This window comes from Ochlerotatus camptorhynchus, unplaced genomic scaffold (assembly GCF_037179485.1).
Source record: "Ochlerotatus camptorhynchus isolate MF236.1 unplaced genomic scaffold, CSIRO-AGI_Acam_v1.1 ptg000569l, whole genome shotgun sequence".
NCBI classification, from domain to species: domain Eukaryota; kingdom Metazoa; phylum Arthropoda; class Insecta; order Diptera; family Culicidae; genus Ochlerotatus; species Ochlerotatus camptorhynchus.
In genome coordinates, this window is record NW_027041050.1 from 668,308 (window position 1) to 790,203 (window position 121,896).

The 121,896-nt window shown below is 40.6% G+C and overlaps 2 protein-coding genes across 3 annotated transcripts; both read right to left on the bottom strand.

The window, feature by feature from the left end:
* Positions 1-6,509: 6,509 nt before the first annotated feature.
* On the bottom strand, positions 6,510-26,204 carry LOC135713570 (uncharacterized). The gene is made up of 3 exons (XM_065236697.1): positions 25,967-26,204; positions 7,603-7,709; positions 6,510-7,534 (listed from the first exon to the last, which is right to left on the bottom strand). Exons 1-3 carry the CDS (start codon positions 26,052-26,054, stop codon positions 6,518-6,520), a joined length of 1,212 nt encoding a protein of 403 aa, XP_065092769.1. The 5' UTR covers positions 26,055-26,204; the 3' UTR covers positions 6,510-6,517.
* Positions 26,205-59,393: 33,189 nt separating this feature from the next.
* On the bottom strand, positions 59,394-119,042 carry Trc8 (TRC8 ring finger protein). Of its 2 annotated transcripts, none has more exons than XM_065236690.1 (8): positions 118,259-119,042; positions 76,277-76,553; positions 75,515-76,204; positions 75,306-75,447; positions 72,970-73,144; positions 72,448-72,629; positions 61,209-61,382; positions 59,394-61,155 (listed from the first exon to the last, which is right to left on the bottom strand). In XM_065236690.1, the coding sequence occupies exons 1-8, from the start codon at positions 118,614-118,616 to the stop codon at positions 60,697-60,699; spliced, it is 2,457 nt and encodes an 818-aa protein (XP_065092762.1). In that variant the 5' UTR covers positions 118,617-119,042; the 3' UTR covers positions 59,394-60,696. The 2 variants fall into 2 exon arrangements, with proteins under 2 accessions (XP_065092762.1, XP_065092761.1); XM_065236689.1 differs by having other exon boundaries at positions 72,448-72,644.
* Positions 119,043-121,896: the final 2,854 nt, after the last annotated feature.

Here is a 121,896-nt window from a genome sequence, read left to right on the forward strand (position 1 = left end):
CCGAATAGAGCAATCTATCGAGAATATTTCTGGCTTCCTCAAATCGAGGAGATGAAAGTTAAACTACATGCATCAAAGTATTTATCAAAACTGTACCTAAGTAACGCGTTCTACCACCTTGAGCTGTCAAAGGAGTCAAGAGATTTGACCACCTTCTTGACTGAAGATGGCATGTACAGGTTCACTCGACTTATGTTCGGGTGGTGTGCCCCTGAAGTTTTCCAACGGGAAATGACGCGTATATTGAAGAACGTTGGATGCATCATCGTATACATAGACGACATACTAATATTCGCGCAAACACTATAAGAACTTCGACGAACTGTTTCAAAGGTCTTGCGTATTCTGAGAGAGAATAACTTAACTCTCAACACGGAAAAATACGAATTCGACAGAACTCGAATTAAGTTCCTAGGGAACGAACAAGATGCTGATGGCTTCCACATAAATAGATAAAGAGAAGATAAACAGCGTACGAAACTTTCGGGAGCCGACAACGTTTTCGGAGCTTAGAAGCTTCTTAGGGCTGGCCTCGTTTATCAGCCCATACTTGGAAAACTTTGCAGACATTTCAGCCCCTTTATGGGCAGCCACAACCACGAAAGCATGGGTATGGGAACATGAACAAAAGGAAGCGTTCGACTTGATCAAGCAGCGAATCATGGAATGTACGATAGCGATATTTTTCAGAGAACGACAAAACAGTTCTATACACCGATGCGTCTCCGGTGACCTTGGGTGCCGTGCTGGTGCAAGAGAGTAGTAAGCACACACCAAGAATTATCAGCTTCGCCTCCAAGGCCCTAACTAGAGTCGGTGTATAATGAGTCACGCCAAGAGTGAAGCCAAGTCTACCTATTGAACTGTCAAACCGGCTACCTATCGTGCAAAGTAAATAAACATTACGATGCTATGAAAGGTTCACGAAAGGTATTGCAATAAAATATAAAATATAATCGAAGAAATGAGCATAAACACGCAGTGATCGTTAAATTGTCATGAGATACGCTCGGTAATAATTAGTAATGAGAATTTCTACTAATTTTTGTTAAGATAATTTGACAAAATCACTGATATAATGATTTACTACAGCCGCAATATTTTTTCTCTCGCTAGAAGTCATTTGAAGTTGTTGTAGAAGTCCTCTGTTGCCAAGTGAAAAGAATGGGAATCTTCCGAAAACCGTGATGCGAGTTCAACTGTTTTTCTCTTGGCGTGACTCATTATACACCGACTCTAGCCCTAACCACCACCGAAAGGAAATATGTTCAAAACCAGCATGAAGCATTTGGCGCGGTGTGGGCAGTAGAACACTTTTCCTTTTTCCTCCTCGGGAGGTATTTTACACTGCGCACGGATGCACAAGGTGTGGCGTTTATCCTTAACCGATCCCGAGAAGAATCGAAGCGAGCCCTAACTCGAGCCGATGGTTGGCGCTTTGATTAAGCCCGTACAGTTACGACGTGGAATACGTCCGTGGACGGAACAACATTGCCGACTCCCCATCAAGGTGGTACTGCGGTGAAGACGAGCCTTTTGACGAAGACGCAACTCCTTGGGAGATCACTTACCTAGAAGCAAACGCCGTAGAATTTTTGACCGAGCAAGATATTAAGGCCACTAAACATGACGTGATGAGTGCCTTGGATACAGGTACGTGGAACAAAGATATGTGATTGTACCAGGCTACAGAAAGCGACTTGACCGTGCACGACAGTATCCTTTGATTCCTGGGAGTTAATAATAGAGTTTCACACATATCCACAAGAAAGGCTGCAAAAGGACTGTTTCAAAGTACCGTGGAATAGTTTCGTTAAGTGGTACCTCCAACCTTTTTGAATTGATTATACTCCAAAAATAGGTTCAAAGCTTTACACACTGTATCTCGACGGATCAGCATGGCTTTATGCCTAAGCGTTACACGACGACCAATTTAGTTACGTTGACTTCGTTCATCATTCGTGCAGTAGAACGTGGCCATCAAGTAGATGCCATCTACGCAGACCTCTCCGAGGCGATGAACTAGCCATATGGATAAAAATCTCTATACTAAAGACAAAAAGAAGCAGACCTCTCCGCAGCATTTGACCAAATGAAACATGACATTGCGTTGGCTAAATACGACAGGATAAATGCTGAAAGAGTCAAATCTCACTCCGGCCAAGTCACGAATTACCTAAAATGTGTTAAACAAAATAAATAGACAATACTTATTAGTTCAACAACAGATGAACTTAAATTAAATTTGAAACAAGACTTGCTCGGGTAGGTATTCACGATGGCCTGCTTACTTGGCTCTACTCCTACCTGACTGGTCGAAAGATGTCTGTCAAAATTGGAGACTATGTTTCTTCATCCTTCCCCGTGACATCCGGCGTACCCAAGCCATCTTGGGCCATTTCTGTTTCTGCTGTACATGAATGACATCAATAGCATCCAGAAATGCCTTAAACTATCATTTGCGGACGACCTGAAAATCTACTTCGTGATAAAAGAACCTAGTGATACCATTTTATTGCAGCAACAATTGGAAGTCTTCGCTGAGTTGTTTCGTATTAATCACATGTCCCTGAATGTCTCGAAATGCTCTGTAATTTCCTTTGGCCGCAAGCGTTCGCTTCTTCACCATGACTAGTCTCTGACGGGCATAACTTTGAAACGTGAACCGACTATCAAGGATCTGGGAAAACTGATCGACTCCAAGCTCAGCTGCAAGGATCATGTTTGGATACGTAGTATCCAAAGTTTCCTCACAACTCGGGTTCATATTCTGCTTCGCAAAAAAAAAAAATCAAAGATGTACTGCCTAAAATTATTATACTGTTCGTTGGTGCGACCTATTTTGGTCTATTCGGCGGTCGTGTGGTCTCCATACTACCAAAATGAAACCATGCGTATTAAAGCTATTCAACGGAAGTTCGTCCGATATGCTTTAAGGCATTTTCGCTGGAATGACCCTAAAAATCTGCCTAGCTACGAAAACCGTTGTATGCTTATCAACTTGGAGCTTTTGGATGCGAAACGTAACGTAGCAATGGCGAGCATCGTCGGTGATCTTCTTCAGGGAAACATTGACTGTTCTACACTGCTGAGGACTGAGTAGTGTCGACATCAATACCCATCATGAAGCCTTCGAGAGTCACTATGAAATTCGTTATTAATACCAAAACCAGCGGACGCCTCTATTAGTGATCTATCTGTGAAGAACGATCTTGCGGAATCAACTTGGCCAATCTTTGCAGCGAAAATGGATAAATCAAAATTAACTGAATTGCCGAAGTCGGAGAAGCATACACGATGAGGATTATGCTGCGAAGGACTGTCATCCTGTGTTATGTACATCTCGGGTAGTACAATGATATGAACCGAGCTTGAGGGTTTAACTCAAGAAGCTTCTCAAAGTTTACGATCCCCATTTATGAATCCACAATTTCACACCGGGTGAGTAGCCTGAGGGACAATTCCGAGAACCGTTTAGAGAGTGGCAACATGCCTACCAACACTTCGAAACTCATCGTATGATTCGAGTGCATGCATCCTAACGCAATACGAAGACAGCGATACAGTTTGATGATGTGAGTTTTTGCCGCCGACTGGAAACAAAATCCACCGTACTCTAAAACCGATAAAATCGTTGTCCGGTTAGGAGATCTTGTGGATGGGCTCCCCACCACGTTCCGGTAATTGTACGCAGAAAATTGATCCTTAGTTGGCATTTCCGTCTCAGATACTCAATGTGGGATCTCCAGGTGCATTTAGAATCGAACCAGACCCCGAGATATTTGAAAGACATGGAATGAGTGATCGGTTGTTCTGTGCTATACTTCCTAGAAAAAACGATAAACTCAGTTTTGGAGTGGAGAATTCAATACCTAAGTGATTAGCCCAAGTAGGCAAATTGTCTTAGGTATCCTTAGGTAATGGTCCTTGCAGGTCGACCCCTTTGGGCCCTGTCATAGACACTACGCCGTCATCTGCAAGTTGTCTCAACGTGCAGTTGTCACTTAGACAATTGTCAATTTTTCTGACGTAGAAATTATACAAAAGGGGGCCTCAACATGCCCTGGGGGAGACCCATGTAGCTGTAGAGTTTCCACGAAAAAAAAGCTCATGTGTTTCTCTGACAGCAAATTGTACAAAATGTTAATAATTAATGGAAAAATAATTTTCTCCAACAAATTTTGGAAGGAAGGCCAACATCGCGATGGGTCGGTACGAGTTGCAATCTGACGCGAGTTTGCCAGGCTTTTTAATGGCTATAACTCTCACCCCTCCAATCATCTGGAACAATATTTAGCTTCAGGAACTGACAAACTAGTTCAACATGCGCCTCTTAGTGACGTCTGGGAGGTTCTTCAACAAGTTGAACTTTGTCCTATCAGCCCCCGAAACCTAATTGCCCCACGAAAGGAGCGCGATTGAGAGCTCCAGCATTGAAAAGGCTGGCTGATCTCGTCTACCGAATTCGTCGTTTCTCGAGGAACCAGGAGATACTTTTCGCGCGAACTTGAGAATCCAACGATCCGAGTACTCCTCACTCTCGTTGTTTGAAGACCGGTTACGCATCCTTCGCGCCGCGTTTCAAGGTGTATTCATCGACGTTTCGCGCGATAATCCGTCCACGAATTGCCACCAGTATCCGCGTTTCTTGACTTTGATGAGGCTGAGTTCGCGTTCAAGAGCCGAGTACGCTTCGAAATGTTTGGGTGTTCCACGTTTCTGGAAAAGCTCAAACGGGTCGGACTTTTTACGATAAACCTCAGTGCATTGCAGGCCCACCAAGGGGAAGGAGGTGTCCTACGGAAAGTCGTTCTTGGAACCGGTCGAGTTTGAGCTTGAAGCGCGCTGTCCTAGATCAGATTGGAGAGGAAGTTATATTCTTCCAACGGTGGAAGCCCTTCTACCGACGTTAGTGCTCCAGTATTGAACTTTGCCCAATCGATATTACGGGTTAGGTCGTACGCGACGTTAACGGGTTCCGACGCATTGAATCCACTGGTAACTGAAACTTTTATCGGCAAGTTATCACTACCTTTGGGATCCTGGATTACATTCCACGTGCAATCCAACGATAATTAATTAGAGCAAAGGGTGAGGTCTAATATACTTTTATTCGATGATGGACCACCCAAACGTGTTACTTCTCCATTGTTAAGAATTGTCATATTGAAGTTATCACAGAGGTCATATCTAAAAGAAGAGCGGTTGTCATCATACAGTTCCCCCCAGCCTGTACCATGGGAATTAAAATCTCCCATAATCAAGTAGGAAGAACTGAACAGATATCTGTATTTTTTTTTCGATTAATCGAAACTCGGAGAGGAATATACACAGAAGCAATACAAAGGCTCTTGCCTTTAATAATAGTCTGACATGAGACAACATCTGGAAATTGTGGAAGATTCACTCTATAGAAGGAATGGCACTCGAATAACGTTAAAATAATAATAAGGAAGATCGAAATATGAGGAGGGCCAAGTTTCACAAATAGCAAACGCATCAAACTCATTGTTGTAAACTAACAACTTAAAAGATTCTAATTTAGGAATCAGATCTCGACAATTCCACTGTAGAACAGTGGTCAGATCCCCGACCTCGTTTGGAAAATTATCCATCGAAGGAAATGATTGCTGCAAGGAGGGGCCACTTCACTGCCAATTGCTTCAAAATGATCTTCACAGTAGGAAACATTGCCAGAGCAATGCTTTTCAGAGGATCAGAAATATCGAGGTACTTAAGGATACCTTCCACAATGCTATCAAATGAGAACAAGCCAGCTGAAGAAGGGGCTTCTGTTCTTAAAATTTGGGCATCGGGGGTTTTGGATGTGCCCGGGAGAGGTGCACACTTAGATTTTTTGCCGAGATTGGCACCATCGAGCAGCTCGGCATTTATGTTTACTGAGATTTCAGCAAAATTTATATTTGTTAGCTGAGATCTCGGAAAAAAAATCCCATTTGTTAACTGTATCTCGGCAGGTTTTTCACTGAGATCCAGCAAAATAAAATGCCGAGCTGCTCGGTGGTGCTAATCTCGGCAAACAAATCTAAGTTTATGGAAAATCCTGAATATAGTCAAATCTGCGGAAACCAGATATTTATTATGTTGGAAACCCAACACACATTGGAAGCTGAATAAGAGCTTATTCAGGCAATAATATGCTTGATCAACTTAAAAATAGTTTATTACTAGTTAACACTGGTACTGCAGATATTTTCCTAGAAATTTGACCTAAATCGATGATATTCGAATTCATAAAATACATTACACGGCTTGTGCAGTAACTTACTATGTAGTTATGCATAATATAACTATAGCTGTATAATTCGTAAGCCACTGAGATTATAAAACACATATCATAAACTACCTTATAGCAAATTTTGAAGAGTGGATAAATGTCCATAGTCCCTCTTTCCTAAAGATTCATATTTTTAAATTTTACTCATAACATGGACATGTCATCTTAGATTATATCGATTCGTTAATTTTGTTTATCATTTTTATTCTCTTCAATTACTTACCCGTAAGATAGCGTGTATCCCATACTTTCCATCAAAGTTTCTTTGATCGCAGGTTGCAAAGCCTTCTGCATGTAGGTCGTCAGCAGTCCACGTACTCCCTTTGAAAAAAGATTGTCGATTTCATTGGAGTACGCCTCATCAAGAGCGTCGTTTGATTCGACCGTTTGCCAACCAGCGCCATTGCCAGCATAGGCGTTATAAGCAAACGGATTCCGGTCGGAGAATATGGTTCTACTGTCAGCACTGAACGTTGATGGGTCATCACCATCTTCATCTAGGAACGCTGAAGGGGACAAGAACAGTGAATCTCCGTCTGTCAATTTGAATATATCCTTTTCTGTAAGACCATCGTCCTCCTCGAGATTTAATGATCTTTTGTGTTCCATATTTCGCTGAAATTCATTACCATAATCCTTGCTGTAAAAAGCATCGTAATTTGAAGGGTGTTTGGCGAGGAAATGTCTTCGTTTCGAGTTGATGCGATACTTGATCCCGGTAGGACCCTCACAACTGTGAGCAAAAACCGAAATAAATCCAGGTTCCGAGAAATGTGAATCGGTTCGAACGTTTGCTTGTCTACTCCTTTCGCCCAACCCACTAGGAACCAATGGGATAGTCTTAAACTCAATTCCAGCCCGTCTCAACCTCAAAATCATTTCACACCGACCTCCGGAAGGATGCATAATGACTCTACCGCTGATTTGCAAATCTGGAAACTCAAGCTTGGTATCCAACGTTCGGTTTTGCTCAATGAAATGGCAACGATCAACGACGACCCACTGAAGATTTTGAGGAATTCTAACCTTAAGATTTGCAACTTCAACTTGCGAGGTTGGAGATACTCCAGATGGTGGGAAGAAAGGATTTCCATTATTTGGGTGCTTTTGCTGGTTGTTGTACTTGTGTTTGTACTCTGAAACGATTTGTTCGACGTCTTCTTCGTAATTGTTATACGGTGATCGATTGAATAGCGACTGCTTCTGAGCACCAGTTTCGGAAAAGTCAATCAAAGACTGAAAAGGTTGACGAAATTATTGATTGATCAAATTATTTCTGATGTTATATGTTAGTTTGACCTTACCGTGGATCCTGATCGCTGCTGACTTCTCCGTAAAGTTGTGTCTAAGGCGGATTCTAGTCGGGCTGCACATTTATGGTTATAGAGGTTGCGTATCGACCTAGTTCTTCCTATAAATGAATAAAGATAAATTTAACACTAAATATTAAACTATGATCATCCAAAACTTCATTACTTTAAAATAAACATGTGACATAAACAATTTAAAATAAATAAACTGAGAAATGATGAAGTATTCGATTTTGACGTAGGACTAAGTCTTTAATTTCTATACTGGGGTCACATTAAAAAAAAAAATCAAAATTCAGCCATGTAACGAAAAATTGCGCATGCTCACATGCCATTTCACCAATGAAAGGAAGAGAGGAGAAAAGCAACGATAGTCCTCGAGCTCACGATGAATCTTTTCGTGCACCTTCGTGCCTGTCGCTCTAAAGAAAACCAGACCCGTGCCGAAGCTGCGGTGGTGACCAACTTCCTCAGCAAATAGAGGCCCTGAAGTCAGTAACCTTAACTTCCTAAATTGGAATGTTTGTTCCCTCAAGAGCAAAAGCTACGAGCTTGGTGAGTTCTTCCGGGTTCACGACATCGATGTATGTTTTCTAACGGAAACGCACCTGAAACCGGAGGTATTGGTCTGTTTCCTAAACCACCGATTGCTTCGTCTGGACCGTACAAGCGCCATCAAGCATGCAATTAATTTCAAGCTTCTACCACAAACGAAGTGACAGACGGAGCGGCCGAAAACTTTGGTGACTAACCTGCTATCGCAATTTTTCAGTGTACCACATGGCAACACCACTACTACTGGATTGAACCACATGGCAACACTACTACTGGATTGAACTAGCATTTTCACCAAATGTACTAGAATGTTTTGGTTCTATCTCTTTCACTCTACTCAAAACTGAAATGCATAAAAAAATGACTAAATGATACGCACTCTTTGCACACTGTCAAAGAATCATTGTACACAAAATCAACTTTGTGCAAAACCAAAACAAAAATACTATCCCATCTGGTGGATGATGGCACAAGCTTCTAAGAAAATTCTATTACAGCGAACCACATTATTTTAATTGATTTCTTCGCCAGTTAGTTGTCTGTCACTTCGTTTGTGCTTCTACCATGCTTCCAACTCAACCTCATCGAAGCCATCGGCAACGAGATCACCACAACCAGCGGACCTCTCACTTGTATCGCGGCTTATAGCCCGATGCAAGCTCGTGTTTGAGATGGTACTGACGTAAACTGAAGAACGATATCATCAAGCTGACACGGAGGCATGGCAGATTCATCATCGCTGGCGACTTCAACGCTAGGCACGAAGTGTGGGGAAATACCCGCAGAAACAGGAACGGAACTATCCTCAACGAAGATTTTCAACATGGCTGCTACAACATCTTGGCTCCCGACAGCCCCACATTCCACAGTAGATTAGGTTGCTTTTGAGTGCTCGACATTTTCATCATCAACATCACCTCTAACATCAGCCAACCAATCGTCCAAGAGGATTTATGCTCCGATCACTATCCGGTTCTGTTCAGTGTTGGCGCTGGTGTGCATGTTCAGCAACAAACCCGGCGAGATTTTCATCATGTAGACTGGTTGGCATTTGAGCGGAGTGTTGACCAACACATCAGCTTCGATCGGCGTATGGAGACCACTGACGACATTGATGCTGCCGTTGAAGCGTCTGAGGCGGAGAACATCAGGGAAGTTCCAGTTAACCGTAAATCCTTCGAGTTTGAACCAATTACTAACCAACTAATCAGACTACGAAATATCTATCGGAGGCAGTATCAGAGGACTGGCCTCCGTGACAAGAAAACAACCTAACCAAAACAATCAAGACCCGGGTTGAAGACTTACGGAACAAGCATGTCAGCAGCCTTGGAGAGTTTTCAAAACCTTTTTGGAAACTTTCCTAGCTGCTAAAAAATAAACCTAAACCCATCTGTAACGTGCCAGTGCGGTGTTACTCCCAGCACTGATGAGACCCCCCGTCTCCAAGCCTCAGGGTCGGCACACGCTCGTGATAATTCCGCGAACCAAGAAAACACTCAAAGTTCACTCAAGACAAACTCCCACACTCACTTCACGGACGGTCTCCCACTTCCTTAGATGTCTACTCCTACCTTGTGCTAGCACTACTCTTCTTTTGTCTTCGGGGCCCCTTCACCTGCCACTGCCGTCGTCGTCGTTCCTCTCCTACCTCTTGTACCGCATCACCTTCTTGGGCCATGGGTGGACGCCTCTGTCCCGTGCGCCCCTCGAGTATGGTGACGGACTCGAGGTTTCAACGATCCACACGGGTAAGTTGGCTTGCCTGGATTGGTGGCGCACACTGTAGCTGAGGGATCAGGTTATCGAACTGCGATTCGGACACACTACCGGCGATTGGCGTGGTCGACTCCGGAAAAATACGTTGAGTACGCAAATGTTACGGTAAAACCGCGAGGTCCTGTGGGCGCGAAGGAGAATTCGAAATGGCGGTTATCGATCTGATCTCACTAGACAACGGTTGGATCTGGTTCGGGGTTTTCTTGGTGATGGTAATTACCTGGTAATTACGTTGCAACTTCCTCTACAACTTCTTCAAACTTCCAACTTAGCTCACTTTAGCACTTTAGCTTTAGTTTTCACCTTCAAACTATTAATTTTTAGCTTTGACTTTCGCTATGTGACCGTAGTCTATAATGATCACCAGGCTTATGACTGTGCCTCTTGGTGGACGATGACCCCGAACCGTCGTACGTGCCACGAATTCTCCACGCAATGGCCCCCATTACGCCACCCCTATGGCCGTCCATTCATGACTTCACACAGCGTGCTCTGGCGGTGGCTAGTGGCATTGTCCTACAATTTATATGGAAATGTCTCCTACTGGCTGCGTTCGTGGGGATTCCGGGACGTTTTACCTTTTACAAAAATTTAAACCTTTTCTTGGATTAAAAAAAAAAAACAAAACATACGAAAACTACACGCGATTAATCTCACCAATCTTGGACGCAACACTTACACTTGTTACTCATCCCTCCTTTCAACGCTGATGGTAGACACCTACTAACACCGGCTGAAAAGTCAAACGCCCTTGGTAATCATTTCCTCACTCCACATCAGTTAGGTAACAGGGTTGTAAGTCCACTTGAAAATGTTCAAATGCTTGAAGAATCTGCCAATACCTTTGAGAGGGAGCAGAGGGTGATGGTGGATGAGGTGATAGTAGCCATTAAAACATCAAACAAACATGAAGGCTCCTGGCTTCGACAACATCTTTAACATCGAGTTGAAACATCTGAGTGAAAACTCATACCTTCATCTCACCACCACCTTAAACAGGTGCTTCGAACTTGGCTACTTTCCACATTGTTGGAAACTAGCTAAAGTCACTCCCATCCTGAAGCCAGGGAAAGATCCCACTTCACCTAGAAGCTATCGCCCCATCAGTCTCCTCTCTGCTCTCTCGAAGATGTTTGAGAAGATTATTTTTATCTCGACTGTTTGACTTCGCAGACTCCAACAATATTTTCCTTGAGGAACAGTTCGGTTTCCGCAAAGGTCACTCCACTGTCCACCAGCTGTTTCGTGTTACGGACATCATCAGGCGGAATAGAGGCATTGTTGGACGTCGAGAAGGCGTTCGACAATGTCTGACATGATGGCCTGGTGTGCAAGCTGTAACGGTACAATTTTCCGATGTTCTTGGTGAAAATCATTAAAAATTATTTATCGGCCAGATCATTTCAGGTCTCGCTGTACAACACCACCTATGCAACATTCAATGTTAATTTTGGTGTGCCCCAAGGCAGCATCCTTGGCCCTATTATTTTTAATATCTTTATATCCATCATGCCCACCCTTCCTGGTGGTGGAAAGCTGTTCTGGTCGCGTGATCAGAGCTCTCACCAATCAACTTCAGCGAGGCCTGGATGTTCTGGCTGACTATTTTTACATCTGGAAAATTTGTATCAATGCGGCGAAGACCCAGGCCATAATATTTCCTCATTCTAAATCCCCTAGACTAGTTCCGCCTGATGATGTGAAGGTTCGCTTAGGAGGCTTTACTACTGAATGGCTCAAGGAGGTAAAGTATCTTGGTCTCACCTTAGACAGCAAGCTTATCTTCAGGCCTGATCAGGCAATTGTATCTACTTATCAACAGAAAATCCAAGCCTGAGAAACAAGCTTGCTGTCTTCAAGCAAATTATCCGCCCAGTAATTGAGTATGAGCTCCCTCCTTGGGAATCTTGCACTCGATCACACAAGCTAAGACTTCAGAGAATCCAAAACAAGATTCTGAAAATGATTTTGAACCTATCTCACTGGACTAGAACTACTGATGTGCATGATATTGCTGATATGGAATTCCTCGAAACTAGACTTCAGAATGTCATCCAGTCCTTCCGTTCGAAAGTCTCCCAATCTGAGCATGCAAGCATCAGAAACCTAATGTAATTTTCAAAATATTCCTTATCCTATTTTATTTTTATTTTTCATTGTACTCATACTAACCTCAAACCACCACGAGTAAATGGTAAAATCCTATACTAACACAACACTAAATTATGTAAATAAAATTGGGTAAATAGTAATTTTAAGTTATTATAAAGTTAGTTTAAAGAAAACCTACAGAAACAGGTGACAGAACTCACAAATTACACGTTAACACAAAAGTTAAAATGTAAGAATAATTAATTATATATAAGAAAAAAAAACAAAGATGAACAGCAATTAGGCTAAACCACTTGAACTGTATGACTATTGTAAACATCAAAAATCAAAAGAAATAAACAATATTTAAGATAAAAAAAACAGCGATAGCAAAAACGCTTGCCAAATAGTTTTCTTTGTAATTTGCTTTCAAGGAACGGACGGATAAGCGTCGGACACGACGTATGAGTGGAACAGCACGCATCGTACCAATACAAAGACGACGGACGACGACAAAAGCACCCACATCGACCGGAATAGGCAGCATGACTAAGCCGCCGTTGTTTTCAGGGCCATCAATTCAAAAATGGAAATAGTTAAGAACTAAATGATCAACATATTTGTTCCGTCTACTAGCGGTCCTACGTCAAGCTTCCGTTCGTGCCTCTAGTACACAGACCCTTCTACTTTTTTTTACAGTTGTCATTCTTGCATTTATCGCAAGAATCCGACTCTAATTGAAAGGTCCCGCTATTTATACCCTTCGGAGTGTTCAAACACCCTCCAAAAGGCACGCCCCTTTGTGTGTGTGTGTGTGTGTGTGTGTGTGTATTCCCTCTAACCCCCACTGGCCGGCAGTGTTATTATGGAAGAACTCTCTCTACAATGTCGCATTTATGGTCATTGTAGACAGCTTTAGACTGGGAGTTAGAAAGTGATAACTATATTGCAGATCCAGCAACCCATTTCAGAATGTCTGGAGAGTCACGCCCATTCCGAGGTTACTTTCACTTACAATAAGCCCCGCATGTATGCATCACCGTTATCAAATGGTATTACATACACGCTTCCAGGTTCGAAAATATTCTTTTCAATCCTGGCACGTAGTATTTAGTTTTTGTTTTTTAAATTTTAAAATGTATTTGGACTGGTCTCACCACGTTAATTTGATCCTCCAATCAATGGGTTCCATAATTTTGATTTTCTCTAAGTTTTGCATCTCATTTCGTGATACTTCCTTTAACGAACACAAATTGTCTTGCATTGTCATGGTCATCTGGGAGAAGGTTCACGTGTAGTGCTTTCCCCAGGAACAGTTCGTGGCCACCAACTGCCACCCGTCCAGTCATGGGCGTATCCAGCGAGGCATCTTTCATATTGCTCGCAATCTCCGACAACGGCAAGAGACCAGCAGCCGAGCACTTTTGCAAGCGGAAAACTTGCTGATTCACGGCCACGTCGGCCACCGAATCACCTCCAAAACTCGAGACGGACAAATTATCAACACGTTCTCGGGCTAATTCACCAACCGGACCGATCTCTCAATAGAACTACACGCCGAAAGTGTAGCATCCGAACTCGGCGAACCGGGCTTCCGGGAGGCAATGAAAATCCACACCGAACAAAGGAACTGAATCTGCGTTGTGTATTTTGAAGGTTAGATTCAAGTTCAACCGAGCCACTCAAGGCAAACACAGGCAAAACACGATATATCACTAAATGATAACCTTATGAACACTTGCAACTAACTTTCAGCACACAAATTAACAAATTTAAAGCCAAAATGTGTTTAATTCGCTTACGAAAAATACGCAGCAAAAGAAAAACACGCCAGCTTTCAAGTGCGGCCTACTGCGATTCCAAAAGGCGCGCCCCTTTGTCAGTCAAAATTGGATTCCTTAGCAACAAAATTAAGGAATGACACCGATAATGACCATGCATCAGAACCCTAGTCTTAATCACTTCAAACTAGGGAACAACGAATATAAGTTAGGAATCACATACATGAAGACTAACTATTTGTTTTCCTTGTTTCAAGATTATCCTCGGTCCAAGCAACCCTTATCACTATTAACAATGTATGAAAAGTAACTAGGATGTAAAACAGCAAAAAAGGTTATCTTCCATTTAATTCCACTTAATTAATTTTGGTATCCATGACAGATACGTATTTCGACTACAATGTGCAGTCTTCATCAGTGTCATTCCCACTAAAGAACTTATCAAAATCTTACCCCCTTATTAGTTAGGTAGGTTCCGATTCAACACATTGTAGTTTCATTTTTATACCTATGATCTTGACTTTTTTTTACCTAGGGGATGAGTACTTAAGGGGGTTAGATTTTGATAAGTTCTTTAGTGGGAATGACACTGATGAAGACTGCACATTGTAGTCGAAATACGTATCTGTCATGGATACCAAAATTAATTAAGTGGAATTAAATGGAAGATAACCTTTTTTGCTGTTTTATTTAGCATTCCGCTAACAACCCTATTTCATTACTTCATAACTAGGATGTGTTCCTTTGATTACTGAAGAAATCCAGGACTAGGAATCGGTGGTAGATCTTACATCCCGTAACGTACCACGAAAAAGTGATCTACCCTCGTTACGGGGCAATTTACACAAATACATTGTTATGTTATGAATTGATTTTATTTCCTTTCCTACATAGTTTCTAATCGTCCTGGAACATGGATTAGATAATTGATGCATGCAATTTATGCGACTGGGCTTAACGTTTGAGTACTCCCGCCGATGTACAAAGTACAACACGAAAAAAAAATCTACTGTACTTGGAAACTTGCTCAACGTAAAACTAAATATGTTGCATAACATTTAATACCCATGTCCAATAGACCAATACTTGAAGAATATTTTGGAGAATATCACGTTGCATAAAGTGACCTCATGGTGAAAATAACATACTTTTGTATTTTGTACAACGCGCGAGTACTGAAAGCACTGAAAGTTTAAATAAAATTCACACGGAATTGTGACGATAAAACGCACGCAACATACTCGCTTTTCCGGAACCGGAAATCTTTATAGTGTCTGCGGGTTTCAATGTCTACACTGGTGGAAATTAATGTATCGACACTTTTATATGCATGGTTCCTCTAAATTTTATGAATCAGAGGAATTCTAAATCGTGTGTGTTTAGAAACCAAAATGGCGTACTAAAATATGTATGGAAAAGAAACATATGGAAATGCGATTTTCTCTTTCAAAAATAAAGCTAAAGGACGCCATAAAGTGTAAGGATAATTTTGAAGCATGATTTAGCGTGTCAAAAATTATTGAAGCACCAAAATAATCAGAGTTAGTTCAAATAAACACTAAAAATGATTTTTGTAAAGTTTTACGGAGATCCAATCGGTAGAAGGTTTTTAAAATTCTCAAAAATCATTGGTTGATCACCGATGATCACTATACATTTACTTTTATGTTACTCTATCCATCATTGGGGTTACGTTGAGTCTGTTTATGTTTGTTTTTCTTTTAATTTGTTTATTTTAAAGGCTCAAATGTCATAAAAAACAACTCAAGGGAGTCGAGTACCAATACATCTTAAAATACTCAAAAATACAAACTATTATGAGTTCTTCTTCCTGGGCGGTGACTTGACTGCGATTTTCACCCTTGGTCGAAATTTCCTCCTTTCCTACATCTTGTGTTTCTCCTCCTCTCTACTTTGTTTTATTTTGCACGATTTTAGAGCTTTCTGATAGACCTCATTGTTCCCGTACTTGAACCCGGGTTTTGGCTTCTGGACTTCAATTTCAATCATTTGCGCTCCGGTACTCTCCTCGACCATCGGGGCCGTCGCGAACATTTCAACTACATTTTCCTCCACCCCCACAGCTTAAAGCTGGGTTTAGACTAGGCAAGTCAAATGATCAACTCAGTTGAATTCAATTGGCTTGAAAAGTTGAGCCTGGTTCAACTTTTTTCAATTCAAGTGAGTTGATCAAGTCAGTTGAATGGCATGGTTTACACATTCAATTCGCGTTCAAGTCAGTTGAATTCAACTTACTTGATCAATTGACTTGCCCTGTCTAAACCCAGCTTAAGAGTTTGAAAAGTCATATCGGCCAGAGTCTAGCGAATTGTGAAGAGGAAATTATTTTTTTAAACGAAATAGAGTTTGGTTAAGATGTGATTAACTGCAGTTTTTTTTCCAAATCTGAGTAAATTTCGTATGGAAAGAAAATTCTCTGAGTTAATTAATCTCAGTCACTGAGTTGGTATGATTGGCCGTGCAGTTGTCGTCATCATCGGTACGAAGTCAATCGCTAGTGAGATAGAACTCGGTCGAAAAAGTTCGAAAAACAAATGGATTTCTCGGTAAAATGGCTAATTAAACAAAGAAGTTGAATTGAAGAGTGCGTTTATAGTAACGAAAGTAGTAATGATAATATTTTATATCAAGAGCAAATTTTCATTACGTCGAATGTAACAAAGTCGAGCTATCAGTGTCAATCGATTCTCCTGCTATTACACTATATACTGTCCGAATATAGGATCAAATCCCATTTTTAAATTTATTTGCCAGCCAAATTGCTTTTTGACGTAATCACCTTCCGATCAAAATAGTTTTCGATGTTACTTAAGTCACCCAATTTCTATGGAGATGCCGTTTGACTTAAGTAACAGCGCTGAGAAATCCTTGAAAAGTGTACGTTCGTCGTTTCGCTTTCTCATTATTAAAGTGAATAAATCGAACTGTTTGTTGCTAAGATGATTTCGGTGGTCCTAAAATGATGAATGGGCTGCACGTAAGGAGACGTAATTGATAATTCTCCCGAATATCCTGGTAAATACACTTTGACTTAAGTAACAATAGGGGCCACCAAACGACGTATAATAACTTTTGACTCAAAAACCAGTATTTTTTAGCATGAAAGCTAGCGATTTGCATTTGTATGATTAAAACCCTGCTAAATATGTTAAACATTGCTATCACTATGAAATTATATGTGTTTACTTGGAAATAGGAATAACTTTTCGGTCATCAAAACAAAACTTTATTTTTCTCGGATTGGTGCGAATGTTACTTACGACATAATGAAAATTTGCTCTTGATATCATTGTTCAGCTGGCTGCGTTGTATTGAAAAGTTTGTGCGTGCCCCTCGGGCCCGTCGTAGTGATAAGCATCCATATCTCTCACGTTAAAGGTCACGCGTTTAAATCTTATCCACGGACAAGTCAAAAATGAAATGGTAAAAATAAAAATAATCTCTTCGATAGAGAACTTTTTGAGCATTTGAGAAATTATTCTAAAATATTTTCAAATAAATACATTGATTTTTATGCACGAAGATTGTATGCCAAAGCGAAACCATAATATGGTGGCTGCTGGAATAACCGGCCATGGACTTACATTTTCGCTGTCGATAAGAAAAAGGCCTCCAGTATTTCAAGCCATCTATGTCAATCTTAGATTGTGCAGTGATTTACATAAAAAGGAGTTATAAAAATACAAACATGCATTTCGACAGTGAGCATGCACGCGATGATCAATTCTCTTCGTAGATTTTCTCTTTTATTAATAACTCGCTAGATTTAACGTTTCGGGGTGCGTTTGCTGTTGCTTTTGATAGCCAATACAACCTGTTACAACTCTGCATTGAATAAAGTCTAGAAAATTGTTTCGCTTAGCTGTAGCAAAGAGACAATGGATGAAGAGAATCGATCATCACGTATACGCCCTTATGCATGCGCACTGTCGATTTGTTCAGATAGTCAAGCAACGTTGAATGCTTGAAAATCAAAAACTGGTGTGAGAATGTACATACTAAGTTGTTGTGGCAACTGTCCTGTCCAAGCGGTAGGTCACTCAGCACAGTGTGCCAAAAACACAGTAGGGCACACCATGGCTCCCTAATTTGGCACCTATGGTACATATTTGTTGTGATCTCTAAAGTAACTGGCATCACTGCATTATTTCAGCGCATTCGCAGTGAGGATGTGTCAAAATTTGATTGCTGACTCAAACAATTTTCGGTATCCGCAACAAATAATTTCGCCGGAGCCTTCAACTCACCCTTACTGCTATGATCCGCAACCGGAGCAACGGAAGATGCCGACATCACGACGACGACCGGGAGGATTTAATATGAATCTTTGAAAGCCAACACAGGAGTACAGGAACTGCCATGGAATTGGGAAGTTTATGTACTTCTGTATTGACTTCCAGATGTTTTACGGATTTTGAAGCAAAACATTCACTAACATTGCCTGTTGTAGAGCTCCGGACTAACATTGCCTGTTGTACGCTATCCGGCACACCAACAGAACCACCAACCGGCGGAAGCATTTAACGCTCAACTTGGACTAGTTCAGGATTGATTGAAATAGAATCACTGCTACTCCACCACTAAACATTTTAACCTTAGTCCCCAAATAAAAATCATTAAAAATGAATCCAAAAACATATCAATTAAATAGCAGTAAATCATTTTTTTAAAAATAAATTTTCTGTTTTATTCGAAATTGGACATGCTCATCCTCATCTTCACCATCGACATCATCCAATATTGAAAGGCTGTGCGGCACCGTGGACAGTCCCGCCTGGCTGGAGCAGATATTTGCAACTACGCAGCACTTCTACGGATTGGTTTCGTACGATTCGCAGGGGACAATTTTGGGAAAATTGAACTTTTTCGAATTGATTTACTGCGTCATTCATTCCACCTCCAGTAGCTCCCGCTCACATTTCCAGTTCAGGGCAGGAGTAGCGGTTGCCTACCAACACTTCCAGACTGCAGTACTTGTTCGTGCCGTAGAAGGTAGAAAAAAGTTGCCCTTCCTGTACGAACGTCACCGATCCGAAGTCAATCAGCTTGATATGCAAATGGTGATCGATGATAACGTCCTCATCTTTGATGTCCCGAAGCAGAATGTTCAATGAGTCCCAAGCAACACACTTCGATCATAATAAGTTGCTGCAACGTAATTGTGACTGAAATAAGTTACATACAAGTAACCACAACTGCTCAGTGACAAGTGTGCTGCTAGGGGTGCATTCCCAATATTCCTCACCAGCGTGTAATGTTTGCTGTACTCTCCGTGGATCAAATCTTCATCGCACTGCGACATACGGGAGACGGAACTGGGCCGGTCAGAGTGCTGCGCAGCAGCAGTATTCTTGATTGGCTGCCCATTCTGTTGATATAGCGTTGACGTGACCATTGTCTTCGACTGCTTGTACGGTTTGATATACAACAAAAAAAAATGAATTGTCAAAATACCGGGTTGGCAAACATACAATTATTCACACACAAAAATCAGTCGGATGACATGGCACTCTTGATACAGCGCGGCACACTTGAGGCACACTGAGAAAAATGTTGACGCAAAATAAGTGTGTAGAGTGACCACCCCTTGGTCCTGTCATACTTAATATGGTTAACCTATATTGGGTTCCTGATCATTGCGTTGAAGGAAATGTAAAAGCTGATCAGCTGTCAAAAATAGGGTCAATCATGCAATTCATTGGACCCGAATTAGGTTTTGACTATCCTGTTGTACTCTCAACATGAAAAAAAGATACAGAAAACTGTAACAATACCGTAAATGCCAGGCAATCAAATCGTTTTATTAAGCTAAACGCTTATGTAACAATAAGTAACGCAAGTTCGATCCCCTTCCCGCACCCCTCCACGCGTCACGTAATTTGTACACGAAGCCTAATATATCTTATTAACCTTTTTTCTGTACTTTGGGGTAAATTTGACATTCTAGAACTTTTTTATTTGACAATGAATTTGTCCTCTTGGAATCTGTAATACTAGATGAAATCTGTTCCAAGGGGGAAATGTGTGGTTATTGTATCGATAGGTACTTCTTCATTCCTTTATTTAACGTCGGTCTCTGTTCCGCAATCTAGTGTCATTCACCGACGGACATCGATTGGCATTCATTGATGGCAATCGAATGTGCAGGAAGGCAGCGTCCACACCTACGTAGAATACCGCACCCATTCAATCACAACACATGGGCCGGGACCAACGGCTTTACTTCCCTTCGATGGATTGAAAGAGTTTTAATAGGCTACAGCAAGAAAATTTTCAATAAATGATATACGAATAAAAGAGATTTCAATCTTCCGGGAGGTGCATGGCGCCCGTTCCCTGCAATTTCCGGAAAGCTGATCAATAGTATAGCACCGACATGGAAATTGGCACACGGACTTTTGTTAATGTTCTGTCATAAGGCCTGTACTCGAAAAAAATGCACCAGACAAAAGTGTTCGCCAAAAATTTATTTTAAGTCTGATTTTCTTGAAACTTTCAGGGAATGAACAAATACATAAGGATTATGTTTCGGCATAATTACTTTATTCAATTTCCTTTCCGTCGCTGAAAGCCCGCACCTTTCCCTTAAGACCGCTCATTACATTTTGTGCAATGGTGGAGCCGACCTTTTTAGTCACTTTCATCCATTATTTCTTCAACTCCACGATTTTCGAACTTTGGCCTTCATTATGGCCCAAAATCTTTCCACCGGACGAATATCTGGTGAATTTGGGGGGTTGGCGGTTTTTGGTTCAAAAACAACGTTATTGTCTCTGTACCAATCCAACGTCGATCGCGCGTAATGCCATGATGCCAGGTCCGGCCAAAATAATGTCTCGCCTCCGTGTGACCGCAGAAAGGGCAACAGACGCTTCTGGAGGCACTCGGTGCGGTAAATTTCGCTGTTGATGGTACCCATTGTGATGTACGGTTTACTCAGTTTACCGCATTGGCATATGGCCTGTCAGAGCAAGTATTTTTTGGCGAATTTGTCCACTTTCTTCTTCCTTATGTCTACCGGAACATCAAACCGTGATTTGGCAACGTAGAACTCCAGCCCCGGTATCTGCTTTGCGTCTGCCTTGATGTAGGTTTCGTCATCCATAACCACACACATCGGTTTCGTTAACCACTCTCGATACAGCTTCCTTGCGCGGGATTTGGCCGCCGTGTTTTGTTAATCACGCCGGTTCGGTGCCTTCCGGACCTTGAATACACGAAGCCCAGCTCGTTTTATGGTTTGCTGAACGAACCAGGCAGAACACTTTGTCTTCAGAGCCACGTCGCGAATCGAAAGGTTCGGATTACGCTTGAAATAATCCAACACCTTCCGGCCCTTCACAGGGTCAGCTGTCTTCGATTTTCTTCCACTTCCAGCGCGCCGCTCGGTCATCTGGAACTCCTTAAACGATTTTATCACCCGAGACACAGTGGTATGGGTAATTTCCAGTTGTCTTCCGATCCATCTCATGGTCGCAGTCGGATTTTCCATGACGGCGCGCGAAATTCTCCGGCGATTTTCTTCTTGTTTCGATGACATCTCATTAACCACTGAACCGATAGTTATGAAATATTGCACATGTAAACAATTCACTCCAAACTAGTTATACCCAGATTTTCATCAATTTTTACCCATGGATAAAAAAAGTTACACACGGATAAAAATTGTGCAATTTTTTCGAGTAGAAGCCTTATGTTATCGATAGGCATATGCCAAACACGGTGCATCGAGATCTAGATCGTCATCCGTGGCAAACGAAGAGTCTGAGTAAGATGAAATCCATCAAGGGAACTGCGTTAAGACGGTTTACGAGATAACGCATGATATCACTTCGAGACTATTACGTGAGGCTAAACTTGGCGTACAAAAAGGCATCACTGGAAAGTTTTTCCCACTACCACCAGAACATGCAGCGCGAATTCAAGTCCAATCCACGGAGTTTTTGGAAGTACGTGAATGAACAGCACAAAGAATCCGGTCTCCCTTCTACCATGAAGTTAGGAGTTAACGATGCATCTAGCCTTGAAGAAATTAACGAGATAATATCGTCCCAACAAGTTGCTCTAGCTGCTTCCAATGTACCCGTGTACAATCACGTGCTGAACGAAATCCCGGTCGATGAAGCTCTGATCTCATCGGTGGCACCCAGGCTGAAATCGTCTCACAATTCCGGACCAGACGGAATACCGTCCGTTTTCCTGAAGAAACAATTGACGTGTAAACTGAAGCCTCTACACGAAACGAAAATCAATTATTTTATTTATGTGTTTCACTTATACATTTTTGCCAAAACATCAGCCTTATACATTCCTAAGACAAACCGCATAGGTCCTATAAGAATTCATAAAAGGTATGTGTGACCGTTTATAAATTTCATTTGACACATGATTTTCATTAAATTTTTGCAAGGCGTGTGCTTATTAGTTGACTTATACATTTTATGAATAATCCAAATTTGCCAAAAGATATAAGGAGATTTCTATCCGTGTATGTTATCTCTTCGGATTATCTTTGAGCACTGGAATTCGATCTGCTGGAAGAACGCACAAATTTTATCCAGTTCATACAAAACCCAACTAACAATTTTCGCAATGTAAACGCTTTACTCATTTCATTCATACAGTCTCAAGCTGCATTTAAATGTTATACGATATGAAGAAACCTTTACTCAACCTCTTTGCAAGCAAATCTGCTGAACTTAGTCAGGTACTTATGGCTGTTGGGACAGGTTGGGACAAGCTCTTATTGCATATCCATTTACGCTTCTATACAGCTGTTATCCTGCTGTTTAGTTGTGTGTGAACTTGAAAGGCGCTTATTCAACCTTTTCCCGGTAATCCAATAATCACTACACAGCTTTCTCTGGTAGCCAGGTTAAATATTGTTTAACCCGTTTTTTTGTTGGAGGATTTTATTAAGTTTATTTTACTGCGAATCAAATTAATCGAAATTAGTTATAAGAACACTACCAAATTTATTTACCCTGTACCGGAAACCTGGAATGTTCGAACTCGAGACGATTGGCATTGGCAAACCTTGACACTACCAAATAAGCTACGCCAACACTTTGAACTGACGTAAACAAAAAACAAAAAAACCTTCTACAACAAGATCACTTTATCTCGGCTAATTAGTTCAGCTTTAAAAAAGAGCGGAGTGAAAGCTGTAAAACTGCACAAGTCTAAAACTGAACCTAGATGATTAAACATGCTTCCAAAGTAAAGCTAACACAGTTAATTAGCTGAGTACAGGTTGTTTAGTTGTTGAAAATGTACTTTTGATATTTATGTTATTCAGCAAGAGTGGTTGGTTGTGTAGAATCCATTAAATGAGTATTTATTAGCTTTGTTTTGCAGCTACAAGTCGAAAGTTGATTAATATGTGTATAGAAGTGACATTAGCGTTTATTTGCTGCGTGACTGACAAATTGAATAATTATTGTGAACATTTTGAGTAAACGCTCTCCAAAACTATTTTGCTAGTTTCTGCTTTTAGCTATTATCTGCAGCCTTTTTTCGGCTTCTTTACAGTTGGCTTATAAAGCTTAAAATGTTAGTTGGGTATTGCTTTGTTATTGACTTGTTTTGTTGAAGAGCATATAAATAATTTAATGAGTTGTGATATCCAAAATTGATATTAAAGGGTGTATTCGATAAAAATGGCACACCGAAAATCTTATGTAACTTTTGAACCGTGTGAGTAAAACACCTGTAAATTTGAGAAAATCTTACTCATAGTGTATAGTTTACATCTGCCAAATTTCATAGTTATTTATACTTAAGTTTCGACATGATTGAAACAAGAAATTGTCCGCGAAAATTTTTTGTGCACTTACAATCAAAATCCAAAGGTGTCCCATCGATGGATCGCTAAAAAGCTTGGAATTGCAAATACAACTGTGTCTCGTGTGATAAGAACCTTTAAGGGGCGTCTGATTACCCGAAGGAAAGAAGGGAGTGATCATAAAAGTGGTCCAATGGACAGTAAAATGCCCAGGAAAGCGGTGCAACAGCTCAAAACCGTCAATTCTAGATGTCGCTAAAAAATCCAAGGTGTCAGTCGTTTTTGTGCAGAAAACATGAAGCGTGCTGAGTTACATGTTCACAAGGTGTTAAAAGCCCAAAACCGTACAAACCGTAATGAAAAGCAAAACATCACTGCGAAAACCCGTGCCCGGAAATTTTACACGAAGTTGTTCACCAAATCGTGTTGCATCGTGATGGATGACAAAACTTACGTCAAGGCCGACTTCCGTCAACTTCCTGGGCAAGAATATTTCGTTGCCAAGTCTAAGTTTGAGGATGTTCGAAGGAAGAAATTATTGAAATTTGCAAAGAAGTTCCTGATCTGGCAGGTAATTTGCGGATGTGGTGAAACGGTGCGATTTACGCTTAAGAAGCGTCTCTTGCCATTCATACGGAAGCACAAAAGATCAACTCTGTTTTGGACTGATGTCCATCCTGCCACTACGCTCGAAACGTGTTGGAGTGGTACCGAGCCAACGGAGTCAATTTTGTACCAAAAGATATGAACCCACCAAATTCACCGGAACTTCGCCCAATTGAAAAAAAAAATATGGGCAATTATGAAGACGGAACTTTGCAAACATCCTAAAACTATTAAAACAGAGCTGGAATTGAAGAAAATTTGGGTAAAAACAACAAAAACACTGGGAAAATTGGTTGTTTAAAATTTGTTGGGTGGAGTGAAAAGGAAGGCACGGGTATTCGGGATGGAAGACGAAATTGCAAAAACAAATTTTGTTGATCATAACTCATTAGTAGTTTTTCATTCCATGAAAATTTCAAGAAAATCCGATAATCGGTATAATTTTGGGAAGTAAATATGTGTGTGCCATTTTTATCGAATACACCCTTTATTTTACTATTTACCTCTATTCGGGTATCATTCGATATTTGAATCTAGAGGCATCCCGTGATCAAACTCGAGATCTTCCCAAACAGAGCATTTTTTTCACACTCATATATTTGCATTTTATGTGTAAATATCCCAAATTTGTTTTTTCAACTTCAAATCAAACTGATTCAATTAACTGTATAACAGGTTAAGCGAACATAAGATAAAAACAGCGATGATCATAAGCGATTCCACTTATTCAAAGCTTTGAAATGTCAAAAATTTATTCATTTTGGTTGAAAACTCAAAAAGTTATCAACATGTTCACGAAAAGAAAGCTAAAAACTACTCTTAAAATTAAATACGTTCAATAAACTGACGCAAACGTCACCATCTAGACGATGCTTTGTTACAATTGACGATAAAATCCTCTCTGGATTTTTAGACAACATGAAGACCAAGTGTCCTCAGGGATCAAGGCTTTCCAGTTTCCCTTGGGCTCTAAAACGTAATAACTGTTCAGGGTTATCGTGAATTGACTTAAAGTCTTCTGCAAAATTGTTCTCCATACCCCGAAGGTTGTTTATTTTATACACCAAGAAAATCGAACAGTAGAGTCTGAATTTTCGAAGTGCCTCGTTATCGTCGTGGGATACTTTTAAGGTATTTTTCCTATTCAAACTTTAAGTCCTTTGAGGGAGCCATTCCCGTGCACTAAATGACTTCAAATTTTGCGAGGGTGTTTGGAGCCCCAACCAACCATTGTTGAAATGTTTGAAATTCCAGACTTCGATTTTTTTTCATGTAGCGGTGAGCCACTCGAATGGGCATAAAGTCACACTGTTACACTTACCCTACATTATTTATCACGCCTCAAGGTCTGAAGGCGATGACTGATTTTTGCCACCCAAATTTGGATGTGGAAACTTTTTCATAAATATTTCCATGATACTTACAGTACATTCATACACCATTCGGATTTAAACACTGATTCAAATGCTGCGAACAGAATATACTAAATCTAACTGGTTCTACACGCCGAATCGTCACTTTTTGTTTTGTTTATAGATCATCTGGGGGAGTACCTTATTAGTAATCATCATATAGTTTAATTACATTTTCACATTGCAAAATTCAGAACCAGACGGTCATGATGGCAAATAACGGTTTATGATTCAAGATTAAAGAATCTTTCATTATTTTTGTTTCGATCTAGATATTTACTTTACTTTGGAGATAGCTCTGACACATAAAACTATAGCACAATGCTCACCTAAGACCAAATCCGATGACACAAAGTAAAGGAGAAAAATCCAAAACCGTACATTCATTTTCCTCATTGGTTGATATGTCATAAGCATTTGATAAATATGCTCTCCAGTGGCACTATGCACATTTGTTCTTGTTCTTCCTTTGTAAAATATTTAAATGTTTCCTGGAAGTTCACCAAACCGCAAACGCTTAAAACGCGAACCACGTAAACATGGGAGAGAACAACACGACCGATTCCCGAACGTACAGGGCGATGATGGAAGCAAATTCTACATCCGATTCCTTCCGACGACTGCGATCGACTGACACTAAGGGAATCTCTTTCGGAAGGCTCTTGGCCAAGTATGACTAGTAGATAGTCGTTACGTTGCCTCCGTGGTGCATCAGCCAACCAGTCGGTAGCGAACCAGTAGTGGTAAAGACTATGGCTGAATGGACCCATCTCTGCCATTGCCATGCGGCACTATTGGGTGCAAACCAACGACAGCAGACGCCCTAATGGGAGCGCATTTTAGTGGTGCTTTTTTGAATTGAATGGGTGACTTCAATCTCCGCCGGAGCGCATGCTTCGTATACACTTGGACAGTGTTACAGTGCGGTGTGAATGTTTTTAGATGTGAATGGGTTGTTTAGCAAACATAGTTGCAGCTATGTGTCGCAGGAGACGTAAGCAGGACAACAGTTAACCGGATCATCTTTGAGATTCGATCTTAAAGTTTTACAGGTTCAATTCTTATAGTAATCTGCTTGGTAGGCAAATTGGAGAAACTTTCTTCTACCGCCATGGTGCCTAAGCGCAAAAGAAAAGGGTAATCTCTTAATCCACCTTCTGACGAAATAAATTTGAGCAATCAATTTGATATGCATCATGGATTATGAGAATGATACATCGTTCAGGAAAAGGTCCCCCTATTGTGATAACCACTTCCGACTTCCATGCTCTTCTCACGGAACTTTTGAACTTCGTTCGTTGGGGAGAATGCTGAAACCTTGGATGGATTCAAACGTCTTCTCAAGTATCTTACTGAGATGCAACACATTTTTTTACTTGCGACACCAATACTGACCGAGTGAAGTGGGAACACATTTCCAAAACCTCACCCAGTGCCATAAGTGCCAGGGATGGGGTCACGGAACAAAAAAATTGGATCGCTCTTTTGGGACTTTTTCATTACTTCTTAATATAAAATGCTTACATTAAATCCAATTGAATGTTCAGTTACCCCATCTTAAAAAAGATATTTGAGTGCTATCAAAATTCAAAATATCCTCACCGTAGAGCTACACTCTGTGTTTTCACTGAAGCTACACTCGAGCAGGCTTGATGGAGCCTCACTTACGAGTTTGAGATGAGCCGAGCGTAGCATATTTCTGAGGAGTAGAATGCGTGCTGCTAAATTATTACACGGAGCTTCAGAGCTTGTGAGCGAAGGGGGATAAAATGAGAGTGAGGTTTGCTGCCATTCATGTTCATGTTTCTATCACACGCTCTTACTCTCACTCTGGGCGAACTCTGAGCTTCTTGTGTTGAACAAAAAAGTCATCCGGAGTCTCGAAAAGCACACCTCACGTCAAATCATCCTCTCGCTGAAGTTCACTCTCCCTCTCTCTCTCGAGGAGCTAAACTCGCAGGACAAGAGTTTTTTCAATCCTCCCGTGAGTTTGAGGAGTTTCAGCAAGCATGCACTCGAGAGCGCTCTCAAGTGTACCTTGAGTGAAAACACAGAGTGTGGCTCTACGGTGCGCATTTTTTGAATTTTGATAGGGATATTAATAGCACTAAACTATCTATTTTAAGATGGGTTAACTGAGCATTCAATTGGATTTACCGTAAGCTATATTAAAAAGTAACGAAACAGTCCCAAAAGAGCATGATGGCATTGGACGCAAATCTCTCAGATTGGCATCCCGTATTCTATTACGAGAAGGATAATTTGTTTGTAGACAGCAAGCTTATTTTTCAGGGATAGAGTAGACCTCCTGGTGATGAGTGGATACAGTGATCTTATCAAGACGTTACACTAGGTTTTGGTTTTGTCTACGTGCTCCCTGAAAATCAGCTTGCTGTCTAGTGTTAAGCCGATGTAGACTACCTCTTTCGACCATTTCACCACTGTTCCGTTCAGGCAGATCTTATTATTCACCGACGGAACAAGTCTGGGAGATTTAGAGTGTGGAAAGATGATGGCCTGGGTCTATACCGTGTTAATACGGATCTTCCAGCTGTTGAAATATTCAGACAGGACGTCCAGGCCTCTCTGAAGTTTGGCAGTCAGAGCTCCGATGACCCTACCCTTGTAGACGATGGATGTGTCATCTGCGAACAGAGACAACAACCCACCATCAGGGAGAGCCGGCATATCGGAGGTGAACAGGTTGAATAGAATGGGGTCAAGGATGGTTCCTTGTGGAACCCCAGCACCGATGTTGAAAGCATCCGATGTGATGTCATTCAGAGAGACTCGGAACGTCCTGTTCGATAGATAGTTGTTAACCGTAGTGCTACAATTTGAACACCAGGCATGCCAGACATTGTCGAACGCTTTTTCAACGTCCATCAACGCCATGGCAGATGTTTTCGAAACAGACTTGTTCCGTCTGAGAATGTTTGTTACTCGAGTCAGGTGGTAGACGGTCGAACGACCTTTGCGAAAACCAAACTGTTCCTCGAGTAATAAGTTGTTTTCTTCGGCAGATGTTAGGACTACCACCGGCACCGGCACTGTTCTTTCGAACAGTTTTGATAACCCTGAGAGAAGGCTGATTGGTCGATAACTTGATGGAGAGGACGGATCCTTCCCAGGTTTCCGGATGGGTATGATTTTAGCTGACTTCCAGCACGAGGGGAAGTAGCCAAGTCGGAGGCAGAGATTAAAAATCAGTGCCAGATGGTTGTAGAATCTGGAACTCAAGTGTTTGAGTTCCAGATTCAGGATGTTGCCGAAACCTGGGGCACAGACAAACAGACGTAACTGTTGAAAAAGTTTTTCTTGAAAACATAATATCACAAAACATAGAACTTCAGTAGCGACATCTCTCGGATTTCTCGCGGAAAACAAGCTTGCTCGATAAATCGTAAACAATATTGCATAAAAGTTCTATATAATGTATAGAAACGTCAAAGTGATGCCAGCGCTGCGGCGAGTAGTTCGCGGAACATATAATATTCAAATCAAGCGTTAAATGCGTGAACGATGATACACAATGAAGAGTTACGTCTGTTTGTCTATGCCTGGGACCTTCATGTTTTTAGATGATTTGATATAGGCCAACAGTTCGTCAGCCGTAATCTCGGATTCCTCGGAAAATAATATTGGGAATCTGATGGAGGTTGGTTGCGTTTTCAGCAACCTCAGCTTCGTGAGGGCTGACGATGTTTTGTCCGAGATTATGGAAGCTGACGAAGTATTGACCTATCGCGGCTGCCTTCTCTTCAGGAGTTGTCAGATGAACCACTAGGTCGCCGTAACGATCCAAAGGGGTCAGTGGTGGAATGGGTCTTGGCTTATTTTTAAGAATTTTGGTTAGTTTCCAAAAGGGCTTTGCACAATCTGGGAGAGAATGAATCCTGTTAGCAAAGTCCTAATTTCTGAGGTCCTGGCTTGGATGGTTTTTGTTAGGTGATTACAGTGGGTCTTAAGGACAGGCAGACCAGAGCGTTGGAACTGTCTTCGGATGGTGTTACGGAGTCTTATAAGGTCTTTGGTAGATCTGTCAAGGTTCAGAGTATTGTTTACCTATCTGGATACTGGCACGTGTTGTTTCCTGGATATCGCCTCCTCGATGGAATGCAGACACCAGTCAACGTCTTCGGGCGTCTCGGGAAGGACACTGTAGTCGACAGTGGAGTCGACACAGTGTTGGAACTGATCCCAGGTGACACGATGATAGTTGCGTCGGGAAGCTTGGAATCGGTTGACGGATGAGCCCACTTCGGCCACCACCGGATAATGGTCCGAACTCAGCTCCTCGTGGGTCACAGGTTGCGAGATGTTGTTTCCCATGTTGCTGACGAAGATGTCGATGATGGAGTGCACGCCGGACCGACTCAGCCGGGTGGGAGTGTCCGGCGCCAGGATGGTATAGTGAGCCTCTTGCAGGTCGTCGTTCAGGATGGTGCCGTTTTGATTCCGTCGTTGGTTGCCCCACGCTTGATGTTTTGCGTGCAGGTCACAAACGATGCTGAATTTTCTACGGCAATATCCCTCCGCATGTCTGCCGCGGATGAATCTCTGGCGTTAACTTTTTTCGGGCAATAGGCCGCAATGATGGTGACGGGGCTGATGGGTGTGAAGACTTCCACTCCCAATGCTTTAACCATTTTCAGCTGGAAACTCGGTAGCAGCCAGCAGCAGATGTTGTTCATGGTAGCGATGGCCACTCCACCACCCACAGAGCTTGTCCGATCCAGCCTCACGAGCCGGAATCCAGGAATAAATACGTTCATTTCCGGTTTCAGGTGAGTTTCGGCGATAATAGCGATGTCGATGCTATGTTCGTTGAGGAAGTCAACGAACTCGATAATTTTGCTCTTGAGCGAGCAAGCGTTCCAGTTTGCGATTATCATGATCTCACCATCCATAACTGAGCATGAAGGTAGCCACAGCTTGGAGCTGGTCGGATTTGTTCATGATGGTGTTGGCAATGTCGTGCATCTTGAGGAAGATGATCATTAGTTCCGCTGCGGTGAACCACGAACCATCGTTGATTTCTGGCTGCGGTAGGGACGGTCCATCCTGACGCCAGTTTAGCCCAGGGGCTGTGAGGAGATCCTGCGGCAGTGGAGCGGTGGCGGCCGCCGCAGCAGTAGCAGTGGCACGAGCAGCAACCAATCGTTGATTGAGTGGCAGCGGTGGCAGCACTGTAATCGGTCGTCGTGGTACCGGTGGGAAGTTCTGGTCATTAATTTCCGGCACTTTCTTGCGGCCGGGCTGGTTTCTCATCGATGCTTTCTTCCGGATCTCGATGTACTCGGTGCGCTTCGGCAGGCCTTGCTTGTAGCTTTGTGATCAGCACCGCAGTTGGCGCAAATGGAATCGGCTTCATCGAGTCTGTCGCAGGCGTCGGTTTTGTGTTGTTTGCCACACTTGATGCAGCGGCTGACCATATGGCAATTCTTCGTTCAATGCCCGAATAGCAGGAAGTTCGAGCATTGGGTGACTCCACGACTGAACGGCTTGTACCGCTCCCACTTCACCACTATGTTGTACAAGACGCGGATGCCCTGGAGGTCCATCAAAGTTGTTGAGTTCTTCTCAAGGTGAACCAGGTATAGCTGGTCGCGGTACTTGACGGCCTTGTTGTGGCGGGTCATCTTGTACATTTGGACCGGCTTCAGTGCATTAGCCACCAGCTCCTCCAAGCGGACGCCTGTGTCCATGTCGTATAGTCCTCGCAGGACCACCTTGAACGGCTTAACAGCCTCGATGTCGTGGGAGAAGTACTCCACCTGTGCTTGGTCCAGTATGGTCTGTACCGCCTTGTAATTTTTCAACGCCGGAACCATCAGTTTGTATCCATCCGTGCACAGCTGGATGGTGCACCGGACACCGCGTGATGTAGAAATTTTTTTCCCGCAGTCCGGGAGGGAAGCCTTTCACGTAGAAGGGCGGCAGTCTAACCTTCTTCGGCGGTCCTGTTGTTTCCGTCACCGGTTCTGCACCGTCCTTCAGAACGGAGAACCGATTGTTGTCCAGCTTTTTTCGCAGCTGTCACACTGTCACTGTTGTCTTCAGGCCTAGACCGTTTACCGGGATTGCGGGCACTCGCGCCACCGCGCGATTTTTTAACCATGGCTGGGTATGATTATGACAACTGGGTTTGGACAGAAAGTTTATTTCATGAAAACAGTGATGGATTATGGAATATTTAAAAGGCATTTTTTGTAGCAGATTCTGAGAGTTATTTCCTATCGATTGGTGTATTTGGATTTTAATTTCATCTATAAATGACAAAGTTATAAGCGTTCAAAACCTTACACCTTTTCGTGACGGTCCCCCACAATATCGGTATTTTTGGAATCTGGGTGACGTGTAGGAACCGGGAATCCAAGACTGACGCCCATATCCCCTTGTTTGAAATAACAGTCGCCGGCAGATTTTTTTTAACACTATCATAACCTAACACATTTTCAGTTTTGATAGTATTCGGCCAACTTGAATCATTACAGCGATAGGGTAGATCATGATTTCTCCGTACACAAATCAATAATACGTTTGTTTCGATGTGTTAGCTCATAAGCGTTGCATTAATATTAAAACTCATTGTTTTCAAAAGAAAAGGAGCGCCCCTAGCAAATCCATTTTTCTGTCTACTAGATGTATGAGTGCTCATTGCAAGACAGCCTACACAGTTCGAAAAAGTAGTGTAAATTTCTGTCACTATGATGCACATAAATGGAGCGTCACATATCATACAAATTTCACATTACAGATCGTGTAAATTTATGAGTCATTTAATGAAATATTCTAAATATTGTATGCAACCATCCATCTTTGTAAGCAATATTTCTTGCAAGTTGCTAGTTTACGTGAAAAGGAAGTTTACATGCTTCAATTTTAGCATGCATGGATATTTACATCACCATTAAAATTCATAATTTTTTGGTGTGTATATTACATGATATAAGCCATAGTTCGTACGGGGTATTACAATATCTCAATAATTTGTGACTCTTTACAAATTCAACGGTACGTATAGAAAGGTATTTACCTTTCTATATGTACCGTTGAATTTGATAAAGAGTCACAAATTATTGAGATATTGTAAGAAATCTAACACTAACACAGAAATTTGGAAGTCATCTATAGTAGAATCACACCATTTTGAAATTCATATCCGTTCGAAAAAGAGACGTGAAGTGTGAGTTATGCTTAAAAGGACGGAAACCCAATTAGTTAATATAAAAATCTCAATAAGTCATTCGCCGAAATTTCCATACAAACCATGAACCCCTAATGCTTCATCAATCTTTATCATTTTTCGCACAGGATCATTCTTTTCCAGCAATATAAATCCGGCTTGTTGGAATGATTGCAAACACGTATCACTATTTCAAAATTTGCTGCTCATGAAGGCAAAATTTTCAATATTTCATTCGAGGAGTGTTGCCAAAGGTTTGCGCACGGTAGTGTGGCACAACTCTTGGAAGACCAAAGCAACTCTGAATGGATCGAATTTTTACGCTTCGTAGGAGGAAAGCAAAGCAGAAGCCACTAACTGCTGACTGGTGGAAAACTGGTTGCGTTGCGTGAAAACCTCTCCCCCTCACTGACAGGCCGCCGGTATCTACTATACATCACATTATGCTTGTTACTTCTCTCTTACCATGAATACGCCATGCAATCAACTCCTCAGATAGTATAGGAGGTTTCTATGGTCGGTATCTACGTGGAAGATTCGAATTACCAAAGCACACCACTTTATCAGAAGAAGCGCCAACACCGAAGGGCTGTTTCAACATACGAAAGGGCCTCCGGTATTCTTGGGGTAGGTAAGATGTGGAAGTGGTGCTTTGTTTTTATTTTCCTTGCTTTCTTTAAAGCTTCCCTGTTCCGCATAATGAATGCATGAGAGGGAGATTTCCAACGCTGATTAAGTTGTATTTTAATTTTCCAACGCTTTCAAAGGGAAGAATTGTGAGTTGAACTGTATGATACCCAAATGAATCCTGGGGAACAACTGTGCTTCACCTTCCATAGTGCATCACGATGATATTTATGGTTCCTCTATGTGAACAATCGTACGAAAAGACGCATTTATGCACCGTTTGGTAGATGGCAATGAAAAGTGAAGTTTTCGACCCGTTACAAAACGAGTTATTACTCGATCAATGCAACAGTAAACAACAAGAGTGGAAGGTTCATTTCCCCCTCGCAGATAGAAAGTAGAAGATTTTTCCTCAGTTGCCGCCCTTTCAAGTTATTAGAAACGTGAAAAGCCACTTCTTCTGCGCAAGGAACTGGTTACACTTGAAGTGATTTCAATGCTCGGAAAACCAGGTTCGTCGCCAGGTCACTGTCAGTAGGTTACTTTCCTTTTTAAATTCAAACCTAATTTATCTTTTTAAGTTGCGATATTTACTAGTAAAACATAAACCTGATTTTGGGTTAAATATTAATTTATTAATTAAAATAATGCCCCATTTTCAGGGTATTTTATCAAGTTTTTCAAAAAAGGTACTTCGTGCGCAAATGAGACACAATTAATCACCCAAATATGCTCCACAATAAGAGAATCAAGAAAACTACCAGCTGCAGCATTTTTTTAAGCACAAAAAATCACACCCAGCGCCCATTGTCATTGACTGAGGAGTGGTTCTTTTTTGGCAGTAGTTCCATCTTCACAATGCAAAGGCATTGTTTTGTTTTTCTGTTTACCACGGCAAAAGTCTATGCCTAAAGCTGATGGGTTGTTTAATTACCATTGCAAAAATCGGAGATGGCTTGTTTACCAATGCAAAAATGAACTTTAAGGTTCATAAAAGTAATAAAATTGCATAATTTTTTGTCACAGGCTGTTTGGTTCTTTGTTTGAATGACCTACAAACGAAAGCAAACAATACAATTTTGGCTATCCATGAGAAACTGGGTCTCTATGATAAGAAAACTTTAAAATTGGGGAAAGGTGGAAATAGTAACACAGTTATTTGGCACAGCTCAATCGAGTTGTACCTTTGTATGATATTTTATTGGTGGTAATCAAAAGTTGCCCCTTCATGGCGTACATAGAACTATCAAAATTGTGTATGGCGAGGTATGCCAGAAAAATCTTATGAAGATTTAATTTTCTGGAATAGAAGATTATGTTTTCTTCAATGATGCTTTGGGGGATTTAATCTACTTAATCATTGAATGTTTTATTTGAATTCACAATCTTGAAACTATTATTTGTTATCGACCTATATCGACCATACACGGAGATATTGACAAAACAGCTGTCGTCATTCACTCGAGCGAGCAATCATCTCCAAGGGAAATCATATGACAATGTAGTCAGCGACGAACATTTGAAATTTTTCTTATTACCTAAATTTGAAACGAAATTAAATCACTTAAGCAATATAAATCCTTGCAGCCTAGAAAACAATAATGTGTAAAAGAACGCATTAAATTACATTTTTTGTTGCCAGGTGACTCTTTCTCATTGACGAACAAATGAATGAGATTATGACGAAGGTTTAAGTGAGAGTAAATTTATCCAGTGACAATGTCAAAAATAATTCTGTCAATATCGATTGAAAACTTTCAATGGCAATATCAATTCTCAGTTAAATCGTATAGAATGCATATTTCCGACTTATATACGATGAATCAGTTTTTCCATCGTACTGTATTACAAATCAAATCGGATTACATCGTCATGAATTTATAATTACAAATTAAATCGTATATGCAAAGACATCAAAATTTACAGGTAAATGGCCTCCACTTTTAAACGGATGACGAGGATTCCTTCGGATGATGGATGTCCAATAAGCTCGAATTACAAATTTGTATGCTCTGACTACAGTTGATATTTGTTACCATGTGTAGAGAACACCTAACCAAGGCAGAACACTTGCGAACAGAAAAGGAGCTTTTCATCGAATAACATCCTAAGGTAAATTACTTCGGCGGACCAATTAATCCTTGTGCCATCCATGATTACAGTACAAGAGGGAGTCGGTTTTAGTTTGGGTGATTGCCGATAGAGGAATTTAAGAGATGAACTAGACTACGGCTAAAAATCTCTATTATAAAGACAAAAAAAGATAGAGGAACACGATTGTTTGTGTTTTGGAGGCATTGATTTGGATTTTCCACGTGCTGGCATAATCCGCAAAGGCATCGTTGGAGCTTATTTGTTATTTAGCGAGGCATCCTACCCTTGACGGCTATTGCGGTATCATCCCAAGCAGCACACTTGTCACTGAACAATTGTGGTAACTTGTGTGCAACTTATTCCAGCCACAATCAAGTTGCAGCAACTTATTTGGATGGAAGTGTGCTGCTTGGGATCTGCGAACAGGAAGAACACGCAACCGTCTCCTACAGGAGGAATGTCGGAAGTGTAGATGCTATAAAGCAAGGGGCCCAGCAAATATTTAGTAGAAGTTGTCGGTTGTTCGAAGAGTGGGCTGAGAAGGCAAATGAAAAGCATTATAGGGGCTGACCGACCATAAACTATGTAGCCAGATTATGAGCTATCTAGAAAGCCCCTCATCTTCCCAGATAATAGAAGATAGATGGCCCATAAGGATTGCACAGAACATGGGACAGTTATGCGTATAAATGCACAAAATTATAAGAAATTTATATGGGACACAGACACTCACAACCCAGCTTCCTTTTTTTTACTTCATTTGTTTTCCGTCAATCTTGTTTTCCGTGCTGGGCACCAATGCTACCGACGCCAGGGAGGCAGCTCCCACACCTGGACCCTACCTATCGACCCATCAACTCATGAACCGGGGACCAACGGCTTTACTTCCCTTCCGAAGGAAGGCGTGATCAGAGCTCGGATTGAACCCAGGTCTGCTGGGGTGAGAGGTAATCACGCTTACCACTACACCAGTGCCGCTCACTCACAACCCTGCCTCCTTTAACTGTATACGTAGTTTATGGACAGCTCCATATGAAATATTGCCATGTTAATTCAGTTCGCGTTTGGCTCTCAACGTTAGCAGTTCAGCGAAAGGCGCTTGTCGGATGTTGTAGTCGTCGTGTTTATGCGTTGCGTTTGTGTTTCAGAAATGCAATCGAAGAGTGCTGTGGCCGAACTGTATCCCGGATGGGTAAACTATCCCACAAATGGTTTGGATGATACCCCGAACACGTCGGTAAGCTCTCTTTTATGATTACTTTTATTAGGGAAGTGTTCACCGGTTGATAATATTTGTAGTCGAAATACGCATCTGTCATGGATACAAAAATAATTAATACCCCGTACAGACTATGGCTTATATCATGTAATATAGGCTGTCTTGCAATGAGCACTCATACATTGGATTTCCAGTGAAAACTAGATGTATGAGTGTTCATTGCAAGACAGCCTGTATTACATGATATAAGTCATAGTCTGTCCGGGGTATAAGTGGAATTAAATATAACCCTTTTTTTTAGCTGTTTCGAGCATTGCACTACCCCATAAAAAAATCCTCCCGATTTTCCCCACGATTAAGTCGGTTCGCGTCGGTATGATCGGCTGATTTCGTTTCCCACTGACGCTTATGGGAGTTTAACAGGGGCGTCGGTCGACTAATCAGTACATTAAATCGGTGGACTAAATTGATCGACCAAAAGCGATTTAGTAGGGCGATTCGTCGGTCGATTAAAATATAGGAAACAAATTGACGAAACCCGACGAAATCGGCTGATGGGAAAGAAGTCAATAGGTCGACTAAAACCAACTAAATCGGCTGAGCAATAGTTTGTGAAAATAGTGTTCTCCATTATGGATTGCGGATATAAAATAAGCGGAAAACAATAAAAATATATAAATATAAATGAATGTTTTATTAAATTTAAGTAAACCAAAAACCTTACTCTGTTCTCAATGGTGAATACGCGGGGGACTTTTCAGAGCTAGAACCACTACCGAAACTAGCCTCCTGTGCTGTAACGGTGATCTCAGACTTCTGGCTTTCAGCTTCTGTTTGTCGAGTTCCGTAGCTATATTCAGCGTAGCTATATTCAGCGTGAGGATCTGATGGATTCGACACTTCCTGGTTCGAGCTTCCCCGAGTACGCTCGCGTTTTCTGACATCTCTGCGTCGCTTCGAGTACACTCAAGCTTTTGCCTATGCCACCATTGCGGTAAACTGCTTCTCCTTTGTGAAAGTGATGTTATCTATGGAAAATATTTTTGGTTAATGTTGTGATTCGTGCTCTGAACATATAACATACTTACTAATGATATGTTTGATGAAATTGAGATTTCTGATATAGTCAGCCATGTGAAATTCGATTGTTACTTGATCCGTTAGCACAGCCTGAAGCCAATCTTCCTTCCGTACGTTGCTAATCGCGTAAGAAATTTCCCGTTTCAAATTATGGATAAGTTCAGGATCTTCGAATTCCGTTTGATCTCTTGCATAAAGTTTTCGAAACTGAATGCACTTATGGATGGTAGATTCCCATAGAGCTCAACATAATCAGGTAAATGAAGCAGCATATGCACATTGTGAGAAAGGCTATTCAGACCATAAAATACCCGAAATCTTAGAACAAAGTCATTGAGAAATTTTCGAGCTAATTCCACATCTTCAGTCGTAGGATTTCTCAGCGACAAAAGACGCAGTGCGCAATAATAAAGCTATACTACTTCTTTTTGATCAGAATACATTCTTAACTGTCGAATAAACGAAATTCTGTGGCTTTGAAATTCGGCAGTTCATCAAATTCACTTGGGATGAAACTGCCTAAATCTTTGTAGAATGCACCAGCTTGTTCACGGTCAGCCTTACGTAGCCTCTGACCTGAGTATCCGGGTTTTTTTAAGCTTCCCCAGCATACTCTCGAGCATCTTCTTTGTCACACCGAGATGGCATACATGCATTGGATCAACGGTTATGTTCGGGATCCACTCTTGTGCGAAATGATTGATCGGTGCGAGGGGTACATATTTCCGAAGAATATACGGTCACTCTATTAATACGATTTCCAATCTGTTCACAGTTAGGGCAACCATGCCTACTCACACGAGAAGCTGCACCACTTATTTTGCAGGTTGCAGGACGATCCCATACAAATAATCGATTGTTGAATTTCAACCTTATCATGCCAGATTCACGTCTCATCTGAACTCCATTTCTACATAACTCATTGACTTCTGTCACGAAATCAAGACGAAAGTCATCAGCGTTCGATGGCTTTTTTAATCCCGTGTAGCAACCGATCACGAATGGTGAAATCTCGAAAACACAAGGAAAAGCGGCAAGAATTGGCCATAAACATCGACCGTTCTTTGCGACTGGAAGTCCATCGATATTATTATCATGAGTGACCTCTTGCATTGCGGAAACAATCGTATCACCAGCAAGATTCGACAAGGCGTTTTGAATTCCGAAGTGAATGTACTACTGGTGCTACTTTTTTGGAACGATTACATTAATGGGAGTTTCTAATAGACTCAAGCGTGATAACGGTACATCAAGACCCTCATCTCGAAGGATCTGCAGTAAAGATTTGGTGGCCTCAACGCTTAACCGATATTGGGACACAAAACTAGCCAGACGGTATTTTAGCAGGACTTTTGGATCAAAGACTGCTTCAAAGCGGTTTCGGGTTGATTCATATTTGCCATCATCGTTCTCCACAGTAGCTCTTTCATTGAGATGCTCGACATCGTCGAGCTCCTGCCGCTCTGAATCATGATCAACATCCTGACAGAGTACCGGTTGAGTTGCATCCCGGAAGAAAGTACCGTAAAATAGAATGGAATACAAAAAAATGGTTATCCACAATATGTATTGTACTTGTAAAATTTAGGATATATTAGCAAAATTTTAATGTAAATAAAACATATTGTATTGTTGCAATGGCTTTAATGTACCTCTATTGTATCAGAATCTTTGCCTTCGGAATTGTTTAAATGCCGCTGGTAAAGCTCATCATATTCTCTATTTCTTCCGCTTTTTGCTTAGCCCTCCAAGTACTCCACCTACTCGACATTCTAACTATCACAAATTTCACGACTTACTAACAAATTAAATACTTTTCACAGGACTTTACACTATTTTTTCTTGGAAACCAGCATACAATATCACGGCACAACAACAGAAATAAACAAAATGAAATCCGACTTTGTCTACTAATAAATACAAAGAACAAATCATTGGTCGATTCAATCCTATTAAATCTGCACCAGACGAAAACCGATTTAGTTGGTTGATCAATAGAGCGATGAAAACAGCCACAGACGAAACTTGACTTAGTCGGTTGATTTATTCAGTGACGAAAACTGTTGATGAGTGACTGCCGATTAAATCGGATCGGGTCGGTATATTAATCAGTTGATTTCATCGGCACCCGACTTCGTCGGTCGTCGACTGTGAAATTTTCCATCTGTCAAACTTTTTATGGGGAAAAACCCAATGTCAGAACATCATTATGATGGCTACCAAGCCTTTGGGAATTTTCCTTATGAAAGAGTTGTTTAGATTTTCCTTCTTTACATAAATCTTGGGTTATTAGTTACACGCTATTTTGAGGCTACTCAGTTACTGGGTAGATTGTACTCATTTTTGCATGCTGTATGGAGTTGTCCAAAAATGAGTAAACTGGTTTTTCTCAGATGCGCGGAATCTACCCAGATTCTGGGTAAATGGTTCTGATATCAATTCTTGCTTAGTTCAAAATGGCGCACTTTGAAGTTGTGAACAGGCGATTTTTGTGCAGTGACTCTAGAAGAGAAGCAGTGAAAATGGCGCAGCTACGTAATAGCTAGAGTCGGTGTATAATGAGTCACGCCAAGAGAAAAACAGTTGAACTCGCATCACGGTTTTTGAAAGATTCCCTTTATTTTAACTTGGCAACAGAGCACTTCTGCATCAACTTCAAATGACTTCTAGCGAGGAAAAAAAATTAACGGCTGTAGTAAATCATTATATCAGGGATTTTGTCAAATTATCTTAAAGAAAAATAGTAGAAATTGTCATTACTGATCATTACAAAACGTATCGCATGACAAATGTAATGCTCACTGCGTGTATATGATCATTTCTTCGATTATATTTTATATTTAATTGCAATACCTTTCGTGGACCTTTCATAGCATCGTAATGCTTGTTTACTTTGCACGATAGGTAGCCGGTTTGACAGTTCAATAGGTAGACTTGGCTTCACTCTTGGCGTGACTCATTATACACCGACTCTAGTAATAGCCTGGATGGCGAAAGCTATCCGCAGCTAGTTGGCAAGGTATATACAACTCTAACAAATAGTCCGTTGGAATCAATACGCCTTTTTAATAGAAACTAAACGATCGATTCAGCCTCTGGTGGTGAATATGAGAATGCAAAAAAAGTGAGCAGAAATTCCGCAGGGAGAACATTAAACTTTTCCTGATAAATTTTATTCATCTGAGATGCTCCACTACTTGATCTAAAAATGAATTATTATTGAAATGGAAAATTAAAATAATGCCTTAGCGTTTATGATCTTCCGGATTTCTCGTGTGTGAATAGTTGAGGCAAAAATCAGTTCAGATCAGTGGAGAATCGTGAAATAAGACAATTAGCGATGGATATGGGCAAGATCTTCAATGAAAAATGCTTTTATTTGCGATGTGAAAAATCCTTATTCTGATGTAAACAAACGGTTTAGTTGACGTTTCCTCTCGAACTCAGCTGGCGCCCTCTAGTGGTGCATTGAAAAGGCCTATAAATACAGAATTATCATTTTCATAATGTTTTTTTAAATATTCTTCCTGGATGAAATAATTTATGTATAAAAAGTATGGTTTACTCCGTTGACAAATCAAGCTTTTACTCAAATTTGAGTAAACGTGTCTATGGAGGAAATTCGGTAACGGTTACTCAGATGATGACATTTCAAGCTGAACATTGCATTAGGTCCTAAGTAACATTGATCGATTCTCTTCGCCAACTTTCTCTTTCGTTGATAATTTGAGCACATACCTGTTCCTTGTTGTGTTTGTCGTATTAGATGCTAGATAAAAGCTTCATTTATCAATCTGTGGGCTGAACATACCTGGCAATGTCATTTCATGGCCGTGGGGATACAAAGAGAAAGTCGACGAAGAGAATCTCTCAATGTTACTTAGGACCTAATGCAATGTTCATCTTGAAATGTCATCATCTGAGTAACCGTTACCCAATTTCCTCCATAGACACGTTTACTCAATTTGAGTAATGGATGACGAGGCGTTCGGTTTCAGATTTAAAGGTCCCAATCACGCGTTTGTGATCTTTCTCGTTGACCTGACGGCTTTTTTTTGGGTCTTGGCTTCCGATCAACAGTCAGACGTTCTTCGAACCGTTTTATGATACCAGACAGTAGAATTCACCATTCCCAACTTTTTTTCCGATGGCACGATGCGACAAATCTTTATTCTCAAAGTACTCGTGCAAAACTTTTTCGCGCACGCACTGTTTTTTCGTGGCTATTTTGAAAACTTTTGCGCACCTGATGAAATCAACTTAAGGGAAACATGTCAGAAAGGTATAACTCGAAACGTAAACAATGACTTGGAACGTTGATTTCTCTTGAATGACCACGCACCCACGGAATCTGACTACACCAGCTCGTAGAACAAACATTTCTCTGTCAGATGATTTAGTTAGTTTGAGTTGGTGTGTTGTCATTCGTACGCAACCGACGATCCAAGTCATTGTTTACCTTTCGAGTTTGACCCTTCGGACATGTTTCCCCTGAACTCACAGAGTGTAAACATAACACATTAAATTATGTCCACGAAAAATTTAAATTAATTTTACCCAACGGATCAAAAGTTAGAGCAATTTGAGTGTGTGCGGATTTTAAACGGTACACCCTTTAGACAGGTTCCGAATCTGCAGGTTATAGTTTAATTTGTATTACTGTGATCTTCACATGTTTACCTAGGGGATGAGTACTTAAGGGGGTTAGAAATTTATAAGTCTTTAGTGGATGACACTGATGAAGGCTGCACATTGTATTAGAAATACGTATCTGTCATGGATACAAAAAAAAAACAATTGAGTTAAATTAAATGGAAGATAGCCCTTTTTTGCTGTATTGAGCATTTCATAACTTAAACCTGTCATCATTATCATCCGGTAGATTGACATAACGGCCAACTTTTCCTAATTAAACTAATGGTGCGAAAAAGTTAGTTTTTAAAATTGTGAGTAACCTTCTTGATCAGAATACGCAGATAGAAATAATTAAAACATGAAGGGTATTTTTCAAAATTGCACGACTTGTGGTGAAAAAATGTTCATTTTACAACTTGTTGCATAAATACTAATTTTAAACCCTAAGTGCTTCTAGAATCATACTAATAGGCTAATAAATTACTGTTCTGAATATCGGTCTCTCCCTACCTCGACGGCCCCTTCAATATCGAGAAATGGAAAGTTGACTGTAGTTTCCAAACGGTGACTGTGAAAACATAATTGTTAACTTCTATTAAAATTGACTGACCTTATTAATAATAAATTAATCACGTTTGAATAAAAATCTTTTATACACGGGAGCATCGAGCAAAATAAGTCTAAAACACGTACGTTTGTTAAAAAGGCTTTTTTTTTCTAATAACCTGTTGTTACATCCTATCGATCGTTGGATCTACAATAGAGCTATTATCTTCCTGGGCTAAAATATTTGCATCTATCAACAATTAAACGAAAACAATCAGATGGACAATATGTTTAAAAATGAATACTGCGTGTATCTTATGCTTTATTGATCCAGAATACCTGTTCAGCTCTGTTCAATTGCATCATGATCCATAAATAACGCGCATCGGAATAATATTTCGCCCTATTAAAAATTAACAACACACATGCATATCTCATACAGATATATTTGTATCTAACGAGCACCACTTAAAGCCCGTTAGGTAGATGAAATTTTCACTAAAATTAAAAAATTAAAAAAAAAACAAGCCCTAATAATAACTGTTTTAACCCTTCTGTGACACGCCAAAAGTCATTGCACCTTGTAGATACTCCCTCTATTCTCACACCCAGCTACATCGTTGGTGCTTCTTTCTCAGGGCGCCCTGTCATTATCATTACAGCCTATAGGGAGTAAAATCCACTTTTGATTTTCATGAGCCACACAAAGAAAATTCGGTTCATTTCCCACATAAATTTAATTTTGAGAAAGTTAGCTAGGTACCTATGTTGCAGAAACAGCATTAGAAAATTTTGAATTTTTGTTGCTTGTCCAGCAACTGCACACTTGCAGATCCTTCAGAGCAGTTTAAAATATTGTAATATCTTTAATAAGTTTACAGGCCCCAATAATTTTAATTAGGTCTTGAGAATTTGAGTCAAGCGACCTGCAACTAGCTTGCACAATTTTATGATAACCTATTACGAGACAACCGTTACGAGTGTGCGTTGCTGCCTTCACTATATCGTCAGTGCTAGGTATTCGGGTTGGGTAGTTTTCAATGAAATCAAAAAGAGCACGCCGACGCGGTGTCACGCCGCTGCTGACTGTAGGATTGTAGAAGATGCTTTCTTCTGATACTAGCGATTTCCATGTTGCGCATTCGGTCGCGGTGAGCTGGAAGTCTGGAAACTGGGTGACAGATGATGCTCACAGAAATGGAAATGGCAAAAAAGAAATAGTCTCTAGGCGCAACAGTGCCTATTTATCTAGTCCACGAAACGTGAAGATGAATTAGTGGACACAATTAGTTGCAAATTGGGGCAAATCACAGTGGAATGGAGTCAAATGCATGTTTAACTGGATGTAGCTTGTGAAATAGGATGACAATTGCCAGTGAGATTATTATTTAATAGATTGAAAACGTAACATTGATTATCTGATGTAATATCAATTTGAATGCTATGCGAATTAGAGGTGAACAGGTATAAGGTTTTATAAACTCGAACCCGTAAATGGATTTGCCACTCAAATCAAGATTCATCCAAAATTGTGGATTGGGAGATAAACAAATATTAATCCTCTGTTTTGAATGCACAAATGTCATTACTTCCATAATTATGTAATGGAAAATAGATTCAATACGCTTCAAATTCGTATTTTGTTTGTTCCAGAATACGTGGAATAACTTGTTTGTACGTAAATCATTAGCGTTTGATAAGGACTGTTCATTAATGAAAGTAGACACCTGCTTCTCACAGGAAAATATGTATTTTTGAATATATTCATAAGTTTACTTTATATAAATGAAAATCAACATACATATGACCGATTTCACGTGAGTTTGAATGTTTACTTCTCATTTCTGAAGAACGCTCGGACTTTTCTCTTGATACCGCCAATAAGATTCTGCACAACTTTTTTCTTAACTTTTCGTTGTGCTGCTTGAATTTTCTTGAAGCAGTCAACGGAGCTTGCTTCTCTTCCATCTTTCTTCAGATGCCGTTTAATTATTGCCCAGTATCTGTCGATAGGATGCAGTTCAGGGCAATTTGGGGGATTTGGAAATTTTTCGACAAAATCGACTTTTTCCTTCTTGAGCATCTTCAACGTAGCAGAAGCATAGTGAGCAGATGTTAGATCCTGCCAAAACAATGGAGGATCCGTATGCTTTCGGAAGATGGGTAAAAGCCATTTTTTGATGCATTATTTTCTTTAATTTTCACCCTTGATTGTGCCCGTTGTGAAATATGAAGAGCTCTTCAAGCCACAGGAGCAAATGGCTTGCCACACCAAAACCTTTTTTTTCAAATTTTTCGGTTCGGATGTATCGCACATCATCAGGCACATCTGTCCTCTGCTCAGCGTTAAAAAATTGCGGCCCGGGAAGTTTACTGGTATCCAATTTGACGTACGTCTCGTCGTCCATCAAAATGCACCGGTTCGGCTTTTGAATGAGAACGTCATACAAGTTCCGTGACCGTATTTTCGAAGAAGCTTTCTGTGAATCCGTCCTTTTGGGTGCTTTTTGCTTCTTGTTGGTTCTGATATTGTTACGTTTTTTGATATTCTGCACAGTTTTTGTTTAATTTCACGAACGGAGCACGGTTTATGCGATTTCAAAACGCGTACTGCTGCCTGCTCCTTTTTCTGGTCCGATGCTCCCTTTTGCGCCCAGATTTCGGTAAATCTTCAAGAGAACACATTTCTCCAAACTTCTTAACAATCTTGAACACTGTAGATTTAATGTACTTCACGATTTTTGCCAATTCTCGAAACGACAATTAAAAAAAAAAAACCATTTGTGTAGAATTATTCTTCAAGTTGATAAGCTGATCCGACCCATAGTTCGAAATTTCCCAATTTTTTTTTTAATTTTTCAGGTGTGTTTGTCAAAATAAACAATGTTTTTACACACTGAGCGAAAATTTACAATTTTTCGTTACGTTTTAACCGTAAACCATTGATAAACAGGTGTCCACTTTCTTTAATGAACAGTCCTTATATAGTGTTTTCGGGAAAGTTTTATCATGTATTATAGCCAATCTTTTTATAGTCAAGACTTTAGGGAGGTCCTTACGGTTGATGAGTTACCAACTTTTTATCTATTTTAGATAAACAGTTCCACAAAGTGATAAAAAAAGTTATTTTAAACAACTTTGCTGGAGGAAATAATTTTCTATCTCAAATGGTTTACGATTTATATTGATTTTTAATAAGTAACTTAGGCTGGCTGTAACTTTTTATACATTGATTTCTCGTAAAAGGCTGTGCACAAAGCGGTGACCGGCGAGATGTTAGAAACTACCGTGGGATAACCAGCCTTTCTGCCGTTTCAAAGCTATTCGAGATCAACGTCAGCGATCATATTCTGCGTGCTACAAAGACCCACATCTCGACCGATCAACACGGATTCATTCCCGGAAGGTCGGTAGTTACTAATTTGTTGGATCTAACTACCACCTGATTTACGGCTATGGAAGAAAAAGCGCCGGTAGACGTAATCTATACGGACCTGAAGGCGACTTTCGACAAAATCGATCACAAAATGTTACTCAGGTAATTATCACGATTGGGAGCCTCGAATAGACTGGTGTCATGAGGGGGCGACCCCGGCGTAGTGGTTAATATCCATACCTCTCACGCCAAAGTCACGAGTTCAAATATCACCCCCGGACAAGTCACGAATGACCCAAGAGTGTTAAAGTGACTATAATAATAAAAAAAAAGACTGGTGTCATGGTTTTCATCGTATCTGACTGGCAGGGTGCTGCATATTAAGCTCGGATCTTGTGTTTCATCGCCATTCGCTAGCACGTCCGGCGTCCCACAAGGAAGTAATTTGGGGCCGTTACTATTTGTCATATTTTTAAATGACGTTGCATCTTCACTTGGCTATAGATGCAAGCTCATATATGCTGATGATCTAAAGATATATGTGGTTGTACGCTGCATCGAGGATTGTCTTCACCTGCAAATGTTGCTCAACATGTTTGTTCACTGGTGTCGCTTGAATAAACTTGTCACCAGCATCGCAAAATGCCACGTGATGACCTTCCATCGTTTCAAAGACTCTATAATTTATGAATACCACATCGTTGATACTGTGCTTGGTAGGGGACCATGTGACCGATCTTGGTGTTGCGTTGGATTCGAAGCTTTCCTTCCATTTTCATTACGCATCGATTATTTCCACGGCAAACCGTTAACTTGGCTTTACCTCCAAAATTTGCAAGGACTTCACGGATCCACACTGTAAAAAAGCGCTATATTGTTCCATCGTGCGACCGATTCTAGAAAACACTTTACTCTATGGGCTCCAAACGACGTTACATGGAACCTAAGAATCGAACGATTCCAAAAAAGGTTCATACGGCTTGCTCTCAGGAATCTACCATGGCTAGATGCCGTCTGCTTGGTCTTGAAACGCTTAATAGAAGACGAAAATTATAACAAGCTACGTTTGTAGTTAAATTACTCAACGGTGACTTCGATTACTCCTATCTTCTATCGCTCCTTGACTTCCGTGCGTCAGGTAGGAGATTTCGTCAGCGGTCCCTGATGCAGCCGGGATTTCATCGTACTCTGTATGGTTATAACCAGCCTATATCTGCAATGGTTCGTTTGTTTGCATAGGTTGAATCCGCGTTCAATTTTGGTATGTCAACGCCTCAATTTGTAAATAGAGTAAGAAGATTGAACATAATTTAGATATTCATTATGACTGTTTGTCGGGTGATTTACTAAACAATAAATAAATAAATAAATGTTCTAGACACTTTTAAAATTTTAATGGCGCACATTTTTGACATAAATGTCCAACAAAATGAGATAGCAAGTTGGTTGCTTCAGCAAAAATGTGCGCCATAAAAAATAAAAAAAAATCTTGCATATAACTTTTACGAGATACCAATGTATAAACCGTTGAAGTTTTTTCCTTGATTTGACGGTTTTCCGTCGATCTTGTTTTTCTTGCTGAGCACCAATGCTACCGACACCAGGCAGGCAGCTCCAACACCTGGGCCCTACCGATCGACCCATCAACTCATGAACCGGGGACAAACGGCTTTACTTCCCTTCCGAAGGAAGGCGTGATCAGAGATGTTATGCCTCAGAACAACCCGGCGGCGCCGACTGGGATTGAATCCACGAAATATCACGCCACTACACCACCGGCGCCGCTACCGTTGAAGTTTGGTTTAATAATAAACTAAAACATGGGTCATTCCAGCTCAAGTGGGTACACCACCTGTGGTCGATGTCACCTATGGGTCATTCCAGCTCAAGTGGGTACAGAAATTAAAAAAGTTGTGGTCGATGTCAAGGATTTTAAGCAAACTTGGCCAAAACGCTTGTTTTGGCTTTCTGAACAAACGCTCTTTTTTGATTTTGCTCTAAAGTGCCTAGATCCCTCTCGGATACAACCCTGGATTTCCGAGATTCTTAAAAATTTAAACTTTCAGAAGAGATTACTCCACAACCGAATAAGTTATTCGTGATCTTGATTTTTGACTCACTATTAGCTTATTGGTCCCAATCAAATCGATTAACGTACCCCATTTTAGTACTACACTATGTTTGTTTTGATTCTCAATGAAAGTTTGACAGATAAAATGAGGGGTTCGTGGATTTTCCTATGTTTCGAGGGGTGCATCGATTAGCTTGGGACCGAAGAGAGTACCAGAGCTGAGCCAAAAAGTTGAGCACGTTATTTCGGGACCTTCTAGTCTTAGAGTTACCTCTATGGTATTAATATAGATTTTTAGGCTTGCACGCATACAAGTGGACGAACTTGCACTTATACGTGTTCACAAGTTGTAAGTTGTGTTTGTGCTCAGAAGACAAAATTCGCCTGGGACATAAGAAGAGGTATATTTTCAACGTTGGGAGCACTACAAAAATTATTTCATCTCACTTGGCTGGTAGCAAACAGATATTTATGTAAAACCGAATCGCAAGTATATAAAATGAGAACCATCCTCCGAATAGCACGGGGAGTGGTACCATTTTCCCATCGCTATTTCTCGGTTGCCTTCTAACCAATAGAACAGATTAATTGTAGATGAATAATTTAGAGCACTATAGCACTAACTAGCAACGAAAATAGTTAGATTTGCCAAAAGACAGAAATAACGGTGGGTGGATAAAGATGGTACATAATGGCTTACAATTGAACTATGGGTTTGCTGATGATACATGACAGTTGCGTTAACAGTTAACTCATGCATTGATGTTAACTAGAATACTAAGTACAGAGTACGCAATAAGCTAATATGCGATAAGCAATAATCTTCAAATGCGTAGAAGAAGAACATAACAGTTATGTTCATTAATGGAAAGTGTGTTTTCAAAAAATGAAAAATAAAAGATCGAAAAATGCATTCTTGCTCATGAGATTGTATTTAAATAAATAAATAAATTACTCAAATAAGGGTATTATCGAAGACATCATATCAAGAAGACTGGCAACTTTGCCAGAATCCAAGCGGAAGATACAATAGCGCTGCGCTTGAGTGAAGGTGGAAGCAACGCATAGAAACAGTAGTAAATACACAAACCTTTCTTCTGAGGATGTAATCTTTCCTATTAAATTCGTTCGAAGCATTTACCTTTGAGCGGCAGATGACGTGATTGTACTTGTCTCATAGCGTTCTTATAAGAAAATAGAAGAGTGGCCAGTCTTCTTGATTTGTTGTCTTCAGTATTATTCAAGTAGCAGCTGTCATCCACAACTGAAATTGTATATACCTGCAAATCTATCTGATTTCATCGTACTTCTAAAGCTTAACGTTTTGGCTGTATCCCATAGGAACGTATTTTTCACTTTTAGGATCAAAACTAAATTATGGACTACCACTCACCCATCTGGTCTGGTTGCCCTTGGTAACACATCTAGTAGAAGAGATTTCCAAAGTGTGGTGAAAATTTGAGACTGCCGGTAATCAGCCTGTTTACTGTAGTTGTTATAACAAAAAAAAAACTTTTAAGAATATACATTAAAAAACCTTCAAATTGACGTTCTAAGATCACGAATAGCTTATTTGGTTGTGGAGTAATCTTTTCTGGAAGGGTAAATTTTTAAAAATCTCGAAAATCCAGGGTTGTAGCCGAGAGGGATCTAGGCACTTCAGTGCAAAATCAAAAAAAGGTGTTTGTTCAGAATGCCTATATAAGCGTTTTGGCCAAGTTTGGCTCAAATAGGGGTCATTCCAGCTCAATTGGGTACACCACCTGTGGTCGATGTCACCTATTTGAGCCAAACAAAATGAAGTATTACAAATACTAAACAAATACAAATTGCTTTCAAATCTATAGTTGAAAAAAAAAATCTATATTTTTCTAATAAAACCAAGAATTACTTGCCCACTTCCTCGCCCATTTCAGAACCTATTGCGGTGGAATATTCAGAAAATGTGTGTATACTGATGTTTTGATCAATTTTGGGCACTATTTCGAAGCAGTAGAGGTTCAAGGAATGTTTTATCTAGGAAAAAATCACTTTTAAGGGGATTTACATAAAAAAAAACATACCATATCATGCAGTATTTCACATATAATTCACATAATATTCATGTTTCTGCAAGAAATTTTGAGTGTCTTAAAAAAAAACCACTTAAATACTTCTATTCCCATCTGTCGTGGGATGTAGTGGGAAATGGCAGTAAATCGTAATTATTTATGTGATCAAAAATTATATTTTTGGAGCAAAATCAATATTAATTCACCTATTTAGCGATCTAGCGTGCTAAGATATTCATCAAACTTATGTGTATTAATGTTTTGAACAATTTTGTAGAGCATTTCAGTAGAAGTTTAAAGAAATTAATTATTAAGTAGAAACTTTTATTAGTAGGTTTTTCACCAAAAACGTTCCATATTTCAATAAAATGAAGAAATAGCCACCTAGTGTCTTCAGCAAACTTTCTTGTTTTGATATTTTCTAAAACTTTACCGAATACACCGAACCTGAATATGGAATTTTTGGAAAAATAAATTTTAAATCACACTTCTAGGAGGATTAATCATTGATTTGTCAATGTCAAAAGAATGGCCTTTTTATATCCAGAAACTTTCCTCAAGACACCACTAGTCTAAAATGCAAGATTCATGAGATATGAGATATGAGATATGAGAATGAATCCTTTTGACAGTCATTTCACAGTTCTAGACCACTGTGCAACGTGTGCAAAAGTATTAGCGGCGGCGCCCTTTCTTCATAATTTCAATTGTATAACTGATTATGACGCATTGTTTCCTGTATTTATGTTTCCTTATAATGAAGATCTTACGTTTGTTCTGTGCAATGTTTTTAAAAACGAATTAAAAATTCATAATCGACTTATTTGTAATCCATCCGGTGTTTGATGAAGGATAACACAACATTTTCAAAAAATGCGCTCTCGAGACAGAGCAAGTAAGTGCAGATGCAACCTTCACTGAAAGTTGGCACTAGGATTGTACTTCATAGAGTTCTCTACTACCGTTAGTATTAGTGAGCAGTTTCACTAATACAAGCATTTTACTGGTTGAAAAAAAAAAAAAAACAAACCGCTGTCAAGTCGAAAACTTTGACAGCTGATTTCGTGGTTGAAAATAATAAACAAATCGATTTTACACGACTTCACTAGCAACGTTGTATTGGTGAAATCTTGCGGCAAGAAGTCAATTCTCTTATGAATAGTTGAGCGAACCGAAGTGGACTTTTTTATTGCGACATGATTTAGTTTTGAAAAATCGTTATTTCTAAGCAATTTCTAAGACTATCCAAAAATTGTATCGATTTGTAATGTAGATTACACCAATGGAAAAATAGATTTCAAGCTTTAAATTTGTATGTTTCAATAGTTTTACATTACTGTATAGTTATGTACGGACCTGGCCACCACTCCTAGCAACCCAAACCCGAACCAACAGAGACACCCAGTATAAACCAACAAGAAGCTGACGCAGCACAGCACATCCGGCCGTTCACCTGATCCATCGCACCAGCTACCCACGAGGCGCCATCCGGCGGGCACCGAGGCACCAGACGACGAGTCAGCAGTCATCGAGCACCTATGGCCAGCACGTGGACATGTCGTCTTGCTTAGATAGCACATTCTAGTTAGGACCTTACGAGGTAGTTAGGTTCAGTAGGCAGTCAGGGAACGTTAGTCTTAATTCAATAGTGTAAAAGTAAACTTCGCGAATAAATCTGTCCTCTAGGACTAAGTGAATCTTTTTTTAAAACTTATGTGAAACCATCCATAATTGTATATCTTATGGGAAACATAAGATGAAACGCTCGATTTCTATGATTTTCCGCTTTTTTTCAAATTTCGTAGCATGTATCTTCCGTTAGCCAATATATTAAGTTGAAATATTTTCAGCTTTTCTTAACTAGAGTATGTACTAGGCTGGGACACAGATATAAGAAAAGTATAATTCTCGTTCCAGTATGATTTCCGGGGGCCTTTTGGGTCCTAGGGTAACTGTGTAAATTTCAGGTCTGTCGGTGTAACTATATTTTAGTGCCAGCGGTTTTAGTTTTATATAGGATTTTCTATGGGAAAACTTACTTTTTCAAATAAAAATCAGTCGAGGTCACCCATTGTCCTCTAAAAATAAATCAATCGAACTACTCCCTAGGAAATTTAACAAGGAAACTTTTCTTGCAATACCGCAAAACGATCCGACGCTTGTGGAAAAATTATTTATGGGGAGTTTACACTTATGCTATTTCACTAGCGCTAATGAGCTAGCTACTAGCATAATGTAAACAGGACATCAGCGTCTATCAGCATGAAATTTCAGGAGCAACTGAAATTCGTGCTAGTTGGCGAGTACACTAGCGCGAGTAAATCCACACAGATGTAAACACCCCATTAGTTATTACTGATTGCTAACCAAAACGATCTGCTCATTATTATTTTTTCTAGCAGCACTGCCAGCTGCCGCCTACTGCTGTCTACGCGAGACAGCCACGTTGTGTGGGGGTTAACTCAGCATGAAGGAAAGCCGATATCATTTCAATTTGGATGAAACTTTGCACAGGGTCATTTGGAAACAAGCTTAATTTTTCGCAAGGGCGTATTTGTTTTGGCACACAATTTATTCAAACAATCCACTTGTAAAAACTTCTAGTGTAGAGCAAAACCGTATAGGAAGAAAAAATATAGGCTGAACATTAGGCTTTACGAAAAAGATATGATCAGAGAACAATGCTCATTTCGTTTACGAACAGTTAAAATAAACTGAAAAAGTCTAGTTTGTTCTGTGATTAGGTAAAATTTCAGTCAATTTATGAAAATGGTCGTAGAGTCCTGCGGTTTTTTTTAAAGCACTTATAGACAGGCTTGCTTCCACTCACTTGCTATAAAAACACGATTTTCTGAATTTTGGAATCATTAGATGTTATAATGATATTTTGTACTTGTGAGATACAAGAAGAAGTTGAAAGGCAAGTGTTTGACCTATGAAACCTGTCAAATTTGCTTTCAGATAGTCACAATCAGGGTTGCTTCCACTCACTTGCTATAAAATAATGATTTTCTGAATTTTGACATCATTAGACGTTATAATGATATTTTGTACTTGTTAGATACAAGAAGAAGTTGAAAGGCAAGTATCTGACTCATAAAAATTGCCTATTTCGCTACCAGAGTGTTACAATCAGCGATTTTATGATTCGTGAGCGTTCACTCAGAGTGAGCGCTCGCTAATCGCAAAATCGCTGATTGTGACTACCTCAAAGCGAATTTGACAGGTTTTATTGTCAAACACTTGCCTTTCAACTTCTTCTTGTATCTAACAAGTACAAAATATCATTATAACGTCTAATGAATTCAAAATTCAGAAAAGCATTGTTTTATAGCAAGTGAGTGGAAGCAAGCCTGGTCACAATCAGCGATTTTACGACTCGCGAGCGCTCACTCTGAGTGAACGCTCACGAATCATAAAATCGCTTATTGTAACACTGTGGTAGCGAAATTGACAGGTTTTATGAGTCAAACACTTGCCTTTGATCCTCTTCTTGTATCTAACAAGTACAAAATATCATTATAACATCGAATGATTTCAAAATTCAGAAAATCATTTTTTATAGTAACTGAGTGGAAGCAACCCTGCTTATAGAACAACTCATTAGAATGAATTTGGACTTCTGACCGGAAAATGGAGCCCGGGGGTCACGTGGTGAAGTTTCGGAAGATACCGAACATCAGTGATTGTGGTCAATTCATGAAACTGGGCGTCGAGCTCTGCAGTTATTTTGAAAGCACTTAATAGAAGACTCATTAGAATGAATTTGGACTTGTGGTCGAAATGACGGGATGACCTTCTGGAAGATCAGGAACAGTCGTAAAAGTGGTAAATTCATAAAATTATTCCTAAAAAGCATTTCTAGAAGACTCACTTGAACGAATTCAGACTTGTGACCGGAAAATGGACACTGGAGTCTACTGGATGAGCTTTCGGAAGGTCCTGAACAACAGAGAAAATAGCCAATTCATGAAACTGGGCGTAGAGCTCTGTTTTTTTTTTCGAAAGCACTTCTAGAAGACTAATTATAATGAATTCAGACTTGTGACCGGAACCTGGGTAACCTTTCAAATAATCCGGAACATTAGTAAAAGTGGTTAGTTTATAATATATACTTCTAGAAGACTCATTAGAACAAATTCGGACTTGTGACCGGCAAATGGACAGGGTCGCCTTTAGAAAATTACAGTACAACCGTAAATTGGTCTTAGAGCTCTGCGGTTTTTTCGAAAGGAATTCTAAAAGACTCATTAGAATTTCTTTTGGACTTGCTACTGTGGAAAATGTACCCTGAGGGCCGGATAACTTTTCAGAAGGTCCAAACCAACCGTAAAAGTGGTCAGTTCATAAAAGAACTGAGCGTTTTTTTAGAAAGCGCATAGAGAGGACTCAATACAAATAATTCGGACTTGTGACCAAAAAAGGACCTTAGTGATCATGGGGTGAACTTTCGGAAAATGGTGACTTCCGGTATGTTGACAAGTATAAAACACTCCTAAATATGGGTATTCCCAGAACGAAGACGACCTGTAGAGGCTAGAAATCGATTATTGACGCCATAATACCGTTAAATACCGTATAATATGTACGGGGACGATGTCTAGAAGTTGGAAATCGATGATTGACGCCATTTTGGAATCCAAGATAAAAAAAGGGTCAAATACTCCACAATATGGGCATTTCAAGTACGGGAACGACGTTTAGAGGCCGGAAATCGATCATAAACGCCCTTTGGGGATCCAAGACTCCGTTAATTTCTATCCACTGGATTGGTCTATCCGCATAATTGGTTACTTCATGTCAATCCGTGTAATCTGGAAGGTAACTCAGTCGCCTCTAAGCTCTAAGACCAATTTCATAAATTGACCACTTTTACGATTGTTCCGGGTTGGTTCTCCTTTTTTTTCTGTACTTACAGGTACACAAGTTAAAAAAAATGAACATCACATCTGCGAATGTTGCAGCAACATTTGAAAGAACTGGAATATCTAATAGAAATGCGAGTATGATTTTGGAAGCATTAATTGAAGGCAATAACACGATGTCGTTCAACACATCTGATTACGCTATATATTATCAGACCATTCGCCGTTCTCTGCTTTTATTTTGAACTATGACTCTAAAAGACACAAATTTTAAAATTCGATTAGTTGAAAATTCTTAAATTCTTCGACTCCAAAATTTTTAAATTAGTTAATTACTAAATTCTATAATTTTTGAATTCTTTGTTGAGATTTTATTTCTAAATTTGTTTGCATAGCTAATATTATTTTCATTTTGTTCATTTTGATTGAAACATTTACCAGCTGAAGCAAAGCTTTGAAACTGATGTACCTTTGGTAGTACACTGGGATGGAAATATTCTGCCTGGCATCAACAGAAAGTGCGTTGATCGGCTTCTCATTCTTGTTACTGGAGCAGGGGTGTCTAAATATCTTTCGGTACCTTCCGTAACATGCGGAATGGCGGATGCTGAAACAGCTGCGATGATGGAGACAATCAACGAGTGGGGTCTGCAGGAAAGAACAGTTGGAATGAGCTTTGATACAACTAGTGTTAACTCTGGCGTAAACAAATGGTATTATAACCCGTCTTCCAGTTCTACTGAAAATAAACTTGCTGCCATTACCGCCATCATATCGCCGATATTGTGTTCAACACGATGAACAATCTCGATTCTTTCAATGAATTCAAAAAAGAATTCAACCAAAATCGGAGCAACCGAAAATTCTAGACCGTTATGCATGATCCGGAGCTGAGGACCTTAACTGGACCATGGAAGGACGGAATCATCGTGTTTTGTAACGACCAGCTGTTGATTAAACAACAACGATAAGATTACGAAAGCTCCTCGAATTGGTCGTAATGTTTTGGGGTGGAGTTCCTCCAAAAGGATTAAGATTCCACAAGGCAGGTAGCCTCAGTTGTGCTTTTTTCGATTCAAAAGTTGAAATCGACGAAAAAGTAAAGATGGTAGCTGCATATCTTTTTCGTAAAGCCTTATGTTCAGCCTACATATTTTTTCGCCTAGACGGCTTTGCACTCGAAGTTTTTCCAAGTACGATGTTTTGAATAAATTGTGTGCCAAAGCAAAGACGCCCTTGTGAAAATTAACGCTTGTTTCCAAATGACCCTGTGCAAAATTTCATCCAAATCGAAGATTCTTTCAGCATGATATCGGCTTTCCTTCATGCTGAGTGAACCCCCACACAACGTGGCTGTCTCGCGTATAGACAGCAGTAGGCGGCAGCTGGCAGTGCTGCTAAAGGGTGATACGGTCAAAATTTGGTCAATATCAACTTGACGTATTTCTTTCAATTTTGCATTTAAAAAACCTGAACACCCCTCATTTTGAAGGTGTGTGTGTGTAGAATGTTGCTCCTATTTTGATTTTGGAATTCACTCTTCAGTTGTCAAAATGCCGTCCAAGCAAGAAGAGCAGCGTATCAAAATTTTGCTCGCGCATCGCGAAAATCCGAGCTACTCGCACGCAAAGTTGGCAAAATCGCTAAAAGTTGCCAAATCAACCGTTACAAATGTAATTAAAGTGTTTGGGGAACGTTTGTCGACAACCAGGAAGTCTGGATCGGGGGGAAATCGAAAACCGGAAGCCGCTGAGACGACAAAGAGAGTTGCCGGTAGTTTCAAGCGAAACCCTAACCTCTCTCTCCGAGATGCCGCAAATAAGCTGGGTGTATCGTCTAAAACCGTGCATCGAGCCAAAAAACGAGCCGGACTATCGACTTACAAGAAGGTAGTGACTCCAAATCGCGATGATAAACAAAATACGACGGCCAAAGCGCGATCCCGGAGGCTGTACACGACGATGCTGACGAAGTTTGACTGCGTGGTAATGGACGACGAAACCTACGTCAAAGCCGACTACAAGCAGCTTCCGGGACAGGAGTTTTATACGGCAAAAGGAAGGGGAAAGGTAGCAGATGTTTTCAAGCACATGAAACTGTCAAAGTTCGCAAAGAAATATCTGGTTTGGCAAGCCATCTGTACCTGTGGCTTGAAAAGCAGCATTTTCATAGCTTCCGGGACTGTCAACCAAGAAATTTACGTGAAAGAGTGTTTGAATAAACGTCTGCTGCCTTTCCTGAAGAAACACGGTTGTTCCATACTGTTTTGGCCGGATTTGGCATCTTGCCATTACGGTAAAAAGGCCATGGAGTGGTACGCCGCCAACAACGTGCAGGTGGTTCCCAAGGACAAGAACCCTCCCAACACGCCAGAGTTCCGCCCAATTGAGAAATACTGGGCTATTGTCAAGTGGAACCTAAAGAAGACCAAAAAAACTGCTAAGGGCGAGCAGCAGTTCAAGGCAAACTGGCTTTCTGCGGCGAAGAAGGTGGACAAGGTGGCTGTACAAAATCTGATGGCAGGGGTCAAGCGTAAGGCCCGGCAATTCGGATTTGGAAAAGCGGAAGCCTAACTGAATATTTTTCCTGAATTTTATACTAATTGAACTTGAAAAAGAAATTTAATTTGATTTTTTAAATAAACGATTTCACCGATTTACACGCGTTTTCCCTTGAACAAATTTTGACCGTATCACCCTTTAGAAAAAAAAAGAATAATTGAGCAGTTCGTTTGGTTAGCAATCAGTAATGGCTAAATAACTTTTTCCACAAGCGTCGGATCGTTTTGCGGTCTTGGAAGAATTGCTGGAAACAGATTCAAAGTTCCAGTTGGGGGCTATAATCTTCTTCTTTTTCTTCATGATTTTTTAACTGCTAGTTCTTGCATTGGTTTTACTGACCGAGCCAAAGAAGTCCTCACTAGTTGGGACGTATAGAGCAGCCATACAGACATCATGCTATTATAACAAGTTAAAACAATAGTTGTATTCAAATGGGTAATTGAATTATTTGTGCTCAAACATTTCGTCGAAAAGAATGTCTTCATTATGAATGAAGAAGAAATACCCATTTATCAATTATTTAACGACAATTTTCAAGCAACCTTTATCTGTCACTACCGCTTAAATAGATCATTATATAATATTGCAAAATTAACAAACCATGTAGCGTACAATTTGCAGTAAACTTGAAGCAACAAGCTTCTCTATTCTACGAGTTGAGTTTCTTCATGTGGATTATTGCCAATGAGCCATATTTGATAAACGTTTGTGATAGCATTCCACAACTCATACATATCAACCATTTTCAGTCACTCGATTCGCAGAACATGGGGCTTTTCCTCACAACGTCATCACATGTTCACAATAGTTTTACTACCTATAATGACTAATGTCACGCTCTCCACCTCCGAAAACGTTAACAACTTCAAGAGCATTGCACGGCTGAGTTTTGGCATTTTTCTCTATAAGTTGTGTTGAAAAACAAAAAAACAAAAGCCAGCGGAATCACCCTACCGAAACCAATGCAAAATGTCCCATCATACCCTATCTCTTTCTTTGCATGGGAAATTGTTTCATTGTGTTTTGTTTTTCTCATCCATTTTCACAGTCCGACACACAGCTTTTTCGCTACTTTTCACCTTCTTTGGAATGGCGTGTAGCAACGGGTGACTTTTTTACATCTTCCCTTTTGACGGTGGTTTTTGCGTTTGACTGGTGTGGGCAACAGGAATGAAAAATACATATTTAACTGAGATTGCCACCGAATGCAAGTAAAATATCAAAAACATAAAGGTTTCATTATGTATTGGGGTTAAAGCTCCATGTCCCGTTCATTACAACAGTCTGCATGCATTGGCCTTGAAAGGTTATCCAGATGGGTGTAACTTTCGGATTGTTTCAGAGCATTGAACAGAGCGCATCATTTATAAGAACTTAACGTCTATATTTTCAGTATTTTTTTTTTTGTTGCTTTTCCGTCTCGTGATTTCAGTTGTTCACTTTTTACTCATAGTTTCATATTTACACGTAAATGACTTCTTCACAGATTGTATCTAACATGTTATACGGTTCACAAAGCAAAGAAAAGAATGTAATGGCCTTGATGATGCTGATGACTGATCGCATTCTTTTCCCCGTTCGTTGAGATAGTTTTTTGTTTTATTTTGCTGCTATGTTATGCTTACACGTTTCCATTAATGCTAACCCACCCACAGTTTTGTTTGCTCTATTAGTCACATTGCGGTTTCGCTTCTTAAACAATAAAAGAACAACATATAAATAGACTGATGTAAAATATCACTTGCGTATCTTTCTCTTCGCCGTTCAAATGGAAAAGAAGAAATTGTTTTGATTATATAAGGGTCGGGGTTGAATTTGGGAAGTCTATAGAGTGGTTGAAATAAATTTGTCAACAGGTATGTCTAAAATGCAAAAATATCCTGTTTATTGAATTGTACTTAAGTCACTCAGTGATATTCAAAAATTGTGCGAAAATAGATTGCGAAATTTTGAAATTCTACAATGCATTAAAATTACATTTTCAATAAACATGCTTACATGTTTTCGATTCTAAGCATCAGATACAAGGTTCGTAATTTTGAGTTATTGTTTATATTTGGTTATTGGGAGTTAACATACTTCTGATATAATTTGATTTCCTGAAGAAAAAAAAAACAGCAAAAATATCGCAACAACCGTGTTTAACAACTACCTCAATAGTTTTCTTGTGATCCCGATAAATGTTGATCTCAAAATAACATTTGATTGAGCTACTCCGGCAATGCGATTGGTTGTGCATGCCTAAAATGTTCTTTTGAAATAACTTGGAGACGAAATCGAAAGGAACTAACTTTGTCAAACCGAGAGGATTGCGCAAGATGATGAGGCTACCATCCTTTCACGCAACGAGAAAATAAACCCTTCCATCCACCCACGGTCTTTAAGTATTTTACCTCGCGCAACCTGTAATCTCTCTTGCTAGCAGGTGGTGCTTCCACATCTGATAGACATACTGTCTCGCCATCCGGTACGTAACCAAATTAAACAATTTCAATCTTTCTCTTCTCCACTTGAACGACTGGTTGTATTCCCTTTTCAAGCTGACTATATAATGTAGACCCCGCAATTTGGCTAAAATAACTCCTACTTCACAAGGGAGGCATTGAAATTGCAATTCTCAATGCCCCACCAAAGGCAACACAAAACAAATGTACACATAGGACAGAATTCCGATTAATTCCAATCTCTCACAAAATGGTAAGAAAATACAGGAAATACATCTAGTACCTTGCTGGATTCCTGTTTTTACTCCAGTTCGTCTAGAAAATCACGATCAACAGACGATCGTGGATGGAGCTGCTGTTGCTGCTGTAGCTGGTGCTGTCGGATGATTTGCGATATCGCTACGGCAGTTGCTGCAGCTGTTTCGGATGAGGTCGCACTCACCGAAGAAGGAACAGGCGTTGAAACCTCCGACGACGATGACGAAGAGCCGGCCACCGATGAGGGACTCGGGATGCGGAAGCCACTAACCGTTAGCGTATGGTTCCGGCTGGTGCTATTACTACTATTACTGCTACTGTAGCTACTAGTGCTGGTGCTGTTGCTGCTGTTGGCAGAAACGGCATTACTGCTCGGGGAGCTAGCTAAGGATGGAGATGATGTAGTGGCGCTCGCTGAAGTGTCAGTTTGTGCGTGAAGTGTGCTACTTTCCGATCCCAGCGATCCCGGTGCGGAATTGGAATTGGACATTTGATTGGCATTCTGCAAGATTTCCAATAGGTATGAAGAATCACACAAGATCTCAATTACTGTACCTGGCCAGTTTCGTCTTCATTAGTCTGTTCGCCGTTGCAATCGCCGTTCTTGCCGTCTTGATTCATGATAATTTCGTGACACAGGGGACAACGATCCTGAACGTATAGCCATTTTCTCAAGCATACGCCGTGGAAATAATGCTTGCAACGGGTAATTTTTGCTGATGTCATTTCCTGAAAAAAAGATCCAAATAAATCATTAGCTTTTTCTACCGCTCAAATCAAAATTTGTTTCCAGATACGTTTTAATTTTTCTAAAACATATCGGAAAAGATACCAAAAATCTAAGAAGGTCAGTTTTTTTCCATAGATTCCCGAAAATTTTTACGTGTCTTCCTATCTCATAATGAAAACATATTGGGTTCTGAACAAAACCGAAAGGTCGTTTTTTGCGGTTTTGTGAGTCAGACTTTTTGCCATGATGACTTAGAAAAACAATATTTTGAGCGTATTTTTTTTTCAAGAAAAGAAGAAAAATTGATTTTTTTAGATTTTTGATATCTGTATTGACGTAGGACCGAGGGGGGCGACACATCTAAATCTCAATTTTAGATGCTCAAAAAATCTCTCACTAGCGAATCAATCTTCGAAAAATCTTCTTGCATTTCTCGCATATACTTGAATCGCGCATCATTTTTTTGCAGGAAATCTTCAGAATCATCATCAATCTTCTTTCTATCTACTCAGTGTGTGAGCAGCTAGCCACAGCACAACACAATATTTCCTGCAGCGTAGATAGAGTCGTCCCCCTCGCGTAGGACAACGTCGTAAGAAAACCGAAAAATTAAATAATGAAAGATTTTGAACGTTAATAACTTAGCTGCCCCTGGACAAATTTCAAAAATTTAATCACCAATCAATCCAACAGAAACATTTCTACGCATCGATAACAATGCTTTTGACTGTTAATTTTCAAATTGAAACTATTGAAAAAAGTGGTAAATTTCAAGTATTGTCCAAAAGCTTCGAAATAACTAACAAATCCACCAATAACGTACATGCATATGCTGCTTCCCCAACACAGTCACCAGAGAATGGTTCCTAGATAAAACAAGTCGAAGTGACATTCGCCTCCGATCTACGAATAGGGAGGATGCAATTGCGGAACATTTTGCTGCCAATTCAGAACCACACGCCCCCAACGACCACACAAAATGCTCATCAACTCATGAACCGGGGACCAACGGCTTTACTTCCCTTCCGAATGAAGGCGTGATCAGAGATGTTATGCCTCAGAACATCCCGGCGGCACTGACTGGGATTGAACCCAGGTAATTACGCTTACCACTACACAATCGGCGCCGCTGCTCTCCAGAGTTGTAATCCTGTAACCAAACTTGGAAGCAGGGGATACTCTATATAAATTCTATTCTAACTTTTCTGGGCCACCAATGTTACGTTGGTGATAAGTTTTAACTTCCGAAACCGTACAGGGTGCGTCCCTCCAGAGCGTAGACGACATCCAGGACCGTGACGGTTTTGCGCTTGGCGTGTTCAGTACAGGTGACGGCATCACGGATCATAATTTCTAGGAACACCTACAGCACACCTCGGGTTTCCTCGTAGATCAGACCGGAGTTACGCTTGACACCACCACTTCGAGCCAGACGACGGATGGCAGGCTTTGAATTTTATCACGCAGAATTTCCCAATATCGACAAAGCTGCATATGTATATGGGAAGCGAGAAAATATGGTACCGGCAGAGCTGTTTGTCTATATAACAGGTTGCTAACTACGCTTTTGGCTTAGATTCTCTGCTTGTTCGTCAAGCAGTACAGTCCGGTATTTGCTCGCTCAGTCGAGTTGTTCGATAATTTATTCCAAACGTTTATTCGCGTCGTCAGTAGTGTCGGTCGCATCGTGTGATGGGAAGACAGCGCTCCCGGAGCAGGCTCCGTGAGAAAGCGGAGAAGAACAGTGGTGAGTGTAGCACGAGTGTACCTATTTCAAATAGGTACGCTACTCTTCCCACCGACGTTGGGAATACCACCTCCGCCACGGTGAAGCGATCCAAGAAGAGGAAGAAAAACCAAGGCCAGTCCGATGGTGCGAGTGGACGTGATGACGTCACAGCAACGAACGCCAGCGACATCGGTGATTTCGGCGACGCCATCGACAACGAAAATTCTGCCGGCCCGAGTGCGGCAAAAGTGAAGCTACCTCCATTGGTAGTGAAAAATGCTCATCTTAATGAGCTCATCGTGGATCTAGCGACGCTGGGCGTTAAAGCCGAATACAAGTTGGGCAGAGTCGGCACCAAGGTGGTGCTCCGTACCAAAGCGGAGTATGACTTGGTCGTCGCCCACCTGAGGAATTCCAAGGCGGAATTCTTCACCCACGACATTCCCGGTGAGAAACCATTCAAGGTCGTCATCAGGGGCCTACCAAACTTCGACCCAAAGTTTATCGAAGCTGAAATCAGGGACCGTTACAAGCTGGCCCCAAGTGCTCGGAAAAAAATCCTAAAAAACTAAAAATCACGGCCAACTATCCAGAACAAAATTTTCTCAAATATACACCGTGAACTCTGGTTCACGGCTGTGGTTCACGAATATGGGAACTCTTTTTTTCCCGTGTGCCGTCTATCGGATGACAAGAAGAGACGAGAATGTGAAGGCGTATCCGGATTGCCTTTTCCTGGTACACTTTCAGAAGGGAACGGTGACGCTCAACGCGCTGAAAGCCATCCGCTCCATCAATTGCATCATCGACCGCTGGGAGCCATACCGTGGCGGCCATCGCGATGTGACTCAGTGCCAACGGTGTCTGAACTTTGGACACGGCACCCGCAACTGCAACATTAAGCCACGCTGCGAGAATTGCGCTCAAAACCACGCCACTTCCGACTGCCCTGCGGATGGAGCCGTGGCGTTAAAATGCGCCAACTGTGGTGGTGCTCACCAAGGTTCCGACAGACAGTGCTCCAAACGCGAGGACTTCAAACGCATCCGAAAACAGGCGGCAACTAACAACCAACCAGGACGCAAGAAGGACAAAGTCCCGGCATTTCGGACGGAGGATTTCCCGCCTCTTCGTGCTGCTCAGCAAAGGCAAGCGAATTCGCGGGTGCATTCCGCTCAAGCAACTTCTGGTGATTCTGCTGGCCAAAGTTCTCCATCCCCCCCTGGATTCTGGAGACAACCACCAGCGCAAAACAACAACCCCGATCTGTTTTCAGCGGATGAACTGATGGAAATTTTCGTCAACATGACCGGTGCTCTACGTAAGTGCCGCAGTAGACAGCAACATCGATGAAAATCCACTGCTCAACACCGTAGATGACATCGACTGGACGTTGGAAGGACTCCAACAGGCCATATCCATGGCTGACGAGGCATTCGTTCGACAAGTTCCTGTGAGGGGAAGTTTGTTGCTATTGATTCCCACACCCAATTACTGATTGGGTTGAGAAATGTTCGTAGACGCCAGTTTCAGAGGACTGGAGATCTGGGCAAAAAACGTGAAATGGCCGATCTGAATAGGCAGATTGCTTCCAGAATGGACTCACTCCGAAATGAAAGTTTCGGGCGTGTTGTTCAGAATCTGGATGACCGCTCCAGACCATTCTGGAAGGTAGCCAAGGTCCTGAAAACTCATCCCAAACCCGTTCCACCTCTCAGAGTCGAAAATGATGACGATCGGCTTTTTATCACCCCACAGGAGAAAGCAAATATGATCGGCGAGCATGTCGCTTCATCGCATTTGCTTGGCTCGACTATCCAAAGTCCGCTCGATGATCAGGTTGCGCAATGCGTTCAAAACTTAGATACCTCCCCTTGTGTCGTGTCTCCGGTGGATATGATAACAGTACACCAGATTTGCTCAGCGCTGAAATGCACCAAGAACATGAAGACTCCCGGGTTTGACGGTATATTCAACTTGATCTTGAAGAGGCTCAGCATGAAAGTGCAGTGTCTTCCAACCGCTATCTTCAACAGATGTTTGGAACTGCACTACTTTCCAAGCATCTGGAAAGTAGCAAAAATCATACCAATCCGCAAACCCGGTAAGGATCCAACATTGTCTTCAAGCTACAGACCAATCAGCCTCCTTTCAGCGCTGAGCAAATTGTTCGAGAAACTCATTCTCAATCGTTTGCTCAAGTTTGTCGAGGAAAACAACATTCTCCTTCCGGAACAGTTTGGATTCAGAAAGGGGCACTCCACTAATCATCAGCTAGTACGTGATGAATAACATCCGAAGTAACAAAGCTGTATCCAAGTCCACAGCCATGACCTTGATAGACGTTGAAAAGGCGTTTGACAATGTTTGGCATGACGGACTTGTGTACAAGCTTTGTAACTTCAACTTTCCATTACATCTGGTTAAAATCACCCGTAACTACCTCCAGCAAAGGTCGTTTAAGGTATCGTTGAATGGTTGTCTTTCAGACACGTTTTCCATCCCAGCAGGAGTCCCGCAAGGCAGTCTGCTGGGCCCCTTGCGTTAGCGTTAGCGTTAGCGTTGTTATGATATACTTCGTAGATTGGATACTAGCGACACTCACGTATCTTCTGAAATTCTCAGTTAGACTACTTTCAGGAATAATGCTGAGGAGTAAACATTGGTTCCAATCTAAACAAGAGTAACAGAAGCATGACTGTCGCTATTCCCGGCCACGCCCATCTTTACCATAACTAGGGATAAGGAAGGAAATGTTGATGTAGTACTTACTTAACGAGAGGCCACCGGCTTAGCGACACCCTCATAAGTGCTACGGAGTTGGAGGGTTGGGTAGGGTATTCGGTTAGGATTCACCTCAAGTTGGCGATGCAACCAAAAGTATGTATTGTTTATTTGTTGTTTATTTAATCTCTCGATAGCCGGCTATCGAAAGAACATATTAATTTTGTTTAGTGATAATGAATTTTAAGAGGCATGACGGAGAGCTTGGGATTAAACCCATAATTTTCTGCTCAGTAAGCAAAAACGATCCCTCCAGGGTCATCGAGCATCTCAGAACCATAACGCTTCGCGACAATACAGGACTACGTTTTCGCTTGATATGCAAATAGTTTCCAAGGTTAATGTTTAATATCAAATATACACATGATGGTGGCGATTTATTGTGCTGTTGAAGAGCTTGGGGTTAAATCTATGATTTTCTGCTCAGTAAGCAAAATCGATCCCTCCAGGGTCATCGAGCATCTCATAATCCACAGCGCTTCGCGTCAAAGTACGAATATATGGATGAACTATCTATTATTGAATAACTATTATTTACGATAATTACATGAATAAATAAAATATAAACTACAAACAAAACGTGACTGTTAAAATCTCAAAAAGATATTCTCACAAATATATTTCACGCCACCAGGAATCTCAAAACCAGTAGACGTTATAATGATACTCTGCACATGTTAGACACAAGAAAAGGCCAAAAACAAGCGTCCGAAACACAAAACCCTTCAAATCCACTTGCAGTCACAATCAACGATTCTACGAATCGCGAGCGCTCACGAATCATAAAACCGCTGACTGCGACACTCTGAAAGCGAAATTGACAGGCTCTATGCATCAAACACCCGCCCTCCAATCTCCACCCGCATCCAACAGCACAAATCTCCATTACAACATCTAACGAATTCAAAACTCCGAAAATCACCCATCTATAGCAAGTGAGTGGAAGCAACCCTGCATGCAACCATTCTTAATGATACACTTGTTCTGCCTATCTTTCTATTAGGCCTGTGGACATGCGTTAGCTTCGAAACTTCTAACCAAACTGGGTAAATTTTCAGATCACAAAAAAAAAAACTTAAAAAAAAACTTTCAAAGGTAATTACAAGTAAGATAAATATTGATTATTTTACGCAAAAACGAGCAAGTAATATTAAATCTCTTGTATCATATGCTAATGCAAATTGACTGTAACAAAAATAATATGCTTAAATAAAATAAAATATTAATAAAATTAAATGCAAAATTTACTAGAAGATCATTATTTTATTGGTGATAAGTTTCTAATAAGCCCTCCCAGTTCCTCTGTATACAGAACAAATCTGACACTATAATCAGAATTGCTCAGTCTGCATGAAGCAGCCGATTTCATCAAGGAAGTTCTATTAACAACTAAGAATTAATCGTTTGAGGCATACTGAAGCATTAAGAAGGTGATATGTGTCACTATAGGAAATCATCAACGTTGCAATGATCAGTGAACGGGCACCATATGGTACATTTTCTCACCATGAACCTATCATTTCCAGCCTATCTGAACTATTTAATAAATGGAAGCCATAACATGGGTTACGCTCCCCCTAAGCGGGCCCTCCGCATCCTGTCTCTGTCTTTATCTCAAATACCAAATGCCAATGGTATGAATGTATCTTATATCTGAAAAATCCAAACCTGTTCTAATCCACCTGAAATGACTAACGAATGGAAGACTTTGACTACGCAGCCATGCAATAGTCTCATTCCGTGCCTTATGGCAACTTGATGATTCTATTGCGCTCATCTTTTGGCACCACCCAGGGGAGACTTGGTCCTGTACCCAATGCTTAACTTATCTCCATTCCACTCAGCTACTCGCAATTTCTTGTGATATAGTGGGCGGAATATTATTATATGAGACAATTCAATGCAGACGTCTTTCCAAATTTGGCAGATCGACAGGTAATCGGTGAGTTACCACGATAGTTGCTATTCAACAACTCGCAACGTCCCATCGTCAACGCCTGCTATGAGAATTTCCCATTGCAGACGCCAACGAAATGATGTCATCGAGCTATCGATCAACTACCCTGGTTATCGCCTGGTACCTTATAGCACGATGCTAGGAGGCGAACCGGAAGAATCGATGAGCTACCTCCCCCAGTCTGCTGGGCCCCTTGCTTTACAGCATTTACACTTCCGACATTCCTCCCTTTGGAGACGGTTGCGTGTTTTTCCTGTTCGCAGATGATACCGCAATAGCCGTCAAAGAAAGGATGCCTCGCGAAATAACGAACAAACTTCAACGATGCCTTAACGCCTTTGCTGATTATGCCACCACGTGGAAAATCAAAATCAATGCCTCCAAAACACAAGCGATCATGTTCCTCCATCGGCAATCGCCCAAACTGAAACCGGCTCCATCTTGTACTGTAATCATGGATGGCACAAGGGTTGAGTGGTCCGCCGAAGTAACCTATCTCGGGATGTTGTTCGATTAAAAGCTCCTATTCCGCTTGCATGTGGAGAAAACCGTAGTCAAGTGTTCCGCCTTGGTTAGGTGTCTGTATCCGCTGATTTGCCGCAGATCCCGCCTCTCAAGGGTAATTGAAATTTCAAAGGAACTAAAGTTGAAAAGACGCGTCTGTGTCACTTGATAAGTAATACATGTAAACCACACAAATTCAAGAAATATAGATCATTTAAAGTCAAAAAGTCGCTTTTGGCTTAGTTTCGATTCACCCGTTCAACGACAAACATCAAGCAACAATGACTGGTCGTGGCAAGGGAGGCAAAGGTCTTGGAAAAGAAGGCGCCAAGCGTCATCGGAAGGTTCTGCGTGATAAAATCCAGGGTATTACCAAGCCTGCCATCCGGCGTCTGGCTCGACGTGGTGGTGTCAAGCGTATTTCCGGTCTGATCGAGGAAATCCGAAGGTGTTCCTAGAAAATATGATCCGTGATGCTGTCGCCTACACTGAACACGCCAAGTGCAAAACCGTCACGACCATGGATGTCATCTACACTCTGAAGCGACAGGGACGCACTCTGTACGGTTTCGGAGGTTAAAATGTATCACCAACGTAACAAAACGGCCCTTATTGTAGAAACATCTTTCCAAACAACTTCTATGGCCACTAGAGGCCCTATGGGAACCTACTCTGGAATGGCCGTCCCGGGGACAATCCATCGGATGATCACAAAATTATGATAAACAGTCTCCTGCTGTAAATTCATGAATTTTGATAACCATATTACAGGGGTATCTTCCTAAACACTTCTATGGACACTGTCGCTTTTTTCCCCACCTTTTTACCACAAGATGTGTGTCTCGGACGCGTTGGTGTCGGAGTTTCTACCGGGGCTGTGATTCATGGCACTCTCGTTGATGCCTTTTCATTTGACCCAAAGCAGCATTAAAAAAAACGCCATTTTGTTAAAAAAAAATAATGAGAAGTTCAAACCGACACCAGACACGTAAATTTGGAATTAAAATTTGAGCAGTTTTCTCGCGTTCAAGGATCAGACCTAGCAAAGTTGCCAACTCGTAAAGCATGTTGATTTATGTACCGTATGCGTGATAATGTTTGCACCATCGTACAAATAAGGTTCCCGTTTCACCTGTGCATACAATGCCTTGGTTTTCTTTGCATGCACGGAACCTTCGGATCACAAAGTGGCTCCACTTGTCATTTGTGAACACTAGCGCACCTAGCGGTAGAAGGCATCTTCTGCCTGCAGTTAAGATAGACAGCATTCTATGATAGTGTGAGTGCACATAGAAAGCCCGTGTGGAACGCTACATCAATACATCGCTTGTTGAGCAGAAAAATGAACCACCTTTTGATTTACCGATTTGTTTGCACTGCCCCTTCTGTTCTGTGACGGAACCTATAGCTCATACCGTAGTAGGCTGTGTATAAAAGAAAATGATTTACTTAGTTTGACAGTTGCACCATGACAAAGTGGCAGCGTATTTGTGATTTGTCCCACGCGCAAATGTCGCAAAAAGACATTTCAATCGCCGTGGGAGTGTACCGGTGTACCGTCAAAAGGGTTTTAGACCGAGAAAAGATAGGACAACTATCCGCGAAGGTGGCCACAGGTTGTCTGAGGTCAGCTCGGGTTCCGAGGGTTATCGCTGCTATCAAAAGGAAGATTCGGGTGAATCCAGTGCGTTCCATAAGGAAAATGGCAAAGGAACACGGGATCAGTGACTTTACGGCACGGAATATCGTAAAGGAAAATTGCGGGGCGAAGTCGAGGGCACGGAAAAAAACTCACATGATTACCAACCGCATCCGGGAGCTACGAACGATGCAAGAAAATCTTGAACTTCCTCAAGTGAAAAAATCCGGTAATCCTGTTTACCGTCGATCCCGTATCAAATTCCAGAAACGACCGGTATATTATGCCGTTTTCGTTTTTGCGGTGTAGCACTGGTGTAGTGTAAGCAGGAATAAGAGCGAGTCTTTGACAGCTCAACATCATTTGTTTGTAAACAAAGGTGCATCCTATATCTACACCCTGAAATATTTCGGTGTACGGCAGTGTAGCACCGGTGTAGCTACACCGCAAAAACGAAAACGACATTAGTTCGCTTCCGGTAAAAGACGTGGCCGACGAGCACAAAAACGTGTATCTGACCAAGCACCCTGCTAGCGTTATGGTGTTTGGATTGGTGGCTTCCGATGGCAAAAAAAAAATGGACCCGGTGTTCATTCCAGAAGGCAACAAGGTCAACACGGAGGTCTACATCGGGATTTTAAGTAAGAATGTTCTTCCGTAGATCAAAGAACAGTACGGTCCGAAGCAAAATGTTGTATTTCAACAAGATGGGGCTCCGTGCCACACCTCGAACCGCACTCAGAAGTGGTTGCAGGAACATCTTCCGTTCTGGGCGAAGGATATGTGGCCGCCATCCAGCCCCGATCTTAATCCGCTGGATTACTCAATATGGCACGTCATGAAGGTGAAGGCCTGTTCTAAACGCCTCCCGAGTACAGCAAGCCTCAGACAAACATTGACCCGTACCTGGAGAGAAAAAGATCCAGACTACATTATTAGAACCTGCCGTGCATTCCGGAAGCATGTGGAGGCCGTTATTACAGCAAGTGGAATCTCGATCGATGATTAATCTATATTAAGACTCTGAGAAACATCCCCCCTTTGAATAAATAAAAAAAAACTCGAAAACGAAAATTTTGAGATTTTTTTTTTTAATTTTGACAGTAATACATGACCGACGGATAATATTTATTTACATCACATACACGCAATTTTTATGAAATGGTATGATAAACTGCATATTAGACATTGATCACAGGCTCGCAAAATTCCAATGCTGCTGCATACATAGTATAATTGGGAGTCATCAAAAAGATGAAATCAGGCATAACATTTGATAACGGCACAAGAGCATTTGTAAACAAACTTTCTAAGGCCCTTTACACGCGAACCAAACTACACCCACGCAAACCAATACCACTTTCGGAAAGGTTATAGTTGCCTCTATCCGATAATGTTGTTGGTTTGCCTTTTTGTGAGAAATCCCAGGACTTTGACAATTTCACAGAATATCCTTTAGCATAATTATAAAAGATTGTCAGTTGGCCTTTTCGATCAATTTTACCATATTCGAGATAATTTGGTTAAAACACCACACCTTAAGGTATCAGTGAAAAATATAGCAATTCAAAAAGCAGAACTTTAATTTGTCTTCTGGACAATTGAATTGTAGAATGAATCGGAGTCCGAACTGAACTTGAAATTTTACGACGTTCCTCGAACTTCATCAACAGCAACTCTTCCCAGACAACCAGAATGTACGTATATTCAAAGTTGTTTCTGTGATTTACAAACATATATACAAACAATCAAATCGTGTAGAATGCAAAAAAGGGCTTATACCTACAAAAGTGGAGGCCATATACGTGCAAATTTAAATTTATTATGAATCGAGTTGATTTGACGTCATATTTGATTTAATCTATCATAACAAATTCAATTTGAAAAGTCTTACGATGTAATCCGATTTCATTTGTGGTACAGTACGATGGAAAAATGATCATCGCATATAAGTCGGAAATTTGCATTCTATACGATTTAAATTAAACACAATGCGATGTATGTCATACTTATATGCGATGTTGACTTAAACTGTAGTTATTTACGATACTGTATGTAAATTTTTATACGACTTCTGGTTGTCTGGGTTGCGACATCTCCAACGTGATCTTTTGCTGCAGCATTGGTACTCGGAATGTTTTGCCGGTAGGTTCCTGGCCACACAATTAAAACAATTCACCTAGGTATTCCAGTTAGATCCAGCTCATTTAGCCACATACCAGAGTTTGACATTTAATTTCTTCACTGTAAATAAAACTGTCTACATAGTGTAAACCCCCACCCTCCCAAATATTTGTTTGAGCGCGGGCTTAGTACAAAAATACGACAAATTAGGACCTGCGTCAAATATGGTGCCTCCACGGTAGTGGTGTTTTAGGGAGGCTATTTCATCTGTTAATCCTTATAGGTGTATATAAACATAATTATATAGGAAAACAAATTCATACACACCTGATAGCATATCGCACAGACATCATCGAAGGAGCGCAACTGCAGCGGTGTCGCCTCCGGTAGCGAGCTTATTTTGTGCACCGCCGTGCGCCGCTTCATAAATACACCCCAGCCTGCACGTGCCTCACACCAGATGTTGAAGTACGCGTGGATGCACATCATCAGTGCTCGAATTGCTCCGCCTACAGGAATGGTAGCTAAGTGTCAGGTCGCCATGTTTTGTTTTATTTTACATGATTCGATTTTGTTTGTTTTGTACAATTTTGATTCGATTGTCGTAAGTTTTTTTTTAAATATCCAAAGTGAAAAAATTGGTGAAGGAAATGAAGGGATGTAGGAAGAGCAAAAAATAAACTTTTTGTAAACGGTTAAGCCAAAAAAAACACAAAAATACAAAAAATAACATAAAATAAAGCATTATGGGAAAGGAAATAGCAGCAAGGTTTTGATTAGTGACAAAGGGTTCGCGGAAAACGCAGTCAGGTCACAACATAAACAACTGAGGCAGAGAAGAAGAATTACCTGATTCGAAAATTAGAATCCATGCTCCGTTGAAGAACAGGAATATTCCAAAGCAGAACTCTACCGAATTTCCAAACGCTCGTATGTAGTACACGTAGTCGTCCAATTTTTCCCAGAAAGTCTGCCTTCTAGCATCCAATAGGAATAACGTGTACGTCGCCAAGCTGACTAATACCTAAAAAGACGGACATAGTTATTGCTGAATAACAAGATCGCACCGCTGAATACTTATTATCATTGTTTGCAAAAAAAATAAACAGAGATGCAAACTGCCCATAAACGCATAACAGTCTCATGTGGAGGCCGAGAAAAACGCAGTTTATTTATTTTTTCTTTCATGGTATCTTATGGCTGAGATAACCATGTTTTGGTATTTTTTTACTATCTTTTAAGAACAAAACAGTCAACCATTGTGTGCACATTAGGGTGGGTTAACATGACAACCTTATGCTCCCCACTGCTCTTTCGATGCGCATTGAGGTTCCTTAAAAACTGTACGAAATTAGAGCGAATTTGGTTATAATCTGGATTTGCGGGAGAATTTTAAATTTGGTATGGGCAAATATATGGAAAATAACACGAAACTATTCATTTGCTTGTAAAATAATAAAAAAAAAATGTAAAACTTAACAACGGAAGGGATCGATTTTTCGTTTTCGGATTCCTTTTTCAAAACACAGATTTAGTTCAACCGTAAACTATATTTTCCTTTTACTTCACGACGGTTTAGAACACACTGGCTATGCTTTCAGTTACATTCGGGCTTGGACCAACACGCAACTCACTCACACAACCGCGGTCACTCCCAAACAACTCACACACCAAACATCAATCGCTCACACCAATGTAGCCAGTTTAAGGAACTTGTGCAACCGAGTCGTTACAAAATTACTCAATTTTAACTAAACCTCGAATTGGGAATATTATGCAGAACAACTTTGTCGAAGACTGCATAATGATTCGACTTCTGTTCAAAAAGTTATTATACTTTTTACTTTGACCAAATGCTTCACTTCACATATAATAGGTAGGTGCTCAGTAGGTCTATAGTATTTTTTTTTCTTGATCTGTTTTTCCGTCGATCTTGTTTTCCGTGCTGAGAACCAATGCTACCGACGCCAGGAAGGCAGCTCCTACACCTGGACCCTACCTATCGACCCATCAACTCATGAACCGGGGACCAACGGCTTTACATCCCTTCCGAAGGAAGGCGTGATCAGAGATGTTATGCTTCAGAACATCCCGACGGCGCCGACTGGGATTGAACCCAGGCCTGCTGGGGTGAGAGGCAATCACGCTTACCACTGCACTGCACATAACATTTTTTTTTCAGAAGTTAAAACGACTTGCGCACTTTGACAAACTTGTTCTGCATAGTATTTCCAATCTAAATCCGAGGTTCGGTTATCGAGCAAATTTTTGAATTTTTGGCAAGCGAAAGAATAGTTCGTGTCAAATTCCATACATTTGCCTATACAAAATTTAAAATTCTCCCGTAAATCCAGATCATAACCAAATCCGCTCAAATTTTGCACAATTGTTGAGGACCTAAATATGCATCGAAAGAGCAATGGGGAGCATAGAGTTGTGATTCACCATATAAACTTGACCCACCCTAGTGCACATTTTTAAATTCAGGTAGTTAATAATCGATTCCAGAAGATAACTAAGTTTTTGCCAAAAAGTCACACGGGACTGTTATGCATTTATGGGCAGCAAAGCAAATCTACGGCAACCGGTAATATCATTATTTTCCGGAAAAATCTCATATTATTGCAGCAAAAATCAATAGGTAGCATATAATTCTTATAGTTATAGTAATTCTAGTTTCGGCTGCAATAATTTAAAGCAATAGTGATAGTAAGTACACTTCCGATCATAAGTTTAAGGACACCCCAAAAAAAAAACATGACAAATTTGTTATGTTCATATCTCTGTCATGTTACGTTCAATTTTCGTTCTCTTTAGATCATTAATTTGAAAGGTATTGAATGGAACTTTCCTCGTAGGCAAATTGTTCAATATAATTTTCAAATTTTGTTCACCCAAAGTTATAATATTTTTCAAAATTGACTCTGAAGAATCGTGACTGATTTTCTCAGAATTGGGAGGGCCAAATTAAATTTTGAAATAAAAGTAGTAGTAGAACACTTATGCTATACCATTCATACCATTCAAATAACCTTTGGAGATCGAAAATTGAACGTAAAATGAGAGATCATTTAACAAAACATATTTGCATGGTTTTTTGGGGGTGTCCTTGAACTTATGATCGGTAGTGTAAATAGCGAGGGGACCGGGGAATAGCGAACCGAAAACGGTACTCCGGCGCTTACCTTAACGATTACTTCCACTGAGAACGCCGTTACTGCTAGCAACCAAGTCGACGGAGAATGGCGAGTCCATAGGATACTCAGCAGTCCGATTGGAGTCATCAGCAAGAATGCACACACCATCAAAGCTCGGGCATGGCGTTTCCTAAATTTCATCAAACCGACACATAAATTACGGACTGCCACTGTTAAACGATTTTTTTTCAACTCACCTCGATGGATTCCTTGCAGCACTGAGCGACATCAGGATTGGAGCAACGATGTTGTGCAGGAAATGTAACAACGCCGTGATCAATAGACACAGATTCCGGCACAATCGAATGAATCTTTTATCTGGGGTCAGCGAAGTAAGTCCAGTCTGTAGTGCTAATATATAGAAAAGAATTGCCGACACGGTTCCTATAGATTTGTCTTCATCGTAATCCTCCGATAGTAGAAACAACTGGAACGCCTTTCCGATGTAGTGACAGATGAGGGAAATGATACTGGTCATTCCTAAAACAGCTGTCAGTGTCTCACACCCACTCACGAGCAAACTTTGGACAGTGACAGCAAACCTTAGGGGAACATCCGAGTTTAGCAGTAGACTTATCAGCTGTTCGGTCAAACGGATAGTCCAGAATGCCCTCAACACACAGGGTACATTTAGCCGTTGCCACTCGTTTTCTATGAGTGCCGAGATGCCAAAATTACTAGCAAAATTACGTGCATGCTGGTAGCCATTTAGAATAGTCTTGACCACATCGAACGATGAGCTCCACAGGGCAATTTTGGATAGAACCAACGGCATGATGGCGGCGAACGCTGGGGAATGTTTAAGCACTACCGTTGGCAGCGGCAGCATTGCCAGGAAAAGTGGCATCAGGAAGCTGAATGGTAGCGCTTTCTGGATCAGCTTGTATCTGAAAGCAAACGATGGAATTGATTTCTGTTTTTTTTTTGAATAAATGTATCCTGGTAGGTTTATCACTTACTTTGGTCCCAAGTGGATGTACGCAAAAATAACCCCCATCAGCCACTGGGCCAGCAGATGGGGTAGTATGGAAAGTGCGACGCCCCCGGGATCCAACAGTCGTTCCATGTTGAGGGATAGAATGTCCTCCAGTAAACTGGGACCGTCCGATATGACCGACAGGGCCGACACGTTGCTCCAGTAGGACAGGAAAATGAGGCCAACAGAGACGATGTACATGTACACTATGACTAGGTGCCTTGTCCACAGCATGAAGACGCACGCCGCGCTGATGCATCCTAAAAAAAATAATCAGATTTCGATCTTAAAACAAAGTTATTGAATTGATGCTGTAGTATCGCAGGCAAGCAGACCTAACCCCCAGCGGAATTATGGCACTTTTGTAACGTTATATGCAAATCTTTAAGTCCATTTCCTGCACGTCCTTCAATGAGCATGAACATCGATAACGGTGCCGACCAAGTTCTTACAGTTATCGGGGAGGGAAAGAATTGTTAGTTCGACATTCGTTGTTACTAGATACCATGTTGCCAATATGTCTTTGTCAATATCAACAGGTTCAATGCAAACACAATGTTGGTTTATTTTTTCAAACCAGCCTTGGGGGCTACATTGTGACAATCAAAAATATAAATAAATCAAGTAGATGATCCATCTTGCTCCATCTTACTGTATACTCTGAATCCCCACGGTTGTCACGGGAAGGATATTTTTTAGTATGAAGAAGGTTGAATTTTGGAAAGTGATGAGATCTTTGAAAGCGTGTAACTGTCAACTCGTCAATGGTTTTTTAGCAGTGGTGCCAGTTTCTCCGAATTTGGATGAAAAATTGCACCTAATACCTCGTTCTCATTACGCTCTATATCACGTGATATAACGAGATGATATCGACAACAATCAATACGAAACTAACGATTTTAAATTTGCTCACTACATAACTAGCCTATTGGTCCCAAGCAAATCGATTCTTCGGGACCTACTAGTCTTAGAGTTACCTCTATGATATCAATATCAAGTTGAGGTGTTCACATTACGGTGACTTAATATGGTTTGTCATTTATGACAGTGAGAAAAAGAACAACTGTTGTTCTTTTTCTCACTGTCATAAATGACAAACCATATTAAGTCACCGTAATGTGAACACCTCAACTTGATATCGATATCAAAGTTACTTTGTTATTGCTTGCATGTGCAGCATCAGGGATTTGAGTTTGAGAGCGTACGAAGCCAGTACCGAGGAGATCCGGATACTTTTGACCAATGAGTGTCGGAATATTTGTTGCAGTCTGACCAGTTTCATATCATACAAATGGAAAACTGTTAAACGCTGCATTTTCACTTTCAAAACGATGGCTTCCAGGATCAGGACATTGCGTCGATTTTGCAGGCTACACAGGACAGCCAGAGCAAGGTAAAGAAAGCCCACATGGACATTCTTTAAATGCGGATATTTTTAGTATCAGCGAACGTCTGAGGCGGAAACAACATGCGCAGCGTTCAGAACCATTGATTACAGTTGGATGACGCTCGCGAGAAATCTATTATGCACCTACTTTCACCTTGATGTTGATGACTTCCCATCGGGAGAGCTTCTTGATTTCCTCCTACGGTACCTGGGCAGTCGACACAAAACGGCGTCCGTTCTGGCGACGGGACGTTTTGGTTGGGTACATTTTTTTTGTTCTACGGGCACACTCCGAAGGCGATCACCACCTTCCAAGTTGGCGACAGTTGAATGGAGCCAATCCGATGGTATTGATTGCGGAAGAACTTCGTCTCGGTTAGGTGGGTCAGGAGATTTAGAATGGTTGCTTGAAACTGCCAGTTCGAATTTTTTATAATGTTTTGATCGACTCGACGGAAAAGTGACACTTGAAGCCAAAAAATAGCGACCAGCTGTATCGTGGCCTGGTTGCCAGTCACTGCTTTTCAGGATTTTATCAAGTACACGGTTAGAAAAAAAGTACCCAAAATTTTGTTCTTTTCACTCATCTTGGCACTATAGTGCAGGAACCCAATAGTAGGTAAAGCGGGTCAAAGTAATTTTCATTTACTTGTGTGCAGTTCGTATGGAATTTTCTACTAGCTTTTTAACCAAAAGTAAGTTAGTTCTACCCAACAGTAGGTAAATATGATTATACCCAACGTTGGGTTCCCGCAATTTACTACCCCTGTTGGGTGGTTTTGCTCCTTCTTTTTTGACAACATTAGAAGGAGAAAATGAGACAAACTAGTCAAAAGTAGGTAAAAGTGAACTGACCGTTGGGTACTTTTTTCTTACCGTGTACACAACATGATATGAGCTACACGGGTAGAAATCTCCTTATACCTTTTGGCAAATTTCTATTGCTGATTATTCATAAAATGTATAAGCCAACTAATAAGCAGACACCTTGCAAAAAGTTAATGAAGATCATGTGTCAAATGAAATGTATAAGCGATCACACATACCTTTTATGCATTCTTATAGGTTTGTCTTTTGGAATGTATAAGGCTGATGTTTTGGCAAAAATGTATAAGTGAAACACATGAATAAAATAATTGATTTTCGTTTCGTGTATATCAAGAACTATTCATGATATAGATTGACAGTTCGTTTGTATGGGTTATCACGTAATATAGAACATGATATAGCTGCTATTTCACGAATCACTCTTTATCACTTGATATAGAGCGTAATGAGAACAGGGTATAATACCAAAAATCTCGTAGAGCTCAACAAGATAGCTCTTTGTACTGTCAGTGCAGATATCATTTGAAGACCATTAGCCGGGTTCAGTCTGATATTTTCCGCTTTTGTATTATGGAAAGCGAAACCTCGGAGCATCTGTTGTAGCGCACTTTATGGGAGAAACAGTGTTGGGAACAGGGGTTGAAACAGTTGACGTGCGCGACAGTCTGTTTGTATTCGTACTCTCATGCTCTACCGTCGTCTCTCTTAAGGCCCGAACGCAATGTGGGCGGAAGCGGAACGGAAACGGAAAGTTTGACAGTTGTCACAAATGGCATCAAGATGCCTAACCGAAATCGATTTGGTTCGAACTAGTTTTCAATTCGACAAGATCGGGCTTTTCCGCTGCCGTTTCGCTTCCGCTGCCATTGCGCTTGGGGCTTTACACAACACAAACAGTAGAACCAACAATCAATACGAAACTAACGATTTTAAATTTTGGCTGAGCCTTATCAAATAAAATAATGAACAAAAAAAATGATCAGATATGTTAGTACAAGGACATCATTTCTTGCTATTTTCAGAATTCACACAAGCACAACATCAGCAGCTCTTATTATGAGAAAAACTCAAATACATATAGTTGTGACGGTCTTTGGCGACAGTGTCGTATGACATACTGTACTGTAATTTGATAGCTTGCATTGCAAGTGCCGGAAGCAAAGGCAGTCGATTATCACAGAAAATGCGTCGACTACGGTGACCGCTTACAAGACTGGTTGGGAAAATATAAAAAAAAATCAAATCTCACCAATGACCATGATCACGCTTGATTTTCGTAGGCGCACGCTGTTTCCAGTCATCATAGTCGTTCTGGCCCTGCGGTCGAGTATGGCGGTGTGGTCCCTCAACGATCATTTTCAGGCAAGTATGCTTCCATTAGCAATAGGTATTTTTCTGATCAGTTTTCGAGTTCCAGTGTTTCGCCTCTAGATACCGAATCGTTCACCGACTTCCTACAGTGGAGTAGCATTTCTATTGCCAACGACATTGAACAACCACTGTATAGCATGAGTCACCTAGCTTCACGCTCAGGACGCCATTCTGGAAGCTCCTGGTTCTTCTAGTTCAGTCCCGCTGATTACTGCCAGCGCTCATCACAGTCGTCCAGGATCTGTGACTAGATGTGGATCAGGGGTCTTCCAGTTTGCAAGTACAAATGTGATCAAGACAATGCATTCCCAATGTTGCTTATTCCAATCCTGAACAACACCGAATCGTAGCTGCCACGTTCCCGAAACTGTCAGCCCAGAACGCGTTGCCTACCGCCCCTATGGAAGCCCCTAAGACTCTCAACACAGTCGTGTTTACTAATTACTGTCACAGTAGTCGTTCTGGCCGTATGGTTGAGAACGGGTTATTGAAACCAATTCCTCGCCTGATTAGCCTCCACGTTTCAGCGCAACGTCTTCTTAACCACCGAATGAACCTCGCCTTTCCGATTACGAACTAAGATTGACGACTTATTTTCGACTGCTGTTGAGTCCAACTACGATGCAATAGTTCTTACCGAGACCTGGCTAGATGATCGAATTCACTCAGCACAATTATTTGGCAGTATTTTCTCAGTTTTTCGGAATGACCGTAACCGGATGAACAATGTCAAATCACGTGGTGGTGGCGTCTTGATTACGGTTTCCAAACTACTGAACTGCTGCCTCGATCCTGCTCCGGTCAGTACTTCTCTTGAGCAGTTATGGGTCAAGATTACGACATCACACAACCAGGGCTGTCATCTGATCACTCATCACTGCACGCAATGTGCCGATTTTCTGAAATCCACAAAGTTAGAATGAAGCAATCACAAAGTTTGCTAGCCTTTCCCACTGCGTAAGTGTACAGCAGCGGAGAAGAGAAGAAAGGCACACACCCAAAAATAACGAAAACTCAATGTGTAGCCATTGCTCCGACGGCTCCAACGCAAAGAGCGCCACTCGGTGTAGGGTTGCAAGCGGGAAACCCAACAAAAAGGCAAAATTCTTCAAAATCTCATGCCATCGTGGTAAGCAAAGTCTACAAAGAAGACATTAGCTGCTTGTTGTATTGTAATCGCTACCTGCTCCGCACGGAGTGTACCGCTCATTGTGTGAATCGCTTTCGCTAGGATTAGTTGGAAAAGAGTGCGCGAAGCAAATGGGAGAACCACACACTCTTTGTCTTGTGTTGTGCGATACATGTACAAAGTTGCTTTGCAAACGCTCTGAGGCGCTTTCCAGCCCTGCACACAACATTATAAGCATCGGCGTTATGTACCTTCCTCCTGACCGTAAATATAATTTGAGCTGCGTTGAGAACCATACCAGTTCCATTGGCGCTGTATTGTCCCGATTGCATCACAACGATCTAGCCCTGCTATTTGGCACCTACAACCAGTCTGAGCTTGTTTGGAATATTTCCAACCATTGATATTCTTTGGTTGCACATGCCTGCTTCCTGCTGTGCTCTTTTGGATGGTTTCAGCCTGCATCGTTTAATGGAAATTAATTCTGTACCAAACAGAAACTCTTGTGCTGGCGAACGAAGCCACCGCACTAGAGTGCAGTGTCGTCGAACATCTGATACATCTAGACGCCGATTATCCAGCGTTTGAAGCATTCATCAATCGTTCAGCTCCTGTTCAATATGAAGACATCGTTGATGTACAAAGCCTGGACTTTTATAGAACGGACTTCGTTGCATTGAATCACTCACTGGTCCAGGTAGGTTGGCATTCGCTTGACTTGTGTTCGTCCATTGATGAAGCCGTTAACTACTTCGACGAAGTTGTGAGCCGATTAATAATGGATTGTGAGTCTCTGATGAGACCTGTTCCAAAACCTGCATGGTTTAATGCTCGATTACAACACTTGAAGCGTGTGACATCGAAGGCTCTTCGCAAATACAGCCAGTCCCGTAATCCATTCACCAAGCGATTATTTTCGTTAGCAAGTAATGGCTATCGAATGTACAACCGTTTTCTATACAAGAATTATTCAAGACGTATGCCAGTGGCGTCGCGTAACCTCACTTTTAAGCTGTTCAACATCTTTGAAAACGTTATTTAGGGTCATGTTTACATTCAATTCAGTTTCAAAAGGCATAGGGTCTTCTAGTTTCACTGATTTGTATCCTTTGGAACCAATATTGTTTTGTTTGTTTACGTGTTGGGAGTTGTTGAACAGGTAGATTTAGGTTAGGGCGACGCCACTGACGTATGCATACCAATCTCCGGCGTAATCCTAAGCTATTCTGGACGTTTGTGAAGACAAAGAGGAAAGAGGATGGACTACCGGTTGAGATTCATCTAAGCGATAAAGGAGCCAACGCGCTGAAATTCTCGAACACTGTTTGGCCTGACGGCATTGCATCGTCCATACTCAAAAGATGCTCAACTCCGCTTTCAAAGCTGTTCAATATTTCATTACAACTATGTAGGTGTATTTCCACCCCAAACGTTTGGTCTCAACAAACATCGCTCCTTTCATTTCCCTATGCCTACGGAATATGGAGGCAGGAGCACAGGTGGACGTCGTATACACGGATCTCAAGGCTTCTTTCGACCGGGTTGATCATGCCATTTTACTTGCCAAACTCGAGAAACTCGGTGTCTCTCAAGGACTCACTCGTTGGTTTGAATCGTATCTTACCAATCGAGAGCTTGGATCGCTCTGATCAATCGGAATATTTTTCAAACAACTCAGGCGTTCCTCAATGCAGCAATTTGGGATGCTATTCTCGATATGCATTAACGAAATCGGTTTGATACTTCTAACTGGCTGCCGGTCATTCTATGCAGACGATGTCAAGATGTACGTAGTTGTGAGATGCTTCACTGATTGCTTCCGGTTGCAGCACTTGATCGATAGTTTCGAAGAGTGGTCCTTTAGGAATTTTCTCACGTTGAGTGTTCAAAAATGCAATATCATTACATTCCATCCGAAGCGAAAGCATATTTCATTCAATTATACGATCGATAAACCCTCTAATAAAGCAAAAAAAAAAAAAATCGATAACCAACCGCTGCAGCGTGTGGACAACGTTCGTGATCTAGAAATTACACTTGATTCTGCTTTGACATTTAAGCTACATTACACGGATATCATAGCTGAAGCTAACAGGCAACTCGGATTCATCTTTTAGATCTGTGATGAGATTCGGGATCCTGCCTGCCTGTCAGCTCTAGATAGAGCTGGAATAAAGGCGTAACAGCTTTTGTAAACAATTACTTCTCTCGATGATTTCTAGGAATTCAAGGCATGCCCACGCAAACCAACATTACCGTCGGGTAGGGGAAGTCTTACCCTACCTGATGGTGATGTTGATTTGCGTGGCGAGCCTTGACTTTCAAGACATCATCGAAAGAAGTCGTTGTTTACAAAAGCTGTTACGCCCTAATTCCAGGTCTATTTGAGCTCTACATTGTTCTCTAGTGCGATCGATCTTGGAATTTGGTGTAGTAGTCTGGTGTCCGTATGAAACAGTTTGGATAGCAAGGATCGAGTCTGTTCAGAGGAAATTCGTTCGTTACGATCTTCGCCACCTTCCTTGGAATGATCCAACGCCCCTTCCACCCTACAAAGATCGTTGCCAACTCCTGGGTATTGAAACTCTTGAACGTAGGCGGAAGATTAACCAGGCAGTTTTTGTAGCAAAAGTGCTGATAAGCGAAATCGACCCGAGTCGACCCGAATCGAGGGATTTTGGCTGAATTCGAAATCTATGCACCCGAACGAGTTCTACGATCGAGGATTCTCCTGCATCTCAGACCCCGCACAGCTAATTACGGATTACATGATCCAATACGGTTCATGTCTGCACGTTTCAATGAATTCTATGCTTTTTTCGATTTCTACTGCACAGTGGAAACCTTTCCTCACCGGATTCAACGTTGTCTGCTGGATAGGTGACGATACGGTTCGACACATGCTACTGCTTTCAATAAAAAAAATCTTGCAAGACGGTGAGTAGCTGTCCATGTAATGTACATCTGATGAATTTTGCTACCTGTTTCCTTTTTTGTTGTTTCCGATTAACTCTAAGATGACGATCTCGACTTGACTGATCCAAGGACAACTCCATGCCATAGGACGAGATAAAGTTTTATGCTGAAGACCACATTATTATTATTATTATTATTCGGTGTTTATTTTTAATTTTTTCTGTTTTTGTGTCCATTTGATATTGTGCCTTGTATTTTGAAACGATAACATTTGCCAAATAGGCTTTTCCCCATCAAACTATATTTAGACAACAAAAGTCCGATAAAGAGAATAATAAATCAATAAATAAATCCCTATCTCCAAGGGCTAACATCACTTCGGACCCTCAATTTGTGGGCCCTATTAACAGCTGTTGAATTCAGTTATGTTTGTAAACAAACATCGCAGAATTAGTGAACAAAACTCACCAACTACCAGGTAAGTTAGAGTTTCCAGATTTTTTTCTTTACAACCGAGCATCCGTCACTGCTGGCAGCAGTAACTTCGTGTCTACCTTCGGAAATCTATACTTTCTCTTTATAATGTCGTTTTCGTTTTTGCGGTGTAGCTACACCGGTGCCACACCGCCGAAAACCGAAAAATTTTAGGGTGTAGCTATCGGTACCTTTGTTTACAATCAAATGACGATGAGCTGTCAACGACTCGCGCTTATTGCTGCTTACACTACACCGGTGTAGCATAGAGGTAACTCTAAGACCACTGGGTCCCGAAGAAAATCATTATTATTTTTGGCTCACTCAGTACCAGAACAACGGTCCCAAGCAGTCCCAAGCTATTTCACTCACCCCTGCATGTTCTGCATGAATCCACACACCCCTGATGTTATCTGTCAAACTTTCATAGCGAATCAAAACAAACATAGTGTAGTAATAGAATTTCAACTAGAATAGGGTACGTTAATCGTTTGCTTGGGACCAATAGGCTAGTCAAGTGGTGAGCCAATTTAAAATCGTTAGTTTCGTATTGATTGTTGGGTGTAGTGTAGTAAAAACGAAAACGACATAAGTAAATGATGTGCAACGGAATCATTTGTGTGTCGAGTCAACTGTCAGCTACAATTTTACATGTTGTGAATAGTCTCGCAATATCAAAGGTGCTTATAAAATCAATATCAATGATGATATTGATCAGTTCACGAAGATTTGCCGCACTCTTCTCTCACCCGTAAGTTTTGACAGTTTTGGGTGGTTTGTTTTGGCTCCCATGCGTTGCTATCTCTTTTACTCAGAAGCAAAATGATAGGGAGCAAAAAGTGAGGTTAGGGACCGTGCACTGATCTATTATATTCCAATATCACGCGTGATATTTGAGAACGTATGATAGCGCAAAAATATAATTTTGCTAATGATTATGCCATAACCGGGCGAAGATAACAATTTCATGAGAGTGGTTGTGAGCCCAGTTAGATTTGGTCTGCTAATCCTGGAAAGGTGATTGATAAACCACATCCATACTGGACTTGCTGATCAGTTGGTAAATTCGTGTTAACGGCATTGGCTCTTCACGCACAGAGTTTCAATGTAGCGAAAGAATAAGAGCTCGCCATGTTTCACATGAAGAATGACAGTTGTTAATGGGACTTGATCATAGGAGTAAACAGTTACAGTAACACCAAATCCCCCAACAAAAAAAAAATATTTCGTCTTAAACAATGACCAACAATCGTTTAAAGTGACTCGCGAACTAAAATATTCATATAGTACTTCCACAGCTCGCCACGTTATGACGCACACGTTATCTTAGGTTATTGATTTTCCGGTTATCCTATAACATAATCGTTCAATTCCTAAAAACCCAAGCTGCGATTCATTAAAAAATTATCAACACAATTAGATATGATCGATATGACATTTGCTCAGCTCACGAAGTGGAGGATTCAATTATAGTTGAAAATCCACAGAATGATAACATCGCACCGACGTAGAAACCGCAAAGCACCCTCGCGTGGACAACGTGTTCTTATTGATAAGCAGTTGTACGTAGGGGAAAGTGGGTCAAGCTGGCCACCTTAACGAAACTCGAATTCCACAATTTTGATCAGAAAGTGATTATTTCTATAATGCTACAAACGCTTCAAGGGATGACCTATAATCTTGAGTTGAACACGGGATCGACGGATAACAAATTGTCCGATCACGGACACTGCAAAATGGTGTGACAATCCTCGGCTAGGAGCATTCTAGCTGATTTGGCCAATTCCCCCTGTGGGAATGCCAACAAGAACACAACGAAAAGCTCGACTAAAAATTCAAATCAACTCATAGTCTTGAAAAGGACTGTTTCGGCTTCGGCTTCGCTATGCTTTACAAAGCTTGTGAGCTGTATCAGCGCGACGCGCAATACGCGTTGCCTTAAATATGTTTAGCTGTCTTCTTCTTTATTTAACTTCATTCATTCCCTAATAAATTTTTTATGATTATTTTGCTTAACGACGTGTTCCGGGTATCATCCAAAAAAATTGTGGAATAGTTCAATCATTTGGGTTATCATTCGTTTATGGTATTTATTTAGTAGGGTTTCCCCTTCGCTACTCGCTCGTTTATTTGCGGTCGGTCGGTCGCCAGTGATGTCACAATTTTTTGAATTGCAATCTGTGTTATTTATTTATTATGGTCTCAGTGTGGATTAACGTAAATCTTAATTGAGTTCATTCATTCAGAAGGAGTTTGTTCAATGTTTAGGTTGTCCAATGCAATGACGCCAGAGAGGCAGCTCCAACCACTGGAACCTAACTATCAACCCGTCAACTCATGAACCGGTGACCAACGGCTTTACCTCCCTTCCGAAGGAAGGCGTGATCAGAGATGTTATGCCTTGGGATTGAACCCAGGCCACTAGTTTCTTTAGAACTTAAGCAAAAATTTCGTTTTGTTTTGCTGTTGTAGGGTTTTCATACCGCATACCCATCCAATGAATTTTCACTTAAATTTGACTGATGGAAAATTATCAAATAAACCTGCTATTTAACAAGACTTATTTCTTACAGACAAGGAATCAATTTTGAAAAAAACACGTTCTCGAAAATCGGACGATGAACAACAAATCACAGATTTTCGAGCATTTTAATTTATTTTCATCAAAATTCACCAAATGGAACAAACGTTACTGAAGCCAAAAAAAATAATCAGTGAGCTGTGACAATTCCTCGGTTCATTACCCAAGCCAGTTTATTATATCCCTCGAATTATCAATTCTTACGACTGGTCATAACTCAATGAAGTAGTAACTAAGCACATTCGGTAAATAGACAACTAAAGTATATCGGCATGTCTTCGCCCCCCAAGTTGAAGTTGACCCCTTCGCCTTCTCATAAATCCAGGCCTACACTTGTATCAATTAAAAATTAAAATCAGTTAACGTTGAAGGATTCTATATCACCTATCCATGCGAAGGCATACACGTGTGGGCAGCAGATCTATTTCAACCTTTTTCTTCTACCACCAAGCAAAACACCTCGAAACCATTTTCCACGTTTATTCTTCGTCGAGTTCCCCCTCTTCGGTTCGAGAAGTTCTCTGAAAAGACAGTACCGACTGAAAACAGGTGTGCGTGCTACGTTGTTCGCTACGTTCGCAATAAGTGGCCGATATTGTACCCTTCATGCTTGGTACAGTGGTTCTCTACACTTTTGAAGTATGCAATATAGAAAAACAAACAGGGTGTCCATTCCCGGTTGTTTTTATTGCTTTCCCGGTTATTTTTGTTCAAAAATAACCGTTTGGAGATAATCATACCATTTTTTATCAGAATTGCTCTATAATACGTCTACTTTATAAAAAAAATATGAGATGAGTTTTGCATTAAGATGTTGATGATATAGATAGCGTTAGCGTTGTTATAGTATACTTCGTAGATTGGATATTAGCGACACTCACGTCTCTTCTGAAATTCTCAGTTAGACTACTTTCAGGAATAATGCTAGGGAGTAAACATTGGTTCTAATCTAAGCAAGAGTAACTGAAGCATGACTGTCGCTATTCCCGGCCACGCCCATCTTTACCATAACTAGGGATAGGGAAGGAAATGTTGATGTAGTACTTACTTAACGAGAGGCCACCGACTTAGCGATACCCTCATAAGTGCTACGGAGTTGGAGGGTTGGGTAGGGTATTCGGTTAGGATTCACCTCAAGTTGGCGATGCAACCAAAAGTATGTATTGTTTATTTGTTGTTTATTTAATCTCTCGATAGCCGGCTATCGAAAGAACATATTCATTTTGTTTAGTGATAATGAATTTTAAGAGTCATGACGGAGAGCTTGGGATTAAACCCATGATTTTCTGCTCAGTAAGCAAAAACGATCCCTCCAGGGTCATCGAGCATCTCAGAACCATAACGCTTCGCGACAATACAGGACTACGTTTTCGCTTGATATGCAAATAGTTTCCGAGGTTAATGTTCAATTATGTTGGCGATTTATTGTGCTGTGGAAGAGCTTGGGGTTAAATCCATGATTTTCTGCTCAGTAAGCAAAATCGATCCCTCGAGGGTCATCGAGCATCTTATAATCCACAGCGCTTCGCGTCAAAGTACGAATATATCAATGAACTATCTATTATTTACGATAATTACATGAAAGAAATAAAATATAAACTCCAAACAAAACGTGACTGCTAAAATCTCAAAAAGATATTCTCACAAATATATTTCACGCCACTAGGAATCTCAAAACCATTAGACGTTACAATGATACTCTGCACATGTTAGACACAAGAAGAGGCCAGAAAGCAAGCGTCCGACACACAAAACCCGTCAAATCCACTTGCAGTCACAATCAACGATTCTACGAGTCACGAGCGCTCACGAATCATAAAACCGCTGACAGCGACACTCTGAAAGCGAAATTGACAGGCTCTATGCGTCAAACACCCGCCCTCCAATCTTCTCCCGCATCCAACACCACACATCTCCATTACAACATCTAACGAATAGAAAAATTCCGAAAATCACTCATCTATAGCAAGTGAGTGGAAGCAACCCTGCTTGCAACCATTCTTCATGATACACTTTTTCTGCTTATCTTTTTATTAGGCCTGTGGACATGCGTTAGCTTCGAAACTTCTAACCAAACTGGGTAAATTTTCAGATCACAAAAAAAAACTTGAAAAAAAATTTCAAAGGTAATTACAAGTAAAATAAATATTGATTATTTTACGCAAAAACGAGCAAGTAATATTAAATCTCTTGTATCATATGCTAATGCAAATTGACTGTAACAAAAATAATATGCTTAAATAAAATAAAATATTAATAAAATTATATGCAAAATTTACAAGAAGATCATTACTTTATTGGTGAGAAGTTTTTAATAAGCCCTCCCAGTTCCTCTGTATACAGAACAAATCTGATACTATAATCAGAATTGCTCAGTCTGCATGAAGCAGCCGATTTCATCAAGGAAGTTCTATTAACAACCAAGAATTAATCGTTTGAGGCATACTGAAGAATTAAGAAGGTGATATGTGTCACTATAGGAAATCATCATCGTTGCAAATATAAAGGAATTAAACATAACCCTTTGCTTCAGTACCGTCAACCTCCATGTCCATGGGGAGGGCATTAAGATGTTGATGATATAGATCTCCAAAATCTCATGGAATCATAAATTCATTAAAATCAAAGAGTTTCACTGCACAACATGCGCCTAAATCTTGTTTTGGTGCATCGGAAAAAGCATATATCAATACAAGAGGCCTGAGCAGGAGATCGCAGTATTAAAAGTTCTTCCTGGAGTTTAGATCTTGAAGTTCTATAAGCCAAATACAAAGATGTTTTTTTTTTTTTTTTTCGAGAGTTGACCAACTGCAGTCTTAATAGGCTAGAATCTCGGTTGGGCTCTCCATGCGATACACAATACTTTCAGACGACTCGAGCTATGGTGCTCACTAGGTCACTGCAGCTTTTAGGCTCGTATTGTGATCAACTGTGTGTATTAGATTACGACCATAAATCCGGAGAACCCTGAGATCTGGGCGCAATCGCCCCTGCCAACAAACACGTCAATCGTCGGCCTCCCGCGAACAAAAGAACAATCCTGCAAACAAACTATAACAAATCATAGAGGAACTATTCTTCTACCTGTTTGTGTTATTAGTTTTTCCAGATTGAGCCCCAATCCGCGAGAAACCGACAAATGACGTGCCCATCTACAAAAGCAACTATGCTCCAACCTCGAAGCTCTCCGGAAATATGTGATAAATCATGTAAATGTAAATGGAATACAGTAATGTCGCGATTTTGTCAACCCCCTTTTTTGAAAATGTTTTCCAATGTTCTACAAAACCGATGCCCTTTTTCAGTAATCTTCTTGAACCTATTGCACCAAAGTATACTTTAAATATCCCTCTTAACGAATGACGAATGAGAAAAATTTAGATTTATGATTATGTAAAATTATTAAAAGAAAAAAATCTGAAGCGCGGAGGGGCTGACAAAATCGGGTCATTACTGTATTTAAAATAAATAAATTCATTCTTACCTTTTTATGGTTGTTTGATTATTAATTGCTATTATTACCTGCGTAGAGTTGGCTCCTTTAGAATACTGTGTAGAATTTACCTCATTATTCCTCAGTTCTATCGATTTGTGATAGAACCACGCTCAGCATATTATCCTGTAGTACGACTTGGGCATGCACCATGCAAGTAAGTCATCTCTCGTAAAATGATGGGATATGGGGTGATGGTGAAGGGATATAGAAAACGAATAAAAGAACAGAAAGAAAGGTATTAGTATTGGTTACATTAACCCCCCCCCCTCCCACACACACACACACACCACGAAAAAGAAACATAGATGCACAGACAAACAGAAATAACACATTTAATATTTTTCTCCACAAAACATATGTAGTCACTAAAACACTACCGCCATCTGTTGAGTATCATGTGATAGTACGCTGAACAGATGGCGCTAGTGTGCAGACGTCAAACGCAAGGGAACCGACCGTGCGCGCCACAGTTGGCGGCACCACCAACCAAAAACACCCGAATTGACCGTCAAATGCGTATTCGATGAACAACCTGTCCAACCGAGTGTTATGTCTGTTTGTCTGTGATAGATGGGTTATTAGGAAAGTACAACTACATTATAACTATAGTGCAATGGATGAACGTTAGTTTCGGGGTCATGTTAGTGTTAGAGTTTTGTTAGTATTGACCCGTATTCAGCCCTGTCGGCCCCTCGAACACTAGTCGCAGGCAGTTGTTGTTAGGACATGCGACACTGTCACTGCTACTATGTTAGAGGTATGACCCGTCAAGTTTCGAAGGGCAAAAAAAACTGTTAGAACTTTCTTATAAATTAACTTTACACTCAAAGCAAACTATTTACCTTAGCATTGCAAAAGCGAATTTAAAATTACTATTTTATTTTATGCTAATATTAAAATTATGATAAAACTACAATTTACGGCTCCGTGAAATTAACTCGCATGAACCTTTCAAATCAATGAACTGGAGAAAAACTACAATTTTATCAAATTGCAAAATAAAAAATCATAGCGACACTTGACAAATCATCATCAAGCCCCTTATCCTTGGACAGGGATAAGCCAAATACAAAGATGTGTTACCAAAATATTTATTATTCTCCAAATTGTCATGACGATTTTTTGAGCATTTTGTACTACACGGAGACTCATAATCTCATTCATAAGTATTAACTGTTCTTACAAATAACATTGTTGGATTATATAAATCATCCCGAATATCTGACCTTGAAGTTCCGCAGACTCTACAAGGTATACAAAGATTCGACTTAATGATAGAATGGTTGAACCATCGTGAAGCCCCATAATATAATTTGGTTTGGTCCTATTAGGTTTTTCAAAATGCATGGAGTTGAGATCTTTTTATTATTATTATTATTATTATTATAGCCACACCAAAATAAATTCTAAAAGAATAACTCTGTGGTATGAATAACGGAAAAATCACTGTTTGCCCCGTACACGAATAGATTGCGAGTGAGAGCAAAATGTGCAATAATTTTGAAGATTTTTTGATACTTTACCATAGTGAAAGACATAATATGAAAGTTGTAAACAGATGTGTAGATGAATGTGATATAAAATTAATAGATTTCAAGTAACATTGTAAGTTTTATAAAGCCTTGAAGGATTCTTCAAGACCAAATTATGGCCTAAAAGACTATGATAAAACCAAAATTGTTAAATACTTGAGATGAGTATTTATGATATTTCCCGGTGCAATTTGGGTTTTCCCGCATTTTTCCCGGCAAATCCGAATTCCCGGTTTTTCCCGGATTTCTCGATTGGATAAACACTCTGAACGAAAAAAAAAAGTGGACACCACAGCTTCGGTGGGACTTCCTTTAGCTCAGTCGGTAAAGGCACAGCTACAAAGCAAGACCATGCTGGAGGTGGCTGGGTTCTTGCCACACAATTATACTAATGCAAAAATGGTACAGGCATCGAAAGCTCTCAATTAATAACTATGGAAGTGAATCTAGAACACTAAGTTGAGAGCACGCAATAAGCTAATATGCCATACGCAATAAGCTTGAAATGCGAGGAAGAAGAAGAAGACCACAGCTTCGGTACTTTTTTTTACCTATTATCGTCAGGGGGTAAATGAAGTCTAAAAGAAATTTCCCTTAATTCATTTGGCAGTTTATTCGATTTTAGTTAAACTATGTTGAAATCAGTGCTTCGTGCTGGAATATTCCAACCGTTTCATAAATTTCTGCGCTACAACTAGACACTAGGCTATGAAAGAAAAGGAAAAAAAAATGTAAATTGATTGTATAAGTGCGGAATCGCTTATAAAAGTCTAGGTACTGCGGACTTAATCGATTTCGCCAAGGGAAAACAGCTTGAAATTTATACTCAAGTATCAAATGTTTTACTCTTCTTCAGTTGAATCCTGCCAAAACCTCAAAGCCAGGAGTGCTCGAGTCATCATGACTCTAATAAAGTTTAGTTTGCTAGTTTGATGCAAATGCTCATTTCAGCTAAAACACTATATTTTGAAATGATGAAACAATGAGATATTATAATGATAAATTGTATTTAATTTGTAAGATGCAAGAAGAGGATGTAAAGTTTGCGTGCGTATGGCACAATTTGTGATCCCTTAGCGCTCCCGATAAGTGCTCCCTAGTCTTCTATGCAGGAATTCACGAATGATACTACTATATGCCCAGGGATGTCGAGAAAATTTCCAACCCGAAAGATTTCCTCGACCGGATCGGGAATCGAGCTCCCCGCCTCCGGCTTGGCAATATCGTGCCTTTACTTACTGGGCTATCTATTGTCCCAATCGCGAGATATTTGCGATCAATCATATAAATTTGAGTTTTTTTTTTGCTTTTTCATAGCGTCCTAGAGAAAGCCTTACCTTAATTTGAAGATTTATTGGCCAATTGACATGGTCATGTGGTATTTGTTTATTGCAAGAATTTGTATGTACCACTTTAATACTTGACGCAATTGACCCCAAACGTTTTGTTGCTGGGTACATTATAAAAGATCTTTGGGGATGATGTGGCAGGCAGCAAGGCGAGCGAACGTTCAAAGCAAATTAACTCTTAAACAACAATAATTTATGACGGTCCTGAAAAGGATCGTTTTGTCGTGATTGTTTAGTAATGCTGAGCTATTAGGGTGTTCAACACGGATGAGGCTGACGGGCTGTATGTTGTTTGGAACGACGGTGACGCGCTTGGCATAGATAGCCCACAGCGCCTCACGTCGAGCAACTAAATCCGATCAGCGGTTGAGGGCAGCCTTGATAGCTAGCTGCTTGCGGGGAGCCTTTCGTTGTGTACTGGAGAACACCACCCTTGTAATGGAAAGCGCTTTTCGCAGTCAATCGGTGAAAATTTGTCATTATTATAGCAACAGTTGCACATTCGTGCAATTTTCAATAGTTAATTTTTGAAAATTGATAATGTGTTCATTTTAGTAGATTCGTGGATGACATTTCAATCGATTGGCTTGTTTAGAATTAATATCCATCCGCTATTGACAGAGTTGTAAGTGGTCAAATCCTGACCACTTTTCGTAACGCGGTTGGATTGGTTTTTTTGATATTGCACCCCCAATATGTTGCCGAAAGATGTAATCCTACGTCAAAAAACTTGGGAACAATTATTTTCCGAAAATACTACTCATAAAATATAGATACAATTTAATAGTAATTTATAATTTTCTTATTATTTTCAGAGAGCCGTGAAAACTAGTTTTTCCAGAGGAGCTAGTGAGCTGCAGATTCAGTTGTTACAAGCGTTGTCCGGTACGTTTGGCTTCCGCTGACATATTGCTGGACATTAGAATGGGTCATTATGATCATTTTTTTCAGAACAATGTTTTTTTGGTTCTATTTGGAGTCCCAAACAACTGTTCAAAATTTGGGGTTGATTGGTTGTAACCCAGCTTTCCGCATTGGGTTTGAAATTTGTATAGAAATTAGTATGGGAAAACCTACTTTTTTGCATCTTTATTACTAGGGACCACAACCACGCATCTAAATACGATAAATTATAGCCCAGAAAGTGTATCTAAAAATAGTTATAGCTGTTCAAAAATCAATGGTTCGAATTAAATGCCAAAAATCCCTTTTTCTGCCAACACTGCCGGTGTACCAATGAAAGTCAGACTCCAAACTGAAATAACTTCGGAGTTTCTTATCTTATCGATTTTGGTATGTTCAGATGAATTATTCAAAAATAATTTTTCAATCTCATAGGCATATTAAGTGATGAGGGGGGGGGGCTAAGTATACCCCCGTCCCTCACTTATTTAAATGGAAGTAAAACTTCAAACTGCAATAAATCCGGTGTTTTTGATCTTGTCAAGTTGGTATCATATGTATTCAAAAACATGTGCTCCATTTAATAGGCGTAGTAGATATGGGGAGGGGGGTTTTGTATCCTTTCTGTCCCTCACTTATACCAATGAAGTAAAGATAAAGACTAAAATAACTTCGGAGCCCCGTAACGTGGGTAGATCACCTTTTCGTGGTACGTTACGGGATGTAAGATCTACCACCGATTCCTAGTCCTGATTACTTCAAACTAGGGGAACAGGATTTTTCAGTAATCCAAGGATCACTTCTTAGTCCTTGTTACTTTTTATGCCTTGTTGATAGTGACAAGACTCGGCATTGCCCACCGAGGATGATCTTGAAACAAGGAAAAAATGAGTTAGTTAGTCTTCATCTATGTGATTCCTAATCTTCTATTCGTTGATCTCTAGTTTGAAGTGGTTAAGACTAGGGTTTTGATGCATGGTCATTATCGCTGTCATTCCTTAATGTTGTTGCTAAGGAATCCAATTTTGACTGACAAAGGGGCGCGTCTTTGGAGGGTGTTTCAATACTCCGAAGGGTATAAAGAGCGGGACCTTTCAATTAGAGTCGGATCCTTGCGATAAATGCAAGAATGACAACTGTAAAAAAAATCGAATACTTTATCATTTCTTAATAATGATGGAGTAATACGACATGCACTAAACTAAGGACACGGGATATACTACAATAGTTAAAATTACTGGTCGCAGTGGTGTTAGGTCCCAAACAGAGAAAAAAAAAAGAAAACAAAAAACTTCGGAGTTTCCAGAGTTTCTCATCTCTCGAGTTGTATGGGTTATTCAAAAACATTTGCTCAATCTTATAAGAGTAGTTGTAAAGCGAGTACCCAGTTCCTTCTCTACTCTTTTGTTGCAATGTACAACGTCAGATATATTGACAAAATTTCATTGGATTTTAATGATTATATTTCATTTTAATATAATCTACGATTTCTCAGGGTACTTTTTTCGATCCTGTTTTATCCCCTGAAGCACATATTGGTCTCGGGTGGATTTCTTGATAAGTCAAAAATTAGCTTCACCCCTCAAAATAAATCGTTGACGACTATCAAGGAAGCAACTCGTTGTATCGCATTGACATAATCTGTATCATTACTCCACTCGTTTGACGGTTTTTGCATGAAGCCGGTCGAAATTTCGAAAAGGAATCAGCACTGTTAGAAATGACGTTTGACTTGGGAGCCCAACTGAAACGTAGCTCACTTAAAGATAGCCCAACAAGCGAACTTCAGTTTTTTGATTTAGGGTTACTTTGATAATGCTCGATGAATGTAGAAAAATATGGTTGAAACTCAAACAATTTAGTTCATTGAATATGAAACTAAGCAATAAGAATACCACATTGAATTTGTGATAGCTATATCGGAAATACATTTCATAAATGATGGTTTGAGTGCTTTTTCAAACAGGCGAAAAACACGAACATTGTTTTTTAATATGTTTGTAAAATATGTAACACATACTTTATAAAAACTATATACAATATCAACGGAAATATCCTAAGCTACAATATGGAACCAATTTTTCTAATTTAAAATTTAATTTAATTTAAATTTAATCTTTACATTATTATACTATTAAAGTTACCAGCATTATCAAAGATACCCCGTTTTACGGTACGACTACTTCTGTGTTTTCTATATGCGGGTGGTCCTAATGGCAGTTTAATATTTCAAATAAAAGCCTTATATAGAAATTTAAAATTTTCCAACTGCTAATAATTCAAACAACATCTCCTCACTAACAAATGAACAGACAAGTGGATATTAAATATTTACACTACAACGTGATGGCGTCTTACAATCAACTGCGAAACCATTGACTTTTCAATGTCTCGGCATAAACTAAAACAATATTTTAACTCCATACGGAATCATTACTCGTAAGAAGTAAAAATAGAATAGCAGACATTTTTTTTTATATATTCTTAAGAAAAACAAATTTGTATATGTATTTGTACTAGTCTACAACGGTTGATGAAAATAAATAAACAACAGTTTTTGTTTTAAAAACTGCATATAGTAAGCCCCCACCCTCCCCCGCTCTCTAACTACGTTTATGAAATTGAGGAAATATTTTTGAATAATTCATCTAAACATACCAAATCAGTAAGATAAGATACTCCGAAATTATTTCAGTTTGGAATCTGACTCCCATTGGTACACCGGCAGTGTTGGCAGAAAAAGGGATTTTTGGTATTTAATTCAAACCATAAATATTTGAATTATTATAACTTTGTTTAGATACATTCTAGCACCGTACTTCTTTTGGCAAAGTTGTTAGGTACTTCCTCGACTATATTTGTACATACTTAGTTGCACTGTTCATGCTAAATTGTGATCTCTAGGGATAAAAATGCAAATACTAATACTAATTTCCATACAAATTTCAAACGCAATGCGGAAAGCCGAGTTACAACCAACTGTCTCCAAATTTTGCACAGTTGTTTAGGACTCCAAATGGAACCAAAAAAGGCTTGTGCTCGATTGATGGGGTAAAGTTTGCGTTTTTCCATATAACGATGACTCACTCTACTGGACATGCCGACTGGAACATCCTGTCGCCTTGCGGATCAAACCAAAGAGCTGGCCGATGTTAATAGTAAGTATATCTAACAAGGTACATTATTTTGTAACTTTTAATCCCCAAATTAAGAGGGCTTCAAACGACAGCACAACGATCCAGATTGACTTTCATTATTTTGTAACTTTTGATCCCTATTACAGGGCTGCAAACGGCAGCACGACGATTCGGATCGACTTCGCCGGGCAACGTAACGGAATGGTCGCCGAACACGACACGGGAAGGTCGACGAAGGGATCGTGAAAAGAAATAGTCGAATCCCACCTGGACGAGATGTCAAGCAATGACAATGGCCGACATTGAAGTGTCTTGAAAATTGAAGAGATAAATGGTGCGATCTTGCTCTGCCCTAATGTATCTGCTAATAAAATGTGTTGAAAATACACGAAACCAACCATTTATATCGTTCCGGTGTATACAATTTAACCACTTTTGAGAAAAACGTCTTTATGCATTAATGATTAAAATTTAATCACTTTCGAGAACAACGCGTTTATTCATCCGATGAGTAAACAGTGTTTATTCATTTAATGAATATGTGCGGGTTTTCCGAAACTAGTTAAAATTTAAACATTAATGCATACTTTTTTCTTAGCGTGTACGTTGCGGAACTAGAAGCTACATTTTGTAGAGCGAATTGCCTCACTAACACCCAAACCATTATTTCATTTTTTTACGGATAGTCTTAGCTCATTAGAGGCTATTCGTTCAATGGGCACTTCTCGTATCCTGTATGAAATACGATCCAAACTGAGTGCTTTATCTAACTGCTCCTATACTATCCATGCTCAATTCCGGGTAATGAGAAAGCGAACTCGCTGGTTAAGGTGGGCGCTATGGAAGGCGATATTTTCGAGCGACAAATCGCCTTTAACGAAATTTACTCCATTGCTCGTCAGCAATTCCTCATCAGTTGGCAACAAACATGGAATGATGGTGATTTGGGAAGATGGTTACATTCTATTCTCTTACAGGTGTCGAACAAACCATGGTTCAAAGGCTTTATACGCGACTTTATACGCGTTATGTCAAGGTTTATGTCCAATCACTGTTTGGTCATGTACCTTACACCGTGTTGCCAGATCTGAGCTATCCACATTCCTCAGGCCTCGCGAATACATGAATTTTATGTATGTGATTCTGAAACGGATCGAATTGAGGTTTTAGTATCTTGTCTTCTTCCGTTCTTCCAAGTTGAAGCGTCATCGGTGTTTAACCATAGTCTGTCCTTTGTCATAAATCGTTCGTCCGTTTTTTTCGAGATCTCCAGCACTTGCAGCACTCGAGAAAGCCGCGAGTAATCGGCCCTTGTTCCACTAACAGTAGTTTTAAGCAACGTTTGTTAAACAATAATTGAAAATCGGCTCCGTAAAGCTAACGCAAATGAGCCTTGACAAATAAACAAGTTATTTAAAAAAACTTTTTTCTATCAATTATCTTATTTTTAAGCAATCGTTTTCATTAACCTTTAAAGGAAGACTTATAGACCACCACTTGGAAACCACTGGCGTAGTAGCTGCTACAAGAGAGAATACTTGCATTCGGTCTACTGCACTGACATTGCTACTGCGCTATCAATGTCGTGTAGGAGAATCGGGGTAGAATGCAAGATTAATTTATTTGGCTCCATTTTAAGCTATACTGGACAAGTATGGCCTAGAACAATTTGAAGTTATAATCATAGAGTTACTACCAATTTCCAACATAGTTTAAAAGTGTTTTTGATTCGTCTGATTCGCTACCAGTAAAAACAGAACGAACAGTGAAATGTATTGTAACCGTACAATAAAATTTATTGTACTTAAAATAAATTATATTGTCCACAACGATTCCACAATAGAATCTTTGCTAAATGGGGAAATCTACAATACAACAAGGAGGTTGTTATGTTTTTTTAACAGAGTACAAAAAATCACTTTTCCCGCACAAACTTGAGCCATTTACCATTAATTGTATTGTTTTTCTATTGTTGAAAATTCATACTATATGATCTAGATCTATTGTAATAACAATATTTTAAATTTACTTGCATGATCAAGAATGCAACAATAAGATCCATTGTTGGCAATGGATTTTGTTGTGATTTTATATTATTTTATGGTAATTGTATGGCTATTTTTTCCGGGAACAACTTTGAATGCAATGTTTATCAAATTTATAGACAATATGACCATTAATAATGTCTTGTATGTTTGGTATTTGAAACACTTTTCCAAAGTAACAAGTTAATCCTGTTTCGATTATAAAGTCTCAATCAACCACATACTTTTTTTATTGTACTACTAGGACCGATAGTTGAAAATCAAATAAAACCCCATATTCTCCTAGATGTTCGCAGCACTGAGCACACTATTGGTAGAATGTCTTGTGCACTTGTACACCAATGAAGGACAGGAAGCGAGCGGAAGGTAGTGCGGCAAACCGGAGGCCGGTCGTTTATTACTTAGTGCTACGTCTGTATGTAGCTACGTATAGCTACATTGAGTGAGCATGTGTTTTGACTAGTCTGGTCTAGTCCGGCTATGCATTGGCATCTATGTTGTTTATTTTGCCTCTGATGATGTGATGGTTAATTGTATGAGGCCACTTTCAAATTTTCTGCAGTTTGCTGCCTCTGTGTGGGTGTTCAGCAAACCGCAAATAGAAAGATGCGAAGGCAAAAGTCAAAGAAAAACAAAAACAAATAAATAGGTACCTAGTCTGAAACTGAAACTAACGGATTGGCAAAATAAAGCCGGATTTTTTTTTTGCTTCTAGATGTTAAATGAACAACTTACAAAGTTATCTACTACACGCCGTCTTAGCCAATGTTATCATGATTTGAGTTTCAAAATCAAGGACACATGCTATTATAAAAAAAAATGATGATTCGTAAATAAGCAAATCACATTGATAGAATAGCATTTGAATTAACACACTGCCGCTCATGGCAAGTCGGTTCCCATTTGCGTTTTTGTCAAAACTGATTTTTTCAATGGAAATGGTAGCTAATACTGAATGAACTCAAAAACTTAGTTCTTAGCTAGGAAAAGCAGTTATATGGGTTGTCCCATAACATGAGAAGCAATGATGCGAAGCAAACTTAAAACGCGTTTTTCTCGGCTTGCTGATTTGTGCTATGGGCCGGACTTGCCATGAGAAGCAGTTTTAGGGTAAATGCAGCTGCGGTACGCTAGAAGCGTTAGGTTCCTATAGTTGTGTATGGAGGCTCCATACACAACTATAGGAACCTAACGCTTCTAACGTACCACAACTATAGAACTGTTTACCCTACCGAGGAATTGAGCAATATTTTGAAGCTTGACATGGAAGAGAAACCGGATTCTTTTCTAGGTAGGTAGCGCGTTGATTACTAAGCGGTGGATCTAGAAGTCATTGGTCTGAGAGTACGTGCAGAAGCAAAACCAGATTTTCAATGCATGGTTTTGAAGCTCGTAACATGAATTCGGGGCTGATACCTTCAGCATACAGATCGGTAGAAAAAACTAAGTGTGTAGACTCAGGGCTGAGAGCAGTGTTAAGCAATAAAAATAGTGAATTAGTGACTAAAATCATTTAAAAAAGTTACCTAAATGTGACTTAAGCATTATCGGAAAACATCCAGAAATATTATCATGCAAATTGATTTGTCAGTCATCGAAAAAAAGTGGGCATCGATTTCCTATCGGTACGCATTCGTCAAAAGTTTATATTGCAAGATCTTGCACAATCAGATTAAAAACTAACAACACTATATAACACGACTTTCAAAAACAGAGATATTTTACTATATTTGAAGTTCTTATGGTCTCCTGAATTAAAGTCTAAAATAAATCTATTCTCTAACACGTCATGCTTTTTAGATATGAAATGTGATGATCTTTATGCGATCTGCGAACTTGCATCACGAAGGTGCTCCGAGTTTGCTTAGTTACCTAATAAGGAGACATTGGCTAGGGGAAACAGCCCTATTGTTGCGGAGACCTGCATACACAACAATAGGCTTCTAACGCTGCTAACGTACCGCAACAATAGGGCTGTTTCCCCTAATTAGGGGAAATGGCTCTAATGTTGGCCTATGAATCTAAGATTGGGCCCATTGCTAAAAATCTGCTTTTTATAAATTTTATCTGTTGCGGTACGTTAAAAGTGTTAGGTTCCTATAGTTGTATATTGAGTCTCCATACACAACTATAGGAACCTAACGCTTCTAACGTACCGCGACTATAGGAGCGTTTCCCATACACACTTAGTTTTATTCTACCGAGCTCGGCTGTGCAAATCTCGGCAAAAAAGTTTCACTGAGATCTCAGCAAAAGTGACATTTGATTGCTGAGTTTCGAATAATGCTTAGCTGAATCTCAGCAAACAAATGAAATGTTTGTTGAATCTCAGCAAACAAATGAAATGTTTGCTGAGATCTCAGTAAAACATTTTTTGCCGAGATTTGCACAGCCGAGCTCGGTAGAACAAACTGAGTGTGTAGATGAACGCGTCATTGGGACGGTACTAATGGATATTTTGGTCGCTATTGAAAATTTAGTCGATTGCTGAATTAATGTATGGGCCCAAATTAGGGGCATTTAGGCCTACATTACATTCATTTCCCCTATTAGAACTTGTTAGGTTTCAAACCCGGATGCTGCGTGTAAAATGGTAATCCTCTGAAATATTTCATGCCACCCATCTTTGTCCCAGCATTAAACGGCTGCGATGACAGTTATGCTGTTGTTTACCTCCCGCTGCAATTCAGTTGGCTTAGCATCGTAGTTTTTTTTCTATGGCCGTTAAAGTGTTCTTCCGGTTCCACACAGTAAAAAGCCCAGTTGACACAGTTGGAGGTGCAAATAGAAATCGCAGTAGAAAAAGGAAGAGATTGTAAAATTTCATCCCAAGAAAAAAGGAACCGAAATCCCAATCCCGAGAATAAACAGCCCGACCCAACATTATTTGGTGCCGTGACCAGGATACCAGCAGAAGATACCATCCCATCCTGTTCACACATTGAACATAACCACAATCTCGAAGGTTCAGCTACTATAGCTGATACTAATCCCGTCTGACGTTCACCATTTTTACAACACTGTTCCTGTTTTTTGTATAAATACAAGGCCTCTTGATTAGAGGTACCAGGTGAGTCCCTCTCCAATCAATTTACATCCCTTTTTGCGGTACTTCTGGACCTGTTTTCGACCGTTTCAGTGTGGTAAAACTGTTCTTGTCGATTGCGTCGTCAGCATGCCGGGAGACAAGAAAGTCAAGCAAGTTGAACTGAGGCGGAAAAATATTGCCGAGGGACTAAACCGATGAATTCCTGAAAAAATATGATCCGGTCCAGCGTCTGGAGAAGCTGATGGAAAAGTTCGAGGATATCCAGAGCGAGTACGAATAGTTCGACGATTCGGAAGGGTTCATGCAGGCAAACCTAGTATGCAGAGCGAAGGTAGAAGAGCAGTATTTTCGAGCGAAGGCTAGTTTGCTGAAGAAGTTTTCCATTCCCGATCCCACGCCTGATAGATCGAATACTAACCCCCATCCACCCGCACTTTCCGCGCTGTCGAATGTGAAACTGCCAACAATCACGTTGCCGGAATTCGACGGAGATGTCAACGGATGGCTTACGTTCCATGACACATTCGTTTCGATGATCCATAAATCGACTGAGATTTCTTGAGTGCAGGAGTTCCACTATCTGCGAGCTGCTTTAAAAGGAGAAGCCGCGAATCTGATTCATTCAATCAACATCACCGCAAAGAATTACGTCGTCGCCTGGCGGACACTAGTTCAGTGGTACTCTAACAAGGTTTTGCTCCGGAAGAAACACATTCGTGCCTTGCTAAAGCATCCGAAGATCCCGAACCATTCGGTCGAAGCCAGTGGCGTCGCCCTAACCTCAATCTACCTGTTCAACAACTCTCAAACCGTTAACAAATAACAAGCTATTGCTTTAAATCGACAAATTAGTGAAACAAGAAGACCCTATGCATTCTGGGAACGATTTAAATATAGTTATGGCTCTAAATTACATGTTCCAAGTCATTGAACAGGTAAAAAGTGAGGTGACGAGACGCCACTGGTCGAAGCACTGCACAGAGACACACGAAGGTACTGGAACAGCCTGGAGAACCCGTCGAGCAGTTCAGTTCAATACTCATGGAGATTCTGGAGGACAAGTTGGATGATGCTTCCCTTGGCGCGTGGGAGGAATCCGTTTCGTCGGATGAGAATCCCACTTACGGAAAAATGATCGACTTTCTGCAGAAAAGGGCATGCGTGTTGGAGACGATTTTGATCAATCGACCCAATCCGTTGCAGTCGAAATCAGGAAGCAGTAGTACCGGAAGTAAGAAGCAGCATAACTACCCCCGGTTGAACATCAACGCAGCGACTGGGAGTTCATCCAGCAAAGTTTTCCCGCTCTGTCCCGCTTGTGAAAAGCAGAAGCACCCGCTAATGGATTGTACCATATTCAACGGAATGGATGTAACTGGTCGACTGAAGGTAGTGAATGACAAGAGGCTCTGCAGCAACTTTGCCCGTGCTTTTCGTTCAAAGTTGTAAGCATTGTTCCATGATTCATCCAGGCCCGGGTCAGACTCGTCAATCGGATACTGATGCACGCAATAGAGCTAATACATCCGCTAGCGACAATTCGACGTCCATATCGAACCACTTAGTATCGGCTGCTACTGCTGTAACCCCCACTGATATTCCTACGCAGTCTAACTCTGCTGTGAAAGCGGCCCACGCAAAACTTCTATCAACAGTTGTGCTGGTAGTCGTCGACGCCTACGGCCAGGAGCATGTAGCCCGCACCCTGTTGGATTCAGGATCTCAGCCCAATGCTATTAGCGAACGTTTATGCCAGCAGCTATACCTATCCCGCAATCTCGTGAACATCCCGATATCCGGCGTTCGTTCGAGTTCGGCACCAAGTTCGAGCAAACGCTTGATTTTTTGGTTCCACGAAAGGTCACCAGCGACACACCCCCAGTTTCCTTCGTCACCTCGAGCTGGAAAGTTCCCGAGGCTCTACCGTTGGCTGATCCCGAGTTCAACGTGTTGACGAATAGACATGATTTTGTATATTAATTTATTTGATAAGGCTCAACCGAATTAACTTAACAGAGCCGAGGATTCATGGTCACTATACAATACATCTTAAAGCTATAGTCAAAAGGTACAACACAATAAACACTTTATCTTCCGCTATCCAAAAAGCCTCCTCCATCAGAACTGGAGCCGCTTCCAGTAGTTTCATTGTATGGCAAATTGTTGTACGCCAACGAGGGTCAGAGCGCGTCCATTGCAGCAATGGACGCAAAACGTGGTCAGCACTCACACACTTATCACGAAACGGTTGCTTTCCAAAGTCGACGACGCATCGACCGAAAGAACTGCTGATGAAGAACAATGAGGAGGACCACACAATGGTTGCTGCCGAGTAAACAGACGATCGCTTAGCACACATCGAGAGTGGCCTGCTTTTGTCGACAGCCGAGTGAACACTGAATAGACATGATTATCGGAGCTGGTTATTTCTTCAAGTTCCTTCGAGAAGGAAAGATTCGTTTGTCAACTAACCTCCCCATGCTCATCGAAACAGTCTTCGGTTGGATCATAACTGGTACGATAATGGAAACCACTCCATGGTAACTTGTCATGTGGTGACAGTAACACCTATGGACGAACTCTTAGAACGGTTTTGGAAGATCGAATTATTCACTCGACGAGCAGCGGTGTGAGGAGTTTTTTTTTTTCGTGAAACCGTCTCCAGAGATCCGACTGCTCGATACATTGTTCAAATGCCAAAACATCTCTTCTTCGAACAAATGATCGGAGACTCCAAAACGAATGCTTTTCGACGTTTCCGATGGTTAGAGCAGATTTTGGAGAAAAAGGCTGATCTCAAATCGCAGTACCACGACTTCGTTTAAGAATACATCGCTCTTGAGCACATGCACGAGATTCCGGACGGCGATAGTAACCAGCGTCTCGAGTGCTACCTCCCACATCACCCCGTCATGAAGGAGTCCAGCACCACTACGAAAATGCGTGTGGTGTTCGATGGGTTCGCGAAGACGAGCACTGGAAAATCCCTGAATGACGCTTTACTAATTGGTGCTGTGGTTCAGGACGACATCGCAATCATTGTGGTAAGATTCCGGCAGTTTCCGATCGCGATAGTGGCCGATGCAGAAAAAATGTACCGCCAAGTTTGGATGCACCCAGATGACCGGCGATTGCATTGCGATTGCGTATTCCGATTCGACAGTACAGAACACATAAAAATCTACGAGCTAGCAACCGTAACTTATGGTTTCGCTCCATCATCATTCCTAGCTACGCGAACGCTACTGCAACTGGTAGAGGACGAAGGAGCAGCATACCCAAATGCTAGCAAGGCGGTCAAGACGGTGGGGAGTATACTGTGGAAGGCGCTATTCGACTTCAGTTCGAGCTAACGCAGCTGATGCATAAAGGAGGATTTCGTCTTCGCAAATGGGTGCCTAACTCGACCGAGGTGATGGCAAAAATTCCCAAGGAGTTTCTTGGAACGTAGTCTCCACTCAAGTTCGATCCCGAAGTAACCATCAAGACATTATGAATTTACTGGGAACCGGAAGCGGATGTATTTCGCTTCAACGTATCCGTCGCCTTGAAGTCACAAGCTGCAACCATACTACGTTTGTCTGCCATCGCTCAGCTGTATGATCCCCTAGGTCTCGTATCCCCCGTCATCGTCCAGGCAAAGATCATGATGCAACATCTGTGGCTTCACTCGTTAAATTGGGACGATCAGGTAACTCCGGAGATGCAGCGTAAATGGGATAATTTTTGCCAGCAACTTCCGAATCTGTCCTCCTTCCGAATTGACCGTTGCGCGTTCACACCGAACTTTAAACGTGCCGAAGTCCACACGTTTGCTTACGCATCAGAGGCAGCTTATGGAGCCTGCGTGTACGTGCGATCTGAAGCTACGGGCGGCAGCATCAAGGTGAGCCTGCTAGCGTCGAAATCAAAGGTAGCTCCGCTGAAGAGACTCAGCACCCCGCGACTGGAACTATGCGTCGCACTGATTGGTTTGTATGAGAAAATCATTCTCGCGATCGATGCCTCATTATCATCCAGTTACTTTTGGAGCGACTCAACTGTAGTTTTGCGGTGGATGAAATCGCCCCTCGAACGTGGAAGATGTTCGTCGCAAATCGTAGAGATATCAGAGCAGTCAACCACTCACGGTTCCAAATGGTTGCACGTTTCCGGAGATCAAAATCGCGCTGATGTGGTATCCCGAGGAGGTTCTGCGAACGAACTGCTGGACAGCGATAAATGGAAGTACGGACCCAGCTGGCTACGAGAATCGAAATCATCGTGGCCTATCCAAACGTTCGAAGAAAGTCATCTTCCAGCGGACGAATTGGAGCAGAAGAAATCCACGATGCTTGCTGTTCTAACACCGTCACCTGATCCGTTATTCCTGCGATACTCGAGGTACACACGACTGCAAAACCTAGTTGGATTTATTCAGCGATTTGTTCGGAATGTCCGATTTAATCCGGGTATTAGACGCTGAAGAATAAGATGCTGCTAAGTTAATGTTGGCTAAATGGGTACAACGAGAAGTATTTTCCGAGGAGCTAAAGCTGCTGCGAAAAGGCATGTCTGTTTCCAGCCAATCGAAGCTACGACTACTCAACCCATTCCTGGATGCACATGACATTATCCGTATCGGTGGCCTGTTAAAGTTGTCGAACGAAACCTACAACGTACAACACCCAATCGTTCTTCCTGGTTTACATCCTTTTACGAAACTTCTTATCAAGAACCATCACGAAAAGCTAATTCACGGAGGGATTGCCACGACCCTCGCCATCGTGGAGGATGAATTCTGGCCTGGCCACTCAGTGGCCGCAGAGCAGTACGTAGCGTCATCAGCAAGTGCTTCGGATGTCGTAAGGCAAGCCCTCGTCCAATAGAGCAACCAATTGGACAACTACCCACTGCTCGGGTTACCGCAGGTGAAGCCTTCGCCTGCACTGGGGTGGATTACTGTGGACCAATCTACTTGAAGCCAATACAAAGCAAAGAACCGTCCAGAAAAACAAACTTACATCTGTGTCTTCGTCTGTCTAAGCACGAAGGCAGTTCATCTGGAGCTGGTGACCACCGCATTTCTGATGGCTTTGAATCGTTTCATCTGAAGGAGCAATAAGCCAAAGCAACTTTGTCGGTGCAAAAAATATTCTTAATCAACTCTACACTATGCTCAAACCTGGTGACGAACATGACCAAATTAAGAAGCAACTGGCTCAAGACGGAATACAGTGGCACTTGATTCCCCCTCGTGCGCCAAATTTCGGTGGCCTTTGGGAGGCCGCTGTCAAAGTGGTCAAAAAGCAACTCGTGAGGAAGCTTGGCGACTCTCTACTGTCCTACGAAGAACTCAACACTGTACTCGTTTCGATAGAAGGCAGCATGAACTCTCGTCCGCTCATGCCGTTGTTGTCGGACGATCCCAATGAATGCAGTGCGTTGACCCCGTCACACTTCCTCGTTCGGAATATGATTCGACTGCTTCCTGAACCAGACGTCCGAAACGTGCCTCTGAACCGCCTGGGGCAGTATCAACGTCTTCAAGCGTACTCCCAAAGATTCTGGCACCAATGGCGGACTGAATACTTGAAGGAGCTTCAGTCACAATACAAGATCAACCCCAAGCAGTTCAAGATCGACGTTGGAAGCGTAGTAATCCTGAAGGACGACTCTCTACCACCAGCTAGATGGCCTCTAGCACGCATCGTCAAGACCCATCCAGGACCAGATGGAGTGACACGCGTGGTCACTTTGAAGACATTCGGAGGAGAATTCAAGAGAGCTATGTGGAAGATTTGTGCTTTGCCATGCACTGAAGATGAATCAACAGATTGCCATTGATTAGCTAGTTGTAGCTTAAGTAATGAATTCTCAAAGGTGGCCGGTATGTTAGGTTTCAAAACCGGATGCTCCCTGTAACATGTTACTCCTCTGAAATATTTCATGCCACCTATCTTTGTCCCAGCATAAAACGGCTGCGATGACAGTTATGCTGTTGTTTAGCTCCCGCTGCAATTCAGTTGGCTTAGCACCGTAGATCTTCTATTGTAGTTTTTTTTCTATAGCCGTTAAAGTGTTCTTCCGGTTCCACACAGTAAAAAGCCCAGTTGACACAGTTGGAGGTGCAAATAGAAATCGCAGTAGAAAAAGGAAGAGATTGTGAAATTTCATCCCAAAGGAAAACAAACCGAAATCCCAATCCCGAGGATAAACAGCCCGACCCACCAGAACTATTCCCGAAATGAGGAATGAAACGTCGAGATAGCATTTTAAAATATTAAATTATATATCCTAGATACAAAGATCTAATTTTTGAATTACTGAAAAAAAGGATAATTCTTCTACAACAGGAGTTGCTATTCATTGTACTGGGCCGAACAAGGCTGAAGGAGTCATTAGGTCGACTGTATGAAAGTGCCATTATAAAGGTTGAACACGAAAAAATCCCGACACGAAAATCTTGTTGGGGGTTAAAAATGCGTTTTATTTTTCATAGTTCAATGTAGCAGCTATGCATTTGTAAGTATTATGCTTATTGTAAGACGATTGTTTCAGTCTTCCTTCTTACCATAGGCCATTTCTCAAACTTTTCTTTGTACAAGGCCCATTATCTTTTGCACGAGCCCTGTTCCCACTTGTTTGGCTGCCAAATTGCATTTCCGCTTGAAATCTTTCAGGCCAATTGCAGTTCCACCCTTTTTCTTCAGTATGTGCTTCACAATTGACCAGTATTCCTCGATTGACCTTAGTTCCGGAGAGTATTGGCCGGATTCATCTTCTTGGGAACCACTGTGACGCCATTTTCGCTGTACCACTGTTTGGTGGAATTTGAGTAGTGGCAGCTTGCCAAGTCGGGCCAGAATAGGTAATCCATCTTATGCTGCTGCAGAAAAGGCAGTATTCTTTTCCGTAGGCACTCCTCCTGGTAAATTTGCTGGTTTATGGTCTCAATTTCGCTTTTCAGCCCACAACTGCAGATTGCTTGCCCGACAAGGCACTTTTTGGGGAATTTTAATTTCTTTTTGATTTTACATTCTTCCGGGTCACTCTTCCGGTCAACCGAGGTATGAAATTTCTGCCCAGGAATTTGATCGAAAACTGCCAGGAGCGGATAGACCGGGATTTTCGTTTTGAGCGCGCAGGATCGAATCGCGACGTGCTTGTTCCGGAGAAGCCATGATGTAAACAAATTAACTTATCCTGACAACCAATGCCTACTGTGATTCTTCTATACACTCTTAGCACGATTAATAAATTTTGAAAAAAAAAAACATCTACTGAAAAATTATTGAACATCAGAAAAGTTTGTAGATATTCCAAACCAAAGCTACAGAACTTTGAAAAAAATTACAGAATTTCTGAAAAAAATCACAAGAATGGACATAGATCTTCAGGTAAATTTAAAGGCCTTCAAGAAAGTGTGCAGTTTTTCTGATACATTTTTAAAATCTCAGAAATTTTAATGGATCTTCAGTGAAATTTGCAGAACTTTAGGGAAATTCGGCGATTTAAAAAAAAATATTTATACGATTTCAGAGAAACTTGTTAATCTTGAGAGAAACATTTAAAACTTCAAGGAACCTCACATGTTTTTAGATAAATTTTGAGAACATTAGGTAATTTCGAAGATTTTCAGAGACATTTTCAGATCTTCAGGGTAGCCCGAGAGCCTAAAGAGGAATTTACAAAACTTCAGAGAAGTTTTCAGATCTACTGAGAAGATAATTCGTAGAACTTAAGAATAGAACTACGGACAGGGTGGCAAGTGAATTTCCATTTTGAAATTCCTTGTTTTTTCCTGGTATTCCTGGTCAATGATTTAAAAATATCCTGGTTTTAAAAACCATGTATTTAAAAAACAATTTTAATAAAAACATAAAGTGAATCTTTGTGCCATCATTCTTCGTGCAATGCGGAATTTTGCAAACCAAAATAGGTATCAAGGTTCTTGTGAATGCCCGTGAAATCTTTATCTGATTGTTTGCTGTAAAGAAGCTAGTAGGGAGCCGCGCTACTTCGTCGTATCATGGCGCCTATTTCCGTTGTATGTGCTAAAACTAAACGTTCTCACTCATGTTTTTGCAAAAACATCTTTGCTTACAAGATTAATTACGATTGACACTGAAACATTTGTGATAACCCGTAAAATGAGCGATTTTAGGGGTGTATGCCGAAGAAAAGCTGAGATACGACGGACTAGCGCGGAGCCCTATCTAATGTTTGAAATTTAGCGATCTATAAGCCCCTAAATCTTGAGATTTCTGTTTTTGAAACTGCGATTTTTTTAACTTTATTATTGAGATTTTTAGCCAACGGGCTAGTTTATCTCAAGGTGATATTGCGAAGTGTGATATGAATGAGAACTCTTTAAACAAACCTTTGCTTCTAACAATTTTACGGATTTCCAGTTTGTTTAAATTTTCCGCAAATTATCAACGATTAAGGATCTTATTTAGCGGAATTTTGATAACAATATGATTTCAAAATCATATGATTAAAAGATTTCATAAACAACGCTGGTTTAATAACTCTTAATATTAAAAAGACTGACTGCTGAAGTTCATAGAAACTCCCTAAAGTTCGTAGAACTTCCCTGAAGCGTTAAGGTCTTTCCTGAAGGTTTCATTGAAGTTTGTATTGCCTGAATTTCATGGGATTTCCCCGAAGTTCGAAGGACTTTTTTTTTAAGATGTTAGGACTTCCCTGAAGTTCGGAGTTTTTTGAAATTCATAGGAATTTCTTAAATATCGTAGAAGTACCACGAAGTTCCTAGAAATTCTCAGAAGTTCGTAAGACTTCCTTCAAGTTCGAAGAACTTTCTCGAAGATCTGAGGACTTCCCTGAAGTTTGAAGGACTTAACTGAATATATGAGGATCCTTAATTTAGAAGAGCTTCCCTGAAGTTCATAAGGCTATAAATATCGAAGGGTTTTCCAAAAGTTTGTGGGTCTTTCTTTAATTTCTTGGGAATTCCCTGAAGTTTGGAGATCTCCCATGTATTTCGTAGGACTACCTGTAGTTCAACCGACTTCTTGGAAGTTATAGGATTTTTTTTTTGAGCTTGGAGAACTATGTTAAGTTCAGAGGACTTCCCAAGAGTATTGAAGACTTCTCTGAAGCTCGGAAAAAATCCATAAGTGTCATAGGATTATCCTTAAGTTTTAAGCAATGCCTAAATGTCGTAGAAGTTACATTAAATCTGTAGAAAATTCTGTAAAATTCGTAGTTATTCCCCAAAGATTAAAGGACTTCCCTGAAGTTCGTAAGACTTCTCTGAAGGTTCGGAGAGATTTCCTGACCGTCGTAGGTCATCACACTAGTTCACAGGATTTTCCTGAAACTTGTAAGACTTTCCCGAATTTTGTAGAACTTGCATGAAGTTCGAAGGCCTTATCTGAAGTTTTTAGAAATAGAACTTTTTTATTGAACGTGTTGAACAGGTACTTCAAAGTAGTTACGCGTCGGCTATTAATTAAGCATAAATCATACATGCAATTGATTCAAGAAAAAAATAAAATTAAAAATAAAAGCAAAATATATATACTAAATTCTCAGGGTAAATTTTGTTCATCAATGTTTAGTTGTGTGAAAGATTTAGCTTGAACAAAATGGTTAGTTTTGACCTGATTATAAAAAGACACTTTGACATACATAAAATTTAAAACCTATTTAAATTATACAAACAAGATTATTTTCCTGGTGGACTTATGAAATTCCTGGTTTTTTCCCGCTTTTTCTTTGTGAAAATAAATTTCCGACTTTTTCCCGGTTTTCCTGGTTCACTTGCCACCCTGTGCGGAGCTTCAGACAATTTAACAGATCTTTAAAGGTATTTGCAGAACTTCGGAAGAGTAGATATTAAATGAAATCTGCAGACCTGTAAGGAATTTTGCAGATCTTCAGAGACGTTCAATGGTTTTGAAAGCTTAACAGTTTCAGAAAAAATTGAGATCTTCAGGAAAATTCATAAAATTTCAGAAAAATATTTCAATTCCAAAAACAAATCTAAGCCATGTACGCAAGTCCACGATTTTGCAGAACTCCATGGAAGTTGGAAATAGATAGATCTGAAGAACTTCAGAGGTGTCCGTAGACTTTAAGAGAAGTATGTAGAACGACGTTCGTACATTTTTAGAAACATTTGCATAACTTCAGCAAAACTCACAGAACTTCGGAAATGGTCGCCGATCTTTAGAAGAATGCTTTATGGAAGTCCAAGAATCCACAAATAAATTTATAGAACTTTAGAGAAGTTCGAAGATCTACTTAGAAATTTATTGAACTTCATGGCAGTTCGTAGATCTTCAGAGCAGAAATACAGTACTTCAGAAAACGTAGCAGAATTTTAATGAAATTTTAGAAACTTCAGAAAAGTTCAGGAGGTGGATCGTAAATCTACTGAAAAATCTACGGATTTTTAAATAAATTTTTAGAATTTGATTAAGGTTCTCGAATTTTAAGAGAAATTTACAGAACTTCAGGGAAGTTCGCTGATCTTTTTACGATACATGTGTTCCTCCAGAGCAACAATTTCATACTCCCCAAAGTACACTTTCTCCTTCTCATTTTATTTAAAATAAAACCTGCCCTGGTCACTCCTGTTATTTTTCGCTGTCATTCCAATTCAAGAGCTCGATGTGAGCAATTCAAGTTTGCTTTAATAAAACATTCTTTTGTTCGTTAAGTCTCGGCCTGTTCAGGTTATGGGCTCGTCTATGAAGGAAGGCTCCGGAATTCCGCAGTTGAATGGAACGAACTTCGAGAATTGGCGGTTTCGAGTTCAACTGAACCTGGATGCGGCAGAATTTTGGGACGTATTAACCAAGCCAGTTCTCGGTGAATCGGACCAGGGAAGGGCGAAGTTTTTGCTAGTTGGATTCCTTTCTGATGAATGTCTAGGCATATTACGGGACAAGGAGACTGCTCGAGAAATGTGGAAGGCACTGGAAGATACATATGCGAAGTAGTCTGTAGCAAGTCAGACCCTGTTGCGGAAGCAGTTGGCCCGATAGCTACGACTCCCTTGTAACGGCTCTAGAGAATAACAACCAGAACGACCTCACATTGGAGACTGTGAAACAGCGGTTACTGGCTGAAGAATCCAAGCGGTCTGATAGGATGGAAGATTCGAGCGAAGACAAGGCAGCAGCGTTTGTTGGAGGCAGAAATAAGAAGCAACGAAAGTTCAACGGAAAGTGTCATCGATGTGGCAAAACTGGCCACATGATGAAAGATTGTCGTGTCAAGAAGACCGATGGTAACGTCAACGCTGGTTGGAAGCAAAGCAGTTTCGTTCATGGTGAACCAGAAGCAACCGAAGGTGCAGAACAAGCGAACCATCTTCTTCAGGAAGATCAAACAACCTTTCCTTATTGATGTGACCAAAGATGGTGTGTCGATTGTTGGGGAAATATGAAGGCGAAGTCAAGGGAATTTCCAAAGAAGGTTTTCTGTTCCAGATGAAAAATCTAATTTTCGTAGCAGAGCTGTCCCAAGCCGGGATTGATGTGTTGTTCACAAGCCGCGGCGGAAAACATCAGGCGCTGATGAAGCAAGGTGATGTGGCGATCGGTGTGGCACAGTTACGAGGAAATCTCTACGAGTTGGAGATAGATCTGGACGTGGTAGGACCTGCAGCAAATCTCTGCGCAGCGGAGGTCAGCAATCTATGTCATCGTCGTTTGGGTCACGCCAGTCAGACCACGATGAATACGTTAGTTCGACACAATATGGTGGAAGGTCTTGGCCCAAAAGTTGATTCAATTGGATTCTGTGACACATGTGTGCTTGGAAAGCAGTGCAGAGAACCCTTCAACGGAACTCGTGAGCGAGCCAGTCGATTGCTAGAGCGGATACATTCGGATGTGTGCGGACCAATCGATCCGCCGGCTTGGGATGGATCGAGATATTTCACCAAAGATGTTGTTTTCATCGTGCTGTATGTCGATGATCTCCTGATAGCAGGTATGCAGCTGACCACCATAATGAAGCTGAAACGCGAACTGTCGGCGATGTTTGAAATGACCGATTGTGGAGAGTTGATTCACTTTCTTGGGATGAAGATACGGTACGATAAAAAAAAATGGTAGAATGATGCTGTCTCAAGAAACCAGCCTGGAAAAGATCTTGCAGAAGTTCGGCATGGCGAGTGCAATGCAACCCGAACGCCAATGGAGAAAGGATTGAAATTGGATCGTCAAGTGGCCGAAGGTGTTCAAGAACCGTACCGTGAATGATTGGGAAACCTGATACTTAAAAACTACAAGGGACAGCTCTATGGGGTTGTACGCAATGGTGACGTAGGACTACGTAGTTTTACATAATAAATCTTATTTGTTAACTGCAGCATGAGCTTGTGTTTTGTGTAGGAATAGGAATTTGAGCGGGGTTCTCTCTGTGTATACTCTTTAGTATGACGCGCTTGACATAGATGGCCCACAGCGACTCACGCAGAGCTACTGATTCCGATCAATAGCGGTGCGGCTTCTTGCTCCTTCTATGGATGCTCATGTGGGCTGCAGCACGCTGCTTGCAGGGGGCCTTTCGTTGTGTACTGGAGAACTCCACCACTTATCACGCGGTGATTGAATAACACCGTTTGGTGAGATTGGATGAAATTCAACTTTGATCTGTGTTAGGGAAATCGCTTTTCGCAGGCAATCGCAACAGTTGCCCTTTCGTGCAATTTTCAATAGTGAAATTTTGAAAAAAATGAATAAGTCCTAAATTTAACAGATGCGTATAAATATTTCTGATCGATTGGTGATAAATTTATTGAAATTCATCCAGGGGCAGCTGAGTTATTAAAGTTCAATTTTTTTCATAATTTTGTTACATATTCCATTTTTGGTTTTCACAAAGTGTACCCCCATATAGAAATCACAGACGTAGTCCAACGTCAAAAGATCGATGGAGTGTTGCTTGACGTTTACTCGAGAGAATCAAGCGGCGCCACTCATCGGGTTAGCTGATTCAGACTGGGCCACCGATACTGACGACCGGAAATCAGTAAGCGGATTTGTTTTCCGCGTTTTCGGATGTACTGTTGCGTTGTCAAGCAAGAAGCAAACAACAGTTGCACCTTCTTCAAGCGAAGCTGAATATGTAGCGTTGAGTGCTGCAGCATCGGAAGCAATATGACTAGTCGGTGTTCTAGGCGATCTCGGTGAGCTGAACATTGAACCAATCACGAGGACAACCGTGGATGCATTGGTGTGACCAAGAACTTGGAGAGTAAGAGAGCCAAACACATCGACATTAAACACCATTTTCTTCGTGATCATGTCGCTGCTGGTAAGCTATTGGTGGAGTCGATTGCCAGCAACAACCAGTTGGCTAACTTCTTCACTAAATCGTTGGACGTCGGACGGTTTGAGCAAACTTCGGACGATGCTGGGACTATCCAAGCGGGAGGTGGTGAAATCAAAGTAGTCGTTGGATTACCTGACCTGGTCACTCCTGTTATTTTTCGCTGTCATTCCAATTCAAGAGCTCGATGAGAGCAATTCAAGTTTGCTTTAATAAAACATTCTTTTGTTCGTTAAGTCTCGGCCTGTTCATTATTGCACAATTAATTATGGAAGTATTGACATTTGATTCCTGATACAGTTTTGTTTTGAAATCTTAATTGACAGTTCTTTCGACTTGTGCAAGAAGTGTGAACACCAGCAAACAGGGGGTTTGACAAAGTGTGTCGAAAGTAAAATCGAGCAGATTTTTCTTTATGGTGGCGGTCAAAATCAGACCAAGAAATCTGATAGTCTATAAGGGGCTGTTCATAAACTACGTAGACAGTTTAGGGGGGGGGGGAGTATGACAATTATCCGCGGCCCATACAAATGTAAAAACATTTGTATGGACAATTGTCTACGTAGGGGGAGGGGGGGGGGGTTAAGAATCCCAAAAAACTGTCTACGTAGTTTATGAACAGGCCCTAAGGACCTTTACTGGAGCGATTATGAGCCTCACTTTTTGTCACTCAGTGACGAGAGTCACGTCAACGGAGCGATTGTGAGCGTCACTTTTTTGTCACTTTTCCCTCACGGTGACAAGAAAGTGAGGTGACGTGACGGTGATAATAGACCCCGATGTCTGAAAAAAAATTATTGGAAACTGGATTGCCTATTCAGAAAACAGAAATACACACTGAAAAAAATCAAAAAATTTCGATAAAAAACTACTCTGACAAATGGCTCATTCCGGAAAACGCATCGTTCCGGTAAATGGCATCCCGGGAAATGTGATGTGACCGTTTACCGATCGACCGAAACCTATATTAATATTGTTTGAGATGTCTCATAGTGGTAAAATTTACTGTTTTTGTTATAAAATAGTAAAATAACACTTATTATGCCAAACGATTTTAAGCCAAACGGCATTATGACGGGCAAGACCCGTCCAAAAGCGTGCGTATTCTTCGTACCTACGAGGGACACTGAATGCGTTTGAATGCAGTCCAGATTAGAGTCGCTATATTTACATATAGCTATAATCGCATATCAGTCCCATATGGATTTTCGTCATTTTTGAGATAACAACGCTATCCACTATCAATTGGCATCTACTTTCATATTATGCGATCAACCTATGGACTTTGATAATGAAAAATGTGAAAACAACATCAAGTCAGTTTGTCCAATTAAGCAAAGTAATCGCATATCAGTCCCATCCTGAAATTCAGCCGTCCACATGACAAGTTACAGCTCTGCTTTTTGAGTATTTTTCGCTGATATAACAAAGCATAACAAGCTTCACTGTAACTGATTTTAACTTAATCAAATTATGAATAAATTTATTATGATTTTTCAAATATTTGCATGGGAATTTAACCCAACCTAAATCTCCCCATCCCCTTTCCACACCAGCATATTTTGACAGTTCTGCCAGGATTGTTTTATCTCCCATTGGTTGCTATCTTTTTTACTCTCATGGAGAACGGAGAATAAAAGGACGGCGAAAAGTGAGGTTAGCTCAATTTCAGCATCGCGACTGGGAATGAATACTTTGGAACGTTACCAAAACTGCCATTAATTTTTCCTATGAAACCTTCTTTACTTTGCATTATTATACATGCTCACACCAAGTTCGTCAATGTCATTTTTTAGCTGTGAAACACTGTGGACGTTGATGGCTTAAGAGGCAAGTTCATTTTTAAACAATTGATGAACTTCTTCTCAGTCAGCAACAGTTGATTGTACTAAGATAGCTTTTTGTAACATAGTTTTAAAGATGTATTTATGATCAAATTTGGTATTAGGACGTCTAGCCTTAAAGCGTGACATACTTATGGATCGGCCCATTATTGATAATTTGGCCCTGTTATCGAAAATTGACTGGGTCGTCTCCCAGAACGCTAAGATTTAACCGACGTATATTAACTACATGCAAGCAAAAGACCCCTCGTTAGTTATGGATAAATATAGAAACGCAACAAGTTCATAAAGGTGAATTCAAGCACACAAGCTCGCATAGTATAGACTCAAGAAAGAGTAGCAAACATACTGACCGACCGACTGTACTCAAGGCTATCGCTGTCACACTATTACATTGCACAAAAATCTCCATTAGCCGTTTCCTCTCTTATGCGTACTCGGTGCAAAACAGGGACTCATATAGAAGAACAAGTTCCGATGGCTCAATAGTAAAACTGCCAAACAAACCCAGGTGATAAGTTCCACCATTAGAAGATACATTCAATATGATCGGAATGTATGTGAGCCGAAAGCTTGCAACACTACCTGAATGTTTAAGTTGTTTTGATGGTTTATATATTACGCTACTTACCGAATAGACACAGTAGAAATTTGAGTGACGTTAACGAGATAAACTTGTAGAATTCTATATCATCCCGAAGGGACTCGTCTGAGCTCATTCCGGCAGCAGCCCCCAGGAAATCAGCTGCAGCAGCGGTCGCTGCATTCATGGTGGCATTTAACGTCGCATTGACCAGCGATTCGGGTTCCGATACCAACTCGACTGTGGCCGAGCTAACCGCAGGGTTCATTGCAGTGCTGGATCCTGCCATAGGTGAAGAGTTCGGCAATCCCATACTAATTTTGAGAATTTCGTCGATGATAAACAGGCTGGGGACGCGCATTATGACGTCGACCAGCCCAAGGACTTTAGTGCGAACCACCGACATTCTGCAAGCTACTAACTTTCGTATCCTTGAGAAAACCTTCCGGAAGAATCGACTCTCCTGCCGTGGTTTGCTTCAATTATTTCTGTATCTTCAGGGCCACGACACTGATTTTGTTCTTCCTCACACTGCCCTCTCTTTTCCTTCGATAAGATGAAAAGGAACTTATATTTTTCTTTCAAGAGCAAGATAGTGGATAAGAAAAAAAAACTTTCACATTGGCCACTCCGGAGCCATTCTGTTTTTTAAGGAGCAGCCCACTTCCGGCAGGCTCCTGGTAAGCCTAACGGACACTTTTTGCTACAAATAATCGAATACTGATAGCACTACTAACGTACCGAAGGCAAAAGATTTTCTTTCAGCCAAAAGTTTTCACTTTTCTAGCAATTATTGCCGTCGCGTAAAAAGTTCGAAATCGGACTGACTGAGTCAAAAGTAGAACGATGATTTTGACATTACTAGATTGGTGTGCGTGAAATTTTAAACCGAATCAATCTGTCAGGTGATGCGATGACGGCAAGGGGTGATGAACATCGAATCTATAAATGCCGTCAATCTATAAAATGGGGGACCAACATTGGGCCGTATGAATAAAAATAGTTTACTTTACTTTCCCGTGGTCTTCTTACGGGAAAAGTAAAGTAAACTATTTTTATTCATACGACCTATTAAATCAATACGGAAAGAAATCAACATGTAAAATCAGGCTTCGTAACCAAATGAGCTTCTGAATGATCAGAACCAGAGAGGGTCTAGTATAAGCAACAATCAATTCGAAACTAACGATTTTAAATTGGCTCACTACTTGACTAGCCTATTGGTCCCAAGCAAATCGATTAACGTATCCCATTCTAGTATAAATTTCAGTACTACACTATGTTTGTTTTGAATCGCTATGAAAGTTTGACAGATAAAATGATGGTTTCGTTGATTTTCCAATGTTTCGAGGGGTGTAACGATTAGCTTGGGACCGAAGATAGTACCAGAGCTGAGCCAAAAAGTTGAGCGCGTTTCGAGGGGCACGCAATAGCCTTTTTGACTGCGTTGGATTTAAAGTGCAAGGTGTTCAACTATGTAATTAAGTAATTAAAAATGAAAATTAAGTATTTCACGTCATTAAATTTAATTTCGCGTAATCAAAGCAGTGCCAGTGTAATTAACACGTACTTCAATTTGATTACGTAATTAATATAATTAAAAATTTATGTTCTCTAATTAATGTAATTGAAGTTACACAAATGTAATTAAAAACGTACCCAAATCCTTATTCTTGAACTATTTAAAAAAAATTGAAGAAATCCCGTAACACATACTCGAATGAATCAATTTATTTAAAAACACTTTTTACACCCCGAAATACGCCCATTAATGTTTTACTGTTTTACTAGACCAATTCTGCGAATACTTATACTAAATTTCTGGAAGTACCATGCTAGAGTTAATGAAAATAATGAAATAATCCACTCGCGACAATCGATTTCACTCTCGTTTTGTACGTTCAACATAATGTCGTATCTACACACTTAATCTAGCTCGGTAAAATCTCCAACAGCCGATTACTTCGGCATTTACTTTTGCTGATATCTCTGCAAAATATTTGTTTGTTAGCTGATATCTCAGCAAAATGTTATTTGTTAGCTGAATCTCGGCAGATATTTGACTGAATCTCAGCAAAATAAATTGCAGAATTACTCGGCTGTTGGAATCTCGGCGAAAAAAATTAAGTGTGTAGTGCACTGTATTCGTGGAATAATGCGCTTTAATGCAGAACTAGATTAAAATCGATTGTCACGAGTGGGTTATATCGGTTTACAACTCTAGCGACAATATACAGTGAAAAGGAAGTGATACTCATAATGAGGGCCGTGATTGCCGTACACATGAAATGCGAATCACTTAGTTGTGACGACAAGTCTTCACATTTTACATTTCCTTAAATTCAAGCAATTCCTCGATCAAATTTCCTCCCGATTAAAAAATGGTCGAACTTTAAGCCATGCTCGCATTACAGTTCGACAGATGATGATATTAGCTTGTGCCTGAATTAACAGATTCAATGGAGGATGTATTTGCATTTGCATTAATTTTCTGATGTTACGCGTGAATTCTTCGATTATTTCAATATTTCTTTCAAACTTAATATTATACTAATAATAATTAACAGATTTAAGGCAGAGTTCATTAACAAAAAAAAATTATAATCAGGTTTTGGTTGCAGACACTAAGATGATTCAAACCAAATGTGTGCTTTTATTTGTATTATCGCCATTATATGATCACATCCGTATTCAGAATTGACGCGGTAGCACTTATGAAATTCGCCTCCCCATTATTCGTCTTTCCATGGGTCAACTAAACAATACTATGGGCAGAACTCCAAACCGATAGGAAACGATGAGTCCCATGTGCACAGGACACGAAATGATCGTTATCGATCAACTTGACACACTCAAGTTATCCGTGCCGGGAAGACAATTGCATACTAGCTGCGATTTTTTCCCGGAAGTAGCGCAGCGTGTGAATGTCCAAAGTATTCACCAGCTCCAGTGTCCGTTCAGTTCTTTCTCTTAGGGGCTGTTCATAAACTACGTAGTCTGGGTTGACAATTATTCACAGCCCATACACATTTTAAAAATTTTGTATGGACAATTGTCTACGCAGGGGGAGGGGGGTATATAATCCAAAAAAATGTCTACGTAGTTTATCAATAGCCCCTTATCTGCCTCAAAAAAAAAACTTCTGATCCTGCGAAATGGCCAGCGAAAGAACTACCGCCTTCTCCGCCTTTGTCACCGTTCCCGCTTGATTAGGTACCGTACAGAAATCGATCATCGCCAGTCAAACACAGACACATCGGTGACTGATGCTTTCTAATACGATTGATTTCTATATTACTAAAAAAACATGCTTTTGAATGTAATTCAAAATACATATTTTAGTTTTAAACATGTTTTCAATTTACTTTGAATCATTCATATGTTTAGAGTATAAACAGATTTATTTTTGATTTGAATGAACACAATTCGTATCCGTGAAGAAATATATCAGTGCTAACATTTGAAAACGGCGCAAAAGCCATTTGTAAACAAATGGTTTGTGGGCCCTTTACTCGCTACCCGAAGAACGCCCACGCAAACCAACAGCATCGTCAGGAAGGGGAAAATTTCCCCTACCCGATGTTGCTGTTGTGTCGCGTGGGTGTACTTCAAGTAGTGAGTAAAGGGCCCACAAACCATTTGTTTACAAATAGCTTTTGTGCCGTTTTCAAATGTTAGCACTGATA

Coding starts and splice junctions, on each gene's coding strand:
- Trc8 (XM_065236689.1), bottom strand. CDS start 118,616: ATGTCGGTGGTTCGCACTAAAGTCCTTGGGCTGGTCGACGTCATAATG. Junction 76,554..118,258: donor ATTTCTACTGTGTCTATTCG/GTAAGTAGCGTA, acceptor TATTTTTTTTAG/GATGCATCAGCGCGGCGTGC. Junction 72,645..72,969: donor GATTCTAATTTTCGAATCAG/GTAATTCTTCTT, acceptor CCTGACACTTAG/CTACCATTCCTGTAGGCGGA.
- LOC135713570 (XM_065236697.1), bottom strand. CDS start 26,054: ATGCTTATGACATATCAACCAATGAGGAAAATGAATGTACGGTTTTGG. Junction 7,710..25,966: donor GTCATCGGATTTGGTCTTAG/GTGAGCATTGTG, acceptor ATTCATTTATAG/GAAGAACTAGGTCGATACGC. Junction 7,535..7,602: donor AGCAGCGATCAGGATCCACG/GTAAGGTCAAAC, acceptor CAACCTTTTCAG/TCTTTGATTGACTTTTCCGA.